Genomic DNA, 110,116 nt, shown 5'->3' with positions numbered 1-110,116 from the left:
CCTTAATTTATCCAAATGAAATCTCGTAAGGTTTACGACTAAAAAACAACCAATGCTTAACAATTAAGTCATGGATGGAACCTGCCTGTCGGCTGCAAGAGAATACAAATATCTGGGGGTTGTATTCTCTGCCAATTTGTCATGGAATGCTCATATATGTAACATAACTCTGAAGGCTAGTCGAATGTTAAATTTCCTCAGACGAAACTTTAATCAGGCACCAACTAAGCTAAATGAAACATTACTTCTGTCAAATGTACGTCCCATTCTTGAGTACGCTTGCAGTACTTGGGATCCGTAAAGCCAGTGCAACATTGCAAAATTGGCCCGAAAGACGCGGGTTCGATCCCGGCCGCGGCGCGGTGGAATTTCGATGGAGGCGAAATTCTAGAGGCCCGTGTACTGTGCGATGTCAGTGCACGTTAAAGAACCCCAGGTTCTTTCACTACGGCGTCTCTCATAGCCTGAGTCGCTTTGGGACGTTAAGCCTCCATAAACCAAACACAACCAACATTGAAAAACTTGAACGCGTACAGGCATGTGCTGCTTGCTTTGTGTCAGGTAATTATGACTTTTCGAAAAGATCTCGCGATATTTCCAAAAACCTGGGGTGGCCGCTGCTTGAAACCAGAAAATACCTGCGCTTGTCGCTACTTTATAATATTGTTTACTCTAGAACAGGCATCGATAAAGATAGATATCTAAAGAAACCAACATATGTATCTGCACAAACGGACCATTCCTGAAAAGTGCGCGAATATGCTTGCTGGATAAACTTATTCAAGGACAGCGTCTTCCGCAAGACAATACATGAGTGGCATGGTTTGCCTGGAGAAATTGTTTCCGGGACCCCTTCATCTTTTATCCAGGATCTGAAAAATATTTTTTTAATGGGTTTTATCATGGCTTTTAACTAATCATGCCTGTTTTTCCACCTGCCATGATACAGTGTTATTAAGTGACGTAAATATCAAGACAACTACGTGTATACGTAGCTTTTATTTTTCACTGCTTGTTTCATGTCTTTCAATTTGCAGCTGAATATCTATTATATATCATCTGTGCACTCATTGTTTTTTTCTTATCCCCCTACACTAATGCCCGCAAGGGCGCTGTAGGTATGTAAATAAATAAATAACTAAATAAACCGGTTGGCGATACGCCGATTAAGGAAACGCCCGGGCTTTCGCCGCGCTTCGTGGACCCAGAGATGGCGGTCGCTATGACGTCGGTGCAAACCGTGTATCATCAGTGTATCGAGTCAACCCTTTCGGAGCCCTCTACAGCTGCTTTCTCCGTCTCTCCTTTTGCCCCCTCCTCCATCCCTTTCCCCGGGGCACGGTGCACATGCGCTTCGCGAGAGAGACAGTGCGGAATCCGGCGGCAACGCGATCGGATGTAGGCGGCGCGCCGTCTCACCTTGCCGACGGCTCCGCTCCCTCCTGGCTGGGAGAGTCCTTTCCGAAATACATTTGTGCACACCAGACAGTCTGCTTGCCTGGCATTCTCCTCCCACACGCCTTCCCTCTCCTCATGATCCTCTTTGAGAATTTTGTGCTCAACTCTTCTCGCCAACTTGTTCGAAAGTAGTGTTGACGTACTAAGCCAGTTTCTTTTCTACGAAAAGACTTCTCTCTTGGAGGTCTTTCTCCGTGGTCTGTTTCCTGTTGTCTTCTTACCTTTCTTTCTGCTCCTAACGAATGTACACTGTGCCTCTTTGACAACACGAACAGAAAACTGGGAAAGTTGGAACACACAAGACAGTCCGTATCCTGTTGACCTTTGCTATAAGGGGTATTTATGTTTTCAGGTCAATACTAAAACATGTCCTTTACATCGCACTGAGTGAAGAAAACCAGAGAGACAAGAGAATGCCAGCAGCGCTATTTGAGAACTTTTGAAAGTTGACATCCTGGCTGGAATTAAAACAAGCAAATAGACTTAGCGTGACTTCTAATGTGCCGAATAAATAACCGGTGGTCTATAAAGAGTTACACGAATGGTGAGGCACCAAGCAAGTGAATAAAAAATATTCGAGGGCAGCGGATAATCTGGCAAGTGTTGACATTAATCTATTGAAGAAGACTGCTGCAGGTAGTGCACGAAACCAGTAACTGCTTATTTCTAGGAGAGGCCCTTGTCGTTAAGAGAAGAAAAACGGGCTAGTTGGCCTTGTTAATTCAAATGCATTTATCTCGGCACAACAACAAGATGTAGCAAAGCGACACACTCACGATAAAGCACTTGTCCTCTTTGCTACGTCCTGTCTAAGTTTGTGTTGAAAAAACGCATTCCGATGAAGAAAGGCGATGATGAATAGTGCTTAATAGCAGACAGCAGATGAGAAAGAGTTCAGCTAAAGACTTTATATGGAATTCCTCAAGTGACCTCCAATTTGATGCCACTGGTGAGGGATTTGTGAGGAATCACAGCAGTTAATCATGAGCCTGAGCAGGTGCAGCATAACGGCTGATTTGAATATTTTTGAAAGAATGAAGGTAACATTCAATAGACCAGCAATGAAGCAAGAGCTTACGATAGGCTAAGAGAAGTAAGGAGTACCGAATATACCTCGGTGGAATTGCTGTGCTAGATCTCCAGCACGAGCGAGAAATTAGCCAGAGAATGAGAATAGGTTAATGCACATCTGGCAGATGTTCAAAAGGTTGTGAACAGCAGCTTAAACATATTTCTCATAAGAAAAGTGTGCACCGAATATATTGTGCCATAACTCAATCAAAAGCTGAAATCTGGAGGGTGCATGAAAAAGCTTAAAATGAGACCACAGATAGCACAGTGAAAAAGAAAATGATAAAAGTTAGCAGTAACAAGAACGAGAGTGAGCAACAATGGAGATTGGTGAGCTCATGATGTTGCACCTGAAGTTGACAGGAAGAAATGGAATTGGGCAGGGCATGCTGTGTGTAGTACAAATAATACCTAGTGTGTCACACTGGATATCGAGGGGCGAAAAATGCAGTCAGGTGCAGCAGAGGATCTGGTCGAGTGATGTGGTCATGAAATTGGAGGGACAGGTTTGGCACATCTGACACAAGTTATTAGGAGATCACTACTAGTGCAAAAGGCTATCATGCTGCGATAATGTCAGCTTGCCTATAAATAGTTGATTGCAGAGACAAGAGATTAAGTAACTGTACTAAGCCAATTCAGAAAGTGGAAAAGCAATGGAAGTTTGTTATCATTTTGTTACTGTACTCAAAAAGATGCACTCTGGTGTTTCTTCTGTTTGCCAGTTTTTTCTGTCTTGTGACCTAATCATGAATAGTTCAACCAAAGGTCAGATCTTTTTGTTTACATGAAATGATATAGACCTTATTCACATGACATGAATTGCGTGGCGTGCCTATGCAGGCAACCATAGTGCACAACAAGATGGCGGTCACATCAAGCGCCCACAGCAGCAAATCTTATGACCCCCATCCCAAGGCGTGGTGGAGGGGACTTTTGTCAGCACTTCAAATCACTTCAAATTGCACAACTGTGCTGGTTAGCCAACCCTACCCATTGCATCATGCCCCTAGTTTTCCTACTTAGTTAATTTTCAAGTTTGCCTGAGTAACTCTTACTCAATCTTGCTAGCTATACCTTGCAAACAAAGAATACTGACCTTTTTCGGTTAGAACCAAATTCAGAAACCTGAACTCTGCATATTTTTATCGTTTTTCTTCTCGTTCTAAACCGAAAAGTACAACCTTCACATATGTGTCATGCTACTTCTTGTATTTTCATCCATGGTGTCGAGGGAATGAGAAAGCTTTGCTGTTTGCTGGCAGTCAGAGCCTAATGCTTAGCTTCATAAGTGAGGCTACCTTTAGAGTTTGCACATAAATCAATCGCTCTGTACAAGAAGAAAAAAAATTAAGGGGACAATTAAATCACTTAAAGAGTGGAATGCGATAACATTAGATTTAACATCTGTCACAGCTTTTGTTGCAATTTTTTTTAAATTTCTGAAAGCTTTTTAAACCAGAGTCATATGATTTTTTTTTCCCTACTGTATACGACAAGCTTTCTATATGCCATTTCTTGTCATCAGGAGAAACTGTATGAATAACCAAGGCCCTGCATGCCACGCTATGAAATGCCTCTCAAGGATGTTTATATAGTATAGTTGCTAGTAGTGGTAGATTGGGGGTGATGGTATTGCTTCTAGAACAAACAGGTATATATCTGCAAAGTAAAAACCACAATGACAGTCAATGCACCTTAACCCATTCCAAGCCATGCTGTTAGTCTGAATTTTGATAGAAAATGTTTTCATTTTAATTATCAAATTCTCAGCGCTCAAAAACCTTGGTATCTAACTCGTCCCTGCTTACGTTACCCCATGAAGTGTGCGCTGCCATCTACCAGAAGAACGGCAAGACACGGTCAAGTCAAAATCAGATTGTCCATAAAACTGCAAGGAAATTAAAAGGACCAGCGACGCGTTGAGCTCGTGCTCAGCTGTTTTTACCAGAGAGGCATGGATGAACACAGCTCGCCCAAGGCATGGAGGGCATTGTTAATGTCTTGACAGCTGTAGAATTGGCCTAGAATGTCCTTGCACATAGCTAGGTTGCACTGCGGCCGCTAGGGAAACAAAAGTGACTGACCCCAGAGACAATATGACAGAGAAACAGCCTTCTGCTCCTCTTTAATGGTGTTCATGAAACACACTAGTCAACAGCATCATTTGTTTTCCTTGTCAGGTTCAAAAAGGCATAACACCTACGGTATGACTGCAAGCTTAGTACCACCACACTGCGGCCTGCGGTGTAGCTACGCCTCGTGTCTCTCGAAGCTCATTCTATGACAAAGCTCATCAAGCACAAAAATAGACTTGCAAAGGCACCCTGGGGCCACTTGCTCTCATGTGTCTGTTAATAAGGACTGGGAGAAGAAGGGTAAAGAGAGGGAAAAAACATATTGGGGACTATGTACACGGGTGGTCTTCGACAAGATATGACATCAGCAGCAGCGGTTGCTGGACAACAGGCCAACGCAACTACGACTTGGAGTCAACAGGCAATGTGTGGGAACAGACACGGGCATGAACCCGCAGGAACTCGGATTCTTCAGAGCTGGGCAGGTCAGGCTTGATCACTTCGGACTCTTCATGCTAAGCAGGAAAAAAAAAAAAGAGAAAGAACAAAAATAATCAGCAACAAAGCAATGGAGATGCGATCATTTCTACACAAGACGAGAAATTCAGACCGAAGGCTGCTAAGCTAAAATGCAGAGCTCATTGCTATGTGCAGGCATACAGAAAATCAGTACTGCAAAAGAAAAAAAGAAAATCTTATGTGGCAAGCAGGACGGTCACGCTGCTCTTCTAAATTCGCCTGTCCATATAAGGACGAGATTAGTGAACATATTAGGTAGCATACACAAGTAGAAAGCATCAATACAGTGTCATCAACGGAATCCTGCATGCAAAAGTATGTGCAACAAGCAATGCCTTGGTAAATCAATTTTTGCTGCCGACTCAAGGGCATTCGTATTATTTTCTGGACTGTTGAATTTGAGCAAATAAAGAGCGTTCGTGTTATTTTCACGACTGATTTTCTCATGGCACACAGTTCACATAAAAGTATTTTTGCAACAACAGCACTTTCCAGTTTCATCAGTCCTTTGAGGTGACAGCAGTGAAGAAAAACCTTACACGTAACCGTACGAGATGCTGTTCACAATGCTTCTGACCGCTGAAATAACGACAGTAGTACCTGCTCCTCAGAAATATGAGGCCAACAAATCGTAAAGACGTTATCTTTGCTTTGGAGCCACCACCGGTTGGCACCGACCACCATACTGACAACTGACTTAGAGTTAGGATTGGAAGATGGCGCTGCGACGCAAGTAGCACGTGAAGGTAATAACGTATCGGAAAACTTGAAGTCAAGCGACAGTATGGCGCTAAGATCAACTAATGGGTATCAATTCTGTTTTCGCATTCACAATGTTGCAAGTCGTCGATAGTACCCGTTACACAAAATCAGCCCCGCGAAAGCTGGCTTCACTTCATACGCCCGAGCTAAGCAGTGAAGCTAACCCTAATGGGCAAAATGGCTAACACCACACCGATGCCAATTACCTCGGGGCATGGACAGAAGCGTAAGCACACATACGCAATGTACTGCTTCCACACTAAATGTGTCAAAACCTTTTGCCAACAACACTCCTTTCCCCTTCCGCCCTTCTTTCGTCTTCTATGGCTATCGACACCACACTGAATCCTCTGACTGAATGCTCTCCCCAACACCCCATCACGCCATATTGCCGAACGCTACACGCGTACTAGCATTGACCATGCTAACGGTTGCACAAAGCGCGGGAACACCGATCCATATGGAAGCAGAGTGCCCGAGCAGTTTGCATGGCCGTACCAGCTTGAGCTTGTTGGCCTGTTCCTCGAGGCGCTTCTCGAGTGCCGTGCGCCCTTTGACCTTCTCTTCCTCCAGCTCTTTCCGGCGCTGCTCCTCCTTCATCTTCTCCATGGCCTTCTGCAGCTCGGTCTTCTGGCCCAGCACGCTCTTGCCTCTGCGAGTCGCCAGCGGAACGCGAATGCGTTAGGACAAGGATTGTCAGATGGGATAGACAATTTACTGGCAGCTGCTGGTAAGTCTACAACTCTTAACATGCATTCTTTCATCTACTGTGCCACTTTCCTTCCTTCCCAAGATGGACTAACTTTATTTTACCTACTTCCAGGTCCTGAAAACCGGCTGTTTTTAAGCCCCAAAACATATTGAATCGCCGTCGTCGCCTCCTGTAGACGGGGGTGGGGGGTGGGGGGGGGGGGGGGGTAAAGGGCCTCACACTGCATATGGACAAGGACACGACACAACGCAGTGCCACTTTAAAACGGCGGTCAAAACATTTAGTTTATTAGTCACTTAGCAGTGCACATCGATATCAGAGGGAACTTACTGCCACTTCAAGACATCGCAAACTCCACTAAAGTACCAGGACCTGCCAGGTGAAATAAGCAAGGCCGGCTCATTTCACTTTCAGGATAAGGGCAAAAAGGTCTCTCCTCCTTGCTAAGCGTTGGTCAAGCACGAAAAGCGGCGGCCAACCCCGTAAGCTACCAAAGATATTTCTCGGTGGTCGTACATAATGTTACAATGTCATTTTTTTTTTTTAGTCGCCAGGCCTGCCCACAGGAAGCTCTCCCCAATGCCACGTTAGGAAAGGGACAGAATGTGCGACTGTTTTAATGCGCTTGGAATGTCACCCCACGCGAATGAGGCTAGACGATCGCCTTAAGGTCGTAGCTTCCTATTACAGCTCACAGAAGAGCGCGCAAAAAAAAAAACAACTGAACACTTCACATCATGTGCAGTACCCGTCAAGTGATCCGGAACGTTGCCCCAGGCTCCTGCACAAGAAATGCACATGCGTGCTCTTCACAAGACATCCAGGAGTGCTGCGCGCCTAACAGTACCCTTACATCGAGGGGACGCAGCCGTATCAAAAGCGCTGGGATGTATGTAGATAAGGTTCTCTTGTTGCTGCGCTAGACTGCTCTTACTCAATTAACGCGCTCAAGTGACTTTCTAAACATTTGTTAAACATTCTTGTTTGCAGACTAGCAATAAGAGAGGGCACTGTCATCGCAAGAACGAGGCTGTCGTGTCCACAGCCATAAGATGGTAGAGCGCGTAGACAGCAATTCTTGATGGTCTGATGCGTTTAAAGAAAGCTTTAAAACGTAAGTGAACAAAAGCGCTACAACTAAAACACGTCTCAGCGCAGTCTAATGGCCATGGTATACGGAAACTATTCCTCTCATTTGAAAGCTACTCCAACTCGCCGGATTCCCTTGAACCCATTCGCCTCACTGCCATCGTTCCCGCTTCGACCTGTCGACCAATGCAGCCTCGCGCTGCCCACCTCCCAGCATTCCTAGCTAGCTCAGTCAGGCAGTGGGGCGTCTGCCGCGGAATAGCTGTAATCCCGTGGCCGAGAGATGGACAATCGAGACGCCGGTTATCACAGGAAGCTTACGTACAGCCCTGTGTCATGTTTACGCGGCAGCACCAGGGTAGGGGTGCTCGATCGAAGGCGACAGTGTGTCGGCCAATAGGAGGCGCGCTCACATCTTCTGGTTGAAGAGCAGCTCCCGGTGGAGGCTCTTTCGCTCGGCCGACTCGGCGCACGGGTTGGGCAGCTTGCGGGGCACGATGAGTCCGTCCTCGTTCACGTGCGACAACTGCGCCTCGTTGTGGTGGGCGTGCGCGGCCGCCATGCCGGGCATCCTCACGGGTCGTCGCCGCTGAAACTGCTGCTGCTGGTGCTCGCGCTCGTCCTCGGAGTCGCTGTAGTCCGGCTCAGGGATCATAGCCGGGAAGAACAGGTCTGCACGCAGAAAGGAAAGGGGCACGCCGCGCTGATGAGCAGCTCTCCAAGCACCCGACAGCAACACACGCACACTTGGCAGGGTCTGGTGAACGGTGAAAAACGCTAAAATGAAGCGAAGCGCGAGTGCATCATGACTGAGTGACTCAAGCTGAAGAATTAAAACGAAAGAAAGGAAGACGGGTGGATCATTAAACTGGTGCCTCCATAGGCACAGTGCTATGGGTTTGATGCCCTGAAATCCGGTTGATGTCAAGCAGCTCCGAACAGGCTGTAGCCACGTGAATACTTACCGCAACTGATAAAAAAAAAAACTGCGTAACTATGCGAGATGCGGATATTTCTCCTCATCTTCGATGGGGCGAATGCAGAGCACCAGCCCACGACCTCATGTTACCGTCACAAGCACGTACAAAACGAAAAACAACTTCTACGACCGGTTAGCTCCCTAAAAAGGCACGTCTAATAACAAAGCGCGCGCAATCGTTGTAGAGCCCCCAGCAGTCACTTCTTGCTTTAACGCCCACGCCTTAAGTTAGTGTCGATAAATAATCATAAGGGGAGCGCAGTGGAGCAAATTAAGCATCTTGCAATCGAGCACCAGCACGGCATAAGTGAGCACTGTCATACGCCAGGCACCTCCACCTTCGCAACCGGCTTGTTCCGGCAAAAGCGTGTATGTGCGCAGTCTGTCGACCCAGAACCGGAAAAACGGCGCGATAAAAGCGGCCTCGGAAGAGGCGGCACTTACCACCGGCGCACAATGCAAAACGTCACGCGTCGCTGCCGATACGAGTGCGTCGCCCCCTGCGCGGGGGGCTATGCGCCGTTCGCGCGCAAGTGACCGTTGTAACACGAGGCCGTCTCCCGACAGATGGCGTTGGCAAAACGAACCAAGTGCTTGCGTCCACCCTCGATTTTTTTTTTCCAGTCCCTGTCAGTGCTCAGCAATAAAGCGGGGTTCTCGGTTTAGGAGGTCCAAACTGAGGAACGCTGTAAGAAGGCACAGGTGGGAATAGCGAACACGATGGAATGATGCGAAGAGCGAGGGATAGAAAGATAACGTCTGAGTCAGCGCCACCTGCAATTGCTTGTTACGGGGAAAACTTGCACAAACGCGAGTGTTAGTAGGAGTCCCAAGGCGCCTGTACTGTTGCGTTTATCTCTCGTAAAGCCTAGACAAACAAAACAGAAAGCGCTCACACCAGCCTCGATCAACGCAGAGAATCAGATTTCAAATGTGCACTACGGCGAACAACCATGAAAACAAACGCACAGACAGCACCTCAAAACACCCGCCACCAGCGAGTGACTGCGTGTTCAAGCGTGCATTTGCGCAAATTTGCGAGGTATGCAGTAAGTGTATAGGCTGGTTGAAAAGGGTGCACGGGAGTAAGCCCGACTTTTCACGAATTCACAGTCGCTAAGCGTGGCTGTCCTTTGCAACTGTAGAAAGGCGTTCTCTGCGAATGCAATTCAAATTGCGCGATTTTTGCATGCGAATGCGGTCTGACATAACCCGTCGGTCAGTGAATGACCAAACGATGCCCCGCAGAGTTGCTTCTCGCCCACGGCCTTGGTTTTTCTATTTAGGGCAGATAACACGGAGCGCGTAACACTGGTTACACCCTGTACAAGCAAGGCGCATGGCTGAGCGAAGCTAATAACCAACTGTCGGACCGAATAATCAAGGCTGCCTGATAAACAAGCCCAGCGTGGTATTTTGCGGTGGCATTAAACAGCTGTCACACAGCCAGTCGAGCTGGCGCAGTTTGCCAAACGCGTATCTGCAATTAACCACATTAGCAAACCAAGACTCTGTCCAGCAGTAAGCATAACCACCAACGTCAGTTTAAAAAAAAAAAAAAGTCCACACGCCAAGGCAAACGAAACCACTGTCAAAGTCGACGTGGAAGTTTTTGTTTACTGTGGTTTCATCTTACTGGTTTTTCTGCCAACGAGGAAATCGGCACGCACAAGCAACCGCTGCCCACAAACCGCAGACAAAAATCTTGTCGCGCGTAATACCTTTCAAGGCGGCCTAATCGGCAGCTTTGCACGCTGCCAGCACAGCGTTCACATTTCGCTTGCATTCGATCGCCTCGAGTCCCGCTTCGCGGCCGCACTCGGCTTGGAGGAAACATTTCACCAGGCTTAGTGCGCATGCGCCTACGCCGTGGCAGTTCCTACCCCCTCGTCGCTATGCGCAAGTGTGTGGAAACCATGTGATAAGTCGCGCATTCTCCTCCTTCCACCCAGAGCGAAAGAATTTTCAGAGAATGGCCTTCAGTTTTCCGACGAATACATAGTTTAAATATCGTGCAGAGCACAACCTCGCTCCCGCAGAGTGTTGCCCGGGAATCCATGCACTCAGGTTCGGTGCACGCTAAAGATTCCCAATAAACCCATGACTTTCGGATCCCCCGTAGACTGAAATAAGGCCTTTACATTTCAAAAGTAATCATTGCTTGACACATCTGACACATTTCAAGGAATATCTTTTCAGCGTTTTGTTCGACCTCACACCTACGAACGTACCAAAAGGAGGCACGCGTTAAAGCCGCGACCCGACAAACCACGCGGTTCAAATCAAGGTCGGCGCTCCGCGTTCGCTCAAACGGCGACGCCACAGTGTCGCGGCAAAACACGCCGCCCGTGGGTATAGGGAGAAATCTCACTGCGGAAGCATCGCGCAATCCGGTCGCAGACGCAGAGCCTGCCGCACATGGCCTGCGTGGCCCTGAGCAAGGCGCCGAAGATGCGGAATCCCATGGTGCCGGCGGGACCGCGGAGCACCGCAGAGCCAGCACGCTAAGGAAAGCACACACAGTCTTCGTCTTCGACGCCACGTACGCCACCTACGGAGGGCACCAGACTTTTTACTTTCCTCCACATCATCATCATTGTTCTGCCTCAGGACATAGAAGGTATGAATTGCGTAAGATTTGGGGAATGAACGAAGCCCATGGGGACCGAAGACGGGCTCCAAGCAACACAAGATGCTGCCTCCTTCATTGGCCCGTATGCTGAGCAGAGCATCAGATTGCCCCCCCCCCCCCCCCCCCTCCATGTTTAGCGCGTATTGTGCAGTTACTTCTGGGGTCCAAGTAAGCGCAAACACCTCAGCTGTACTGCACGGGGTCCGTCAATGTTCCACCCTCGCGCCGCGCTGCTGAATGAGGACTTGAATTCACTCTATACGGGAGAGCGACCCAACAAGGTTCAAGAAATAACGAGGTGAAATATGCGTTAAAGAAAGGAAAAGCGCAACGCACTCTGTTTTCAAAACACGTTAACTTCACAATTTTCATCACGAGAAAACAAGCTGGTGCGTCGCGACAACGGCCTTAAACAAACGACTTGAAATAAGTCTGGAAGTGCCCTTTAAATAATTAACGCGCCAAGCGTGGCGGGAGACCGCCGCGACCGCACCACGGTCGGCGACGTCGTGCTCCAGGCGAACCAAATATAGCGCGAACGGTCAGAGGTCGTCCAGGGCAGGTGACGCTGTCCGGCCATCATCAACGCCGCGGCGCCGCCGACAAGGGCGTGCCCGCCCCAGCGGCGAGTCACGTTTGACCACAGGCACTCGGCAGGCCTTGAGCCGAATCCCGTCGCATTTACCCTTTCTTTTTTTACACAGCTCTAACACTTTAGCGGGTGGCGGGGGACTCATTTTATCCCCGGCATCGCCGCAGCCAGTTGAGCCGCGGCTCTCTCTTCTTTCTCTTTATTTGTTTCTTTCCTCCCATCATCTACACAGGGCGCCGCCTGCGTTCAGAGGCTAGACGTGTTTAACTTCGTCGCGCGGCGCTATCGGAGGCCTCACTGTTTGTTTTGCTTGTTTTTTCCTTTCCTACATTCCGTTATTGCAGCGGCCACGGCGAAATGCTCTACGGTATAAATAAAGGCGCGCTCCGGGACCTGTCTTGGAAATCGCGGGCTGCACCGCGAACGCGCGCACCCGGCGGAAACAGCTCGCTTCGCTTTCAATTTCGCAAAGCCTGCGCCGAAAGACAAGAGGAAGATTAGGGGGGACCTGAATGTCCAGCTACCATGGCGGTGTCGCCGCGGGCAGCCATTGCTGCGGCGACTGGCTTCCGATCGCTTCTGTTCCTCTGTCTCATTACGAGCCGTTTCACGAGTACGCAACAGAATTGCGAGCGCAGAGGCACTGTGCGACTGTCCACCACTACTTCTACTGATCGCAAGCCCACGGCTGCGTATATGGAAACACGCGCGCTTTCATTTTCCAATGCTCACTTTTTTTTTTATTGTGACAGCATGTCTTGTGGCATAAATTGCTGCGCGATTAATATACATTCCAAGCGATCCCACTCTGGGCGTGTTATGTGATTAAATATACAGTGTTCGGTGTACAAATCTTGGCTGGAACACAGAGCGTATGAGGAGTCGGGAGATGGTAGAGTAAGGTGACAACTCGAATTCTGTTTCCGCGCAAAATTTTTTTTTATGGGTTTATGGGGGCTTAACATCCCAAAGCGACTCAGGCTATGAGGGGCGCCGTAGTGGAGGGCTCCGAAAATTTCGACCCCTGGGGTTCTTTAATGTGCACTGACATCGCACAGTACGCGGGCCTCTAGAATTTCGCCTCTATCGAAATTCGGCCGCCGTGGCCGGGATCGAACCTGCGTCTTCCGGGTCAGCAGCCGAGCGCCATAACAACTGTGCCACTGCAGAGGCGCGCAGATAAAGGCCGATAGGGGCGCTGTTAAACGCCCGGCGGCCACGAGCGTTCGCGATGGGAAGTATATTCCTCTTTTGAGGCGACAGCGCGAGGCCTACAAAAGAACACCATGCATGCAGTGATCTGTAATTGTTCGAGCAGGCTGTAAACTTGTGGCTTGAGTTTGGAGGCGTGTATGGATGGACCAGACTGCAATGCCATCCACATAATTGAGTGCGTACGGGTCAGCAACGTCAGCTAGCACTGACCCTTTCGTCACACGACGATGTGACAGAAAGCGTCCCACATTTTCTTCGATGATGCGGATGACAAACACACGAGGTGTAAGAATGGTTGAATCAAGGTGCGGATGAGGGCGGGGTAAGTGAATCCAGTGCAGCACTTCAACGACGGCAGCATGCACATACATGCTGAGTACGGTTCGCACACGGGTCGATCGGCCACCAATCGGAACCACGGAGGACAAGTGACCTATAGGCCATCCTCTACATCAAGGTGTGGGCGGAAGACAACTTGCGAAGGACAGTGCCAATGATGTGCCCCAACCTCATCTGCATGCAGACTGGGTACGTTTTGTAGGCCTCACGTGAAGCTTAAAAGAGAGTTGCGACGAGGACACAAAAATCGGCCCTCCGCAAGGCATCCGCCGGTAGACGCTGGGAGCTGATGCGAACACTGAACCGCCGGTTTGGAACGGTGCATCCCCAGAAATGTTCACTTCCATCCAACACCTTTACGACCGCCCAACTCGGGCCTTTATACTCGCTGCAACTTTGCCTTCCCACGATAAAAAAAAATAAAACTGCAGGGGACACATAAGCTCCGCCGTAAGGGTATGACGCGATAGCGTTAATGGGTTGATTCTATTATAGGTGATTGTCTACACTCGCAGATCCCTGGGAGGCCTCACGCCCCTCCCGGCGCAGTGGTGCAGCGGTTAAGCGATGCGCCACTGCCCTGCGATGGCAGGTGCTCCCAGCGGTGGGGCTTGTGCAACCCAGGTTGCTCTCCTCGAGCAACCAATCATTAACTTAACTGCCACATGCCACCGTGGGCAGGTTGTGATGACGCCACAAGGTCACGTGCCACAGGTGGCCCGCCTACCTCCCATGGAGGTTGCTTCCCTGGGGATTTTTCGGGGATTTTTCGCTCACGGTCAACGACGCCGGATTTTCTGAGATAGAAGCTCCTTGGCGCTGTCGCGTTAGAACGGAGAAAAGCTCGGAAGCTTTCAGGGGAGTCAGAACAAGGTGCTTTCGCGTGACCTCTGGAGAGGGGGAAGGCGCAGTAAGAAGTGCTGTCGTCACCCGGCACGGAAGTGCACTACGGCAGCAAGCTCACACGGCTGGCCTGTCCTTCGTGAATGCACGCGCAGCGCAGCTAGTCCTGCAACGGAACGGCTCATCCACGCCCGTACCAACAGGGCTGCCTGTAGGACCCGTGCACCGGCCGTGCAGATATATGAGACAACGCCAAGCACGATAGCCCAGCGACGGCAACCACCGCCAACGATTACCTGCTCTCTATAAGCAGCGTGACCGGTGAGCCATTTGCGATCACTCCAAGCACACACGGCTAACATAGTCACGTGTGCTTGCACATGCCTAACCGAGCTACTCCACAGCTGAAGCTCCATGCGTATCGTATGTAGGGGCAACCCGGGGGTTACCCGGAAAACGCCGCCGAACAAGCGGGACAAGGAAGCGCAGGCAGGCAGCCGCTGCGCAAATACGCACACACACGCGGCCACCTTGCTCCACGCCCAAATCCCGTTGCAGACGAGCACGCAGTGAAGTGAATGACGACGCACGTGCACCGGAAAGAAAACGAAGGACGAAGCGCGAGCAGACACAAGCGACGTCAGCTATGTTGGCACCGCTGCGCTAACCAAACCTTGCGGCGCCGGTTTCGAGAAAAAAACACGTAAAAACAAGGAGAGGCCGAGGCAGAGAAGTTCGCCAGGTTGAGCACACACGGCGGTCAGCCACCCTTTTTTTCGCTTGGGCGGTAACCACGCGCGAGCTGCGCACACACAAACTGCGCGTCGCTGCTTCAATGTATACAAGTCACGCGGAAGAACGGCTGTCAGGCGGATCTGCCTCATCTCATAAACAAAAGGAACCCACAGATGGAAAGTGCGAACCACGCACTTAACGAGGAAACGCAAAGAATGGCTGAGAGCGAAGATGAACAAAGCATGAGAAAAACGCAGGCGTCCGGCTACAGGGACACGTGTTGGATCCGCCCACACAAACGCTATGGGTAGCAAGAAGTACTTCACACCGGCGCCATGTGTAATGGAGTGTGGAGGAATGCGAAACACGTGTTTTAGCAGCTGCGTGCTTTTTAAGCTTACAAGGCAACACAACGCAATGCAAGCGACTGAAGCAAGGAGCGAGAAAGCGCGAAGTAAAGAAAAATAATAAACGCCACGTTATTGGCGCGCAACAAACACTCCAGCGGTTGTTGCAACGAAGCGAGAAAAAGAAAACAAAACAACGCTGGCATTGTGGCCACGCCGGCGAGCGAAATGGGCCCAAAGTGGACACGGCGGATGCGTGCAGCAAGCAGTAGCGAATCGGGTCTGCCGAGCGAGGAAAATAAAACAGATTAACTAAAGAAAAAAAAAGAGGGCATCGCAGCGCGGAAGAAGGCAGGAGCGATTATTCGGATCACCTCCCGGGCCAAGCGAGGCCGCAAATCACACGGCCGGGTCCTCCACACGCACGCTGGTTAGCGGTGGAGAGGAGGAGGCCGCTGCTTGCGAGTGTCACCCGTGCCCGTCCACGCATGCACTACGCTGCATCTGCTTCCAATGTTCCCCGCCTGTCCGGCCACCTTTTCCCCGCAACAGCAGAACCGCGCGTGCACTACACACACACGGTGCACAGTCGGAGCTAACCGCACGTGTGCCCCGCGATGCGTGAAACGGCGGCTGCGCGAGGCAGCCCTGCGAAAGCGGCGGGCTTGAAGGGCGTGGAGCGGCTTCGCGCGCACACGGCGACCACAGACACAACAGGCGCACAGAGCGGAAGGATCGAGGTACAACGGGTGGCTCGCCCTCACACCGGAAGTTTTGCCGCACCACCATCCGAAGCGAGCGCCGACAGCAGCAGCAGCAGGTTTCAGCCGTCGCCTACACGGCGCCACGTGGACAAAGGTGTGACTTCAGACGACGGAGTGCACAGCTCCGTTGTAAGCCGCGATCTACGAGGCCGGCTGTCAGCGAAGCCACAACCGGCTCGTTCAAGCAGTTCAAACGAGTCCGAAATTGTTCGACGAAGCGTAATAAAGGCAATGGTGCCCTTTCCATCGGAGCTGTTATTACGTGGAATATCCGTACCCCTCAGACAATAACAGTTTCCGCTGCATATTTCGTGTCGTTGTCTCGAAACATAGAACCAGCCTTGTCGTACAAACGAGCCCATACCCGATTCGGCTGCTGCCACTTCGCGTCTCACTTCGGTCCTCCTCACCCACTTCCCCACGACGTGACAGCACAAAGCTAGAAAAAGACTTCCCCTATCAAACATAACGGACCCTAGAGCGCATTCCCGAAAGACCTTTCTGAACCCGCCATTGCAGTTCACGCTACGCAGCCATCCGACAACTCGCAATTAAACATTACACTATGCCCGAGAAAAAAAAAACTTGGCAGCTTTGTCGAAGATAGGCAGGTGGAGACAGCTAGCACGGGGCCTCATTCGCATAGCTATTGTCACGCAATGCCTGTCCGTCACTGACCAGCATTCGCGTGCGTGGACACCTCATTCGCACAAGGACGCCCGCTTGTAGCGAGACGACGTCCAGAAGCGCAACGAAGCGACGCGGCCAAAAAGAATGCGGGAGAGGGAAGTCCTGCCGAAGTCCATAACTTCTGCCATGAACGGCCTTAACCTCCGTACGAGCGGCTCCTGCGGTGCCTCTTCCGCTTGCCCTCTGGCGCGCGACACGCGAGGAATCGCTCATTTTCCTCGGCGCGCATGTCGAGAGGACAGCGCGATCGAGGCGCGCGTGACAGCGGAGGGGCGGCGTCAGAGCGGCGGACCGCTTGGCACGATGGCCCACGCGCGCACTATCGGCGCACTACGCGCCAGCGACGACGCGGGGCTGGCGCGACACCGGGCCGCCGTCTTTTGTAGCCGTGGACAAAACGCCATTGCCCGCAAGGTCTGCGAGAGGAGGAGGTCCCCGCTTCTGCCGCGGCCACCGACGGGGGAGTCCGTTCTCAACACTTCCCGGCCATCTGTCCACCCGCACTCTGGCCCACAAATACGTGCAGCACGGCGAAGGCCCGAAAGGGGTCGTACCGAGTGCAAGCAAGCCGTCCGCGCGGAATAAGTACTTGTGTTTCTGCTTCGCCATAACGGGCTGGTCACACCACCGGCCAGAGCACGCGCACACTAACTCGTCGCGAAGTGTTGTCACTCCCGAATTCAGCCCCCGATGAGCTGAATCCGTGCCGTCTACAACAGTCCTGCACCGCTCCGGACGCGCCAAAGGAGCTGCTGCACGCGACCGACAACCTTCACGCCTGACAGAGACCAGCGGTGGCTAACGGTCGCAACAACGGAGCCCTGCGGTGCCGCGACTTCTGGAAGACGACGAAGAAAAGAAAAAGAAACGGCGCGAGAGAAGAAACGACGGCTCGCTCGTCACTGTTCCTGAGCTCCCTTCACGCATGCGCAGTGCTCCTTAGCAGAAGCTTGGAGATGTCGCGGGTAGCTCGGGAGCAACAGACCGCCGGGTGCCGCTTATTCTTTTTCTTTGGCGCCGACTGTCACGGCGACGCGCTGACGAGCATCCCTTGTTTCGCTCTGCGAATCTCGGTCCAGATGCCGCCTTTTGTTGCCTCTAGTTCTAAGTATATTTTCGCTTCTCCCGAAACAGCCATCTTTGTGTGTAGACTCGGCACACTACGAAAACAGCCGCTCATCACCTTAACACGCGCGCATTTAAAGGAAGCATATGCCGCTCGATTATTTCTCGGGCACCTACACGCTTACGTGAATACGTCCGGTCAGGGCAGGTAATCATGCGGTGCGCAATTAGTGCCGCTTGATGCGCAAAGTACAAGCGGATATCAAATCACAAGTTTGCTGTTGTTCGAACAGGATCAGTGCATGGAGGGAACGACACCTCGATTAACACGGTTCGCGTGTGCGATAGATAAGTGGCGCACAGTAAATAAATAAGGATAAACCAGAAACCCGAGCATGGCCGGTGAAGCGAGAAAGGAAAACACGGGCGACAGAAAGAATGACCAGCTTGCCCAACTTTCTGCTCTTCTAGAAACGTGAGCCTTGCGCCACGTTTTAAATCCACACCCGGGAACCGGACAACCAGCGCCCACACTACCCCAAAACCAATTTTTGTCAAGCAGCGACTTACTTCGTACGCTTTGTAAGCCCAAATCTTTCCTGAGCAACGGCGTACTTTCTTTCCCAACCCAGTGACTCACAGACCCGACCAACTCGAATGTGCCAGCGGAAAGCGATATCCGCGGCAATGGGTGTGTCGTCGTCCGCGCGGCTGACCCATTTGGTTGCGTACAGCTCCCTTTCAACAATATAGATAAGCGCTTAAAAGCCCCCAAGCGGGACGCGGACCGGCATGTTGATTTCCGCCGCCGAGTTGCCGTAAGTCGATTATCGCCTCCAAAGCGAGACTGCGACCGGCTACTCGTTCAAGCGACCCCCGAAACCATGGACATAACTTTTTATTTTTATTATTTTTTCTTCGGGGACAGCTCGCAAAAAAGGGACCCTCTCGCAGCATACGCGGCCTAAGCCTCCTACGCGAAGTTGGCGCGTCTCTAGAAAGCCCTGTCGTGACCCATGAACGCCTGAGAGGGCAGCTGTACACTGCCATCCCATCTTGTCACTGAAGGAAAGCGAATTGATAGTCTCGTACTTTCTTTTATTTTGCTCATAACTTCCACTCGCGATTTTCCCAGCCACCACGCATCCCTGCGAGATAATCGAGAAACAATGCGAAATACGAGAAAAACAATAGAATACGCAAATAAACTTGCGACAGGACAACCGAGTGGCCTTCCTCGCGTTGTTTCGTGAGCCCCCCCCATACCGACGTCTCTGCATGCCCGAAGTATGAACAGAGCTCGCCGGGCGGCCAATGGCCAGCGGGAAATGGCCGTCTAACTCGCGAAATCGCAGTCGGCGCAATCGTCAAGAGATAGAAATAAAGAGCAGTGCAGAGGGAACAGAAGCGCCGCGCGAACTCGCCGCACTCCTAGGCTCGAAAAACGGCGAAAATTGCGGCATTTACGCCGGCCAGGTCGGCTGTACGGGAGCGGCGCGCGTGATTAGCGACTGAGCTGCAGCATAGCGCTGAAACACTTTGAGACGCAGGCCAATAACTAAATAAACAACAGGAGAAGGAACGCAACAAGAGGCTGAAAGCGAGCAGCTTCCCCCAGGTTACACACATACGTCGGCAGCGAGCTTCAGGGCGGTAACGGCGGCGCCTCGCAGCAGCAAAGCATCCCCCCCCCCCCACACACACACACACACGCACACACACACCATTTCGCGAATGCCAATTCTTTTTCGCAGCTGCCCACCTCGGCGGTAGAAGGGCTAAATAAGTATACGTGTTGCCTCGCAATGGCTCGGTAAGCAGGCGTACCAGCACACCTGCCCCACCATCACAACACAGCGCTTCCTAGTTGAGCGCAACTGGCCGTGTGCTGGAGCACGCGAAAGTAAAAGGTGGCCGAGGCCGCCAGAAAACGAGTTTCCGCCACCGGAATGAGTAGCTCGGCTTGCTGGGAGATACCGGTCGCTTCGGGGAAAGACTGTGCGCACAGTGGTTTTCAAGATGCGCGCAAAGCGTTAGGCGCGCGTTTCCCTGTTAGGCCGCTCCTCTGCCGAGCTAATGGGCATGCGCAGGAAGTAAAGCAAAGGCACGGAGAGACAAAGACAGCATGAAGGACGTAGGGCTGGGATTGCCGCCTTTCCTTTGTTGAGGGAGAGCACCGAGAAACAATGCAGAGTATGTCCGTAACCAAACGGCCCGTCAAAACGACGCCGCGGAGAAGGCGCACGACGACAGAAGGCGTGTTCGTGTTGTCGGACTGTCAGGTATTCGTCACACGACACCAAAGAACGCACCACGAGTGTCGGCTTCAGAAGAAATGATTCAGCAGAAGGAAACCAGCACTGAAAGGAGGCGTCCGAATCTAGATGGCCACCTCACGCGCGGCAGTGAGTCTCGAGTTGCTTCCATTCCTTCCACCACCTACCCGAGTTGCCATTTTTTTCCAGATACGTACGTACCTAGGAATGAATTATCCCTACACTAGAGCAGGCCCTCTGGGAAGCCCTGGCCGCCAGGACGTATAGTTGGCATGTCGTTGCCAACTTTTACAGACATCAGCGCGGGAAGGTTGCGGCGAGCGTCCTTTCATTGCACTGTTGACAGGCATAACGTTAAGCAGCGGCACTTCGGAAAGAAGACGAATTCCCAACCTTCACTTCGTCAGCGCACACAGAACGCACGGGAACAACGCTACGTACACCCTCCGGAAATGCTGTTCCGCACACCCAAGCTAACGAAGGGCATGTGGCTCCATCTGTTGCCGATCTAATGTAGAGGAGTGATTCCAAACCACTTGCATGGTGTGGGCTGATTAACACTCTTGAGAAACGTTCTACCGCAAAGGCCTGCAACCCTGGGGCGACCCGCAAAGCCAAGCGCGCCACTCCGAAGCCCAAGCACGGCACGCTCACTGAGCAGGCGACACACAAACGGCGGGAGACGAGAAAAGAAACTCGCAGAAGAGAAGGGGCCACCAAACTGCAGCCAGACAGCAGAAGCAGCCCAAGGGAAGCCCTCCGAGGGCCCGTCTAAGCCATTTAGACCTCCTCCTCCTAAATGGGGCCCGCATCCCGAGCGGCGAAGAAAGCACTGCGCGGAAGCACTGCGCGCCCGCGTTCATTACGACGGGCCGACTGACCGCTCGGAAAAGAGAGAGAAGGGGGCGAGCACAGTGTTCAAGAATCGCCACGGTTTTGACCGCCGGCGCGTTTCACCGCGTTTCCCGCATAGGGCGGCTGAACACCCGGCCAAGAAGGTGACGACAGACCGAACGACCCCGGAAGCGAGCTCGTACGCACCTGGCAGAAAAGGTGCGCGCGGTGGAAAGCGCTTGTCTCTCACACCACAGGGACGAGGAGGCAGAAGGTGCCGGTACGTCGTCGAGGCAAACTGTGGACTTAAAGACAGCTCCAGAGTTGGGCTTGACTGCCAACCGGAGATGATTGCACGTATCTCGCTCCTCTACGGCGCGGACAAAAGTGACCGACTCTGGAGGACTTCGCTGGACGTGTCGGTCAAAAGTGAGGAGGAATGCTTACGTGACTGAAACGTCACGGGGGAAGACAAGAAAACGCATTCCTCATTCTCAGAGTATGGAACGCGGTCGGGGAGGGGGGATTCACTGAGAGACCAGTGTACAGATTAAAGCCAGGGAGTTCGCACACCACCCTCATCATCACTACTATTACGTAACTTACCGGCAGGGAAAAAAACAGAAAAAGAAACTAATCTAAAATTAGTTTTAGCTCCCTTATATTACAACTGATGACGATGATGAGGGAGCAGATGATGTATTTTTAGGCTCAAGGGCATCTGTGGCCAAAAAGCGCCATGGCAGAAGATTTCTTCGTTCACTCAAGGTGGGGCCAAAGACCCATTTCCCAAGCATCTCAACCCACTAAAGCCGAGCGCCAGGTCAAGGGGAAGATCGTACGCATTTTCTCCCCGGTGGGTACGTGGCGGCAGATTTCCTAATCTCAGCTCACACCTGGATTCGCTGCTGCCCCGTCCACGTTCCGCAATTCGCTGGGTGTCCGTTATCCGCACTGTATCAACGCCACAAGAGAGTTTCTGGGAGGTGTTGACTGCCCAAGTAACTTTCCTCCCTCTGTTTTCCGCTCAGCAAAGCGTATTTTGTCTCCAATCCGCCCGTATCAATCCCCTTCCCACAGCATGCCGAGCTGTCCCCAAGCTTCAAACATTGGCGTTGGCCTCCAAAATTTCGACACCACCGAGGTGAGGAACGACAACATGGATCTGCTGTTCGCTTTTCTTTTGAGCTAATAACTATGGCGCGCACTAGCAGCTCACTACCAGCAGTGAGCAGCATGGGCAGTGGGTCAAGAGTCCCCTCCAATCAGAGCATAGCTGTGACAGCGCATGCCTTGCCGTTGGTGCTGAGCAAGACGCTTCTAGAGTTGCCTCTCTCGTCAACATGCAGCAGTACTTGCGAAGCACAGACGTGGGGGAGTGCGCCGCGAAGGAATTCGGAGTTCAAAATCGACGATGATGATGACGACAATGAACTCTTGCAGCACAAGGGCATCTCCGGTGAAAAAGCCCCAAACGGACAGTTACTGGTAAAATAGGGTAGTGCATAAAATTGAACGAAAACTCTAATCCGTGCGAAGCTATAAGTCGAAGAAAGTGCTACCGAAGAACTGAAACAGCCTCTGAAGACTGACACCGCAGTCTTCTTTAGACTTGACTGCCAAGTGCTCGGACACCGGTTCGCCCCAAGCCCGCAACGGCCAGCATGCATTCGATCAAGTACCCAAAAAAAGAGCACGCGCCAGGATGATAGAGTCCCGAATATCTCACGGCGAAGAAGCGATCTATACGTTGTCCAGCAGAGGCAGGTTTTGTAGAGTACCGTCAAGGATCGGGACCCTCTGCTGCCGTCGCCGTCCAATATCTGCTACTGGTCGAGGCACGACATCAGCACAGAGTGCGCCTCGCCCCATTCCGCCAAGAAATGACCTCCGGAGGCTGCGGGCAAGCAAGCCATCTTCATCTGCCCCTGTGTGCAGGCCTCCCGCACGTTGGACGAAGAAGGCGTCCGGAGACGGCACACAGTACCAGACAGCGCGGTCCCGTACAATCAGAAGGGGAGAGGAGGAAAGCCGCGTTGTTGCGGCGGCTTCCTCGGCGTCCTTCGGCTGTCACGAAGCCGCGGCGAGAGGGCGCGGGGCCAGTTTTACGTGGGAAGGTCGATGAGTCAGCGGGGGACGCAGGCCAGGCATTCCTCGGCGGCGCGTACACTCTACTGCCTCCGTATAGACCTCTTCCCCTCCGTGCAAGCAGCAGGAGCAGCTTTCTTCTCCACCTGGGGAGCTGCTGCCGCGGCTGACTGCGGGCAAGCGCGAAGCACAATGCGCCGCCGTCAGCAGCCTCCTCCGTCCGGGCCGACCCGGTTTCAATAGGGGGCTACCTGCAGCTGACCCCGAAAGTCGTCGATTAGGCGGCGCCTTATGCAACATGCGCGCACGGATGCCATGTTGTGCGCACGATGCATGGAGAGAGAGAGAGGTGCGAACGGCCGAGGAATCGCAGCCGGAAAGAGGTGGCCGCACAGAGCAAGACAACGTTAAAGAACTGGCCCACGAAGAAGACCACTAAATTAAAACCTCGCTTCACTAAGCTAGCGCCCCTGTTCGCGCAGGCTAATACCCCTGTCACACGGGCACCGCAAAGGTCTTTGAGAATCAGGCCCTTATGTCCAAACGCATAAGGAGTGCAGCTATACACGGCACAAACGTTGCGCCTTTGCTGCTAAGGGCCTCGGAGGCGAAGGCGCCCGTTCGAGACCTTTGGAACCCAAAAGCGCGGCCTTCGAGAACCTGCGATCGCAGTGCCCTCCAATGTCAAAAAGTAAAAGCAATAAAAAAAATAGATGCAGCCAACAATGTTTGAAAACATCGCTAAAGATACGAAAGGTGTGTCTAGCTTTGTTTTTTGTACGGATGTTTATATTTTATGCCCAGATTTCAAGACAGTAAAAGTGCTGAGCAACATCGAGTGTCCCTGGTGGCCAAGACAACACACAATACCTGCTGCTGATGATGAGAGTAGCTGTAGCACTTCTTTTAAGGAAACAATTGGAATAACAAAAATTTCTGAGCTAAACGAATGAAGAGAATACCCCACTTTAATATTAAAACACTCACTTCAGCTGCCTCAAGCACAGCATCGGCTGCTAAGCCTGAAGGACTGTTTCACCTTCGGGCTGCGCCGTGTAGCTGTGTCGCTGCTTCTTTAAGCTTTCGCTCCTTTGGTGAAAAAAGGTGTCTTTGCTGGAAAGGCCTTCGAGAAATGCAGTGTGACAGGCGTATAAGAACGCGTCCGAAAAGTAGTTCGCTATGCATCGAAAATGAACATAGGCATGCTCCATTTCGACAAATCTCGAGTACGTTGACTGGGAACCTCCTGCAGTTCATTTTACCTCTTACCACATTTTCGTCCAGTGACTTATGAAGACTTCGAGAAATAAGAATGGCATGTGGCGGTATGATACGCTGCTTGTAGGGCGAATCGCTCTTACTCTACCGGCGCCTAAAAAGTAGTGCATACTCAGTGAAAATTATAGCCAGAAAGCGCAAACTCTGAGCGCCTCACAGCTTCGACCGTGAATCTCAATGCTAGCTTTTCGTTTTTACCGTTCTTTGTTTTCGTTCAGACACTCACCAAGGCGTCGAGAGGAACGGACGATACGAGGCGGAGTAATTTGCTTTTGCGGGCGCACTACTTCCGCAGCCTCCGCTCCGTTGCCAGCTATATGAAACGGAGTATAGTGCCTGTGTCTCGGCACTAAACGATTCCACAATAGAGACACGTTCTTACGAACTATCCCTGCCGGAACCGTGCCCCAGGTGACAGGATTCAACAGTAAACATACATTCCCGGTAACGTCACCACACCCCCACCGTTTCTCACAGGGAGGCAACGGAATAAGGTGAACGCATTTCAGCGTCCGCTATACGCGAAAACCGTTAGCCGTGATGAAGCGTACAGCGCGGAATTGGGACAAACGTGCACGGCTCACCTTCGTCACTTAGTGTGCAATTACTGCTGATCGCTCCACCTAACCTTCTATCCAGCGTGAGAAGACATGCACGAAAGCGGAACTCGGGGCAAAGCGTGCTCTGCAACCCCGAATTCAGAGACGAACTGTCTCTCCAGCATCTCAAGGGTGCCCCGTCATGCGCCGGGAGCTGCTTCTAAAAGCGGCCCGTGAACGACCATGCCACTGCATGCCAGCGCATTCTCAGCCGCCCAGAGCATTTTCCGCGGGACACAATGGCCACGGTCGGCCACTCGAAGGGGAGCTTTGCTCTCTTCTGGCACTACGCGTGAACGCGCGCTGCATGCGCCCCAGACACGCAATTTCGGCGACAATGAAGGCCGGGTCGACGGAGAGCGGTCGTTGCGGCTTTCTTTCCACTGTGCACTCCGAACCGCTTTGGCCACGCGGATGTCGCGCTCAGAAACGGCACATTTAATTAGAGCAGCGGTTACATTTTTCTCTATTTATGAAAAACGAAGAGAAGCCCACAAACGCTCAGTGACTGCAGCAGAGCGGTCCAAAAAAGCAGGAAATTGTGACCGCGCCGAAACTAAAGATAGTGTGCGCCCACATTTCTTCCCACTTATCGCCAATGGCCCGCTTGCGCTTCGTTTTGATTGCGGTATAATCCCCGGCCCCCCATTTTTTTCCTGACTTTCTTTATTACATTCAGTTTTAACTTTTCTTCTCAGTGCACTAGTTTACAGCTGTTACCCCCTTTTAAGGCGCTTTGCTTGTTGAATGAATTGCCCTGACGGAAAAGGCTAAACGCAGAGTAGAACTTGAGGGGCTTAACCTGACAGTCGATAGAGAATGCTAGAACACAAAAAAGCATGTTCACCAGTTTTGAACAGAGAATACAAACATACACGCATGATGTTCAAGAGAAGATGCTGAGAAATACGCGCCGAACAAAAAATTTCGCACTCGAAGTACCCAACCTGTGGGAGCTAAACAGATGGGTGCTTAACATGCGGTGCTCGACTAGCCCCGCACAGAAAGCGCGTGCAGCCTGGAGGTCGTCAACACGTGTTTACTCACGCTGCAGACGCTCAGCAGACGACAGCCTGGTCAAAACAGCGTTCCCAGTTCTGCCGGACGAAGTCTGACACGCTTAAATGAAACGGCGTCTAGCATACAAATTGGTGCGTTCCGAGCTGCCATATGTAAACAGTGCCGGGAACACAGGAATGCAGCGAGCCGTCAAGTGAAGCGATAAATCTTTCTCACTCCAAGCGCGCGCAAACAACACGCCAGCCGTCTCATCTGACACGAAGGAATTTTTCATTAGAACGCAAGGTCGGAAAAGAAATTAATGAGGACACTGCCGTTGGCATGCAAGCACTATAATCCATAAGCTGCAGGTAAGTTACAAGCGCAGCAAGCCGACATCGATATCAGCCCGCGATCCACACAGCTACGTTCAGGGCTTAAACAGCGGAATGTGGAGTCAGCGGCGTCGAAACAAGTCAACTAGAAATTATATGTCAGGAGGGAGAGAGAGAGAAAAAGGAGAGAGTAACTGGCGGCACGCTGCCCTAACGTCTGATACTAAGACAACAGATGCAACACAGTCAACGCATGTACAGATGCCGCTAAGCAGGACGAATCAAAAGAATCGTAAACCTATACGGGCCGAGACGGTCTGCGATTCCTTCTCGTTTACAAAACAGCGTCCCTTTCGTCATATGGTGTCAGGCATACGACAGGCATTAAGCAAAGCGAGAGAGGTGCGGAAAGAAAGTATGGAAGTATTTTCGCGGGGTTAAAGACGCCATCGCGACAAGTGGACGCACTGCGAGCGCATCCGGCCAGCGCGCTCACTGCATGACGCATCTCACTCATCGACAGCATGCGCACAGAGCGTGCGTCGCAGAGAGCTCGCCGACGCATTTTGGCGACAAGCAGCGAAAGGGCTTCAGCCTGGAAATCGTGACAACGCAAGCACGTACACCGAGCGCTCCACAAGGACGCCTCCGCCGAGAGCGTATACACACACACAGCAGAAGCAAACACGCACTGAAGCACGTCGACAAATCCAGGAGGAACTCGCTGGGCGCTTGCGGCAAAGCGATCCCGCCAGTAACACACCAAGCAGGCAAAGTTCATTCAACAAATAAATAAATGAGGCAAACCGCACAACGAGGGTTGGAAGCGGTCAATTTGTTAACTGTGGATGTCGCTGCTTTTGAACGCAAGCGTTAAGCATGTGCCGCCGAACGGGACAGGCGGACAAGTATTCCGAACTGACGGCCGGGAGGTGAAGGAAACAGCCTGCGCCTCAACAATAACGGACCATGGAGGAATAGATTTTAGGAGTAGACTCACCTCTTCACGAAGGAGAAGCCGCCCTCACCTTCTTTAGGCCCGCCACAGTAGATACAAGCATGGCGCGATCGTCCTCCATGTATACCTGCTACACCGCGGAAGAGATTTCACCTCTCGCGCGTGTTTATTCTCAACCTCTTGTGCGACGCGTCACTCCCGCAAGATGGGAAATTGCACTCGTCAGTGAAATCTACTCCCCCTTGGGCGATTTCCTCAGGCACATTGGACCATTTTTTTTTTTTACCGCCACCTGACGAAGGCAGCGCAACGGAGATCCCAGTGATTCGTAATCGAGCGCCCCCCCCCCCCCCCCCCCCCCACGTCACATGCACGTGACGCCACGCAAGCCAGCCCTCTCTCGCAGAGGGCATCTTTCAACAAGCGGAACATTATGCGGAATACAGAGATCTCTTCCGGCATTCCCCAAACACTGTATACCGAGCTGCCAGCTTCCTCGGAAGTGACGCAAAACAAGCGCTACACTTGGCACACACTTCTTCGAAAGCAGCGGGCCGCGGGAAGCGCACCACGCACGTGCGAACGAGAGTAGGCGCGGTGGGGGGATACTGCACTCGTCGGGGAAATCCCGCCACCAGCACCGTTATCTCGAGCAGCAACGCAGGGAAAGAGAGAGAGTGGTGGGCGCTGCCGGCTCGGCTCCCAGGCTGCGTGCTACGTGCTACATGGGTGCGGCAATGTCGGCGGCGCCGGCAGCAGCGCGCAGATTATCGCCCCATTGCAGGCGGACTGTGATCCGGACGGGACTCGGTCTCCTTGTGCCGCAACACAGCACGTGACAGGAGCGTGCAGACAACGGCGTGCGTACACACATGCATAGGAAGCACGCATTTAAACTCTTTATTCGCAGAATTGGCGACTAAATGCGTTCACTGGATGCGTTCTCCAGGGAGCATGCGCGCAAGACTATCGCGTACGCAGCAATCTGAATGATGCAATAAAGGGGGGGGGGGGGGGGGGGATGAAAGAAAAGGCGAACCGAGGGCACAATACTGTGGCCATCTAACGCTTATTCAGACGACGTCAGAAAGAACGCCAATTGAGGCAAGTACTACACGAAGAATAAGCGTACAGTATTAAACATTTTTACTTTGTGCAAGAAACAGACGGGTCCTTTCAGGAACACGACACGCTTTACGCTGTCACTTGTAGATTTCTACGAGGGTTTGGCCAACTAATGCGATGCGGGCTTGTCTTCTACCAAGGGTTCTCTCCAACCTCGCTCTTCCCCACCAATTTCTCGTGACTATACATGAGACTCTTCGGAATGACACAGCGGTAACGATCAACTGGAGAGCATACACCTATATCTTTATCAATTGAATCATTTCTCCTTACTCTAAGTGACCATGTTTACCTACCGGTTTTTTTACTGTATTGTATCCATACTATTTCCCCCTGACGAGTGAACTATAAATATGACTGTCTTTTCTTGCCTTACTAGACTATAACCGCATATGCATTTTTGTTCTTATTAGTTCATAGAATCGGATTTGTCATTCTTTCATGCCTTAAATCAAGATAATTTTATGTTCTATCCATCAGGTTGTATGTTCTATCTATTCATTTGTGCCGTATATACGAAATTTTTATGTTGTATTTGAGTCTAGGAAAATGCAATTTATTTATGAGGCTGTACCGTGAGCTGCACTGCGTATTGCATCTTTTTTTCTTGCGTAAGAGTATTGCCGCTGTACCGCTGCCAAGTGCATGGGGGCCTGCGGCTCTGTCAAGCTGTCGTTTGTGACAGCTTTTACTGCCGGACTCCAGCGTCGATCATGAACCCTACGACACAAATAAAGACATTATTATTATTATTATTATTATTATTATTATTATTATTATTATTATTATTATTATTATTATTATTATTATTATTATTATTATTATAAAAGACACGTACAGGAAACGCTGAAGTGCATGAAACAAAACCGCAATGTTTTGCGAACTCGCCCAGCAACAAGTTTTTTTCTTTTGCTTGGCTGGTTGTTTGCCACACATGTCATGGTGTAGGTCTAGCCTGTTACCATCACTCGGACTTTTCAGTGGTTATGACTGAGATTCAGACGAATGATGATGATGATGATGATGACGACGACGGATTTTTATGGCACAAAGGCATATGTGGCCAAAGAGCGCCATGGCACAAGTTATTTTCTCCTACTCAAGGTGCGGTCAAATACCCATTTCCCAGGACTGATTTCACCCCTGATAAGCGGAGCACCAGGCCAGGGGAAAGCTTGTACTCAATGTATACCATCGGTGGATACCCGGCGGCACTGGGGATCGAACCCCGCACCTTCCGCATGCGAGGCGGATGCTCAGACCAATCGGCCGCTGCGCCCAGCTAACAGACCGCGCGGCGCCAGCGTATTTTCGAGGGGCGTGTGAGTGGTGGGCTACTCACGTTCCTCCGGAGCGCAAAAATGAGTTTTATCCCCGTCGGCGACAAAGGGCAAAACGAGGGAAAACATGGCAGCCAAGCAATCAGAACGTTCGCCTATACTCTATGGGCAGCCGCCCTTGGATTTCCCGCATGGCTGCATTCGTTTCGGTCATGTATTGATCGGCATTGCCATAAAATTAGGATCGCATTTTGTCTTCGGGGAGGGGGAGCGAGAATACGATGGCGACGGGAATTCTGAAACAAACGTCAGTGCGACTAGCGGGAGATATACACGTGGAAACACACAGCCGTCCGACCAGCGCCGTCCGTGCAGTAAGCTCCTCGCCAAAATGGAGTATTCTTCTGGACGCCGGAAAACAATCCGAGCACGCGACCAGTCACGGGGAGATATTCTACATCCGCATTCACGACACCCACCAATGCCGCCGGTGCAGCTCATCGGCACGAATTCACGCTCTCGCCCGGCGGCGGCGGCAGCAGGTGTTCGTGACGAGCTCATTCGCCCCGTGCCACGTCGCTTGGCTGCTATAAACGCGCACGCGCATTGTACGAGGCTCTCAGGCCGAGGCGACGCATTGTTCACGCGCACGAAGCAACTTCCACGACGCGAACACCGCGAGTCAATTGAGCAACAATAAGGGAATGAACAGTGCCTGCGCGCCTACAGGGAGGATTACGTCACAGGCGCCCCCCACAGCGGGACCCTCACTACCGAGACGCGTGCTAGGAGCCCGTGCGAAGACTTAAGTGGCACGTTCCTTATTGTCGACTGGCCCTCTCCATCTCTGCCTGCTTTTGTCCCCCTCCCCACAGACACACATACACACACTTTTTTTTTAACTATAGGCGGACGCGGAGACGGGCAACACTCGCGGTTGAAGAGCGCGGTGATCAGCCTCGTTACACGTCGTTACTCTATGAATGCAGGCTGAGCGCGCGCCTAAAAGGGAGCGCCTGCGTAACCGTGACCGGCAGCTGGCGTGCTCGAGCGTGAGCAGACGGATAGAGGCAACAACAAAGTGCGCACTCCAATTCAACCGACGTATAATGCATAGCGCCAGCTTCTCGTGACGACCTTGCGCGCCGATTGCAGCGACTACTGTTGAGGGAGGGAAAAATTCATAACGCGGTGCTTTCGCCAGCGATGCAACTTGTCCACGAGATTCGCAACAGCAGCGCAGCTACTCCGGAATGGTTTGACGAAGACGTTAGTCGGACGGGATACCGTCTTCCGTCGTTTCTGCGTTCGTTTGTATTCGTTTAACACATAATTCACAGCAGCCTTCATCAACTAGCCCAGCAGCAAGTTTTGTTGCACGGCAGCTTGTTTGTGAAAGGGGCATTGCTGAACATTCGGGTAACGAGGCCTGCACATTACCGCGAAGCGTGCAGAGTGCGGCAAACTGACGCTCAGTCGACATTTCCTTTTGCATGACCGCGTGTTCTGTGCCACAGTTGAAATGTGCAATTGCGAAATGCCAGTCACTCCATAGACGTGCCACGGCCGCGGAGATCTAGCGGCCGTGGTTGTGCACTATACGGGCACTGCGCAGCGCGCCTGCTAGTAATCTTTTTTTTTTAATTTTCCAGTAACAACTGCTCTTTAGCTACAAGTCCCTGGGCAGCCATCTTGTCTTTCTACCTCGTCTTGCTGTGAACGGGGGTTGCCGCGTGTTCTCCACAGTATACCGCAGCAGCTTCAGCCAGCGACAACAGCTGCTCAGCACACGTGATCGGCACACGCATCGGGCTCCGCCCTTACAAAAATGGTCTGTAGACAGTCGATAGACTTCTTATAGACTCAGTTGCCTTCCAATAGATATTTATTTTTGTCTACTGATAGTCTACAGGCTGTCGATAGACAGAAGTCTACTAAAGTGTATGATCATAAATCTATAGATTCTCTATAGACTGTCTATAGGGTTTGTATTGCCTATAGACTTATCTATAGGGATTGTCTTAGAGAGTCTATAGACTTTCTGGACAGAAGTTTAGGAATGGTCTATAGACTGTCTAAAGAAATTTTTGTAAGGGCGGTCAGTCCAAGGGCACTGTTCTACTTCCGCTGTCACCGCCGCCGCGATTCGAAAAAAACAAAAACAAAGCAGGCATACACTGAAGAGTAGAGGCAGACGAAAAGGGAACAATGGCGAACGGCCGGAAGAGTGAATAAGAGCAGCCTGCCCCAAATGAGTGACCGCGGGAACCCATTACCTCCACCCACCAACGCCAAACACAACCCACATCTGCAACATGAACTGTTCGCCGTCTATCAGGACTAAGAGTAACGAAATCGCTCACACACAAACGCGGGCCAGCCCGAACGAAACGCTGCTTCCTTGGAAGGAGGAGGGACCTAATGGATTGTCTCACTTTCTCGACACAGAGCTTAATAGACCACTTACGGCGAAACATTTCGCCGTCCTCATAAGCCTCCCCGTCGCGTAGATATCGGAACGCCGCACAGACTCCCGGCCCACCGGACGAAGCCGAACACCTCCGAAATCGGCGGTTTTGGCGGAAGCGACGCACGAATGCGAAAATCAGAAACGGCGCGGCATTTTCCGCGGAGCGACTCGGGAGCGTGGACGGGCGCGCCTCGCGAGCGGGGTTACTACGGGCGCGTGAGAGCACGGAACCGTCCGGCGTCGCACCGTGCGTTTTCGTCCCCGAGCCGATGGATCTCGGGCGAGAACACCTGCGCTTGCTTGCGATCGCGCGATTTGCGTGCCGCGCCTTTCATCGTGGGAGCCGCGTTTCACCTGCGCAGCTCAGTTCGCAGATGGCGCAACAGTCGCAGGCGCGCGCTGAAGGCTTATCCTCCTCCCCCTTGGTACGCGGTGGTCGAGCAGAAAGGGCCCGAAGGCTGGATACAATTCAAGAACGAAGCGGCTTTTCCCCGTCAAAGGACCCCCCTCCAGCCAATGGCGTCGGCTGATCCTCATAAACCTGCTAGCGCGACAATGTAGGGAGTGACCGGTGAAAGGACATAGTCCCCTCGCTGCATTGTCACGTCGCTCCTTGCATTGCCTGGCCAGCAGGTTCATGAGGATCGGCCGACGCCATTGGCTGGAATGGAGTCCTTTGACGGGGAAGAGCCGCTTCGTTTTTGAATTGGATCTATACTATAGCCTGAAAGACTCGCGGTTGGCGCTCGGTTTAAGACACACCTGCGCAACGAACACGGCACGTAATCCTGGGAAGCAACCGATGAGTTCACACTACAGGAACAGCTGCAGCATCGCAAACACCTTGAGAGGCACATGCGCCAGCGAAATAAGGGCGGAGGATCCGTTGGCCTACATTTCATTTCATAAGCCGCATTATTTCCACATGTGGTGCGAGCAACACGAAAGAGGTCATTAGATTCGCTTTTACAAAAATGAGGTAAATTTACTCCTGCATCGAACTAAGTTTACGTAATAAAGGGATCAAGCGTCTCTAGGACAACTCATACAAAAAAGGAAAAACAAGCATCCTTCTCAGCCACACTTTTTATGATCGCTGATTGCACGTTACTGAAGCGCTCCCTTCCGTACCGCTTCTACCTGTACACTCATGAGGCATAAACAACGTGTCTCATCATCATCATCAGTCTGGCTGCACCCACTGCAGAGCAAAGGCAACAGTGAGCGGAACCCACCCTTACACCGCCCTCAATAGATACGGCTCTATCACACGCATCAGGTCACCGCCCGAGTGTGCTCATGAAAATTCAAGACGAAATGCATTTCACGCTCACCACTTATCGTTTCTCGACGGAATGGAATTCCGCAAACCCGGCGCACGGCGTTCACGTACCGCTGGCCGGACGCGATCTGGCTGCTTCTCGGCGACGATCGGGAGTCCTCGATTAGAGGTGAGAGGAGTATGCACTACACATAGACACAAGTGAGAATGAAAAGTGTTCCAATTCAGATGCCCCGGTCAGCGCAGAGTTGGCCCAACGTGCGAAACGAGTCCAAGCGCGGCCTCGGCGGCGACCTTATAGTATCGCAGTACTCGCCACAGCGGCAAAAGCAGCGAACAAAATCGCCAGATTAACCTCGCCGCCGTTTGCGAGTTTTTACACAAGCTGGCCAATTTTCCAGAGCACACGCGGTCGGCCGCTGACGCAAAGCCGCAGGGAAAGGGGGAAGCGGTTCCGGCCATTACCGATCCAGCAGGCCGCTTTCGATTGCTTTACGGTTTTTTAGGCACGACGTCCGGGGGAAAAGTGGAGCGCCTTTGTACTCAATCTACGACGTACTGGCCTCCGGAAGGGTCGAGCTCAGAGTGAAACCGCGCCAGAAATTTTCGGAAATAAGCGGGCGTGTTTTGGGTCAAGACGCGGACGACCGGGGCATTGTGACGGATGACGGAATGTCACGTTACGCTCCATTTTATACCTGCGGAACGAAGCAATCTCGAACAACAGGGCATGCAGTGGAATGTCGCTGTAACAGCAATTCCCCATAACATAAACATTTTGTGCATGAAATTAAAGAATTCGGAACTCGCACGGCGGACATATATGTCAGTAATGTGCACATGGGTATGTTCTACGCAGATGGAATTAAGCTGTCGAAAATGATTATATTCAAAAATGAAACCGCAGTGCAGCGCCAACAATATAGAAGGATGCGCTGGGGCAGCCACACGCGATCGAAAGCCAGTCAGACAGCTCGCCGTGATAGCGTGCACGTACCTCAGCATACTAGAGGAAATTACGTGAACTGTACGTAACAGCTCAGTTTACCTTCAGGTTGCATGCATGCACAACGAAAGGGTGTAGTCCTCAGTGCCTGACGCAGCATCACCGTGCTACAATTCCGGGGTCCACGCCAGTGTTGAGGGAAGTTCATGTTTTTCTCAGCTCTCTAGGAATCCAAACTCCAGCTCTCCACTGACGCCGACATGATCGAATTGCGCTCGTCATCCGCTACCGTCGTCACCGCCAGCACCGCGGGAGAGAAAACTTTCCGAAAGAAGCAGCCAAGTTAAGGAACTCAGAACTGACTTTCCAGTTTTCGCGGTCGAACTTTGCACGCATTCTAGGAGAGCGCGGGCTACGGACATCGAGACTCAATTTCACAGTGGCGCTCGCCGCGCACGCAGCGCATATAGCCAAACAGTTCGCCAAAGCAAGCTCTACGTGGGACAAGCGGGCAGGCGTCGTTGAAAATCACGACCCTCGGAGAATCGAAAAACGACCACCGCCGCCACCAACCTGGTGGAAAGAAGACGCGCCGCGGGCTCTCATGTCTCGGCCGTGCCTCCGGGAAGGAAGAGGTGAAGGGGCGGGATGGGACACGCAGACGCCGCAGCACCCGAGTCTGCAGCAGCAGCAGCGGTAATCGTTTCCCGCTTATCCCATCAGGCGCGTTCCAGGAGTAGCAGCAACGCGAACCAACGCACGCACGCACGCACACACAGAGCGACGCGGTGCGCCCAGCCGTCGGCAGCAACGGGGTGCAACAGCGTCTCCGAATTGGATCCAAGTGCCTCTCGACCGCCGGCAGCGGTCCGGCCCGGCCGGCTGGCTGGCTGGCCGTCAGGACCACGCCCCCCGCTCCATTGCGGGCCAGTGAACGCGAGAGAGAGAGGGTTAAGGGGAGAGGTTCGCCACCCCTACTTACAGGCACCCCTCCCCCCGCGGGCACAGGCGGTGGTGTGGCGGGTGGTGGTCGCGTCAGCAAAGCGAAACTATGTCACCTCGCCGCAGCCGCCGGCGGTGCCGCGGCCGCAGCAGCGAGGCGCGCAGTTCCGCTGCGCCGGCCTCGCTGGCCTGTGACCGACCGTCCCTCTCCTCGCGTCACCGCCTCGAGTAGCGGCGCAAGGTGGTGCTGGCCTTTTCCACGCGCGAGCACCGGCTTTCCTTTCAGCTCGGCCACAGGGCAAGCGCGAAACAAGCTGAGAGCACGTCGCCGAAGAAAGCGCGCGGGCCGTGAGCCGTTGGGCGAACACGGACGCGGTCGCTGCTATACGTTTCAATTAGCGCGATAAGCGCCCGCGCACGCACCACGCTGCTTGTTGCAACCGAAGAACGCAGGCCGTCCCTCCTCGCGTTTGCGCGTAGCCTTTGTTTTGGGCCAAGACCCACGAGTCCCAGTGCTCGGTCTGAAGACGAAACTCGAGGTATCGCTTTAACAGCGCACAGCCTGCAGGAGTGCGCAGACACAAACACGTAGGCGGAATTGATAAACGCCCAAGAGATGCCGCAACTGCGGCTCCAAGGCACGCACACACGACTAACCATTGAACGAGGACGCAATTATCTCTCATACGTCCCCCGAAGCGCGCAGCACGCAGCCCCTGCTTACCCAATCGCTTTCGAGTGCCGAGACAGCACGCATATATTCGCCCCTGCTCTTACACCCTCACGCACTGACCTTAAGCACGAAAGCTGACGCGACGCGCACGAGACGAATCATCAGGCGAGTGATCAGACTCCACATGAGCGACACGAAGATGGACTCGCTTTCAGGAAGGTAGCCGACCCGCACATGCCGGTGCAGTCGGGACTCTTCGAATGAACGCACCGCTAGCGCGACATGGCGCCGCCTTAACCAGAGGAGCACTTCACGTAGGCAATGCATACACGCAAAGCGGAGATCGGGTCAAGAGTGAACGCGTAACGAGTGTTTAAAAAAAGCTTGCAAAAAAATACACGATATGATCGACTTGACAGATTCAGAACGTCCATTAAACGCAGGATAGTTTACAGGCTTCGTGTTTTAACCATGGCCGTAATCGAATGCTAACTAGGCGTTGACTCAAAGCCTGGCCGCTTGCAGTCATAACTCGATCACGCCGATAGGAGAGGCATCGAACTTGGACCTATACTGAACGGCATCCGCAATATTATCATCATTTCGGACGGCCTTGTTCGTAGAACTACGCGCACAATCGCGCCGTACGTGCATCAAGCTATAACAGGCGTTTTGCGAGGAGTTTAGTGCGAACGCAGGGCAGCAGCAAGACAGCGTGCGGAGATACCCACGAGGGCACAGCAACGGCAGTCCGGAAACCGAGACAAGAGAGTGCCGTTGTGTGTCCTTCCGATGACCTTGCCCCTTTATTTAACCCTGTTTGGTATTTGCGTGCATATTTCGTATTGCAAGCCCCCGACTTCACCAAGAGCAACAGTAGCACGTCGGTAGAAAGGCGCACAGGAGATAAGTAGCGAGGCGACCACGTACACAACGCAGCAGCAGGTCAGGGAGGAGTCAACTCTGCACGAAGAACGCAAAAAAAAGTAGGCCCAAACCGGGTCTACCCACGAACGAATTTTTTTTTTCTTTTCGCGCACTGCCAAGCGGTACCGACAGACATCGCGGGCGAGCATACACGCGTGCGGAGCGGCGGCGGTGGGGGAGGAAAAATAGGAAGGAAGAAACAATCGAGGAAGGGCCTCGCTCCGAAAAAGCGAAACCGCCGCGGACGATTTCGGGGCATTTTCTCTCCATTCTCTCCGTCTCTTGTTTTGTTTCCTCCAAAGGAGAAAGGCCTCGCCCCGCGTGCGCAGAGAAAGAGGGGCGGGGTGGAGAACAACGGCGTGGGAACCAGGAAGCCCTCCGGGACTCCGCGCAGCTAGTACGACGGCCGGTGGGCACGAAACAGCCTGCGCACACGACACCGCATAATACAGCGCATATAGCGTACACAGTCAAGCCGTCACCATCACGCAAGTGCCGCGTGTGCCGTGATTGCGCCCCAGCACGCCGAGGCGCTCAACGTCGAAAGTACATCGCCTGTTCAGGAAACCCTATGCGATTTACCGAGAGGGCTTTGCGTTGTGTTGGATTTTACGGCACAGTGCTGTCATGCGCCAAACGTGCCAAAAGAACTGAAAGTTTACTGTGTTGCGGTTTGTTTCGAACATCTGCTTCTTGCGCATCAGTCAGGACGATGCGGGTTTCTCACTTCGAAACGAAAGGAAGTGCGCGGTTTGCGGGAGGCGTACGACGTCTGCGACCAAACAGGGTCGACGGAAGGTGAAGTTGAGGCGCGGCGTCCCGCGACTGGGCCAAGACACGCTTTACGCCGATCGACCCAGTGGTCCCGCGACGGGACATCGCAAAAGATTTCGAAGTGCTTCGGAAAACTTGTGCGGGCTCGCGAGCGGTTTAAAATGGCAAGCGAAGGCAGCCAGACAGCGAACGAGACACCACGCTGAAAGGCGGGATTTTCAGGAGCAGGCCTTTCGCCTCCGGGAGACAGCTAGCTGCCGACGACGGTGAGGGTGCTCTGCGAGATTAGCCGGGAGCGGAACAGGACAGGCAGGCCTTGTATAACAGGTCGGGTGAGCTATACACCGTCGCTACGGGGCGTGCAGTTACGGAAGGGCGGGGGTTAGGATTAGTTACTACTAATTAAATTTCGCGATGGGATTGTGAAGTGAATTTCGAAGACGGCTGCACGCCATGCACAGTAAGATGTGCAGCTCTCAGTTTTATCATTTCTTTTTAGTAATATATCACGCCAGCCTCAATCAGGCGGTTGCTCAGCGTCCTATGCAGGACCGCAGTGGTCGAGAGTACGCGCATGCGCACAGAACGCTTGCCAGTTGCAGCGTCGTCTGCTCCACAGAGTTTCTCAGCAGGGTGAAGTGGCGCCACCGTCTTGGATTTGGCTTGGATTTGTGTTGGGCCGAAAACGAGGATTGTGCCTCGAAATTTTGTAGCTGCGCCACTATGCTCCTCTGGGCACAGGTGAAATTATTTTAATGCGTTTTTCACTTCAATGAATTCGACGCAAGCGAAATAGCCTGGTACCGCATGGGGAGACCGTCACAGCATTTCGTCTTAGAGGTCTGCCGCGAGAGGAGTCGTATATAGTTACGGCTGAATCCACGCTTCATGTCCAACAGTAGCCAAACCATATATGACACCTTTTGCGTCTTTCAATGCATTTCCACTATCCCCTCTTGCAATGCATTAGCAGATGCACCATTGAAACCATGGAGTGAATTGGCATGTTCTCTTAAATGACGGTGTAGGCACGGTTAGTTTACCCTATGTAAACACGCCTGCAGCTTAGAGGGATTTTGTAAACAGCGCCCACTGTACACCCAACAAACTTGGTTGTATGCTTGATATCACAAACTGGTTTTTTGCCCAACTCCTGCTAGTAAGATGCGCAAAAACTTGACTGCTTGCGGGGGCCAGTAAAGACCACATCTGCCCCGAACTTTTCCGCCACTCTTTCCAAACTGTGAGATGCTGTGGCTGTAGGGCTACAATTCAAACTTCTTATTCTGCCTTTTTTTTTTCTTGACACTACTGGCGTTGATTCGTGTTTCTTGTCGACGCAATATCTTTAGCAGGCTATCTGCCACAGAAGTGAGAACCGACGCAGGAAAACGAGCCTTCTTGAAACGTTCAGCTGGAAGGCGAAAACTTGAACATACTCTTTGGCAACAGGACTGAAAAGCGCGGCTCTAAACGACAACGAAGCAATTCCACGTTTCACGATTTTAGGAACTGAAGAATCAAATGGCAACAGCGCCTTAGTCGAATGTGTCATATATGCCCAACAAGTGCGGCTAGTCAAGTTAAAAAATTGAAGAGGACACAAACTCCGCCTTAAGTGTATGGTTAATGCCCACATAGCGGAATCGGTAATTCTCTGTACTTCACATGCATAGGTCCATGGAAGTCCTCATACCACTGCTGGCGCAGTGGTGCAGTGGTTAAGCGATGCGCCACTGCCCTGCGATGGCAGGTGCTGCCACCGGTGAGGCTTGTGCGATCAAAAGCAACTCGCGACCAATTACTAATTTAAATGGCGCCTGCCACGGTAGGCAGTTTGCTCACAATTCGGCGGGCAGGTAGTGATAACGCCGCCAAAGGTCACGCGACCTATGTGGCCCGCCTCTTGGGAGTTTTCGAGGGCGTGTAAAAACTGCAGACAGTGATGTTGTGAAAGGTCAAAGTTGAATTTTAAGGACAGAAACTGATGAGAACGCCTCCAGAACCTTGTCAGCGATCAAAGTAACATCTTCGTCCACGTACCTAAAAATAATAATTAACCACGCGTTCATTAACAGCCTTCTGATTGAGAGCGGGGTAAAGTTTCCCTAAAAAGATTTCGCACAATACAGGCGCAACACAAGAAACGATACAAATTCCGCATTGATCATTAAGAGCTACAAACCTCTTACTTGAATTCCACTACCATCGGTTTTAATGAAAAATTAATGACGGTCAGCACGCACCCTGCAGGTTAACCGTGCTGGCGTCAGACGTGTACGTACAGACGCAGAGGGCAGGAATCGAAGCCGCCTTTCACACCGCATGCAGTCGCCGCGGCTGCCTTTAGCGAAACAGCTGCCGCGAGAGAACTCGGAGAAAAAAATAATGTGCCCGTGAAAACGTGGACCGACTGCCTGCTGACAGTTCAGACATTAGCTTATTTTGAATAGAGAGTTTCAGCATAGCGAATGCGTACTAGTGTAAACGTATACTGGATTACCGGACACCAGCTCCAAACGCGCAGTTGCACCTGTTGGGCGAGCGCTTGCTATTGCGCATACGCAGCCTCAGGTACCACTGGCTGTTTACGTATACTGTAGTGAAACTTCGATATGCCAAAACTATCAGCCGTGTGCTACTATAGCGATCTACGTCCCCATACCTACAGCGCTAAGTCGGTACGGCTCTACGTCTCTACAGCGCTACGTATAGCCGTGTATTGCATTGCTACTACTAATCCGCTACCATACTATGAAACTTTGCTGCGAGCTGCTACTAGTAAGTTGCGCTAAATATAATAGGGGAAGACGAAAACGAGTGCCGGGAAGACCACACGCGCTGCGAAGAAAGTCGCAAAGCCGAAGTCGCACTCACCGCGCGATGCTTGCATGGCGGAGAGAAATGCGCTGTTTGTGAGACACGAGTGACAGGTGCGACAGTGCCCGCGGTCCCCTCCGCCAAGTTCATTGTGAAATGACCCCTCCCCCTCCCCGCTGCCCTTCAGCCAGCTGCGGGTGATCATCCGCAAAAACAGCCGCGCCGCAGGATGTAGTACGCAGCCCATGCCCTCCGGAGATCGGCTTCCACACACACACACTGTGCATAGGCGAGCGTGCCTGGCGAGTCGGCGGTGCACCGGCGACCAAATGAACCGTGTCTCCTCCTCCGGCCGGGCCTCTCACATTCTAGCTCTGTCCGTGTGGAGCGATACTGTTTTGCTCCGGGCCGGGTAGCGTGCGATCAGCCTATTACGCGCAGCGCGTCACTGACGGCGCGACCTTTTCCGCTCACAGAGGTCACCACGTCCGCCCCGATGGCCAGCGCGCATTGCCACAGGCCACGTGACTGTCATGTCGCTAGCGGAATGCACAGGATGAGGTTGCGTTAGAAGGGAATATCATGCAGCTATGCTCTATGTCACACTGTCATGCGCAATGCGTTCAGCACAATGCGCACTGCGCTGGCATGCGGCGTCCCAAGGTTCCCACAAACGAAACGACGTCATTCGACGCAACAGGCCCTTCGCGCATTGCAATTGTCATAGGCGATATATTTTCGGGCAACAAACCAACACGCGCAATAAAGCGGGCATTCCTCTCTGCTGACTTTCGTAGCTATTGTATCGACATCGAAGAATGTTTTCCGTTCAGTAATGTCGAGTAACTTGCCTGTGAGCTCTGCAGAAAAATTTGCAGCCGACCGACCCAGGTGGCTCAAGCTTCGGCTACTGAGTACAAAGTTCGCTCAGTCAAATACCGGCCACGGTGGCCGCATTTCGGCGGCAGAAAAATGAAAAAAGGCGACAATTTTCTGTGCGATGCCACTGTACGTTAAATAACTCCGTCTGTCCTTCCCCCCCTTCCTTTCTTTTTTTCTTTTCAACTTATGATTCATGGCACACTTTTTGAATACAAAAAAAAAAAACACTCCGTCTGGATATATTGACCCTCGCAGTCCATCTCCATGCACCCGCCACATTGCCCATGGCGGCCAAGATCCAGGCCAGCGCTGCGTGTGCTACGCGAGATCTCCAAGGCGCACACTCCACGCGATCAGGCCTGACAATGCGAAGCGGAGCGCGATGTCGCCAGTCAATCACTGTAGAGTCGCAACAAACCGAAACTCAGCGCATGAGCAGCGCAGGAAGTGCAAACGCAACGTCGGCTGGTGACGTGTTGCATTCACTGCAGAGCCTTTTTCTCGTGCTGAGCGAAGAAGCGAAAGGTAACGCCGGCCGCAGTCTGGCTGAGCATCGTTTCGAATTGGCCGCCGCAGTGACTGCAACACGGCGCCAGCGGACGTTGCATTTGCACTTCCTGCGCTCCTCATGCGCTGAGTTTCGGTTTGGTGCGAAAAAAAAAAAACGATAATTTTTCGCGCTGCAGGGGCGCAGAAAATAACTTTTTCTCCGCTTTAAGGACTGATCAGGTATTTGTCTTCTCAGTGTCTAAATAGTAGTCATTGACAAAAACCGCCAAACATCGTTAATTAATAATAATTTGGCCACCATGCAGTACATGACGGCAGGGAGCCCACAGTAAAAGCTGTCCTATGACAGCTTAACTGCGCCACGGGCACGTACCCGCCCTTGACATTTGGCGGCAATAGAGTGGCTGGAAGCACGAGGTGAATAAATGGAGAATTATGCAGTCTTGTGGTACAATTTCAAAAGTAGCAAGCAAAAAATACAACACAAAACAAAAAGAAATACAATTATACAAGAGCAAAGAATACAAATTCAAACATGGGGTAGATTAAAAGTTGTTCAGTAAATTTCAGTTAATCAGCAAGGTAATTAGCACGTTTTTTTTTACAGTCACTGATGTCTGTTGCAACTCAGATTTTCCTCGTCTAGAGGTATTCTTTTTTTTTTATCGAAAAGACTACATTTAGAATTTTTGGAAGTGTTCGCTGAAAAACCGGATATATCGGATATTCAAGAAAGCGCATGCACGTAGCAGATGACCTCGCAATGGTCACCACTGTGACCATTGCGGCGCGCTCTCTCTCTCCTCCATCCCGGGAGAGAACAGACACCTTCTCCGCCAGTGTTTATTGTCAACAAAGAAAACGAGTATCCTCGGTGCAATTCAGTGACCGAGACTCGCACTAAGTAAAAGGACATAGCGGAGTCTTCATTTTGTTTTCTCCCCCGCACTGCTGAAGAATGGAACGACCTGTCCAAAGATATCGCTGCCATCACGTGCTCGCCCACATTAGCCGAAACCAGTCAATTGTAATCTCTGCACCCGCCGCTTACGTAACACCCACTACCGGACCCATAAAGGCAATAAGATAAAATGAAGTCAGAGTTTATTTCGCGAACGCGCAGCGTGAAATATGAAGGCCAATGCAAGCATACGAAGCAACTCCATCCCGTCTCGTACGACGACTGTCCGGCAGCCGAGCCGGACCGCTGCTGCAAGCATGCGACGGAGTCGCGCAACGCAGCTCCTCTCGGCGGCGGCAGAGTGGCGCGCGACTACGCCGTATGCGGAGTAATGAAGTGGCCAACGACGACGAGCTGCCGCGACTGAGCGGCGCCGCCAGTCGCGGAATCGAATCGATGCTCCGGGCGCGGCGACACACACGTGTCCGGCTGCCGCGGCGCACATGCAAGCTGTTCTCGAGATGGAAGTGCAGCAGGAGGGGGGGGGGGGGGGGGGGGGGGGGGGGGGGGGGCTGACTGCCAGGGGCAAACGGGGCGAACGCTGCCGCACGCGTTCCAGCGCACACCTATTTGTTTTTCTTTTTTGGTCACACACATACCTTCCCTTTTGTCCACTCCCTACACAACAGTATTCTCGTCGAAATAACGAGAAAGATGAGGCAGTTAGTTCCCTTGCCGGATCAATATTTGATCGCATTCATACCAGACGCTGAAGTTTTGCTATTGCTTCTGTGGATCTCTGAACGTCAGCGTGACCGCAGCAGATTGTCGTACAGTTGATACGCGTAAGCGAAGAACGAGACACCGATCTGCCGACAGGTGACATTTGTGCGCAGTCGAATCTTCCTCGAAAGGTGCCGCGTGAGTCGCTTCCCCGACGAGTCTGTGGGAACGGGAACAGGCGCGACGAGAAAAAGAAAGTAATGCGCGGATGCAGCCACCTCGTATGCGACAACGCGGAAGGCAGGAAAGGTACAAGCCCGCACTGGTCCAACAGATTCGAGAGCGACTTCACGGACATTGAGCATGTCAGACACATAAAAAACAGCAACGCTATACTAAACAGCGATGGCGCACAGCTCGACATACGTTTTCTAGGAACTACAACGTCATGCAGAACATTGTTACCTCCCTGTCGAAGCACGAAGCAAGGCGAACAGACTGCAGCTCTGCAGCTCTTGCAGGGCGCGTAGAACATGCGGCTCCCGACAGTAACCACTGCGGTAAGCGAGACCAGCTCAGCACGAAGCTACACCTAAGAGAGACCGGTTCGCCGCGCACAAAGGCCCCTCGCAAGGTTCCCCGGCCTCGAACCGCCAGGCGAGCGTCATCACATTTTCCCGATCGAACCCCAGCGCGTGGTGCTTGTCCGTTCAACGCAGAAAGCAAAGCGCAGCAACAATAGGCGAAAACCCACCCCGTTAAACACTACGGCCATCGCGTGCAGGGCGACCACGCGCGCCAACCAAAGCCAAAGAAAATAGAAACCGTTCTCTGTTATTCTCTCCCTGACCTGCCCGCCACCAAAGGAGGCTCCAGCCAGATTGGTGACGCGCATATGCAAGTGCGTGCAGCGACAAAAAAAGGGAAGAGCAGCTTTGTTGGTGGCTGGCGGTGCGCATCGCAGCACCAGCAGCAGTGAGAAGAAAACGACGCGGCGCGTGAACGCGTCTTCTCTGGCCGCGCACACACGGCGAGAAAATCCTGTCGCCTTGCGCGGCGGCTATACCTGTGCGTGCGCGACGGGCGTCGAAAGCGCAGCTGCGGTTGCGCCTCGGTGTGCATGTGGAGCGGAGGTGCCTTTTTCGGGCGACGCCATCTCCTCCTCCTTTGTTAGCCGCGCGGACGAGATTATCAGTTTGAGGCGAGCCAAGCGTGTATCGCAGACCGCCCATGTAACACACCCTGCAGGGGTCTTTTTTTTATCGCGTTAGAAAGAAAGAACGATATTGTCGTGCTACTGTTTGCGCAGCGAGCTACAAGTTCCAGATGGACAGTTGCCGGTGCCTCCTTTCGAGTAGCCCGAGCGCCTGACACACATACGAATTGCCGTTTACCTGAGCCACTGGGTGTATTGGCAGCTATACTGTATGCACAGCCTGACATACACGCAGGGTTTTCCAAGCCGACGCGACAAAACAACAAAAAATTATGGGAGCATTTTGCCAATTTAAAACACGGCAAGGCGAAAGCCTTTGGCCTTGCCGTCTGCGATTCTAGCTTCGCAGGTCCCCATACCAGTGGCACCTTGCCACACTTTCGATCTAGACGCCGTTGTTGGCGCTTGCGGTCTGTCTCTCTGGCCTTCTTCTCTGGCTTCTGGCTTCTCTGGTGGTGGCGCGCAAGTGGCGCAACCAGCGAGCGCGCCGTTACCATGACGACCTCGGGTGTGACGTCACTCTCTCCCATCGCTATATCGAAGTACGCGCTGTATCGACGCATTTGGTTGTTTGTTTATTCATTATAATTGGCTATAACTAATTAACTAATAATTCTGCAGTCATCCAACCTGGCTTGGGGGTTACATTTTGTCCCCTCTGTCTGATACTACCATTCTTTTTCTGCCATACTGATTAGTTGCCGCGTTATTCGTGGAAGACAGAGTTACACCGGACGCACGAGTATGAGCCATTAAAGGCTTTCGCCTTAACAAACGGCTCGAGACTGGAAGGCAAGAAAACTGTCCCGATCTTTCCTACGCGCATCGCGGCACACGCAATACGAGGAAAGAAAGCAGAAAAACAAGAACATTATATGACGGCGACAAACAATCATCTCGCGCTTATGACCACTCAAGACTGCGCTGGGCCTCAGCTGCGCTTTTCGCGCGGCGTTACCCCTTTAGCCGAACGGACGGCCTGAGCGCACGTGGCGCCTCCGTACTCTCGAAGCTCGCTGCCCGGCCTCTCTGGCCGAGGCTAACTTCATTGCTGCGCATGTGCGTGGCCGCGAATCGTATTTACGAATGCTGGTTCGCATTTCACTGGAATCCCCGTTGTTCAAAAGTTGCGGATGCGATGACGGAATCTGCCTCTGGTCCCTGCTGCCGCACACAACGGTGGGCCCTCTGGACGGCCAGCCGGACACCACGGCATTTGTGAGGCTAAAATATGCTTGGGCCGTAGTTACATTACCCTCTAGTGGCGCACAAAGTTGCTCGACTGCTGCAGTACACCTCAAGTCCACAGGCGGAAGGCACCACTTTATTACAGACCTTACATGCGTCTACAGTGCACGTGCGCTCCTCCCCACATTTTGGTCCGTTTGTCCCCCTTCACCCTCCACAGAGTAGCCAACTTGATATAGGTATAGCTAGAGACTCCCTGCCTTTCCTTCTTCTGTTCTCTCTCTATGGCGCCGTTAGAGCGATGGGACGGCGTTCCTTCCAAGGCGGGACAAACATGGGAGCGTGCACTTATGCTTCCGTTAATAACCGCGTAACGTGACACCAGCCGAGCCTGCGCCAATATGCGTCAGCAATATACCACTAGCGGTTGCTGTAAGCTGCACACAAGCGCTACGTGAGTCGGTTATTAAGTCACGTAGAACACACGTGTGGTGCACTGAACGAGTCCGCCGAAACGAGGCAAGCTTGCGGACCGGCCGAGTCTCGCCACGACCTGCGCCTCCCTCTCAGCCACCTTTCGCCTCAACAACGACCTCCTACCAAAACACTCGGCACGCTGCTAGGTATAAATGTAGACACGTAAACCAAGTCGCTGTGCAGCCTTTCAGGGCAAATAACTTCAGACAAGCGCTACACCCAGTAGAACAAAAAAAAAACATTTTTTCTCCACTAACAGCGGTGACCCACTCTCGCCTAAAATTGCGCCCCAAGCCGGTAGTGCGCGTCTTCTGGGTCCATGGCGCTTCACACCATACAGCCGCTAAGTTCCGTAACACAAACCCGCAAGCGTAAAGTTTCGGTCTCCACGAAGGAAAAGGGCGTGATAAACACTCTACGAAAGAACATGCACCTCGCTTTTGTCGGTATCTTTTTTCCCCGTCCAATCATCGCAAACCGGCGACGACCACTCGTGGTAACCAGCAAAATAAGGAGCAAGAGAACAGAAAGTAAAACGAGGGACAGCGGAGGCGACGACAGGTTCTCGACAGTTCGTAAGGCGCACGCGCGCAGGTTTTTCCGCGTCGTCCCGCTTGCATACATACATAAGCGAGCAGCACGCGTCCCCGAGAGGAGGCGCTGCGATGCGCGAAGTGTGGCACGCATACAGTCCGCGTGCCGCGCGCGCACAACGCCGAGACCCCGCGCACTGCCAGCACCGCGGCTGGCTGGGGGCGAGAGCAGTTCGGGCGTCGCCCCCGGTTCCGCGATTCCGCAGGAGCCGAGAATTTTCCGGGACCGGCACTCACCCTCTCCAAGAAAGAGCATCTTCCATATCGGCACGCACGGCCGCGTTTCCCATGCGATACAGCGGCTGCACTCGCCTCACACTACTGATAGAAGTTACTCTTGGAAGTCGAGAAACGACCAAAAAGTCACGCCCAATGCTCTCTCACGGCTTGTCGCTTAGTCAGGAATATGGACTCCGCAGGTGAACCAGAGAAAACTATGCAAGGGCCGCCGCGGTGGCTCAGTGGTTATGGTGCTCGGCCGCTGACCCGAAAGAGGCGGGTTCGATCCCGGCCGCGGCGGTCGAATTTCGATGGAGGTGGAATGCTAGACGTCGGTGTACTGTTACGACGTCAGGTGGTGGACATTATTCCGGAGCCCTCCATTGTAGCGTCCCTCATAGCCCGAGTCGTTTTGGGACGTCAAACCACATAAGACCAAACTATATGCAAGATGCCGTCGTCTCTGCTGAAAGAAGAAAGCTCGTAGTGTAGAAACGACGGCATTGCAAGGACGCTTACGGCGTCGTCTGCTTCTGACGGGGGCCACTCGTTCGAACCCACCACAGGGTTGCATGCAAAGCCGCGCAAACCTATACAAAAGGATTTAAAAAACTGACGATACTGCGATAGGAAACAGCGATAAGGATGGATGATGCGCAGGGCAAACGTTCATTCCCACCTCGTTGCGACTGCAAAGCCAAGCAGAGCGGGCGAATGCCGGCGAACGTGTCGCGTCGGCCCGTCCCGCATACGCACCCTGTTTGGCATTCGTTGATCCTTCCATGGAATCTCCCCGGCTGCAGCAGTAGTCAAAAATGCTCACTGACGTCACTGTTATAAATCTGCGCATAAAATACGTGATCGAAGCCGCGCACAGCGTGACGCTACGGATCCTCACCTACCACCAGAGATAGAGAGAGGCGCTCAGTGGGAACAAATGCGCTGGCACCTACAGTCACCCGAAGGGCACAATATCAACAGCGAGGAATTTGTGTGAGAAGGCGAAGACCTCCGGAAAGGACGTATTTCCATGACGTACACGCACAGATGCCTGCACTCTGCAGCCTTTCGTCGCTTTCCTGGAGAAATGCCAAAGCAGCAGACGCTGTTCTTGAAGAGAACTCAGACAGCCTCAGGCCCCGCTTGAAAGCCTGCCGCATGTATCGCGGGCATTGTCCTTATCGAAGAAGCTGCAGCGAAAGGGCGACACAATAAGTGCACGAACTCGAGGTGCCCTGCACAAATAACGGACGCGGCAGCCAGAACAATTTTTTTTGTGTGCTCGTTGTGCAATGTAGGTCACTGTACCAAAACAAATATCTATATCTGTTTCTCCCGAGATCGCTGGATACAAAACAATGCATACGACAGGTGGACTGTACGCGTGCCAAACGCGAGCGGAAGTTGATATAGAAGTTAAGAAATCAGTGCAGTCTGATTACGCAGCACCGAGAACCAGGGAATTTCCCGAGGTGGGCATTGGGGACAAAACAGCCGCATACAATACGACCCAAGAGAGCAGATTGGCCTTGATTAACGCGTGTTCTTTTCGTAAATGCTACACAGGACACCGAGATTAATTTCTCGGCTTCCTGTACAAGTTCACTTGCAATGCTCACTGGCTGTGCTAGTGGTGACGTACGGCACTCTCGCCCGAGTGCTCTGGGTGGGACTGCTGGGTGTAGTGGTCCGCAGAAATACCGGGCCCGAACTCTCGGGCTTGCCTGCTTCGATGCTACAACGAGTGTACCTCGATAGAGGCGGCTGTGCCTACCGGACTCCCTCCAGGGATCCAGCCCAAGACCCAGGGGGACGTTGGATTCGACTCATCGGCCCAGAAGGTTGTTTTTAAAGCGCTGTCTCCACGTATGAAATTCAGCGGCTTGGGTGACCGCATATGCCCCCTGTCGTCCTTCGTGCCTCCTCGGTGCACTTCAGCAAGTGTAGGGGTGCGAACTGGCCATTATGCATGGTTAGCCACTTTACGTTTGCCTTCATTTCTCCTTTCCCTTCCTCCAGCTAAGAGTGGCAGATTAGCCCCAAGCTACACATGCTCCCCCTCCTCTTGTTATTCAAGGAGTAGCGAGCATCCCGCGAGTATATAGGCTTAACGGCGAAGGAGTCCTCCCGCCGCCCGCACACTCTGTTATCCCTGCCTGCGACAAACTCACAGTCTCTCGGAGAGCGCAAGCGCAAGGCCTCAGCGTAAATAACCTAAGACACCCGGAAATAAAACCGGTGAAGAACAGCGTCCGTAGTAGAATCCGACACTTTGCTTCGTAGTGCGTGGAACCATCAATGTGATCGCGCCGTGCGGCTCCGCCCTCCCTTCCATATCTAGAGGAAGCCTTCGGGACGGGACAGAGTGCCAATGGGTACGAAAGACAAGGAACCGCGGCGGCGGCCCAATCTGCGGGCAATAAAAGGCTCATTTTCGAAGCGGGTCCCAGTCAATCTCTGAGAGGCTGCCCCTTCATAAAAGGAGATAGACAGGGAGAGCCAACAAGTAGCCGTAAGACTGTTCCGAAGCTCGATGGAGGTTTCTAGCGCGAGGGAGAAGGCTCGCGGAAGCGGTGAGGGAGAACGCCATCCGCTGGCGGCCAGAGATAACGCGCCTGCAACGAAACGCCGCGCTCACCTCGGCCCTCGAAACGAACTCCGCCGAAGCCACAATGAGCAGAATCTGGGCTCTGCTATAGGCTTCCCTGGTGGGTCTCCGCTGAGAGCGACTGGGCACCGCTAACGCCTACACAGCTTCCAAATGGAACGACAGGAACGCGCCCGGGATTCGGCCAGGCCTGCGACGAGCGCAGAATGGTGAACGCCTCGTCCCAACGTTATACCGCTTGATGGCGGCGATTCTTTTCAAAGGGGCGATGGTACCTTGGCGCAAGGTTAAGTGGACATAAGGTGTTTTGGTCTAACCAGACTGGGGTCAAAGGCCCATTTTCAAGGCATTTCACCGCGGAGAAGCCGAGTAAGCTTAGGCAAAGGACACTTGTGCCCATTGGAAAACTGGTTGGGTACACGGCGGCACTGGGGGGGGGGGGGGGGGGGGGGGGGTCGAATCCAACGTTACAGTTGGATATCGTTCAAGGATTCGCTTCATAACACTGTAGTATGTACAGGAAAATGAATTCGCATGCAATATCCAGATGCTCTCTGCAGGCCGGGCACATTTTGCGAAGCACCGCGCTCGAGGCATTTACAGCGTATCTATGGGCGGTCATATCGCTGATGCTACGAAACACGTATGCTATTTTCATGGACGTCGCTTTCATTTACGCGTGGTGGTGGTGGTGAAAACTTTAATGACCGGATGACACTCCTGAGCACAGGCATCAACAGGGAGTTTTGGAATAGGACGGCCCTACCAACGAAGTGGATAGCGGGGCGCCAGTGCGCATGCGCAGAACAATACCCCGGGGCGTCATGGGTGTGAGCACGGCTACCGGTGCCCCGCTATTCACCTATCATCCTAATTGATAGGATCCCCTCTTATAGAGCTATTATAAATTCACGACCACGCTGCCTCACTCGAGATACAGACTCGATCGTTTCACCGAGCGTGTACAGTCCACACCAGCGGCTTGAACAATATCGGTCAATGGGACTATAAAACGACGCCCATCATTGCGCGCATGCCGCCCCGTCTTCCGAGGAGCCCCCCTTCACCACGCATCGGAAAACAGCCGAGGGAAAAAGGCCACGGAAGATGCCCACAGACCCAGCGGGCCTGCTCCTCGGTCGACCATCGCACGCGGGTGCTCGTGAAGATACTACAAACGCAGCTGGGTCGAACAGCGCTTCCGTGCCTCGGGGCCAATCTCGATAGGGGCGACGGCGGCCAGATGAGGAGGTGACGAGGGAGACGATAGGTCGCCGAGACAATATATCAAGAGCACGCCTCTCTCAGCATTCGTCGACGACGTTCGCCCGTACGTCGAAGTGCCTCGGAAAGGAATAAAAAGGCTGCTGCCAACACATGTAATCGTCGCCTGGGGGAAAAAAAGGAGCGTACGCGGACAGTGCACACTACAGATGCACCACACTTCCAGAGGAGACGGCTAAGTGCTTCCGGAAAGAGGGGGGGGGGGGAGGGGGGGGCCCGTTATAGCGCCGTTAGGCTATTAGGCACCCGAGCCTGCTCGACGTTCAAGTGGGCGCAGCAGCCAATAAATTAAGGACACACGCCGTGGTGGTGGTATACGGAACCACCACCAACACCTCGGACGCGGAGGCTAAGAAGTGGATGTTTACATCGGCAGCGGTTGCAGTCGACCGTCGTGTCGCGTTCGTCGTCTTCATGACCACTACGTCATCACACACCAAGGTCACATGACCCACTGTCATCGGTCACGTCACCGATGGATTAACTTGCAATTAAACCACAAAGCATTCTCTTGTCACGTTCTACCACGTCCACCCTTACACGTACTGCTGACGTTGAAACGCGCATCACATTCGCCAACGTCTGTGCAACCATTTTCCTCGCCGGACCCTCCACACAGAGCAAGACTGAAATGGGAATTTTGCCATACCCTTGCCTCCTTTCGTTATATTTAACACTCGATATGCAACCCTGCTTCCTTGAGGTGCCAGCTAGTGATTGCGCCTCCTGAAGTATTCCACGCTGCAGGAGCCTTTTTGAAAAGCGCATTCAAACGCCACATGGCCGGTCTCTCCCCAAATCGATAATCAATGGGCACTGGCTTAGATATGTCAGTGGAGGAGCAAATGTTCTACGAGGCCGGAACCTACAGAGAGAACGGTATTTCACATCGTTACATACAGCTACAGTGAACGGGCAGTATGATCCGTGTTCCTACGGAAATTGCTGACGTAGAGGCGAACTGTACACAAGGTTAATCAGCGATGGCGCACTACATTCTTGAAGAATAACACGTGTCAAAGAACAGGGCAGTTCTTAGCGAACTTTCACGAAGCAGATCTTCTGCTCGAAAACATGAGAGTAGAAAGCTTTGAGGCTTAAATTGTACCCATTTTTTTTTTAGCTCGGTTTTGGTTTGCCATGCCAGCCGGGCCCACTGGTATTCTTGACTCCCGATTAAATACAGTACCTCTTCCGTGCAATGATTGCCGCTATCGCTGTCCTTATTACCACAGGTATGCCCTCGTTATTACTGCTGTTAATGTGATTAATATTGTCACCGTCGTTACTGCTGTGTCAGTGTTCGCCTTTGAATCAGGCGCATCAAGCATGCGTGCACTGTCACAGCCCAAAATACAGCGGACGGTTAGGTAACGGTGAGGTCACACGGGCCCGGTCGTCGATGACAAAGCACGCGCAACGCGCGGCCGAGTCACGACGCGACGTCCACAAAGGCAAGCGAGGGCAAACCCCATGCAGTGGCGGACGCCTGCATCGCGTCCCGCAGCGTCGTACAGCGACGGAAGGGAGTGTTCCGCGCACCTGCTCACCGCGCATCTGACCCACAGAGAGCGCCTATATATAGGCTCGGCCACAACGACGGAACGCGAGGGAGACCGGCCGCGTAAAGCCGCGGCCACCGGACGCGAGCCACCGTCTGAGCGCAATTCGACGACATTGCGCACCCACGTCTGCTACCGGGGCCCCGCCGCGGTGGCTCAGTGGTTAGCGCGCTCGACTACTGATCCGGAGTTCCCGGGTTCGAACCCGACCGCGGCGGCTGCGTTTTTATGGAGGAAAAACGCTAAGGCGCCCGTGTGCTGTGCGATGTCAGTGAACGTTAAAGATCCCCAGGTGGTCGAAATTATTCCGGAACCCTCCACTACGGCAACTCTCTCTTCCTTTCTTCTTTCACTCCCTCCTTTACCCTTCCCTTACGGCGCGGTTCAGGTGTCCAACGCTATATGAGACAGATACCGCGCCATTTCCTTTCCCCCAAAACCAATTATTATTATTATTATTATTATTATTATTATTATTATTATTATTATTATTATTATTATTATTATTATTGCTACCGGGAAAGTTTCCTCACTCGAACGGAGAGAAGCGCCTGTACACGCCCCAGCCAAGAACCTAGGAACGTCCGGCCCTTAGCAGCGCGTTGCGGGCCCTCGCAACAACAGCACCGCGATGACGAGAGTTTTAGCATCGGAGATGCCGGCTGCGCACGCGCAAGAGGCGTCCGGTAATCCAGTTTATGCTAGTACGTCGCCGGTATGCTAAAACTCAAATACAGAGATCTAGAGTAGCCGAAACCTGCTAGTGGACCTGTATCAGTACCGGATTGCCGCATGCCTGCCGCACAGGCGCGGTCGTCTCCGCTGTGCTGAAAAATTCCAATGATACCTGCGCACACGCATGTAGTAAAACAAAAGCGAAGAGAGAGAGAGATGAAACTGTAAAACGTAACAAGTCAGCAATCACCTGATGTGCGCCTAAAATTGATGCAGTTACCATGCAATACATGGACCGACATCGACATCTGGTCATCGTTGAACTATTTAGGATTACTCTGAGCACAGGTCCACGTTCGAAACTGAAGGACAGCCGTCGGCCGTGTTTGATGAGTAACCACTGGTCCAGATTTCTCGGGCTTTGTATGCTGCACAGTGACAAAGACGAGTTTCCGATCCAGTTTAAAAAAACACGTATTCGAGTTTCTGACCTCTCCGCGACCTTGAAACTAGTGTCCGAGCGGGGGTGTCCTGCAATCGCCAATAGCATTTAACCAGTTTATAGCGACAGATCTTTTCATCTGCATGACGTCTGCGTAACAATCGAGGCCATCACTAGCAGTTAAAATAATGGTTATGGTTATGGTTCATGGGGCTTAACGTCCCAAAGCGACTCAGGCTATGGGAGACGCCGTAGTAAAGGTCTCCGGAAATTTCGACCACCTGGGTTTCTTGAACGTGCACTGACATCGCACAGTACACGGGCCTCTAGAATTTCGCCTCCATCGAAATTCGACCGCAGCAGCCGGGATCGAAGCCGCGTCTTTCCAGTCAGCAGCCGAACACCGTAACCACTGAGCCACCGCGGCGGAAAAGTAAATAAAATAAATAAATGAAGCTATGCACAATGCACGTACAGCTCGCTGTTTGCACAGACAACTAACTGTATGGAAAGAAAAGACTATGCTTGTCTGTAGATAAATGCTGGCTAAAACGTACGTATCTCCGTCCTTGCCATCTATCGGCTGCCTCGTAAACTGTAGCCCTTGGCGCGCGAGACTGTGGCCTCAGCTCAACTGAGATAGGCCAAGGCTATAATGTGTTATGCGTTGAAGCAAATCGTGTTCGTATGGCATTACGATAAGTGCAAAATCTGGCCAGAACGTAGAGTCTTTGCCAAAGTAAGGAACCCACTATGAACCATAGTTCACAGCGGTCATATATGACCGACCAAAAGACCTAAGCGGTGAAACACACATGTTCGAGTCACGGTGCTCAACGATTGTAAATACCCCCACCCCCGCTCAAAAGGCGTGCTTCAAACGGCCTCTGTCTAGGCAAGTTGTATGGGGAAGAACAAGGCGTAGTCTTCGCACCGGAAAATTGTCCCCCCCCCCAAAAAAAAAAAAAAAACGAAGCGTTGCGGGCCCATAGATTGTAATTGAATGCAAGCGGTTAGGAGTTTTGCAGCGATTAACGTACCACTGAGACTATATTTTATACCCTTTTCTCTACGCTATACGGCTCTGCTCCTGTCAAGGCGGGGAATGATCACTCGTCCGTAGGTGAAGTGGCAAGGCCATCGTTCTATTTTTTTTCTGTACGCACCAAGGACGGCCGACCGCCTCTTTTTATTCGCTGCTCTCGAAACAACGACCTTGGCCACATCGGGCGCTCTTTTTCTGTCTTCGTCTTTTCCGACACAGTGGACGAACATGTGAGTGGCACTTATGGCAGGCGAAACAAGAGCCACAGACCTCGCCGGTCTCGAAACAGCCCCGACCACTCCCACTGTCGACGCGCGGAACAAACAAGAAAAAAAGGGGGAAAAAAAGGGCAACTTCGCTCCTTACACGTCACTCCGCAAACAGAGCGGCGCACACATTGGCCAGCATTGTCTTCACCCGAGACGTTTCCACGGAGCACAGCACGAAGGCCAATCCTGCAAGGTGTCTGCGCGCTCGAGGAAGTAGCGGCCGGGTATACGCGCCGCTTTATAGTATGGCACGTGTATAGTTCCATACAGCACTGATGAAGCTACTGAGATGCAACAGTTTACCACTCGCAGCATCGACGAACGCGTGCGCAGTTGTTTTTTCCAGATTTGCACAGGCGATATTTCGCACACAGCAGCGCGGAAACGTCCTCGAAGCGTGACGTCACCGAAGAACACGATGAATTCAGCTTTTCGAGACCGCTGTGCACTGCTCGTGCTATCAACGCGCCCGTCGCGGCACTTCGACACATCACAGCCTTGGCACGTCGCAGCAAAGCCAAGGCCACAGCTTCACGCGCCTGGGAGAAAGACTGCAGTTCACGAGGCAGCTAACAGTCCTATAAATATAGAAGGCAGACGGGGGTACACGTTCCCAGTCACATGCCAACGGTTATGTGTAGACAAAACTATCAGTGTCTCTGAATACAATCGTGTGTGTACAACTCAAGAACGAAGCGGCAAATGCCGCTCAAAGAAGGCCCTCCAGCCAATGGCGTCGACCGATTCTCATGATGTTGTGCTTCATCCCCTTGGGCCAGCTAGCGTGAAACCGCAGGGGGTGGCATAAGATTTTTGCGCCCAAACAACATACGCAAGAAATACGACGACACCACGAGCGTTATTCCCTGTGTGAATGAGGAATAACCAGCGCGTAATCAGAATAACCGCGACGTCATGACAACTGCTCGACGCCATTGGCTGCAGGGCCTCCTATGAGGGGGGCGCATGTCGTTTCGTTCTTAAGCAGCTGCCTGTGCAACTGCACACAGCTGTCTGCGCAGGGTCGCCCGATCACAGCTGCCTGTGCATAGCTGTCGTTTTTAACAGCACCAACACGGGGCCTTCCTGGTGCAGGAACCCTGACGTCTGCCTCGGGAAACGGTGCACAGAAGCACATAAGGACAGGACGCGCGCAGCCCCTGCAAGGGCAAGCGAACCAGCAGCAGTCAACGAGAAAGAGAGATAGGGGGGGGGGAGGGGGGTGGCAACCCTAACCGTTCGTCGCCAGCGGGAGCTAATCGCACTGCCAGATGACGGCGGCAGAAGATGCAGCCTCTCCGCAGAAAGAAACGCAGGGAAGCGGAGGGAAGCTATCGGCGCGGCGGCGATGAGTTGGCATTTGCGGGGGAATCTCCCGCAGATTCCGAAGTAGGCCATCTCTGCCGGGGCGTTCACGGCGTTTTGTCACTGATGCAACGGGACTTCCGGGACCGAATCCTCTTCATGCAGCGCGACGAAACGCGGAACGAATTCCGTGGGCCCAATTAGGAAGAAGATCCAGCTTTGCCCCGCTAATCGATTATGCGCTGCAGTCAGTGGGTTTTGTCGAGCTTGAAACTATGCAATTGTCAGGAGGGCGGCTAGGAATCGGATACAGGATGAGGATCGCTTGTGCTGGGGCCTAGCGCCACTGGTTGTAAGACCCTCACTGAGACATCTGTGCCACAACGCCACTGAGCCTCATCTCGGAACTTACAGCAGCAGCTTTTATGACACACTTAGCCTTCCACTGGCGCCCTCAAGCAGCCTAAATGCACGCTGCAACTCTTCCCGCCCCGAGAATGAGCAGGGTGGTGCAACTGCACGGTGAGGCCAGTACCGGTGACGAGTCGATGACGCCAGTGCCGACACTGCATGTCGGACGCGAAGGTGAGCAATTCGCGCCGTCCCGGCAGAGGAGAGGGACTGGCAGCAGCACGCGACGCCCGGGGTTCGGCGCTGTCCACCGCGGTACAGTTACGTGCAGTGCACTATACAGCTCAAAGAGGGGAACGGGCTCTGAAAAGAGCCGTCGCAAAGCACTCTCGCATTCGATCGGGGCAGTGAAATGAGCTGCTGCTGCTGCTGCTCCCATCGCCACACTGACCCGGAAACGAGGGATGCGAAGAGTACCACTGCGAAACCTAGGCGTGACCCAAGTAAGCCACAGAACACTTCCCCGCAAGGAAGGAGATAAACTAAAGCAACAGGCATGGTTCGCACCGCAGCGGATCAAGTATACGGTGTGTCGACGATGGTGCTGTCTTCTCCCACGAGTCTTCGCCTTTGCCCTCGCGCTAGGTTCAACGTTACGGATCGGTGAACGGCCGTTCGCAGCGAAGCCAGCGAACACTGCCACTCTGGTACAGGCATGTATACCCTCTCTCGTGCAATTTATCGACGTATTGGAGAGTGAGCTCTTCCAGTCCGGGGACAATTCATTCTGATCCGATTGGACCACTCCACTTTAGAAGGTGCTGAACGCAACTTCCCGAACTGAGAGCTAGCACCCGGCCCACTCGATCGCGGAGGGAACAATGGGCACCTCCTCCTTTCTTCGTCCCCCGCCAACCTCTGGGGGAGGGTGAGGACCAAGCACAGCACTCATTCGCGACGGTGAGAGGGGGCTGCAAGTTGCAACGGACGGCGGGGCGGAAGTCGCACGCTCAGGAGTGCGAGCTGCATGCAGTCCCGGTACGACGACGAGACAGAGCGACGCGTCGGCCGACAACGACGAGACGGCACGGATTACATGGCAAGCGACATTGCGACGATCGCGTTTCCACGAGAGCCGGCAACTTGTTCCCACGTCAGCGGAAGGCAGCCAGCCTCGGTCGCCACGAGAGTGCGTGGAACGCGGAGAGTCCGTCGTCTGTTGGATATGGGGAAATCTGCGCCCGCACCTGCATGCGCTGGCAATAGCTACAGCACGCGGTTTGGCCTCCATCACGAACCGACGACCGTTCGGTACGCGCGCGGGCGGGGAGCCTTCCGGCGTGCGCTAACTACGTATCGGTATGGCTTTCAGCCGAGGAACCAGCGAACCTGCCGAACGAGAGTCTCAACTTCCCTTGCTGCGCAGGCGACTGCCAGCTGCAAGACCACGAACTATAGCCTCGCTGAGTGCGCACGTCATGACAAAGGAAAAATGAAGGAATCGTTTTAACACGGGAAAACCTCGAGCTACGTATTTCTCTGTTATCGATGTAGCTAAAACAAAGTTAACATAAGAGAACGCCGCTACTCTCTTGAGCCTCGACAAAATGACGTCACTAAGGCGGGCATTACCGCCAAATTTGCTCCAACGTGAGGACGTCTGGCCTTTGTGTGTTCTCGCATAACAGGCACACGTTAAATTCTCTTTAGTGTCTTTCTGCATGCGCACGCAAGGACCTAGCCTTCCTCGCTAACGGCCCTCACATCTGTCGAATCTGCTTACTGGGATTTTTCTCACGACCAAGCATGGTGCAAGAGCTAGCAGGCTCCCCTAGGACGCGGCGCACACATCAGCTCCGGTGTTGCGCGCACCTCCCCCCGTCGTGCAAGCCTACCACCACCGGGCAGCAGATCGAGGGGCCGTTATTCAGCCGCCGCCGGGCAAACCCCGTTCCCATCCCAGCCGCCGACGCAGTCATGCTCAACCGGCGCCCATTCAGCCCACGCCGACTGGATTAAACGACGCCGGGGGTGAGAACGGCGCAAATCATCTGCACCGCTCGAGAGAGGGACCAGTCGTGCAGGAACAGCGCTCACAGTGACGTACTACGAAGCCGCAAAGACACGAACAATATTACTCAACAAGGTAAAAGAAGACAGCCCGTCGTTCGGACGGTTTGTGCCTCGCGGACGTTTTTTTTTTTATTACTTTTCGCGCAAGAGCGTAGCGGCGCTGGTACAAGAACGGAGGTTGTGAAGTCAATGAACTTCGTTTCTGAAAGCAGCCACTGCACTCGCTGACGTAACAGTGGGCCGGCGGTATGCGTTCGCAAGAAAGCAGCAGCACACTCGCTTTTACATCCTCGCGCGATTACGAACACGGCCATGCCTATTTCCACACAGGAACTGAACCATAAAACCGCCGTAGACGCAATAACAGCTTATCCCGCAAACTGGAGCTGTGTGCAACAACCGATACGGGGCAGCACATCACTTACATGAACATTTCTGCTCTGGCTTTGCGACGCTAACAGGTGCCCAATAAAGCCGGTGAGATGAATACTTGGCAGCCCTCAAAAAGCAGCAGTTTTAGAGAATGTGCCCAGTCGACGTACTAAGTGGATTCAAAAGCCGGCGAGCCGAATAAGCGGGAGAGCGCCGGAATTCGCTCTACCCAGCTATCGATCGCGTAAAGGTCACCAGCCCCATCGCGAGCAAAGCAGAGCGTCACGGCAGCAGAAAAGCCACCGACCTTGACCTCTCCTCCGGGTCGTGTCAGAGGGCGATGTGGGTGTATCGACCCACGCGCACCAACCTCGACACGAACGGACGACCACCGCGAGTGAGAGCGGGCGCATTCGTCAGTAATTTGCGAAATTCGCCGCTCTGTTTATTAACATCGGGGTCGAAAAACGCAATACGTTTTTCCTGCTCCGCCCGTGCGCCGGACTGCACGAATCGCTTCATTGATCTTGGCGTGGGAGCTTCGTTCACGGCCAAGCAAGGAGGAAAAAATAAATGAATAAACACCGCGCGCTCAACTGCTATAAGGCACGCCCACTACAGGATCGCCCACGCTCAAGCATGACGTCGTCTGGCGAAACGCGCACGTCAGCAGTATACTGCGGAGATTGCGTTATGCCCGTCAGATCAGAGAGAGGGAAAAAAGGCCCACTGAACAGCGACCGCCGGTACAACAAGCGAGAGTACGGTATGAGACTTATCAATTCCTTGCAAGAGTGGCCAACAAGGGAAGGCCATCGGTGCGTAACCGTCATGCAACAGATGTTGTTCTACTTCCGTTTCTACTATCGGCAGGGGCCGAAAACGAAGAAAACGCGAACGAACAGCGAAGACTACGATAGCTTTTTTTTGCTATACAGACAGAAAGAAAACCGGAAGATTGCTAGTTTCGAAAGCACTTAACAGCAAGTACAGTCAGCAGAATGGACTGTTGGATTCTTTCGATGGTAAGAGCTAGAATATGACTGTATAATTTGCCTGTGAACTTATACAACAGCATCACGAATCGCGTGAAACAACGTCGGAAATGCCACGAGCCATAGGTTTGCAGCGAAAAACGAGCTCAACAGCAGCTTGCAGTACGCACGTTTTCACTGCTAGGCGGAAACGCAGGTGTTCGCCAAAGGTCAAATAAGGGTGTTTGAAGATACAGGAATGAGGCATAACAAAGCGAGCCGTTTGATAACCTCGTTGCACCCAAGCGACATTCCGCAAGATGAAGTGATGATATTATCGAATAAAGCGTATCCAGCGCAACCATGGTTATTTCGTCGAAATTCAAGCCTTATGCTGTATACTCAATGATGTCACCAACGGATGCGCGTTAAGACCGCAAAAACAGGATGTAAAAATGCGGCAACCGGTAACACTATTTCACGAGCAATACCGCAATTTCTGGACCCAGCTGAAACCATGGAATTTAAAACCACACGCTGACGAACGCCGAAGTCCAAATCACGACGCGAGCGGAAAATGAAGCAGTGCTCAGTCGCCGATATCCGGTGGGCTCTCTGCAATGCCGGACCAACGATAAAGCGCCTGTGCGAGGCGAACACAGATACTGAGCTCACAGGGCTAAAACGGGGAGCTGGCATGGCATTGTAAGTACTGTCAGCCGGTTATTATCACCTCTCAGTGATCTAGCGAGAGACAAGGCTACGATCGGTAATAGGGCGACCAAGAGAGCGGGCACAACGGAGAAGACAGCCACGCTCAGGTTGACTCCACACCTGGCGTCCAACTGTCAGGCGGTAAACAAGCGATAGCCGTTCGAGCTGCGGGCACTCACCATGATTGTAATCCCCGCTGGGGCCGCCGCTCAATCTTCTTGAAGTGTCACCGCGGAACGGCAAAGATATACGACCACGTTCGTCACACAAAACTCGCAGCGCGAAACGACGCTCGCGCAGAATCCGGCCTTATCGACGCTTCTCTGACGCGTTCGCGAAACAGACGGGCAACGACGACGCCGACCGACGCCGCGGCGGCGCGGCAGCAGCAGCGGCAACGCCGCCGCTTGGCTTGCGGTGGCGCTGGCGGCGGATAGCCGAAAAAAGGAGACGTCAGAGTTTTTCGCGGTATCGCCGCCGGTCTTCCGGTTTTGTTTTCCGCCGCGCGTCGCGCGCCCGCCCGCACATGGCTGCATTGCTCCTTCGAATGCCGGGTTACGGGTCATACGGTTTGTAACACACGAAGTGCGCTTCACCGAGCTACGCTACGAGACGGCTTTTGGCGCTTCGCCAGGACAAGGCTCCTTTCTGCAAAGCTTTTAGACTTTCGTCACCCTTGTGGTACGGTACGGCACAAGGCTACGTTTTCTAACGAAGTCTGACATGCGAAACTAAGCTGAACTGTAAGGGCTTCCGCAACGGAGACTAACAGGCAGCCGCTGCGCGCTTCGTGAACACCAAGAATCGATCAGATTTATTATTTGTATGCCGCGTGGTTCCCGTGCGCAAACAGCCATTTCTTTCAATAAACTTTTTTAGTTGTGAGCCCGACGTAAATTGCGAGTAAGCGCTAGGGCCGTGTTCTTTCTTATAGCCTGCTTTTCCAGGATGTGCGCCGATAACTAAGTTTATAATCTCGACGGGGCAGAGCCAGCGGCTGTATTTTACACAGCGGCTCAGAGAACTCGGCCAAAACGACTAGGAACTGTCTCTCAGATTAATTTATGACCGCGGGCGGACAGGTGCACCGGATCCCGTAATGGACGACCGAGAAAAGCAGCAAACGCCCACAGCAGGGCGCGACTCGCAGTCAGAAACATTGCCAAGGTGAGAAATGACGAGTGGTTTTTAAGGCCGTTCTCGTTCTCTCAGCTTCTTCGGGCGTGCGATACCGGATGCGCAATATGGATGGCTGCAGAATTAAGGTTGCGGGCTCGATCCCTTGCAGGGGGGGGGGGGGGGGGGTGTCGCTGTTCTTGCAATGGGCCTTCAGCGATTTACCAGAAGCTCGCGCGGTGAGCAACCTTCTCTCGAGATTTCAAAGCAACAAACAACGCGAAAAAGGCGCGGCCGGGGACGCAAGCAGTAAGCAGACGCAGCGCAGTAATCTACAGGGCCCCATATATGTGGGCGTTATGCCATTTGCCTGCACAGGGGTCCTTGACGCCGACATTATTTGAAGTTTCCGAAGCTGCGGAGGAGGCGATACTCGTTTTCACTGTTTTGCCCTTCACGGACAATGTGCGTTTTTCTAATCAGATTGTTTTTTCTGTTCTCGGCTTGCGAGTAAATGCTTTGGAGGAAAGAGTTGTCGCGCTTGGTTGCGCCGAATAATAAGGCGGTCTTAGATTCCAGCTACCGCTTCGAACGGCACTGAACGAGTGAGAGTAGCAAGCATGTAGTACACAAGAGAAATGATTGTAAAGTTGGCAAAAAGATAAAATGTTCAAAAAATTGCGAGCTTGCATTCACCAACAACGCTGTGGAAGGGTTCTGAGAGCGAAAAGATGAAGAAGCAGGGGGAGAAATTCGTAAAGTAAAATAATTAAAAATAAAGATACGTGGTTATTGAACTGGGATGAATATACATCAAAAGGGAATGCAGGGAAGTTTTAAGGTTAGTGAGGAAGTCCCGTATCGTGAAGGTGATATTCAAGGCGAATGCATATCAAGGGGGTTGCAAGAAAGTCTTGAAGCTTGTCAATTAATCCGGTGCTTTCCAAAAAAGGAAAATAAAAAGTTCAGTGCACGACGCTGCTGCGCAGTCCAGGCTGAGGGACCTAAAGCACTGTTAACTACTGGTACTAGCGGAAGAGAGACTGTTTAGCGCTCGTAGAATGCTCGCTCGTCTATGTAGGCTGAACATTCTAAACACCACTTTTGCCACATTTAAAGCGAGACTTGTCCACATTCCTTCTTGTAACTTTCTTCCACATCTTCTGTCCCTTTCTCATTATGCCTAATGGCAAACATCTCGAAAAACAGAAAGCAGAATATGCCGCACTGTTTCAACTGAGCCGCAGTAGCCCTGATGTGGTCTGTTCGCTCTAGCTAAGTGGCATTGAGGCTGTCCGTAAACAACTTTTCAGAACTACATCGCTATACTCTGTCCTACCAAACAGCCCGGACACAACTTATGTTGAAACCGCATAATAGTAATGGCCTCCCCGTCAACGCGGGACTGCCCAGCCATCCGCGTAAAGAGTGTATACCCTGAGCCGCGAACGAGTGAAGTTGGTGGCTCCTATGGACGCCAGCACAACTTTACGGCGATACAATGGAACGCGCTTTCCGCCGCTCAGCTATTTCTCCGGCTAACTGTGTTGTTCAACTAAAGGAAGACCCGATGCAAGTACGCGGGCAGCAGAGCGTGCAAGGTCTTTCGCACGGGCAGTGTACAGGGCGGCAGGGGAACCAGCGTGCGCAGCGACGATAAGCCGACAACTCTTTCTTTGGGCCACGAGTCTTTGTACAAGGCGGTGTCCCCCCCCCCCCCCCCCCCCCCCCCCCTCAAGAGCAAAGCTTTCGCCGACAGCGCGAGGGCAAATTCCGCGCTGTTCAGCCGCAAGCGCCAAACACACGCGAGCAAGGAGTGAAACGAACTCAACTTTTGTCTCTTCGTGGAGAAGGCGTAAAAAAATTCTGCGATTTTTGTTCTGTTTTTTGACGCCTTGTCCCGCGCATAACTCTCTGCGCAGAACACGCCCAGCGAGTGCAGTGCAACAAAGGCGCTGCTGCAGTGCTGCGATAAATCGTTCTGCAAGCAATGACACCGGTCTATTGAAGCAACGAGCGTGCCGCTGTGTTGCACAATTAGCCGCTATCTCCGTGTCTAGTTCACAACGGACGGCGAGCATGAAAATTGCCGCCGGGTGGCCTCGTTCCTCCACAACGGCCGGAGCGGTGCGCATTCAACCAAGTTTCGTATTCAATAACTCCTTGCACTCACTGAGCTGTTTTTGCACCGCACGCGAAAGTTTAGCGAGAGGCATTGTTGCGAGCACATCGTCATACACGAACTTCAGCCCACAAATCGAATGCAGCGTTGTGAAAGGTAGAGCTATCTCGTCCAGTCAGCGCCAAGGAAGACAAGAAACAGTCCTTCGAATGTGTGACTGTTTTTCAGACAGTTATTGCAGTAATTAAGAAAGGTAGCGCGGTATCATGTTTTGAAAGTATACAGAGAATTTCTTTCACTGGTTAAATTCGCAGGGAAAGACGGCACGAACGCAGCACTGCGGAGGCCATGGAGGAAGCAAAAAACTATTTCCTTCATCCTTGCTTGCTGCGAGGTGGTCCTCATGGCGTCTTCTTTAGCTGTTTCGCTCTGAAATCGCGCGAAATACTGTTATCTATCCGATAGCATAATAAAATTGTGGCTACTACACAATTTCGCAACTTTCTACACCATTACCACCTACACAATTCCGCAACTTTCTACATCATTAGGGTTCGAGAGCGAACACATGAGTATGTGTGTGTTTTTGACGCTTAATTACTGAATCAAAATTACAGGGCCATTAAAAACAGCGACCTTTCATATCCGAAATGAATAGCCGGAAGAAGCGCCGAATCCCATTATCTTATCCGCCAACAGCAGTTGTCCAGGTAAATCGTTGCATACGCATACGCAACCTGTGTTCTTCAAGCGTAATTGTATTGCGCCTATTCAGCTTGCGCTCCCTGGTCTAGAATCTGGCCCCAGAAAGACTCCGCATGAGTTGTCGGGGAATGGGCCAGCCAAAGTTTATTTTCTTCATTCGCACCTGCGCAGGTTTGTTTGTTTCCCGCGCCGGTCCCGGCTAACGCCCCTCCCCTACGATAATGCCCCCAAGCGATGAACTGAAGCGCTCAATATGAGCTTCGACGTACAAGGTGCGGCATTTGAGCTCAGTTCTCGAAGCAGTGCGAGAACAGCGGTGCGGGAAATCGACGGAGAGAGCCGCGAATGCAAAGAACAAAGTACACTGAAGTGCTCTGTGCGAAAACGCATTAAATTTACTGAAAGGCGGAAACCTCAGTTGGCTCATTTAGGACGCGTTGCAAGTCATATTTAGCGCGATAGTACTCTTAGAGCAAATAAATATGCAAGGTCCTCTTGATGCGTTCTCACAAGCCTGCAAGCGGGCTTCCTCGTGCAGCAAGTCTGCCGGTGCAGCATCCCGCTGCTTCGCGCTATACTGCCGGCAATCGCGGAGCCCACAGCTCCAGGTCAGGAGAAATCAGCTTCGGCCCCAGCTGATTTCTCTTCCTGCAGCTTACCCCGCTTCCTGCAGGACGGCCAAGGTAGCTTGTGACTTTTGGTTCGGGTCGATACATCTCGCTGGGGTGAGCGCCAAAAAAAAAAAAGCGCGGGCGGATGATTTGAGGAGCCTCCACATTGCACTGCTACCCGTCGCTTTCATTTTAATTTCAATACAACGTCCATGGCAGACCCCTTTGCAAAAAAAAAAAAACTATCACGAATCTATAGATCCAAACATTCACTATAGCAGAACTTAAAAGTAATATGAAATCCAGAAAGTCGTCGATCGGTACCGACCTACTGAGAAGAATTGAAAAACGTGAAATTCGCCTCTTATGTGAGGACGAAAAGTATACTGTTTGGCTGAGTTCAAAGAGATTCGCAACAAACTAAGCAGTGATATTAAGAAAGCATGGACTGTTTATTACAAGAATTGGTTTGGGGATACTGCTACAACCCTTAACATGTATGGAATACTGTAAACAAGCTCATGTCCAAAGACGAGGCACCATCTATTAATTCACTCTTAATGGTGTACCACACACACGAAGTTTGCTCGCTGATAAACTCAATGATCACTTTCTTATATTAGCGGCGTCAAGCACATATCAAGCAAGTTAATGTGATTACATGACATACGCCACGCTCAGCATCGAAAGTACAATGACTTTATTTCGAACGACAGAGCTCGAAATCAGCACCCTGATCGTCATACTAAAGAACAGCAGTGCTGTGGAGCAGATGGTAATAAACCTCGGACTATAAAATCGTCATTGGATTAGTCAACCACCTGCGCACACAGACAATCTGATCTTGAGCGCCGGAGTGTTTCCAGACAGTACACTGATAATTGCGAGAGTATCCGTAGTATACACAAGGGAAGCGTCAGAAATGATCTAAACAATCATAGAACGATTTCGATGCCACCAATCTTCTCAAAAGTCACTGAGCAGGGTATAGACATAAGGTTATTCCTGTAAGCGAAACAATACCGTAGCAGAGCAGCAATACGGATTAAATAAAGGTAAACCTACAGGAACGGCACTATTAAAAATTAAAGATAAGGTGAAAAACAACACTAAACAGAATTTCTATACGTAAAAAAAGTGCTCGATTTCGATTCCATTAAGCACTCTACTTTATTACACAATTTATGTAAAATCCGCATAGAGGAATTTCTCTCACACAGCCCTCAAATCGCCAGCAGTGTATGGACGTTAACCAGGCACAGTCCAATATTGGTCATATGTGCTATAGTAGTCCACCAGTAGTCCACCACGGTACCACATCTCGGTAAAATATCGCTTGTTTGTTTTACGTGCATAGTGTTTTTGTTTTTGTTTTTCACGAGTGCTCGCCATGTCTTATTGTAGAGTACACTCTCTCCAGTGCGTCATTCGATGAAAAGCAACGCTCCCTTCGCATCGTCGGCCATGCGCTTTTAGCTGGTGTAACAAGAGCGCGCCACACTGTTTTGAATTTCTTGAATGGAGCGGCAACCACGGCCTACTGAAACTTTCGTCGACAAGGCGTGCCATAGCAGCTTTGGGTGTTTAAACTGCAATGGACGCTATTCCATACACTAAAAATATTTTATTGCTGTCTGGCGGGTGAGATTGATATTAGTTTTTGTTACAGTGATTTTGCCGACGTGAAATCTCCACCGCGCTCGCTGATCATGGTTTTCAGCATCGGGATACATAAAAACGGGCGCATGCACTAATTTAAAAATTGTCGGAAAAATTTTATACAGCTTTTCCAATAAAAACGTTGCGGAGTACAGCGCCTTAGGAAGCAAGCTTTCCGTTGGGCCGAAAAAAAAAAATTCCGTCCTTAAAATTCAGTGTTCTGACCTTCTAAAATGAAAAAGGTGCTACAGTTTGTTTTGAATAACAACTGAATGCAGTTGCTTGCGAGTAGCTCCCAAGTCACTTTTTCCCACAATTCGCCGAAGAAACAGAAAGGTTCATTCCGTTATCTTATTCGTCAGCGCCGCCAGCTGAGGTCGCCCACGCTGCATCTGCAGCCGCAGCGCAGGCGTTGCGCACGTGGTCAGCTCAGCCCGATACTGCAAAGGGCGAAAGGTTGAGGGGGGGGGACACGTGCTTCGCTAAGGCGTGCGTGCTGCACGTGCGGCAGACATTTATGGTCCTGGAAGCTGAGGAGGAGGAGGCGGGGCCGGTGAAGGGGGACAGCGCTTCCCCCATGGTCTACGGCCTGGGGTAAATATTTGGGACGCGTGACGGGCCGATTTGGGGCCCGCACGGTCGCCGTTGGGCTGGCGGAGAGAAAAACCACGCAATATCGTGACGGAGGAGAACTCGCCTCAGAGTGTGCGAATACGCGCGAGCACAGCGGTGAAAGTGAACCTTATGTGACTCTGCTATAGTTCGATCACTGCCCACAACCCGAGCTGGCCACACGTTCCCCTTGCGCCTTCAAATCTCATCCATCATCAGTTTCTTACACAGTGCACCGGCGATATAAACGAATAACGGTTCAACGTGGACTATAGTTGAGCATGATCCTGATATTGGTAACCGTAGACTGACAAAGAGAGGTGCTGAAAAAAATAATTGGACGGGCGAACAACTGGACTGACGTCACGGAGGAAATGCGATAGCATTCTTCATTCACTCGTTAATCTATTCCAGTTATGATTCTGTTCCAGGTCTGAGTCCATTGTCTTTAATTCACTCCCCAGTCTACTCCAATTCTGATTCTATTCCAATTCCGGCTGGACAACTATGCGAAATCTTTAGACTGTTAGATCGCGGCGAATCCTCATACCACTGCGCGCAATGGTGCACAGTCACTGGTGGGGCTTGTCAGACCGAGTTTGCTCTTCCCGAGTAATGCGAGAGGGAACAGCTTCCGCAAGCCTCATTTTTGAACATATAATCCTTCACGAGGCTGTATATTTTGCAAATACACCTGCTGTAGTCCGAGTCATTTAGTTCTTAGTCGTTTTTGTTTTTGCTGAGTCATTCTTCTGCCGGCATCTCCCTCCTATTCCCTACAAGTTTACCGAAATAAGATTACCGGGGACACTTAGCGATCTTACGTGGAAGTAATGTGAAAGCATTGCCATTCTATTTCAAATCTACTCCAATTCCATTCTCGTTCTATTCAATTCTATCCAATTCAGTTCTATTCTTTTGTAGTTGATGCATTTGAAAACACTATACTGGCTGTTATTTAACATTTCGTATTTTCCCCGCCTTTGATGACGTCACACCATTTCGATCAATCGCGAGTTTCTCAATACCACCCCTTTTTGGGCGACGTCTTGTTTTCGTGTCGACGAGCCACCTAACGCTCTCACATTAATAAACCTTTCTGTGCTTGCCATCGCTTGTTACGCGATTCAGTGTATTTCGTCCCTTGCTTGCGGTTATGAATGTCTTCTTCGATGCAGAAGCTGTGCAGCATATCGCTTACTTAAGTCAGGAAATAAACGAAATATGTACAGAGTGTACACGCGGACGCCACAGTGGACGCCATTTTCTTGCACGCAGAGCACGGCGAAGGCTGCGCGCATGACTAATCGGCTTAACGACACCTGCTCCAGCCTGCAACACTGACGCCAACGAAATGGCATCCGTGACGTCACGTGAATGCCCCTTATACGCATGCTGCTAATCTTTATCGTTTCTTTCATGACGCTAGAACTTGTGTGTAGACTTAATCAATACGGTGTGTCGTCATAGACATATCAGCGTAAAAGTGAGAATGCACGCTGAAATTCTCGTTAGAGCAAGGAAAGAAAACAATCATACAATTCACGCCTCAATTCAAGACCGATAACCTATGAACGTTTATGTTATATTTATTTTACCTCCAAGTAGGAGGCGTCCGATACGCTACCATTCAATTTTTATTGCTGCTCTACAGTACTATTTATTAATATGCCTTGCGCAACTGTCATGAACAGGATGAGAAATATCAACATTTAATCTTCTAAAAAGATCCGAGGGCTTCGGTGCAATCACGCTAAGTACATTACTTATGAAGTCATATCATGCATAACATGTTCACTGATTCGCCTGCCGCTCTGGTTGAGTTGCGTCTGGAATTCGGCTGATGAGATATAGGGTCGCGAGATCAGATCTCGGCCGCGGCGGCCATAAAGCCAGTGTGCTGCGAGATGTGTCAGCGTACATTAAAGAACCCCGGGTTATCAAAATAAAGCGAAGCCCTCTACGTCGGTGACCTCCATGGGCAGCTTTGGGACATTAAGAAGGTTAAATGTAAGAACTGGTGCTCATTACTTTGGAAGAAAAAAAATATTTCATAGGCATAGTTCTTGCTCTATGTCGTTTTCCGGAAAGACATGGAGAGCGAGTGGTGCAACCAAAGTGACGCAACCGGCAATTTAGGCTGCTCATCACGCCATCACCCGAAGCCGCCATCGACAGTCTTGCACGGCTTCCCTTAGAAATGACTTGAGCGGTGGTGCAGCTCGGGGCAGCAGCAGGAATGTGCATGGAAGGGGTATCGAGTTGTGCCCCTCCTCGTGCCTGTTAAGGGCATAATAAATTTACTGAGAAAAAGTGCAAAGACGCGGACAAAATTTGCGAAATGTTGCCGGAAAGTCAGTATCCCCACCCAGACAGGATACAGGACGGCACCACGCGCGCTTGTGTTTACTACAATGACAGGTCAGCACCAGCCTGACTGAACAACTCTTAGTACGCACTTTATGCCAGTGCCTATATGCTGCTCAGCTTTGGTCGCAGTAGGACGACAGCGCTGTCATGGGTGAGGTCGCAGCATCAACCATGCGGCTCCGGCGACGTTGCACTGATGGAACACAGGCTCCCCCTCCACTGGGGAGGAAAGCTAGATGAGCCTTCTTACTCAACAGCAGACCGATTGTTTATCCGGTGCATATTATCGTTTGTATGCTGCTTTGCAACGGCGTGGAAAGCTACCCACGAAGCCAGGGATAAATATGTTCTCATGAGACGACGGAAGGAGGTTAAAACATCGTTGAAAGCAGAGGCCAAGCCGTCCTGCCGAACATCACGTACCAGGACGACCTTTGTTACTTTATGTTATGGTTTCACTCCCGTAACGCCAACAGCGCATTCAGCCACAGGCGTCGGAACCAGCTCAGGTGCAGCAGTGGCCGCAGCGGTCACACTTGGAAGGGAGCGGCGGGTATACACAAAAAGGCGTAATAGACTGATTCGTCGAGCATCAAGAGGAGCGAGGCTGTATTTAGACCAGGCATCCTTGCTTACTAAAAACATGGAGGTCGCATAGACGTCGGCGATTTATTCATTTCTTCAAGAAGCCCCGAGAGAAGTGAGGTACAATATGGAACTTCCAACTTTTCTATTCCCTTATTTTCCTGTTCGCAATCTTTACCAGCGATACAGTAGTCGTGCGGGCGAGGCTCCGTTTTTTTAGTACTTAAAAGTTTCTTCAAACTACAATCTGTCCTTGCTCGCAGCCTTTCGTTAGTTTCTGCTCTGAACTTACCGATGCCTGAGTGAATGCCTGCTGTGAGCACGCTCCATAATACAAACTGTCAACGCGCCAGATTAGGTGGATGAACGACACACATATATGCAGGCACCCCAAGTGCCTCGCGTTCGCTTCATCCGTCCTCTTCAGTCCGCGCCCACGCGGTATATATATATATATATATATATATATATATATATATATATATATATATATATATATATATATATATATATATATATATATATATATATATATATATATATATATATATTCAACGCAGCCATGGCCGGCAAGCGCTTTTATGCTGTGAATATAAACGACACTTTCTAAGCGACCCCATTCGAATGAGGAATGTCTACAACAGAATCTGCCGCAGGTCGCTATGTTGAAGTAACGCTTGGCACATCCGTCTAGTAACAGTTGCATCATTACGATCCCAGAAGTCAACACACCTTGACGTATGGCCTGCAGATTCTTTTTTACACATCCAATGGCGAAGTGCAGAGGGAACGCTTATGCAGCGAATCCTGAGATTTAATCGTAAACAACATGGCTTCAGCAACCCAAAGTTACAGTTTGGAGCGGTTCTGGTAACAGGGACACGATATAATTCCCTGCGGGGTGGACCAACGCCAGCGAGCCCATCGATGGCGGAAGCTGCTCTACTGAAACGAAGCGCCCACGCGCCCAGACAAGCTGTCCCTTGTGTGTGTGTGTGTGTGTGTGTGGGGGGGGGGGGGGGGGGGGGTCGGCGCACGTGCAAACCGCGCGTACAAAGGGGCCGCACTCTGGGCCCGCGAAGTCAGCAGCGCTCTGGCCAGTCTCAGAGCCGCGGCGTGTTTGCTTTGGCGCCAAACACGGAGGAGGGAGTGGGAGGCGAGGAAGGGGGCCTCGTTCCTTCTCAATTGGGGCCGTTTAGCGCCACCGAAGCGGCTTCCGAGGGTGGTCCCGACCAGGCGGACAAGGGGCTCGCAACGGGACCAAGGGCAGGGCTCTTGCGCTGCTTCGCTGGCCGCGACAGTGCGCGTGTTGGCGGCGTCATGGACTCGATTACGCGCACAAGGACGCACGGCTGCGCACACAGCTTCCGTCGTCTACGTCTTGTGTGCGACTGCCTTGTCCGTGCGTCTGCTATAGCTCTTTAGCATATACACTACACGTACACGCACTTTTCGGGAGCGCCACTGCTTGCTCAGATCAGTCGTCTGTTTTCGCTTAGACTTCATTTCCGGCACTCCGATGGCGCTCACAGCAGGCAGGATAACGACCGGTCTGCGCTCCATCGCGTCCAGAACTGTCGTGGCAGCGTTCAGATCCACGAGGCTGTTTGAACGTGTTGAAGATGTGATTCTCTCCAATATCCAGCAGTCTACTCTGAGATATTCCTGGCACCTAGAAAGAGATCGCGTCCCTGATCAGCTAAGGCTCTGGAAGCATCCGTGGATGGTGCCCGACCAAAAAATTTCAGGCGCTGTGCCCGACAGAAAATTAGCAGTTTGCTTCCCATCCATAAGGCGGCGCGACAAAACCTTACTTGTATATTGTGCTCATTGTGCGAGTTTTGAGGTTCGCTGGGCCTATACACAGCTTTGCCGCAGACATGACTGATCCCCCTGAAGGAGTAATGTCTTCGTTAATTCGTGAGAAGTTGGACCATATATAGGGCGGTACATGGACGGCCGCTGCTCGCTTTTTAGCGCGAAGCATTCGAACAGCCTGCAGCCAAGTTTCTGTGCAAAGCCTGTGGAATGAGCCACCACCAGTGGGGAGACAGTTTTCTCGCTTGGGATTTATACCATCCACAGAGACTGCCTCCTTTCTACTGCGCTTGTTCCGACTGAGCATAGTAAATGTAACGAGGAGATCGCCGAATTCAGTTCTAGAAAATGCGGCTCTGTTTTCTTTCCGTGGAAGCCTGCACGTGGCGAGAGAAAACAAAAATAAATTTGCTGCAACTGACACGCGCTGACGTACGGAACAGAGCAGCGCGCTTTATGCTTGCTTTGCTCCCTTGTTCTTCGCTCTCCTTTTTTTATCTTTGGAAACATGCGTTTTCGTTGTGCCCCTCCTGAAGAGAGCTGCCAGACTGCTTCTTCTCCGGACCTCTACACACTGCGTTTGTCTCCCGCTTCGACGCAGGACGCCCATGGTTACCATGCTTCAACTTCATCTCTGAGCTAGCAAGAAATATCTTATCATTCACTCTCTGCATTGAGTTCTGCAGGTTCTCAAAACGCCGCCTTCTTTATCCATATAGCTTTTATAACAGAACGTACTTAAGAAGCGGATAAGTAGCGGTCGGCGTAAATCCGCCCCGTCACTTTCGATTATTTCCAACCGCGTTCTCAGAAGCCTCGCCGGCACCACTTTCCTCCTGTGCTTTGCCGGAACGCTCAAATGGGAAGTTCCAGTTCTTCGGGCCCTCACTTCACGGTTGCCGCCAGCGACACGTGACAATACTGCATGCAGGAAAGGAAGCAATACGGAAGGGGGCACTGCGCGATAATGGCGGTCTTCACAAGTTACCCAAGTTCTGAGGCTGCCTGCTTTCCTATTTCTCTGCTCCCCTGCGATATTAAAATCCGTCCGACACGGCACTACTTCACCTCTCTTCATGCATACACGCTCGTGAATGATTTAGGAACACGCGCAGTTATTCCTCCGGTCCGCGTCGTATACGTATAATACACTCTGAAGTGTGGCCGTCGCGTGCTGGATAGATTTGATTGATGCGCGCGCATTAAACGTGCCAAATAAACACTGTGGAATGAAGCGGGATGCCGCTTCATTTCGATCCCCCGGTGGTTCTTCAACGTTCAGGATCCCAGCATAAGAGCTTTATTGCAACCGACACAGCTGGGATCGAACTCGCGACCTCGGGCTCAGTTTCCGAACGTGATAAACACCGAGTAGCCATTATTATTAAGTGCGTACGCGTCAAAGTTACCCGTAGTTCTTCCCTTAAATCTTTACGAATAAGCTTCTAGATTACCACGTGGCGCTTCTTTCTATGGGTTTCGCCCATGAACTACTGATCTCGCAGTCTCATTCACCATGATGACGGCACTACGGTGATAATAAAAATATTTAGCACAGGTTATGCCGCCTACCATCATCGTTTCCGCGGATGCGAGCCGCCAGTGCGTGCGCATTGGTGGCTAGCGTGGCAGTAAGCGTTGACAGTAAACTATAAACAGTGTACGCCCTGCTAAACATCTCAATAACTATAATGACATGTCTATGATGTAAAAATCTGCACGCGCGTTCTGGTGACCTAGGTTAGCCGTCTCTTGATTAAACTTCAGTTGTTAGTCCATGCAGTGTTGTCCTGTGTTCTTTTTCTCCTGGTGCTCTAGTACTTTCGCTGGTGAAGTTATGTCTGAGACACACCAACTAGCCCATAAGGTAACCGTGTTGCGATTTAGCGCATTACATTTTGCACGGCGCTGAAGCCGCGCGGCCGCTGCCGTGCTGCCCGACGCGTACTTGCAGGAAAATGCCGAGCTATACCGGAGACAAAAGCTAATGACGAACGGCACCTGGCGACCTCCGGCGGCGGACAGGGAAGGAAGCGCGGCTGTTTCATAATTTCGCCGCGGCCCAGGTGGCCGCTGCGACCAACGAGGAAGACAACCGTATTACGTATAGACGGCGACCCACATATAAAATAGATCGGAAAGTCTTCCGCGATATTGGCCCCACGCGCGTGTACCTGTACCGCGGTGCACGCTCTATCGGCGGCCGTTCGACTTCCTCGTGCGCGTAACAGCGCCGGAGAAAACGATTACGTGTATGTGGACATGCAGTCTAGAGCCCCGATGCAATTTTATTTTTATTTACTTTCTATTCAGTGTAATCGGTTACGGTTGCAGGCCATACGCGAGGAAAGAGAAACGCTGCGGAGAAATGACGCTTTAAAGAGTGAGCATTTTCGTTTATGGGGATCCCAAAGAGGAAACGAGAGTAGTTTCGGAGTGTATTAGAGGAAACGAAATAACGCCGTTGTTGTCGCTCAGTAACCGATCGTTGGATGGATAAATGGGGCACGGAGCGCAAACTTCACCGCTTGCTCGGTAAGCCAAATCGGTCACAACGCAAGCTGCGGCTTGAAACACCGAAAATAAAGCTATGCGAAGCACATCAGCTGGCGATTTTGCGCAGCGCAGAGTTCCAGCAGGCGCGGTGTCGTGCCGGTACAGTTTTCCCGGGCTGATATAACCGCCTATCGAAATTTGACAGGGAAAGTCAAACCGACACTCTAAAAGAGATGCTTCGCGCCAACGATGGGCATCGACTTGCAGATCCATAGCATGGGCAGTCCCGTCATCCTGTCGATCCCGATTAAAAAAAAAATAAGTGAGAAAAAGAGAAGACGCTCTCTGCTGCTCTAGTACATCATCGCTGAACGAAAAGGAAAGGAGGAGTGTTGTCATAATTAATAATATTAAGATGTTCAAATCAGCTTCACACTGTCTAGGTAAACCACTAATGAACTGTTGTTTATTTTCTGCGGATTATCCTGCATTTGAACATTCACGCGTTGATCTTTTTTTGTATTCACGCGGTGCGTTTCAATTCTGTTTTATAGTGTTACACACCAGTGCACTGGAGTGAGGACGTGTAAAAAAAATTATGTCAACACAAAATATCACTACCGCTTTTACAAATGAAAAACGTAAATAAAAATGTGCGCAGTGTTTTCTACACCTCCAGAGAACAGTTTATATTACAGCATAGCCTTTCTGTCTCACTTTCACGTGACCAATTTATATGTAGCCGCAGTAATCAGCCAGGAAGCACGCGTCGCCTCACCCAATTACGGTGTTAGCGAGAAACCGCCTCGTGATGCAAGCACATCGCCTGTTACCAACCATGCGTCATGCACTTGCCACGCTCTGATTAAAGACCGCTGCTGGACGGTCTATCAGCGAACGACAGCACTGCGACGCCTCCGATAATGCGAGAGGGCCCTGCTGTGGGAGGGGCGCGCGTTTTCTTTTCTGTTTAGCAAACTAACTGAAGGAAAGGCAGCAACAACTGAAAGACGGCAATAATCTCACCAAGCTACCAATGCGCTTCGCGCACCGTTTCCAACGTGTGCCACTCATCCTTCCCCACCCCGCTCCCTTGTTGACTACAGTCCAAAACTGGAAGGCAAGTCCGATGCCCGCATTTACACTGTAAACCTCTTAATACAAGGTCAGCGCCCTTATAGGCCCGAGACTCCACAGAAAATGGCTCGTCACTCTGTCAAGACGTGTCTCGGTCACTATTACAAGACATTAGAAAGTGTTCGCACAGCAAAAACTCTCTTGCGCATACGTCTATACTCTAGTACGTCTCCGCTACGCTAAAAACCTGTACTGAAATGCGCGACGAACTTTGGCGAAACACTTTTTTTTTCTGATTTTGTGGTTAAAAATGTTTCACAGAAAGCATTCCCCCTGGAAACGTCTCGGAGATAAATGTGGAACTTGCGCAGCAGCCTACACGGCCAGGAGTTCGCGCTCCCACACGGCCTCCGGCCTGTTTGCATCCATCCCTCTTTCCCCTCATCGGCGTCATAAACTCGGTCATTCATTGGATCCACTTAGCGCGACGCGTGATGTTCGCTCGAGAGCCTCTAACGAGATCACACGCTCTGCTCAGCGCCACATCCTCCCTCGATGAGTGGCGTTGCAAAACAGCGACGAAGCTTCCGTTATCTACGGGGGCGGGAGGTCCTGCATAGCAGTATGCTGCTATAGATTGCTTGGAGTTGGGGTCGTCTGCACTACGACTCATGTCTGTTGAACATCAGACCACGTGATGACCGCAGGCAGTGCTCGACGACGTCTCCCAGTTTTCATCATTTGATCAAGCGTAACGAGTTCGTTGAGTAGAATGTCTTAAATAAAATAAAGTAATAAACACGGCCATTCGCATCGTTACTAAATAAAGTCAAGGAGCGCTTTCTCCTTCTGTAGCGAAAAGTTTGTTGTTTCATTACCGAGGTTAGAAGATGCCCTGACACCGCATGTGTTTATTTATTTAGGACGTTGCATATGTTGGCTAATGAGGGTGTGATGAGGAATAAACTGCGCTAGCAATTTCAACCGACCGTCACACACATGATAAATTGAATTCTTCCTGGTTAACGCGCTTTTTTGTGTGCGCGTGTGTGAGTATACTGAAAACGAGAAAGAAAATAAGAAGAAGCAGAAAAAAAGAAACTCGGGGGACTCACCCTGCGTTCGTTTGGGCGTCATTTGTTGGTGGCGGCTTCGGTTGGAACCCTGCGTGAAAGATGAAAGACCGACCTAAGTTAGCACGCGAGGTCAAACGAATTGAGTAAAACAAACAGTGAAATCGCACATATGCCCCGGCTGTGTTCACCACGCTCTTACCTTGGTTGAAGCATGGCCAGTTAATATGCGAAATGTGTGTAACTGATGGTCATTATGATGATGATGATGATGATGACGACGATTTGTAATGGTGCAAGGGCATCTGCAGCTAAAGAGAGCCATGGAACAAGCTGTTTTCATCCACTTACGGTGGGACAAAGAATGATTTCCCAAGCATCTCATTGTAGAGAAGCCGAGCACCAGACTAGGGGGAAAGCTTGTATCATTGTGTGACTGCCCGTGTGTTGTGCGGTGTCAGTGCACGTTAAAGAACCCCAGGTGGTCGAAATTTCCGAAACCACCGTGTGACTGGTATGCACCCGGCGGCAGTGGGGATCGAACCCCGCACATCCCACATGCACGGTGGATACTCAAACCACTAGGCCACCGCTCCAGTAAGCCAGTGTGTGTAACTACCTAAGGCGTTAGCACTAGCGGAAACGGTGACCGCCGTCACGCGTGACGATTGAAAAGCTTGCGACGTCATCACAACCTGCCCACTGTGGATTGCGAGCAAACTACCCACCATGGCGAGTGGCGATTAAATTAATGACTGGTAGCGAGAGGTTGCTCGGGAAGAGCAACCTGGGCCTCACAAGCCCCACCGGTGGCGCCAGGAGTGGTATGAGGACTCCCCGCGATATATGAATGTAAAGCAGAGAATGACTAAGTCCGCATATGTATAGGGCATTAGCTACAACAGAATCAGCAGCAACAGAAAATGCATGCCAACGCATTCAAACTATATAAACCGAGAATTGCCTGTTTTTTTTTTACTGTTTTCTGTCTATTATGTTCCCTTATGTGTGCAGTAATAATAATAAATAATAATAAATACTTTATTCACTCCAAAGAAACAATACAAGACGCGGACGCGCCAAAGCCTCAATTGGGCTTGTAGGGCGCCGTCCGGCAGCAGCAACAACCTCTGTTACCAAATCAATTCTTTGTTTTGTGTACAGTAAAACATATGCACTAGAGCTGTTCAAGCTCGGCAATAGCATCTCGTAACTGTCTGCGAGTGTTCAAGTTGAAAACATTATCAGGCATCTCATTGAATATACATGGGATATAATATGACCTCATAGACATACCAAAATGAGTTCGCACTGCAGGGACAATATATCGAGAAACTTTTCTTAATGGGATTGGTTTAACGTTGTGGAACCGAAAGTCAGAGTTCCAGAAATATCTGAGTACAGTGATTTGTTTGAACACAATGTCAAATGAAGGCAGACCTGAAGAAAGGAATACACTTTGCTGTTTATGGGGTATTGAATAGATGACACTCTTAGCCATATTCTTGAGAATACGGTTTATCCTATTTTTCCATGTTGCAGAACAGTTGAAGAAACAGCACATGCCATATCTCAGCAGAGAATACCCCAAAGACTGTCAAGTATGCAAGCTTTTCCCTCCACCCCAACCTACTGTACTGTTGTCAAGACAGTAAAAGCAGGCCCCATCGTTATGTGTTAAAAATAAAACAACGATGTGCTTCTATAGCACATCGCGGCCCGCTTTATAAATGGCTTTTTAAATGAAAGAAATATCCTATCACCTTTTCAGTGTGGATCCAGGAAGAGTATTTCAAGCATTACTCAACTAGTTATGACTATTGATGATTTCTTTAGAGTGCTGGATAACTAGCGACAGATCGATGTTCTTTTTTTCAGACAGTGTCTACATTCGAAGATTCCTTACAAATTGCAGTTAATTGGTCTTCCGTTGTATCTTGTTGAATGGGTCAGAGCACATTTCAGTCGAACTCAGTCTGTCGACGTGAAGGGCGCCCTTTCTGAATCGCTTGCTGCTGCTTCCGGTGTTCCTCAGGGTAGTGTTAGGATCATCGCCGTTTTTAATATATATAAATGGTTTAATAGATACCATTCCACGGTCTGTATGAAGAAAATTGTTCGCAGATGACTGTGTCGTATATAAAGAGATAGTGTCAACTGGGGATCATCAACTGCTCCAAGAATCTTCGCTCAAAATATGTCACTGGAGTGAAGAATGGAATATGGATTTAAATATCGACAAGAGTGTGCTTCTCCAAGTTACGAAGAAAAAGAAATATGGATAATTACAAATATCGTCTTCATAACTGTCACATTAGAGACGTCTCAAAATACAAATATCTAGGTATCACTCTTAACAGCCGATTAACCTGGGGCGCTCATATCTCCGAGGTCTGTCCAGCTGCTTTCTCGAAGCTTTATTTCTTGAGACGCAAATTAAAACATACTCCAAGCAATATTAAGCTTCCGGCTTGCAAAGCTTTCGTCAAGTCCAAACATGAATATTCGTCCGAAATTTGGGATCCGCACACAAAGAAAGATATCTATCAATTAGAGCTCATTCAAAGAAAGGCAGTACGTTTGATTTTTCATAAATACAAAAGTTTTGGCCCCCCATCACAGCTCATCAGACAATAAGATCTCCTTACTTCTTACGCACAGAAAACTGAACCGTATTTGCCTCCTTCATAAAATTTGGCAGGTAAATTCAGATTTTCTCCCCCTTCATTCTTCAAGCACTCCCCTGCTTGAAGGACCCGTCAGAGTAGGGAGCACTCTTTACAGCCACTTTTTGTCAAAACAAACACCTTTAAGCAGTTTCTTCCCTCAAACAATAGCCGATTGAAACGCAGCTACCTGAATCGATTTTTCACTCTCCTAATGTAGAACAGGCGTTACAAACGCGGTTACTTCACTAGAAGGAAGTGGCTTTTTTGTACTAATTTTTAGTATGCATAGATATTCGCCTTTGCTAGGACGTCTTTTAAATTTCATTTTGCTGTGTGTCACATGCAATGTATGGTTTTTCTTTACGTGGTGTTCTGATTTGTTTTTGATGCCCCTCCAGCTCGGGCCAGTTGTGCCCGGCAGTATTGTGAAATAAATAAACAAATAAATAAATAAGACCGCAAAGTGGCGGCCCCTTGCAAGGGCGCACGCATCTTATCTGCAACCATCTAAAAGGGTTTCCAACTACTTGGTGCCAGCGCAGCCGTCTGTATGTGGCGGCGCGGTGAGTCAACTGGCCGCGGGATGGCGGCCTTGACGACCTTGACACAGCAAACGCCTCGCGTGCACAGTATCACACAAACGCACATAAAAAACAGAAACTAGCGCGTGAGTGAGCCCGCACGCGCACGCAAGCAGAGTGAGATAGATGTTCTTAAACCCGCCATCGGGCAGCCGTTGAAAGAGTGAGCCAATTTATTTCCGCAGCCTCGAACGGTTGCCTAAACTAATCAGTGTACCAGTTGTGGAGCACACAGACTTCGTGTCTAAGGTGTAACGCTGAAAACTTTACTACGGCAACGCAAACTCGACGAAGACCAATTGAAAAGAACACATATATTACGCCTACTTGTACCAGCGATACACTTAATAGGGCATCCTTCATCAGGCTTCCAGATGCAGCAGTGCGGAACGAGATAAGCAGTGGTGTAGCGCGCAGAGCTCGCGCCCGCTTCTTCCGGCACACAGCCGTTTATCGAAATCCCCGCGTCAAACGCAGATTGGCCCATAGATTGGGGCGACCCCGATCAAGCACGCCGCTCGCGTGGCGCACCGTCGACGCTTTCGCTATACGCTGCTGGCGCCCAACCTTTGCAAACACACGCAGACCCAGTCTTCTGACGATCCAAAGATAACACCAAATAAAAGTGTGTGCCGTTGAACGATGGTGTTATCAGAAAGCTATACTGCCAACATTTAGGGCAAGTTTTAAGCGCTTGTTGCAAGCAAGCGCTCGGTTTGTCTTCCAAAGGACGTCCCCTATAGCACGGCGTACAAGAAGAGCGTGTGCTGTTCTCTATCATTTAATATGGGCCATGTTTATCCGTAATCAGTACGCACGTCGGTAGGCGTTAGTTAGACTGCGCAGGAAGCGATAAAGAAATGATAATGCGCAATGTCGACGCACCATCACGACCTTAAGTTCCGTGTTCTGGTCTTGTTTTCGAGATCGGTAGAACTATCCATTGTGCGAGTGTATTCGTTACGTAATATGCGCGTGTATGTATGAATGTATACATGCACGCGCATATTACGTAACAGCCAGCGTCATCCTTGTGTACAGCGCTCGAGCGGCGCACTTCCCTTCATAAGAATCGACACGAGCTTTTAATGACAACACTTGCGCGGAAGTAGAGCCCCATAGATGCGCAAGCAAGGTGGGCACGACCAAGGGCTGTTTTCTGATTTCAGCTTTTATTAAATTACGCCCACGGCTCGAGCGCTCAACACAGGGGTGACGCAGACTGTACATGTATGTATGTATGTATGTATGTATGTATGTATGTATGTATGTATGTATGTATGTATGTATGTATGTATGTATGTATGTATGTATGTATGTATGTATGTATGTATGTATGTATGTATGTATGTATGTATGTATGTATGTATGTATGTATGTATGTATGTATGTATGTATGCATGCATGTATGCATGCATGCATGTATGTATGTATGTATGTATGTATGTATGTATGTATGTATGTATGTATGTATGTATGTATGTATGCGTGTGTATGTACAGTAGTGGACAAATAGATATTTTCAATTTTCACGTACAAATTGAAAATGACCAGGAGTAATGTGCCCATTTGTTTTTGTTTTTTGTACTGCCATCTTCTTCCGCCAGGACTTGTTGGAGGCGTAACTGCTAGCCTTCAGTTCGTTTTCATTTTCATCGTTTCATCAATTTCGCTCATTTCCCGTCTCTTCTAAACTATAATTAACTCGTTGTCACGTTCAAGCCGCAAGCATATTCGGCGGCTGCATTTACTGTTGCATATTTTCATAAGAAATAATTTAATTGAATTTAACATGTCTGAATAGGCTTCGCGCATCATCTGAGGGACAAAAAAAGACAGATGTGCCGAGGACAAGCTTGGCCAGCTATTGCAAGAGTAGGAGAACATACGACTATTGACTTTCAATGGCTGATTCCTGAGCCCCATGCCTCGATGGTGCAAGGCGATGGCCGACGCAGAAGACTTGCGTGTGAAGCACTGACGTCGTTATGTTATTCTGAAAAGGCATTCTTGTAATTGGCGCATCACTTTTGTTATAAAAACCGATATAATCCAGATACCTTCATGCAGTACAGGAAGCAGTTTTTCAGAAATTTGCTCTAGGAATAAATTGTGGCTTTATATGAGGATAAATACTGGCCACAATTGTGTAAAAATCCGATATTGTCTTCCCATAAAGGTCGAGCGTAATACTTGAGCGCGGTAAAAAAAAAGAATTACATTAGAAAAACTGAAATATCTTTTTGTTCACTACAATATATGTGTGTGCGTGTGCGTGTGTGTTTACCTCGACTTGATATTACACCGATGCAATCGCGTCTCTACGTCATCCTATGTCGATTGTCACAACTGTAGGGACAGCGCGCATGGGCAACCGCCGGCCCATTTTTTTTTTTTGCATCTCACTCATCAACGTTTCCTAATTGGTCCCGCTTGCAAGCCAATAGAATCGCGAGAGATAACAACGATAACGAAAACGAAGGCAAGAGGCGCAGCGGGATTGAAGGACACTCTACACAGCAGGACACTACGCATACGAAATGTGATTTCGAGGGGTCGGCACCTGGAGACCGAGTTCCCGAGGCAAGACGCTCGTGAAAGGCAAGACAAAAATAGCAGCCGCGCCGAGCTGGACGCGAACGGCTACGCTGGGAAAGGAGGAGAGCTGGCGGGGGAGAGGGGCGAGTAAGCGAGGCAACCACCACCAGAGAAGGGCGTAGGCCTTGGTACTCGGCCAAGAAATTCTCGAGGAAAGCAAGCGCCGTTCATTCTGGCTTCGACGGCAACTAGGCGAACCGCAGAGAAGGAAAATAGAAATCGCCAAGCCGTGTAGTTCTCTCGTCACCACATTCCGGCACAAAAATTGCGCGCAGCGCCGTGGAGCGTGTGTACTGCATATATCCGGGGCCGGCCAGTCCCTAGGGGAAATCGGTTTCGAACACTGCTCCACAGAAGAGGAAAATATGCAGCGCAAAAAACGCATGGACGACAAAAGAAAGACAAACACAAGCGCTGTCTTTCTTCTGTCGTCCATGCGTTTTCTGTGCTGAATATTTTTCTCTTCTGTGATGAACTAACAAGCCCAAATTACCGCCCTTCATCAACACTGCTCCGCTATGGTGCGCTGCATACCGCGTGTTCACTATAGCATATGGAGCCTACTTGTTGCTGCGCGCAACATGTAGGCGCCGTATGTGTTCGTTGTTCCGACCTATGAATCGTGCAAAATGTAGAACGGTATGTGCGAGCGATTGACTGAGCCGAACGAAGCGTTACTGACTCCAAAACACTTCTCAGTCCCCGAAGGCATTTAAAGGATCCACAGCTCCTCCATTTCAGAAATTGACGCGTATAGTCGAGGACAGAATAATATGGACCGTGCACGCTTCCGCGTTCAAATTCTTCTGTCGCGTTGCGCGACAGAAATAGAAATGTTTATTGTCTTCATGTCCAAGGGCAAAAGTAAAAATATTCTAGATAATCAACTCCAAATTTTGGGCGAGCTGGTTCAAGCTCATGATGAAAGATTGTGCTTGTCTGCGTCGTCCTGTCCGTTCTTCGTCATCCCCTTCACGCTTTCATCGTACATATTACTACTCTCACATGCATCAAACATCCATTAATTTTCGCTAGGTAGCGCGTCTTTCAGCGCAGAAGCGTGGCCCATATTGTTCTGTCCGCGACTGTACACTGCTCAAAATTTTAAAAGCTAACAGGTTGTCTCGCGATCTGTGAACAGAGATACAAGCTAGAAGGCGCAAAAATTTGACCAAAACCTCCTCAGCGATGAATGTTCTCTTGACCAAACGTGGCGCCTTATATACTTATACATTAATTTCTACACAGCCTCGACTCCAGGTCAAGTTTAAGGTTGAAAACCGCCAATGATCGCTCACGAGGTGCCATTTTTTTAACTAGGAGATCGAGTAGAGCTGTGGCATTAACATGAAGCTTTTGCATATCTGACCCGATAAGAGAACTAATTAAGAGTGGCAGCCTGGGCTAGTTGGCTCATTTGCAACAATGTTCGAAAAAGCAGCGCAGCAGACGATGACGAAGGAACGAACAACAGGAGTGTTCGTGTTGTGCGCTCCCTCGTCATCAGACTTTGGCACCTGGAAGCAGCACTGGGCAGTGTCTTGGCCCACACACCTAAAATCTGCTGCCGTTCGTAATAATGTCGAAGCGAGGATAAATTGCGCTGTAGCACAAGAAATGGCTCAGATGTCCTCATCTTGAACGGAGGCGCCCATTGAGTTCCTCACGAATGGCGACATTAGATGCCGGACTTAGAATCCGGATTTCGCGAGCGGTAAGGCTTAGTAATCGCCAATTATTAAAAAAAAATCTCGTAGTAGTTTTCGAATCTACATCGCCTGAAGTTAAGTGATCTCAGTGAGTGTCTGTTACACCGTTCCACTTATGCGGAGTTACTTTTGAATGTGGCGGAACAAACGCGCTTTCGAAAACTCCGGTGGCCTCTCGCGCGATGCACGGAACTCGGTACTGAGCCTAAAGACTCGCTCTGCTGCGCAAACACTATATACGCGCCGCCGCAGCGCCCCGCTGGAGACCGCATTTCTAACCGAAACAGCTGCAGCGCTTACCACTTCGTTCGCCTTTAGTGTTGGCACTCTTGAGCGCGCATAATTACTTCCTCCAGCGATATCGCGGCGCAGAACAACTCTGCGCTTGTGTGTCCGTCTGCTCGCCTGCCTTTTCTAACAGCTATCAGCGGCGCGCCTACGATGGCCACTTAGACGGAAAGTGGACTGGTTACGGCTACTAATTACGGAGCGGAGCTCATAAACGAATATGCGGAGGTCAACGATTGGGTTGCGTGCACAAGGGTGTCGGCGCAGTCGTGGGAAGGAAAGGTTGCGAATGGCGAAGCTAGCGTTCGTGCGAAAGTTGGCAGCAATGAAGGCGAATGTTCTGGCTCGTATTTTGACGGTGATGGAAATTGCGCTGCCGTTGAATAACGTGGCGAGCTAGAGAGGTGAAAGGAGGAGAAGGCATACGCACGCCATGGTTGACAGCGGTCTTTTCGCTCAGCGCTCCCGTTGACGCGAGACAGTTCCCCCGTTCCGTCCCCTCCGTCACGGGCGGTAGCGAGACAAGTCCTAACAGTGGATCACATGACGCAGACGCGAACGTGTGCCGTCGAGTCACCTGCGGAATGTTGTGAGCGCACTATATGCCCTCCGGACGCGCGTCTTGAAATACGGCCAAGAAAATTTTGACCGAAATAAGAAAATTATAATGTCTAAGTTACTACTGCGTATCGTAATCAACAGAACCGATTTTATTAACCGTTAAGAAAGACTAGGCCGAGCGCAAAATTGCACACTGCGCCTGAAAGGTAGCCTTTTAAAATTTTTTCGTGTGTCAAGCTTCACCGTTACAAGCTACGCTTTACGAATGTAGAGAGTAGGCAGCCCAGATTTTCCCAATTTACTCTGAAATGTCTACCTTCGCTGTAGACAAAGAAGGACTTCGCACTTGAGGCAGCAAACTCGGGACTTGGAAGTGCGTGCGTTGTTTCTGCAGTGTTGGGCGATGCTCGTGAAACTTGTCTTCGACAGTGGTTGAACCTATCATATCTTGTGGACTTTTTTGGCAAACGGTGTAGAGTTGTGTGCTCTCCCGAGAACGACTCTGACGGTATGGTGGCTTTTCTTGTTGAGTGTGAGTGATCGTGAACACGCTTCAAATCGCTAGAAGGTGCACAAGCTGCGCTATCAATATTGCAGGCATTCAGGCACGCTGTTCACGTTTGTGCACGCATAAATTTTTCTAATCATAACGCCAGTCTTGTCGCACTGACACCAAATGAAATATTGTATGCAAAATCCAGGCACCTACGTCAATTAGCAACAATAATTGTATTTATTACCCAAATTGTACGACTAATTTGGCTATTTCGACGAGTTACGTGCACTGGAGAGGTTGCTTCGCCTGCAAGCTTCTCGAAAGCGCATGCATATTACTTACGGTGGGCTGCACGCCTCGCAATAATCAAGGAGCCTAACAGTAATTGTTAAAGAGCTAGTTATTCAATATCGGTTGAGCAACCTGCTAGTTAGCACGTCTTAGCTGTATTGTGACGTACTACACTGCTGACAATGCTATGCTAGAAAAAGCGTTCTTCTAACTCGAAACGCCTATTTTTAAGAACTGTGTCAAGTCTTAGGAGAAACAACCTTTATATTAAACACACCTTGTAATGACTGGTTGCGAGAGGTTTCTCGGGAAAAGCACGGCCGGTCTCGAGGGAAGAGCAACCTGTGTCTCACAAGGCCCACCACTTGGCAGCACCTGCCATCGCAGGGCAGTGGCGCATCGCTTAAGCGCCGCACCACTGCGCCAGGAGTACTGGTATGAGGATTCGCACGGATCTACGAATGTAGAGAACGACCAATTCTTAATCTACAGATATTAGCCTATTAACGCTGTCGAGTCATACCCTTGAGGGGAAGCTTAAGTGTCCCCTCCAATTTTTTTAATGTTCCAATAAAAGGTGTTACGCACGCACGCAGGCGGGCTGATACTTCAAGCGTCAGCCTTTGCTAAATTAACAGCTAAAGAGCACTGCTTTCGAAGTTACCTGGCCAGTCATAAATCATGTTTATTAATATCTGTAAACATGAGTTCCCGGGTTTGAACCCGGCCGCCGCGGTCGCGTTTCGATGGAGGCGAATTGCAAAAGACGCCCGTGTGCTGCACGACGTCATTGCACGTTAAAGACCCCCAGGTGCTCGAAATTGTTCCGGAGACCTCCACTACGGAATCTCTTCGTTCCTTTCTTCTTTCACTCCCTCCTTTACCCTTTCCCTCACGGCGCGGTTCGGCTGTCCAACGAGATGCGAGACAGTTACTGCGCGATTTCGGTCAATCAGAAAACAAATTTTCAATTTTCAATTATAAATATGAATTGTCTAATTATATAATATAAAAAATGAAAATTGGTTCCTGGGGAAAGGAAATGGCGCACTATCTGTAGTGGCTTAGCTCAGCTATGCCAGGACATACGTAGCGAGAGCTGCAGTTCCCCCCTGGTCTAATCGCGCGGTCAGTTATACGACGAGCCTCGTCTGCGCAAAGATAGTACTATGCGCAAAGCAGTATTTTCGGCAACCTGTAATGGATGTATTGTGGAACGATACGTTAAGCCGTACACAGCAAGTGCATAGATAATGTGGGAATGTACAAAAGAGTTATGAAGCGTCTCCAGTGTTTTCATACCATTATTAATAATAGGAGTTCCTCTCAAAGTTCTTTCACGAGTTCTGGTGGTTCCGCTTGATGATCATTATGATGATGTTGTTGCCATTTATTCACCTTGACTTTGTTGCGAAGGAACCATGCGAGCTGCTAGGCGCCGCTTGTTACGCTCCGCCTCTTGGCGTCTCCGCTTGGCAAGACGTTCTCCTCTTTGCTCAGGCGTCTCCGCCCCTCGTTTAGCCTTCTGATGTTCATTCTTTCTCTGCAGAGCGGCCAAGTGCCAGGCGACGACTTCTGGGTCCGAAGAATTGATCTTCTCCTGACGATGCCACGCGGCTGGAGTCTCCTTTTCGCCACCATACGAAGCGATTGTGATGCACCGAGTCGTATCACCTCAGCTTTTGTACACACAGCCGCACATACGCAGTTTATCTACACGGCCCCACACGCGGCCGCGGCGGCGGCCGAGCTCTGGCGTCATGCGCTCGCAGAGGCGGTGTCGTACCCAATGGAGTGCAGATATAATATGTTCCAAATACAGTTTCATCGCCTATTTTTATTTGAAGTCCGCATGAAATAAATTGGGAATCACTGTACAACAGACACTCGCTGAGAATAGCACAAGCGCCGTGAAAAAGGAAGAAAAAAAAAAGAAAGCCTAATGGTATGCCAGCCCTGCGAGAGCCAAGATGCCGACAAGCAAGTAGGAAATAAAGACACGCTCTCAAGAGGTTGCACGGGCAAGCGCATTATCTTCGGGCGGCCTTTTCACCTCGCTACAAGCGGCGGCCTTGCAAGATCGAATCGATTTCTCTCAACACAGAGTCTACCCCCGCGATATCTGATATGACGTAGAAGCTATACAGGGGAGGTGCAGACCTCTAATACCCCACATTTTGGGGGTCAAACTGAACACCGCGGAGTCTTCCGGCAAGAGATGGTCGCGGCCAAAGCGAAAGCCAACAAGCAGGCTGCCGTAGTACTACGTAGCCGTTTGCTGCAGACCCGAAATGAAGTGTGCCGACGGAGCTAGCGCTACGGCGGGTGCCCGCTGTTATTGGGCTCAAGGTCTGCGGCGGCTCGCACGCGATCCAGCCAGCCCCCAGAGCGGTGGCTCGCGGAATAAACGCCCCCCTTTTTCCCCGCGGCCGATCGGCTTACTGCACACCTGCCAATGCACACGCGTCGCGCTTTCCAGGTACACGAAGTGATAGTACGGACTACGTAGGCACGTACGGGCTGGAAATGAGGCAGCACATTTTTCCGTTGGGCCCGAGAGTTTTTAACGCCGTTTCGCCGATGCTTGTTTGCATTTCGTAGCAGACGGGAGGGGGGAGACACTCTGCCGAGGAAGAATCGGGCGAGCCTGAATGAGCCGAGCTCGGCCCGTTGCATTATTCCTCCGTACATACTAACGGCTTCTTGATCGCGCATTGTGAACGCCGAGCGTTCGATGCAACGCCCGCCTGAGCGCAGCGGGACACGCTGCGTGAGCGCGTGCTTCGCGTACGAGGTGTCCTTATTCGACGGAAACGATCCCGCAGACAGGCGTTTCCGTCCCGAGACTACGCAAGCAATCAGTGCGAGGCGGTTAGCGGAGCCCTTCGGAAGCACAATGGTTGCGAGAGCTACGGCGGTAAAATATAAAAGGGGAAGGGAAGCCACGCAATGCATCCAGCCGAAAGCGAGAAACGGGGAGGTCGAAAGTTCTTTGCGAACGCCAATACGTATATATGAGCGCGCACGCCTTGCCTCGTGATCGAACGAGTTTGCACCGCGTGCGGCTAAATCAGCGGGTACGTCACGACTGGCTGGCGGCCGTAACTCGATCAGCGACGAATGACACTGATTCATGCTGGCACCGAATAACCGTAAATATACGCTGGGCACGTGTATGCGTTAAGCAAGTGCCTATCAGACACCCCGCCAGCCATGCAATATGCACGCAATGTGCACTTCGGTTGAGAGCATTTCATGGGGGTCGATGGAAAAAGCAGGGCAAGTTTCCCGTGGAGTGCAATGTGTTGTAACTTGCGTGACTGTAACTCTCATATACAATTATAGTTGCGTTTATAGCAACGCGTGATGAACGGAGCCAAAACTGAACTTGCACGAAAGTAATTCTCACAGTTTCTATCCTTATGTTGGCAGTCATATATACCGTAGATTCCGGAACACAGTCCGCGGGCTATACATGTTTAAATGCTAAAGGAGCATAGACACCTAAATTTTGGGTGCGCGTTTTCTTGTTTGTAATGTAATTTATAATCACATTTCTTTCTCGTGATGTTTCGGTTTCAACAGCTGAGTGAGCACTGTGACGTCAACGTGTACTTACAGGTCACGTGAGACATGAAAATAACGTCCATATAATCCCTCTTTCCACATTCGTTGTTATACCGGCTCTGGAGGAAGGCTGGCTTCAGCACTGCAGTAAATTAAAACGATGAAGCAGCGATTATATGGACGTTTTTCAGTGCCTCAAGTGACAAAAAAAGCACTCTTTGACGTCACAGCCATCGTTCGGCTGTTGAACCCGAGAAAGCACGACTGAAAAAATTCGATTATAAATAATTTAGCGGTCGCAGGCGAATATCACATGGTGATTCTTGCGTAGCAGTGTCTTCCGCATCATTACAAAAAACATGCCACCAAAATTAGGTGTCTATACTCCTTCAAGATTTTAGGCTTTGCGAATTATCTACAGGTGCGGACTACACAGCACTTTTTTTTATTCAATATAGACCAATATAGCATGAAATGACCAACGCGATATATCGGAGGCGGTCAGTGCAGTAAAACAATTCATTTTCAGCCAAAATTCAGCCTTGCAGCCCTTGCACCAGGTGCGGATTGTATAGCGGAAATTACGGTAAACACATTTCATTCACAAGCTCTTGAGTCGTGCCACTGTGAATATTTGTGCCACAAATTGTATCACAGCGACGTCGTATAATGTAAGATGTGCAACCCGCTTATCTCACCGCACCGGTCACCCCCTTCAAGATGCCCAGCCGCCACCGCAGACTACTACCTTTTCTGATTCGTTCTTTTTTCGAGCAGCTACGGTCTGGAGCGTCCTACCCCGTGACATCGTCAACATAGCTTCATTATCTACCTTTCAAGAACGTGTTGTCAATCACCTTCAATGCTAAATAATCGTCGCTGTTGGCTCATTTCAATAGAACCCCACCCCTTATGTAGTGCCCCCGACAAAATGGTGCCTTTAAGGTAACAAAACTGAACTGAACTGAACTAGTGTCATATTGTTATGCAACAAAAATGCCGCCTGACGGTTTCACCGAATTCAGACGGCACTATAGTAAAGACTACCCGCATTTGAGGACGCCGAAAGCCAAGGAGATCCTGGGGGTCTGCTCGCAACGTGCATTTCTTCTGAAACTGTTTTTTTTCTTTACCATACCAATAGGCATAATACGTTCACAGGAATCAGCAAATATGCAGCGCTTCTAAATTACGTCACACTCTAAAAAGGCGTTCAAAATCAGGCTTTAAAGATTTTTGAATAACATCCCGTGAGCATTACACGAAAGCCTTCTTTTCACGAAGTTTATGCAACCAGGTGAGCACAAAGTGCGGGGACGATTGTTGTGTATTTCGTAGTTAATAAATATCAATTAACACACTTGTTAGCCAATACAGTTAGCGTGCGTGCTTATATCGCAGACTTACATGTAGCTACATTCCTGGACTATTCCTTTTAGTAGAATACTCATAGCTGTCGCTCGTGTTCTGAAATACAGTAATACAATTCCCGCTAATAGGGATGACTAGAATTATGGACAGTTTTTCTGGGGACGAAACTTTTTCAGTGTATTTACGCCTCGTTAATATGGAAACTCGCTGTGTGCACAATGTACTGAGAGAAAATGCACAGAGCACATTGGAGCCCAGGTATTTTTGTCGCGTTAATATGGACGGTGATAAGACCAAAATCTCTGCTGTCCCAATGTGGTGATTGCAGAACGTCAGAAGAATGCAGTAGTAAAGTGAAACTATCTGATTGGTGGATCTTTTGTCTTCTGGTTTCATGCTTGGCAGTGCAAAAGTTGTCGAGTCGACGCGCCATACCATTTGCCGTGTTACATGAATGGCTGTAAAGAAAACATTCTCTGTGGCGGTTTGTGCTACGCAGAAAGCCTAATTCAGTAGCTGTCAGCTGACTGAGTCGTGGCGTCGTGGGATGTGAGCAGTCGCAATAGGAGTTATGTCAGGTAGCCATTAGAAACCATCAAGCCTATCATACACAGATCACTATAGGCATGTCAAGCTGCTCCACACTATTTCAATAGTAATGGCGACCAGGATAATGGGACTGCTGCTCTCAAAATTGTGTCTAATTTCAACTTCACTGACCATTACTATGCAAAGAAGCAAACCCTAAACATAGCGTTTTTAAATATTTTTTTCTTCGTGATTCGTTATTACGGACGACTCGCTTAATGGACAAAAAATGCCCATAACAACGAGGCACGATTGCATTTCCATACGAATTCCCAGTGCAGTCGGCATAATCGCGCATGCAAGGCGATTGGCGCAAAACTCCTCCAGGTGTGACGCATATGTTGCGCATGGCGTTTCGTCTGCCAAAACGCAGAGTGTTATGTGAAGCTGATCACTGGCCCTCTTTCGCTTTCAGCTAGGGAAATTAAGAAAAGCCAAGCGTCACAACATGGAGGAGATCCGCACCACTCGACCGCCTTGCATGCTCAATTACGCGGATGGAGTTGAAAATGTGGATGTGAATATAGCTCAAAATATAGTTGCGCTGAGAGAATTATGCCAACAGAGCAGCCTAGGAATAAAACTCCAGGTTTCCAGTGTAAACGTCCACGCTAACTGCAGTGACGAAAAATCCTATTAATTGGTTTCAGTTAATTACGAGCTTGACGCCGACAGTTACCCTCCCACTATATGTCCTCCTGAACGCATCACCTGCGAGCAAAAGCTTTTCGTGCGTAAATAATAATAAAAATAATTGGTTTTGGGGGAAAGGAAATGGCGCAGTATCTGTCTCATATATCGTTGGACACCTGAACCGCGCCGTAAGGAAAGGGTAAAGGAGGGAGTGAAAGAAGAAAGGAAGAGAGAGGTGCCGTAGTGGAGGTCTCCGTAATAATTTCGACCACCTGGGTATCTTTAACGTGCACTGACATCGCACAGCACACGGGCGCCTTAGCGTTTTTCCTCCATAAAAACGCAGCCGCCGCGGTCGGGTTCGAACCCGGGAACTCCGGATCAGTAGTCGAGCGCCCTAACCACTGAGCCACCGCGGCGGGGAAGCACAATCTGTTTTTAAGAATAATCCTGAAGGCCTAATCTTGAAACCCAGTAAGTACCCCAACGTCATAGTTCCGCAGCTTTTGGATAAAGAGAGAGGCCGTGGTTTATGCATGTGTGACACTCATGAATAGCCTAATGGACAGTTCCGTAAGTTTCTTTTTGTACTGGCGCCATGAGCACTGTTCAGTAGTCCTGAAGTTGAAGAAGACCTTGCCTGCGCAGACTAAGTAACATCCGCCATACCAAACACAGGTGAACGCCCGCTTAATTTATTTCTCATAAACATGTGTGGATGCCGTTCCTCCGAGCTTGTTGTATCAGAGGAATGAAACGCGAACAACACTGACGAATTACAACGCGATGGCGCTAAGCCTACCGCTCTGCACAGAGTCCGGCGTCGGCGTTGTGAGCGAGGAGACCTGGTGGGCCACCTGAGTCACGTGACCTTGTGGCGTCAGCATAACCTGCCCATCGGATTGAGAACAAACTAGCCACAGCGGCAGGTGGCTGGTAAGTTAATGATTAGTCGCTCGGTAAGAGCAACCTGGGATCTATGAGGGTGAAGTCGAGAATAATAATAATAATAATAATAATAATAATAATAATAATAATAATAATAATAATAATAATAATAATAATAATAATAATAATAATAATAATAATAATTGGTTTTTTGGGGGGAAAGGAAATGGCGCAGTATCTGTCTCATATATCGTTGGACACCTGAACCGCGCCGTAAGGGAAGGGATCCGCATATGTGAGAATTAACCCATTACGCTATGGCGTCATACCCTTAAGGTGGGGCTTGAGTGTCCCCTCAATTTTTCAAATAATAGAATATAATCCACTTCAACTTCGGTCTAGCAATGCAATGTCGCATCAAATGTAGCACATCAGTTAAATTGCGCAAGCCATGCAATTACGTCTTCAAGGAGTCCACCCACAAAAAGAAAAAAAAACGCACTTAAGCGTAGCGAACAGCAAAGCATCTGAACTAAGCAAAAATAATTTTGGTGTCCCCCAAGGTTCAATATTAGGTCTATTTCTATTTTTAACATTTGCTAACGACTTACCATCATACCTTGCATCATACCTTGCATTATACTCCGACGACACCAACATATTCATAAGTGCTGAAAATGAAGATATTATTGGCATCCTGGCTAACATAACTGTAGTAAGACTGTTTTTGTGGTTGCATGTTAATAAGCTAACACCAAGCATTTCCAAAAGTAAATTCATAATTTTTAGTGCAAAAAAAAAAAAACAGCCGTCTGTCAAAAACCAACAACCTTTTTCTCAATAACACTGCTTTTCAAAGAGTTAAAGAAACGAAATTCTTTGGAGTTGTGATTTACTATCAGTTAACTTGGCGCTCGCACGTGCAGCAAGTCAGTTCAATGGTTGGCAGAAATATATCCATATTTTATAGACTACGACGTCTTTTCCCGATAAAAACACTGGTGACGCTTTATAACTCTTTTGTACATTCCCACATTATCTATGCACTTGCTGTGTGCGGCTTAACGTATCGTTCCACAATACATCCATTACAGGTTGCCGAAAATACTGCTTTACGCATAATACTATTTTTGCGCAGACGAGATTCTGTTGCTTTCACCTTTCAGCTACTTAATATTTTAAACTTAGATAAAACCATCCAATATTGTGTTACCAATCTAATGTTTAAAACACCGAATAATATGATATTTTGCCCTACAGTAACGTTCCCGTAACGTAGCACGACTTAATCTACTCGTTCATCTACAGCTGCTCTAGAGGCTCCACCCATTATAAGTAATTATGGCGCTTATTCATTTACATATGCTGCTATTAAGAATAGGAACGCACTACCGCAGGACATTACAAGCAGAAATAACTACCATGAGTTTTCTAGGACACTAAAGCAGCACATTTTGATGAGTGTGTAACTACAAGTGCGGCTCCCTAATGTTCAAGTTATGTTTTTGCTTGTTTTTCTGCTTTTGCTCTATTGCGTTTATACCATTATTAATAATGGGAGTTCCTTTCACAGCTCTTTCACGAGTTCTGGGATTCCGCCTGCCTACTTAGTGCAATGTTGTATGGGCTTATGGGTTTATGGGGGTCTAACGTCCCAAAGCGCCTCAGGCTATGAGGGACGCTGTAGTGAAGGGCTCCGGAAATTTTGACCACCCGGGGTTCTTTACGTGCAATGACATCGCACACCACACGGGCCTCTAGAATTTCACCTCCTGCGAAATTCGTCCGCCGCGGCCGGGATCGAACCCGCGTCTTTCGGGTCAGTAGCCGAGCACCATAACCACTGATCCACCGTGGCAGGTTCTAAGCGCAATGTACTCAATTACTTGCAAAGAAAGATTTGATTTCATCTGATTTGAAAAAACGTTACTGTTTGCAAGGAACCGCGCAGAATTCACGCCGCATTGTGCTCTTTTATAGCGCGAAGTCACTTTTCAAGAATCCTCGAAGGGTTTCGAGCTCAAGAGTGCATGCTCCCGCGCCCAACAGGCCGCGCAGCTAACTTTCTCGGCTGAGCGGCGCACAGCCATTTCCTTCCGCGTAAAGGAGCCGCGCGCATTCGATCCACGAACCAATTTACCGTTCGCGTACGGCTTCTACGGTCTGAGGCCTGCTTCGACGACCCCCCTTGCGGGGAACCCGTCACACAGGGTATACGAACGTGATGAATCGCGACATCGACACACGCGACCTGCGCGGGTTTCATTTCAAGTTAGAGTTTCGTGGAATACGAGAGCAGACGTATGTATGCACCCATGCGTGCGTGCCGAGCATGCGAGAGGAACTGCACAGCGCTGAATGTGAGTGGTTTAATTCTCTTTGTTCGGGGGATGGCTGATTAAGCAACAGCTGCGCATGTGCAGATGTTCCACTCCAGTTGCGGGCGTGCACCCTAACAGAAAGAATGTCGTCCACGTCGACGATGTAGTGGTAATATATTTTAAACAGCATTCACCCGAGCGCTGCATGTGAAGCCGTAAAAAAAAGTATGGAACGTAAGCTGTTGAACGCCTTACTCCGACTCTAAAGTGTTTGAGTGCAGTAGTATCAGAGAAATCTCATAAAACGTAACTGGCTCCCAGAAAGCGAACACTTAAAGCTAGCATGCACGTAGATGCAGCCGCACTATTACAAAGCAAAAAAAAAAAATTACTCGCGATGAAATGCACTGATGCGGAGGAAATGCGACACCATTTTCCCCTCACTCGCCAATCTATTCCAATTCTCATTTTATTATTATTCTATTCTATTCTATTCCAATTTCGATTCGACTCTTCATTTCTGTTCGCAACCACTTCTTTTTATTCATTTTTGTTGAGTCATTCTTAGTCACTTTCATTTTTGCTGCACGATTCTGAGACCTGCCTCTCCATCCTCTCTCTAAATTCGAAAGGGGGATTTGCTCTCTCCACCTGCCAACCGCACCAGGTGGCGGGTAAAGAGAGGCCACCTTCCACGACAGCCACCCGCATGATTGTTCCCGTGGCAACCACCCTCAGGTTGCGCATTCATCCACCCACCTGCGTCAGCACCTCCTCCGTCCGCGCTAGCCACCCACTAGGTTCTTCCCGTGGCAGCCGCCTTTCGGCCTCGCCCTCCTCTCTCCTACAAATGGAGGGTGAGGTTTGTCTCTAGACTGCACCTGCCAACTATGGCTGGTGGAGAGAGCGAGATCTCCCAAAACACCACCCGACCCCTACCACGGTTGTAGGTGGAGGCTTCACAACGACGCCAGACAGGTTTCGCCTTCACGAACCTCCTAATGCTATCGCACTAAAATAGGCAGCTTCATTCATTCTTCACGGGGGTGACATGTCCTTGAGCCGGAGATGAAAACCGGGGCCCCTGCCGACCTGGGATTAGGGCGCCTGCTGCTTTAAGGGAGGTTCTTGATCGGCAACGAATGATGTACACCAATCAAGGACCTGGGTCGTATTACGAAACTGTCAAATAGCAAAATTGTCAAAATCTTGTCAAAAATGCGTCAATTAGCCTCGCTCCTACTGGTCGGTCGTGGCTGGCGGCCATTTTGCTTTTTTGCGTCATGGGTGGCTGCAGATTACGTCACGGATGTGGCAGAAGTGGTGACGTTGCACACCTAATTATGCAGGCGCTAATTCACAGTTTTTTGTGACATCCTCTAGGCGGTCAATTTGACCGTTGCGTTTCTGGCGGCAGCGCCGGCGCGAGCAACGGCGAAGGGGGGCGCACGAAGAGGCGTTTGACTTGCCGGACAAGCTGTTTCGACGCCTTTTTCGACCGGAGAAGCAGACTGGGAGGCGCGCGTGCTAGCGCGTTTTCGGTGCGGCGGCAGGTGCTATGTGCACTGCGGTTCTTTGCTACCGGCGGCTTTCAACCTGCCGTTGGTAACGAGGCGCACGTCGGCAGCGCACAAGAGATGGTAAGTAAATGCGTGCGGCAGGCATTGGTGGCAATTTGTTTACTTGGCGCGCAAAAGGAGTGGGTTCCCGAGGTCACCTCTGTGTCACAGCTATATATAAACAAAACACGCTTATGCTGACAAAGCACTTTATTTTTCCCGGCAAATCGCACTTCGTGATCGTCTTCTGTTTCCCAAGGGAAAAGAAACAGACAATCACACATCACAGACTGCAACACCTCATCTTTTGGCATTTTTGTCATCGATCGAAAGAGCCGAACAACACAGATATCAACTAGTTGTCTTCATCGATTTCGTACCAAGCGCTTCTTGCAAGTTCGCTCGGCAGGCATGTAGCCTTCACTGCATTCGTTCAAATTTTTCTGCGCACTTAGGTCAACCGCACATGTCGCTTGATTTCAGACGCCGCGTAAAAAACAATAACACGGCGTGGAATCGGTTGCTTTCGTACAAAGCGGCTTGACGTTTCACCGCCGTCAGCGCATCCCCGCGGCAGCAAAAGTTACCCACCAGCAAATTTAATAGCAGAACTTCGAACGCTTTTTGTTTTTATTACTAGTTTAGAACTTTAAACACAATTTTTTGGCAAAATAAAATATTAGTTATTTTTATCGCTGCTTATTTCTTATTTCTTTTTACAAAAATTACCAGACGGCCCCTCGCCGTGCAAATAAATGCTCTCGGGGCGCCGCGCAGCTGTAATTGGCTGATTCCTCATTGCGTCAAGCGGTGACGTCGCTTCGTTTCGTCATTTTGACGTCACTGTCAATAACTTTTGACAGATTTTGTGACAGTTACGTAATACGGCCCCAGTATTCGTGCAACAGTCTCTGTGGAAGATTTGCAGGCAAATTGCTCTCCACGGAAGACCTAGTCCAAGCTGCCATTAACAGCACATAGGGTGCCCTCGAAGTTACCGTCGATCCCCTCATCCCTCACAAAAATTTCTTTAGACAGTCTACAGACTGCCCATAGACTTCTGTCTATAAAGTCTATAGACTCTTTATAGACAAACCCTAGAGAACAATCTATAGGCAATACAAATCCTATAGACAATCGATAGATTTGTGGCCATACACTTTTAGTAGACTTTTGTCTGTAGACGATGAATAGATTAAAAGAAATATCTATAGGAAGGCACTAAACTCCATAAAATGTCTATAGACTATTTATGGGCCATTTTTGCAAGGGATAAAATAACTCGTTCGTGTCCTACAGACTGCCTAACGTTAGGAGTGACACACTGCCAATGCGGGGTTGAAAGCATCTTCGCCGACCTTCTGGGTGCATCTCCATACTGCTTGGGAGAGCCGAGGCAATTAAGTCTACCAGTGTTACAATAGACGCGATCCACCAAGGCCTACATTAACGGGCGGCCTTGGGCAAAACTCATATTTGCACCCGCGTGTGAACGTTCCCGATGAGCAGGCTCTCGTGCACGCGCCTGTCGCTGCTCTCTCCCCGAGAGACCCCATTGTTTGGGGGACAATCGCCCGGAGGCCCACCGCCATCTTAATTTGCGAAGGTAGGCGCGCATGCGACTCGTTCAGAGGAGCCATGGCCTGGGCGCGCAGGCCGCACCGCTGAAACGAGCAATGCACTTCATGCCAAGAAACCAACGCCAGGAGGGCTTCGATAATGAACCAAAGGCCGAGGGTGATCTGTCTTAAAAATCATCAGTGTGTCGACGCAACCGCTAAGACAGCAGTTATAGACCTAATTTTGTCGCTTTCGACGTCAGCAATTACAGGCTTCTACAATACTAGGCGAAAAATGCGCAGCTTGGAGACGACAGCGCGCAGAATGAATCATTCGTCGGAAAACATGCAGGACGTACTCATTGTACTCTCTCTCTCAACGAACACCTTGCTGTGTGAAGTGTGAACCTCGCAGAAGTTGACGACTGCGATGGTCGAAGAATAAGGTGCCCCAAGACCGGAGGTGTTCGCGTGATCGCAACATTCGATCTGCAATAAGTGTCGGGAGTTTAGCCGATATGTCAAATTGCATAAAGCAGACGTTCTCAGCGTCACAGAAATTAGTCCCGCGATTTTCAATTAGATGCCTCACGCCACTGGCGCGCCCTTCAAAGGCGTCTGCAGTGTCCTGGTGTCTGGTGCGTGGAACAACGAACAACGAGCTAGTGGTTACCCGACCAATTATAATCAGCAGCAGAGAGAAACGAAGACCAAGAAGTAACACACAGACGTCGTCGAGGACGAGCAGCATCGTCGTCGACATGTTACTTCTTGGTTTTCGTTTCTCTCTGCTGCTGATTATAATTGATCACACGGGCGGAGGTTACGCATGAAGCGGCGTGGTAGGAGTCTCGCTCTCCCCAGTCACTTCGAGAGAAAAGCAAGATGTGGAATTCTCGACTTCACACTCAGAGGTACCTGGGAATGCTTATACCACCCCTGCCCTGCGATGTCAGGTGCTGCCACCGGTGGGGTTTGTGCGACCCATGCTGCTCTTCCAGCGAAAAACCTCTCGTGGCTAATCATCAATTTAACTGCCACCTGCAACTGTGGTCAGTTTGCTCACAATCTGGTGGGCAGGTTGTGATGAGGCCACAAGGTCAAGTTACCTAGGTGGCCTACCTGGGATGCCGAAGCGGCCGGCTGCTTCGGCAGGCCCGGCTGTGAGGCTTCAAACAGTCAACTCCGACGCCGCCGGCGCCGGACAATTTTTTTCCGACATGGAGGGTGCTAACGCTCTCGCGTTAGAAGATAACATAAAATAAAAACCAATGTGCGGCCTAGTACCGGGGTTCGAACCCGACCTCGGCGGCCCCGTTTCGATGGAGGCGAAACGCAAAAGGAGCACGTGTGCGGTGCAATTAAGTCAGTGCACGTTAAAGATCCCCACGTGATCGATATTGTTTCGGAGCCCTCCACTACGGCACCTCTTTCTCTCTTTCTTCTTCCACTCAAACTGTCGGTTCAGGTGTCCACCGCGAAGTGAGACAATTACTGCGCCATTTCCTTCTCAAAAACCACTCATACTTTTTAATGCGTGGATGGATGGGTTCAATGCAAAGACGTTTGGGTCTGTGCCATCGGAATATACGAAATACCAATTGTTTGGAGACGACCTGCGGATAGTGTAATGATTAATTAACTCTTATCTAATTCACCTGAGTTCAATTGATACTTCTAAGCGGGCACGAAATCTTTCCTGCATTTGGTGCCTCAGCAAAAAAACTTGCTTGAACCTATCTTCCCGAGTCCTGATACAAAACACCTCGGTCTGTGCGCTCTGCTGTAGCCGTCGCTAATTTGTTTTACAAAGGAAGCTTTAAAAGAACGTCTTGCTGGGCAAGTTGGTAACTGTACAACTTTGGTTACATGCGCGAAAAACAGACGCAACACAAGGCAGAAAGACGGGACGGAGTGCCACTCACAACTGATTTATTTGAAGGCAACACGGACAAATATATACCATCATACAAGCAAGGAATGCTATCATCTTCAAAGTTGATATGATAGCGAACGCATGAAAAAATTGTTCTCAGCCTTATACAAAGATATGGACGTGCCGTTGATGCACATGCTTCCTTTCTTTGCAATAAAAACAGCTTCGATTAATTCTCTGGCTTTTGTATCTTTGCTTTTTGATAGAATAGATAGCTTTGTGTGCAGCTGCCTATCGGTCACGTAACGCCGATGCGGCCTTCACGCATCCATCCTCCGCAAGAGAACAAATATTTTCATGTCCTTCACACGCACGGCTTTCAAGCGAGGAACCTGCTTGCTGAGCGTATATATGCTTACGGTATACATAGAGCGGATGTTTCTCTTCCCCGCACTCTTCAAGCCGTGGTAAAAACAGCGCAGCGACGACAGACACAGAGAAGACAGAAGAAGACGGACAAGCGCTGACTAACAACTAAAGTTTATTGGAAAAAACACAGGTATTAATACACTCCTAAAACAACCAGGGAACACGCCCCTCTTAACATCCTTCTAATCGTGCGAATCTAGATACTTAATCTCACATTCGTGAAGAAGCACTGACGGTGTGCTGACGCATGCATCACCATTCGCGTGGATGCGATACGCCTCACACAGTTCCCTTGTCAATTTATCCCTGTGCCTGCAAACAACTTTTGTCTCATGGAAAAGAGGGTTGCACATTTTTTTTGTCGGGGGAACCTGGGATATTATTCAGGGGGCAATCTCTAAAATGTAATGCAAGGTTGGACGATGGAGGGCCATTTAACGAGGTATGATGCTGACGAAGACGGGTGTTCACACATTTTCCCGTTTGGCCAATGTCTTCTGTCTTCTCTGTGTCTGTCGTCGCTGCGCTGTTTTTACCACGGCTTAAAGATGCACCAAATAGCTCAGTTGTCGGTTCTTCTGCACTCTTCACTGGACTGCGTGCGCACCCCGTCCGGGTGGTTGATGGAGGGACAGGCGATTCATGGGCGCCAAACTTCATTCGCCGGTTCAAGGAAATTCGACGACTTTCGTGCTCGCACGCCATCTATGACCGATGAGTTGCACGCGGCTCGCCACACGAAAAGCTCGTGCCATTAAACTTGCTCAAGTGAATCCATCAGTATTTAGACACATTCAGTCTAGACACATTCAGTCGCGACGCGCTCTGTACAGGAAAGCTGTCCATTGGACGGATGAACATTAATACGCGTGTCGAGAGCGTTGGGAAAACACGCGGCATCGGAAGGCCTAACACGTCCTCGTATTGGTTGAAAAAGAAAGAAAGTAAAAAAGAAAGAAAGTAGGTAAGAAAGAAAGGAAGAAAGAAGGAAAGAAAGAAAGAAAGAAAGAAAGAAAGAAAGAAAGAAAGAAAGAAAGAAAGAAAGGAAGAAAGAAAGAAAGAAAGAACACTTTCCTATGTGGCTTTGCTGTGGCTTTCTTTTTCGCAAAATTAATCAGTGAATTTTTTTTGAAGAAAAATTCAGTTTTGGCCGGCGGTCAGAATTGCTACAGTTCATATTTTGATGCTTTCTGATATCGACTTCTTCTACAATGGTTTTTAACGCGTATTACGCGCTGGCTTCGCGCAGAGCCTTGCTACAACAAACGCTGTCTCATAAGGGTTTTGCCGTGGAGGTTTAGTGAAGCGTTTAAATAACACAGCCTGTTAGTAGTGCACAATTCATCTGTTCCCTTCATTCGCCTTGAACACTCTACGTTAATACACATAAATCCACGACAACTAACTGACGGCTCACAAGCGAAATAAATCATCACTATAAACGTTTCATGCAGGCAAAGCAAGAAGTAAATGCATTTATAAATTCTCGCGTGTTTTTATAAGCAGCGCAACGTGCCTTCAATAAAAAGACAAACTTTACCATCCAGAATGCAGTCATCGTGTCCGTGAGTAGCCTAAAAGAAAAAAAAAACTCTGGTGGCAAGGATGACATTAAGTGGTAACCAATGTCCATGGGCCGACAAGTGGCTCTGAGTTACAGCCTTTGTTAAAAATATATACAGATCTCAGGGTATGCTTCTGGGCTCACCATTGTGACCCGTTTTGCATCGTTATAGTCTTCGAAATCACTGGAAGGTGAAGGGAACAAAGATTAGGTCAATTTACGGCCGAAAGCGAACGCCGTGGTGTGTATAGTTTTGACAAAAGCCTGCACACCGCATCGCAGGGCAACGCTTAAATTTGTATGCCACCTCATGCTCTGTAACAGCCAACGAAATCTCTTCGCACCGGCGTTTTGCGACGGTGGATGTGCATGGGGAATTTTATTTGGGGGAAAACGGCGTTGGTGTCAGTGCAGTTTAGTCGTCATCATTATCTCCCCAGCTGCACTCACTAGAGGACAAAGGAATCTCCAATATCCCTCCAATTAACCCTCTCCTGTGTCAGGTGTACCCACCGTATCGCAGCCACTTCCTAACCTTATCCTTCCACCTGACGTTCTGCTGAACCTTGCTACGTACGCTTGCCTTTTCTTGGAATGCATTCCGTTAACTCAGCGAGACACCGAGGAGAAATTGTAGTTGGCCTGCATCGACATATCATCGTATTCTGACGATAAAGACGTAAATTGCACTGATAACGGAGGTTTCATAAGCTAGAAAAACCCTAAATATGAAATGCAGGTGGCGCCACTACGGGCTGATTTCGAAAATGCGGTGCGTCGACACAGAATTTATACGCGGACACCAGAGGCTAGGCTACATCGCTGATCACTATAAAGCTGTAATGACGCAGCTCCTTTCGGTGTAGACGTCATGATTTTGAATTGAGTGGCGGGGAAACATGCCAATGCGTTGTGTCAGAAGTAAACTCGTTTTTTGCTGCAGGACAAAAATAGGATGCAGATGTACTCACTCAGTGTCCCTGTAATTTCCCCTCCGCATTACACCACTCGTCAATGTCCATTTATTCGTCATGATTTCAGCTATGATATCATCAACTCGCGTTTTTACCCCGCAGTGTCGTAGCATGTCGTAATAGAAAACTCCTGCGTTTACCTGCTACTAAATAAGAATACTATAGCTAGGCCGAGAAATGGGCCCTATCAAGAATGCGCCTTGTGTGATCAGTTAGCCCATGGCAATCTGACTCAGGCGCTACGTGGGCCTCGACTCATGCGCACCTATTGCATTGGACTCTGCTAGTGGGAGAGGAGAGGGTTTGGGGGCGCGGGACAGTCTTCTCTATCATCCCTTCATCGGAGTCCGGTCGCAACAGCCAAGCAGGGAAAGGCGACGCCAGAATATGAAAAGTTGCAGTGACACAACGGATACCAACACGACGAACACCGATACCAGCTGGCCCTAGTGAGGCACGCCTGCTACCAACCTAGCGGCGGCTGACACAAAAGCTGCAAATAGAGTGTTTTCGCTCTCTCTCTCTCCCGGTGTGAATGGTGCACTCGAGCAGCGGTGCAGCAGCATCCTCCAATCATTCTGGCATTCGCACAAGCCGCTGCTCTGTTGGGCAGTGATTATGACACAAGAGCACCGAGTAAGCGCTAACTGGTTTACAAATCGCGGCCTGGAGCTGGATAAGGGGCGACGGCCCCTGCGGTCACGAGTGGGCTTCACGAAGCTGAGGGCGGAGGACGAGTAACGACGGGTGCAGTTGAAAGAGGGCTCGAATAAATGATGACAGCAATGAGCCCAGCCGAAGTGGTGGCTACAGCACGAATGGTGAATTGTGCACTGGTAGCAAACAACATATTTAAGGCGATCTGCATGCAATGCGCACGCGGCGGTGCGACTGTTATACTGCGCTAGTGAAAGCCGCCGCTTCAGGCGCTTGGGTATAAACTCGAAGCAACGTTCTAAACGATGAGAGGCGCACGCCTTGGGTGACAGCGTATAGATGCTTAAGGCGTCGTGGCCCATTTCACGCACGCGCGTTACGTGTGGCTTCCGCAGAGCACGGAAGCTCCTGTCTTCAGGCATACGCGCAGGCAGGTGTCGTCGATAAAGCACTGAACTACTGAAAACTTCTCCCGCAATCACTAGGCTGTGCGCGTTAGTGCACTGCTGTCAGCACGGGGAACTTCTCTCCGACTTGCTCCCTCTCCCTTAATCCCCCCCCCCCCCCCCCCCCCCCCCCGTTTGCGGACGCTGAGTAATGTTGACCGTTAAAGGAGCGTCCGTATTCCTCACCTCCAGCAGCATAATACCATCGTCATCACCACCACCACTTCGCTGCAAGTTGCCTACGTTGTACTGCAGTTGCGGTAGCGCTATACGTGCGCGAGCCGCCGACTTCGACAGGCATGCTGTTCTCAGACTCTCACAGGCCAACCTCAGGCTAACAAATAGCTCTCTCGGCTTGCGGCGCAGTGCCATGATAAAGTTGTTCCGGGTTAGAGAGCGCAGTGGGCAGCTCAGGTGCTCCCGAGCAGAGCAAAAGCTCCAAGTAGCGCAGGTGCACAGGTGCGTGTGCCGCACGCACACGTGAGTGCCGAGCTCAGCGCGAACGTTGGCTAGCTCACAGGCAGCGAGTTTTGGTCGTATGACGAGCAGCATTGGTATGGGGATTGCTGCGAGCGTGATAAAGATTTTGTGGGCTCTGAGAGTAGCCGAGAACCAGTGATGACTCTCACACTGGAACCACATCAATGACGAGCACCGTGCAAGCTGTGACTGTCGCACGAGTTGTGAGCGGAGACGTGTAGGCAGCTCCAGCCGACGCGTTCCGAGTTCAACTGTGGCTGATGAGGAGCCCACAGCAAAACTAGCGAGGAGTGCACAGCATAAGTGGCGAGCAGCGAATGACCGCTAAGTATTAGGTAATTGGTGATAGGCGCAGGGGAGTCGGCACAGCTGCACGAGAGGCGAACACCGAACAAACGGCAGTTTTATGGTTCCCGAGTACTGCCCGAGCAGTGAGGTGATCTCGTGACATTGGCCGCCTGATTCTCAAGAAGCAAGAGTAAGCTCAGAAGGAGAACTGTCGCGAGGCGAAACGCACGCAAAAAATAATGATCTTCGAGTTCAGGCACCTCAGGGTGTTCCACACGGGTGGCGATAAACACGAAGGCGAAGACGAAGTCAACGATTGAAAGACATGATCACAGACAGCAGTCGTTGTTGCGTTCGCTTGAAGGAAAGCTGCGCTCGATGGCACTTTCTGCGTGTGAGGGCGGCTCACCACAGGGCAGGAGGTGGGGTTGCCTGAAAGGTGCTGTTAGGCGCTGTGAATCGCTCTGTCGCACGCACCCTTTGTCGGCACCGGCGCCTCGGGAGACGTCTTCAGATGTCTGAGGAAGTGGGCTGTTTTTGTTCGTCGCGCGGAAGGAACATTTACGGCAAGCGGAAGGGTGAGTCTTTTGAAGCGCCTTTCTAATTAAGGAGCCCGACCGCATGGCTCTGGCTGCAAGCGGCCTGCGCTACTTGGAATAAGGAGGAGGGAAGGGGAAAGGGGGGGGGGGGGGGGTTCGGTGCGACTATCGCATCACCGCGAAGACGGAAACGGCCACCCAGAAGCAATGATGCAACAGTGCATGTGTGCTTCCTTTTTTATTTTGTTCCCTTCATCCCTCTTTCCATTCTCGGAAGCATTGCTCGAGTCAGGTAGACATACGCCTAACGCAAAGCGCCGCTCGACAGGAGATCTGCGTCGAGAATGTTTCATTGCATGTCGCGTCAAAAAGGTGGCTGACACAAGGCGTACATAAGCGGAGGCATAGGGCGGACAAAGGATTCTCCTGGGAGAGATGAGCTAGAGCGGACTGAGTGAAGCTTGGCTTGGCTGAGTCCGATCCGTGGACCGAAAAGATTGCAGAAAGCTTGGCTCTAGCTCGCGTCCATTTCAGTGACAGAAGACCGCCACGTGTGAGCTCAGGCCATGCAATTGGGCTGCGCCTGAGTCCGTCAGCGGTCACATCGGCCGACTTGCGTTTTCTGTACAAAAACTGCACACAGTGACCAATAAAGGCTTCATAGCTTCCTGCAGACTGTCAATGCTCAGCTCAGAGCCACTGACGACCACGGCATGGACCGACTAGAATGACACCCCCTTGTGATTAACAGCGGCATTGAACCTTAGGCAGTTGCATATCGCAAAAAAAAAAAAAACGCCACGTCGCATAAAAGGTCGCAATTTTGGACAAACCCGAGACTGCTCCACCGAGCTCGTTCTAGGCAGAAGTTATGGGTGGACAGTCGTGCATAGACTCCAGATGGATAAAAAGGGAAGGACAAATCACAAAACTGCGATGTGCGGCTATCGATGGAAAAGCTGAGCGGCAGAGAAGAGCCTGCCGTATTTTATAGCGGCCACAGAAATTTCAACACACCAGATTCCAATAGAATATTCCTGCATGAGGGCCGAAAGAGATCAGTATCAGTTTTTATGGCATTTTTTAACGCTACAGTAACCCTCGGTGCAAAACAAGGTAAACTAGAACTTGCGTGGCCAGCATTCTAGCACATAACACTGATATTCGCGAAAACATTTTAGGGGTATATTTCACGAAGTTCGCATCCCGGCATGAAGGTGTTAAATGGTTCTTCCTATAAGGACACTACTACTACTTCTAAAATAATAATAATAATAATAATAATAATAATAATAATAATAATAATAATAATAATAATAATAATAATAATTGGTTTTGGGGGAAATGAAATGACCCAGTATCTGTCTCATATATCGTTGGACACCTGAACCGCGCCGTAAGGGAAGGGATAAAGGAGGGAGTGAAAGAAGATAGGAAGAAAGAGGTGCCGTAGTGGAGGGCTCCGGAATAATTTCGACCACCTGGGGATCTTTAACGTGCACTGACATCGCACAGCACACGGGCGCCTTAGCGTTCTGCCTCCATAAAAACGCAGCCGCCGCGGTCGGGTTCGAACCCGGGAACTCCGGATCAGTAGTCGAGCGCCCTAACCACTGAGCCACCGCGGCGGGTAAGTATATAAGGATACTGAGAATCTAATACAGGGAAGCCTTCCAGTATGCAGCACGGGCACCGACAGCTAGCATCGACAACTAGCATCCTAACAGATGTTGTCCACAGCTTCTTTAGCCTTTATCCTGCGGCATTTCTTCTGTTCTTTCCTGTTCGTCCTATCGTGATCAAGGAACTATTATTGCGATGCTTTGCGTGTGACCGAGCGCACATTCCACCGGTAGCAAGGTGCGTCTCACCTCACCTGTCAAGGCCCTTATGGCACTGCCGTCACAAGGACCTGACAGCTCATGAAGCCGAGAGTTTGACGGCAGTCCATCTGGTCGGGGATGTGCACATGAAGATCAAAGGATAAACCACGGGCCATTGAAGAGGAATAAATACCGTATACGTTGTGGCTCACACATGGGAGCCTTGTTCGCAGTCTAGTAGGTTGGCCGAACGACCTTTCCAGCACATCCATAACTCCAAATCCCAACAAATGCGACCGGGTTCACGCCGCTCGCGCGTGTTTCGCATGTATGTACCTGCGGCCTGGAGGAAGCGTGCACGGCCGACGCGCTCCTGGTGACCGCCCTGGGAGCAGCCGCGGGCCTGTCCCTTCGGGCTGCTCGTCGGCGGACCTCTTGCTGCCGGCCTGGAAGAGGCCGTCCCGCTCCCACTCGTGCACGCTGTCGATGATGGTCGAGTGCGACGGGTGCGCCTTGATGCGCACGCACTTGTCCCCGCGGGCGCCGATCATGCCGGCCGCGCACGGGTCGTCCAGCAGCACGGACGGGGCGGCCGTCGCCGTGGTCGCCAGCGGGGGCGCGTCGCCACCGACGCCGAGCAAAACCATGCGCTGCACGTATCTTTCCCGGCGTCAGCGCGAACAGACCGCGCGAGCACGCCACCCAATGTCGAAGACTCCACGCACTCCTCGCGAGAAACGGACGCACCCTTGGAGACCAGCAGAAACCCGAGGGCACACACTCCGAGAAGCACGGCACACACTAGCTCGTTCGCTAGCTGGACACACACACAGCACGCAGGTAACGCCGACGACTACGCGTGAGCGCGCGGGCCAGTTTTCTCTCTAGGAAAGCTTGGCGGCCGTCCGCCTTGGCTGCTGCCGCCGCCGCCGGCGCCGCTAGCGCTCGCAGGTGCCACAGCAGCAAGCAACAAGGTCGGCAGCTCGCAGGAAACCTGCGTGGTCCGGCCACTTCGTCGGCGGCGCACTTTCCCCCCTCCGGGGGTGGCGGCATAAACAACGAAACGTCGCCGTCTCCTCCTTCGCGGCGGAGGGCGAGAAAAAGCGGGTCACGTAATCGAGCGCCGTTCGCGCAGCAGAAAGGCTCCTCGTTCGAATTGCCGCGCCGTTCGCCCTTCTTCGAAGTGCCGCCGATACTAGCGCGGGAACCGTTTGATGCCGCCGTGGTTTCCGATCGCGGGTGCTTATCTGTCGGAAGCGGGGACGCGCGCGCTCGGCGACGGCCCCCGGGACACGAACGGCGCCTCCGAATGTCTCGGGCCGCGGGTAACCGCCGTATGAGCGCGACTGTCTCTGCACGTGGCTGTCGCAAGCCGCGCGGATCGAGATATATAGGAGCCTACCGATAACCCTCCGGTTTGGCCGCTAACAGTGGCAGACGTGTGCCGCTTCAGGTTCCTCCATTGAGCGCCGCTAACTTTCACCACTAGGAGGAAAACGAGACAGCGCCTGAGCTGGTGTTATTAGCAGCGCAACCAGATCAGACCCCGCCACGCCCCTCAGTCCTGAACACCCGCCCGCTTCATTTGCCCGCCTGACTTTCTTTTTAAGCTACCAAAATTAACGGTTGCCAAAATTAACCATTTAATCTCTTCGCAACTATGATTGAGACGGCGACTAAAGCCACTGGAGGTGAGTTGGCTCTGTTTAGAGACAGCGGGGATCCGAATTCATTCGGAGGTACCTCGAATACCCGTATGGGGCGTTCAAAGTTTGTCAAAAATACACGGTCACTAAGGGCAAGCGCTCTCATCTTTTCAACGCTATAGCGTTAAGGCTTCCCTTCTACATAAAATCCGGCGTCGTCGGCGTTGTGAGCGAAAAATCCCCGGAGAAGCAGCCAGGTGGGCCACCCTGATCCCGTGACCTTATGGCGTCAGCAGAGCCTGCCCACTGGACGGTGAGCAAACTGGCCACAGCTGCAGGTGGCAGTTAATGATTGGTCACTTGGGAAGAGCAACCTTGGTCGCACAAGGCCCACCGGTGGAAGCCATCGCAGGGCAGTGGCGCATCGCTTAACCGCTGCACCACTGCGCCAGCAGTGGTACGATGACTACCAGGGATCTATGAGTGTGAGATGGAGAGTGATCAATTCCGCCGCATATGCGAGCATCAACTAACCCACTACGCTACGACGCCATACTCTTTAAGGCGGAGCTTGAGTGTCCCCTCCAATTTT

At 50.8% G+C, this 110,116-nt stretch overlaps 1 protein-coding gene across 1 annotated transcript; it reads right to left on the bottom strand.

The window, feature by feature from the left end:
- Nucleotides 1-4,629: 4,629 nt before the first annotated feature.
- Nucleotides 4,630-108,859, bottom strand: LOC144098321 (uncharacterized). Its single transcript, XM_077630868.1, is given in 6 exon segments — nucleotides 4,630-5,122; nucleotides 6,387-6,540; nucleotides 8,103-8,361; nucleotides 77,166-77,214; nucleotides 108,215-108,288; nucleotides 108,291-108,859. Coding segments are annotated over 6 exon segments (885 nt in total). The 5' UTR covers nucleotides 108,526-108,859; the 3' UTR covers nucleotides 4,630-5,008.
- Nucleotides 108,860-110,116: the final 1,257 nt, after the last annotated feature.

The sequence above is a fragment of the Amblyomma americanum genome, chromosome 7 (assembly GCF_052857255.1).
Source record: "Amblyomma americanum isolate KBUSLIRL-KWMA chromosome 7, ASM5285725v1, whole genome shotgun sequence".
NCBI lineage: Eukaryota > Metazoa > Arthropoda > Arachnida > Ixodida > Ixodidae > Amblyomma > Amblyomma americanum.
This window is presented reverse-complemented; position numbering and strand designations above follow the sequence as displayed.